The sequence below is a fragment of the Oncorhynchus clarkii genome, chromosome 3 (assembly GCF_045791955.1).
Source record: "Oncorhynchus clarkii lewisi isolate Uvic-CL-2024 chromosome 3, UVic_Ocla_1.0, whole genome shotgun sequence".
NCBI lineage: Eukaryota > Metazoa > Chordata > Actinopteri > Salmoniformes > Salmonidae > Oncorhynchus > Oncorhynchus clarkii.
The window spans coordinates 78,900,379-79,022,274 of record NC_092149.1 but is presented as its reverse complement, the minus strand read 5'-3'; the positions used below and the strand labels follow the sequence as shown (position 1 = coordinate 79,022,274).

The window sequence follows — 121,896 nt, the reverse complement described above, 5'->3', positions numbered from 1 at the left end:
GAGAGCAATTTCCAAACGCTTGAAGGTACCATGTTCATCTGTACAAACAATAGTACGTAAGTATAAACACCATGGGACCACGCAGCCGTCATACCGCTCAGGAAGGAGACACGTTCCTTCTCCTAGAGATGAACGTACTTTGGCGCGAAAAGTGCAAATCAATCCCAGAACAACAGCAAAGGACCTTGTGAAGATGCCTGAGGAAACAGGTACAAAAGTATCTATATCCACAGTAAAACGAGTCCTATATCGACATAACCTGAAAGGCCGCTCAGCAAGGAGGAAGCCAATGCTCCAAAACCACCATAAAAAAGCCAGACTAAGGTTTGCAACTGCACATGGGGACAAAGATTGTACTTTTTGGAGAAATGTCCTCTGGTCTGATGAAACAAAAATATAACTGTTTGGCCATAATGACCATCGTTATGCTTGGAGGAAAAAGGGGGAGGCTTGCAAGCCGAAGAACACCATCCCAACCCTGAAACACAGGGGTGGCAGCATCATGTTGTGGGGGTGCTTTGCTGCAGGAGGGACTGGTGCACTTCACAAAATAGATGGCATCATGAGGAAAGACAATTATGTGGATATATTGAATCAACATCTCAAGACATCAGTCAGGAAGTTAAAGCTTGGTCACAAATCGGTCTTCCAAATGGACAATGACCCCAAGCATACTTCCAAAGTTGTGGCAAAATGGCTTAACGACAACAAAGTCAAGGTATTGGAGTGGCCATCAAAGCCCTAACCTCAATCCTATAGAAACTTTGTGGCAGAACTGAAAAAGCGTGTGCGTGCAAGGAGGCCTACAAACCTGACTCAGTTACACCAGCTCTGTCAGGAGGAATGGGCCAAAATTCACCCAACTTATTGTGGGAAGCTTGTGGAAGGCTACCCAAAATGTTTGACCCAAGTTAAACAATTTAAAGGCAATACACTCAATTAGTATTTGGTAGCATGTAAACTTCTGACCCACTGGGAATGTGATGAAAGAAATAAAAGCTGAAATAAATCACTCCACTATCATTCTGACATTTCACATTCTTAAAATAAAGTGGTGACTGACCTAAGACAGGGAATTTTTACTAGGCTTAAATGTCAGGAATCGTGAAACTGAGTTTAAATGCATTTGGCTAAGGTGTATGTAAACTTGCGACTTTAACTGTACATACACACACACACACACATATACATACACATATATATACATATATATATATATATATATATATATATATATATATATATATATATATATATACACACATATATATATATATACACATATATATATATATATATATATATATATATATATATATATATACATACACATATACATACACACATATATATATATATATATATACACATATACATATACATACATACATACATACATACATACATACATACATACATACATACATACATACATACATACATACATATATATATATATATATATATATACACACACACAAACACACGTCTGGCTTTGCGCTTGCATTCACACACTTTTTTCCTCAAATGCAGTTCTCATACAGACACACCAGTAAGAAAGTCATCTTAAAAAAGAAGAGCTAAAAATGTAACTAATGCTCAGATAAAGAAATATTCTACTTGTACAAATCTCAAGATCTTCAAGTGCTTTTTAGAGCAAAAGAAAAATGGTGTTTTCTTTTTCCAATAAAATGGTGTTTGGGCAGCTACTGGTCATCCTCGTTCTCCTGTCCAGAACCTTCTGAGCGGTCACCCTCCAAGCGATCTGAGGACAAACAAAGTGAGTGTGTGAAAAAAAACCGAAATCATCATTTCTTACTTGACAAGTCCCTATTTCAGTCAGTTTTTCATTTTGTGCCTGATGAATGCCACCCTAAACCCATTTCCTACAGTGTAAGTTTCAAAACTGGTTGCTGGTAATTGAGTAGTCTGGGTACCAGTCTCACATTTCACTCCTTGTACTCTGTCAATTGTCAAAGGGACTGGCCTTTCGTTAATCTCAACATTGAATATACAGCTGGATTTTGTGCGAATTACAGAGTACAAGGAGTGGAATGTCATAGCTGAACAGAGACCCACACCCACTCAACCAGGCTAGAAATTGAGTGGGTGAACCAGTAAATCTCAAAGTGGTAAGAGGCTTACTCAGAGCAGGCTCAAGGGTCCCAAAGTACATCAAGAAGAACAGAAATACTTCCACATACACTTTCTATTGGTTCATTAGTCAACTGCCTTTCCAAAACACCATAAAAATAACTCACGAAAGAGAAAGTTAATATCACAAAACTACTAGCAAAATGTAACTGAGAGTGTGTGTGTGTGTGTGTGTGTGTGTGTGTACCCGTTCTTATGTGATTAAGGGAGGCCAGCATTCGCAGCATGAAGGAGGCGGGGACTGTGATGGTGTTCCTGGTCTCCTCAAGCATCAACTCATTACGCGTGATCACCTGAGAGAGAAAGGGAAAGAGGGAGATAGAGAGGAAGGTAAAAGAAAGCAAATGATACCAGTAAATCAGAAGCATCAAATGATACCAGTAAATCAGAACGATCAAAGAGAATGTGATTCCTATCATACTCAGAAGTTGGGACTGGTGAGAGAGCGGTTGAAGGGTAGGGGAGGACGGTAAGGGGAAGCGGGAATAGAAAAGGTAATAGGGAGGGGTGAAAAAAGGGAGAAGAGAGGGTGATGAGGGAGGGTACAAGGAGGAGGGCAGGGAGGGATAGGTTGGTCTCCTGGGGCAAGGTGTCTCCAGTCAGCTGTTGTGAGAGTTCTTGTAGAGGACCAGAGACTCTGTGCGGAAGTCTCACACAGTGGGGAATCAAACCCCCTCAACTGGTGAGACAGAGAAGTGAACCCCAGACTACCCGCTGTCTGCCACTAACGTTGAATCAATTGTTTAGCAAACATACCTCATCAGCTAGGACTCTGTTAAAGGATGGTGACGCCTCCAGAGGTGACCAGATCTTAATGTCGTAGTCGATCCCTGACGAGGCAAGAACTGGAACAGACAGGAGACAAACTGTTGGCAATAGGGTACGACAATTAAGGGGTAGGAGGTGTGACATCATTGGCTCTTTATACAAGGCTGAAAATGTAGCTAAGAAACTCACCGGGGTGTGGTTGAGGTGTAGAGGTGAGACTAGGGTAGGTGTGTGTTAATCATTGGGGTTACAGAAGTGTGGGTGTATACTGTAGGTGTGGCTCTAGATATAGAAGTGTAACTCACTGGGGTCATAGAGGTGCGGCTGTAAGCGGGTAGGGGTGTGGTTGAAGGTGTATGGAGTGTACAGTAACTCACTGGGGTCGTAGGGGTGCGGCTGGAGACAGTTGACTACGTGATTGTCGGCCTCCAGCAGCATCAGGTGCTCACCCGTGTGTCTGTCCCAGATGAAGATGTGGCCACAGTCTGAACCACTCATCACAAAGTTGTTCCCCCAGAAACACGACTCCTTGATCTACAGACAGCACACAGAAATAACTGGAGACAAAGGAACTATAAATGCTTTCAAAGCATCTTGAAACGTATTTATATACACACACTAACGTACGCTAACCCCATTCCGTACAAATGTGAGTTAGTTTACGTTATCGGTCAAATGTTTTACAACACCCCCAGTTCCAAGTCCAGTGAGTACCCTGAAATGGTGCAAAAGGCAAGCGGTAAACTGCCAGAGGTTAAAAAATATAGATATTTTAAAAAGTTTTGGTTACCAAAAAAACAAAAACTGAAAAAGAACGTACATTTCAGAGTAAAAAATAAATAAAAATGCCTTTAGGGAACAAGTAATGGGTTAACAACTTACAGCTGCTCTGCAGCAATGGAAGTAAATGAAGCCTTGAAAGTAGATGCTAACAATTCCTACAGGTATCCAAACTTTTGTTGATTACTCACAAACCCTCTGTCTGTATAAAAGCAGTGTCGGAACAGACTGTGTTACTACACACTGTTAAGCATTATTTAGGCAGTATTGTACTGCAGGAAGTAGTATATTGCGATCATCATGGCGAGAAAAAGGCAATTAACAAAGGAAGACACAGACCATTATAACCCTTAAAAGCGTAGGTCTTTTCTTTAGAAAAATTGCAAGGAAAGCCAAGGTGTCAGTACAGCTTCATACACCATCAAAAGGCACTTGGAAACTGGAGGAAACTGACAGGAAGAGGTCTGGCAGACCCAAAGCCACAACAGAATCAGAAGACACGTTTCTGAGAGTCAACAGCTTGCGTGATAGGCGGCTCACAGGACAACAACTTCAAGCACAGCTTAACACTGGTTGAAGAAAGCAAGTCTAAGTTTCAACTGTGAAGAGAAGACTTCGAGCTGCAGACTTGACAGGTCGAGTGGCAGTATGAAAGCAAAATAAGAAAAAGAGACTTGTCTAGGACATGAACCACCGCCAGTGGACTACTGAAGACTGGACTACTGAAGACTGGACTACTGAAGACTTGAAATCTTCGGTTCATCACGCAGGGTTTTTGTACGCCATCGAGTAGGCTAAAGGATGGTTCCTCAGTGTGTGACACCAACTGTCAAACATGGAGGAGGAAGCGTGATGGTCTGGGGCTCTTTTGCTGGATCCAGAGTCAGCGACCTGCAGAGAGTGAGTGGCACCCTGAACCAAAATGGCTACCACAGCATTTTGCAGTGCCATGCAATACCCTCTGGTGTACGCTTAGTTGGTCAGGGGTTCATCCTATAGCAAGATAATGACCCAAAACATACCTCCAGGCTATGTCACAACTACCTTAGAAGAAAAGAACAAGACTGTAGGCTTCAAATCACGGAATGGCCAGCACAGTCTCCGGACTTACACCCAATGGAGCAGGTTTGGGTGGAACTGGGCAGAAGGGTGAAAGCAAAGCAACCTACAAGTGCAACACATTTGTGGGAACTTCTACAACAGTGTTGGGAAGAACTTTACGAACAATATTTGATTTCCATTGTAGAAAAAATGCTACGAGTGTGTTCGGTTGTTATGTCTGCAAAAGGCGGCTACTCGATCTCCTCTCTCTCCTTCTCTTATCACTTGTTGTGTGTAAACAATGAGAAGGTCAGGTACTAAGTTTAGTCTAAGCTGGCTATATAACCAATGGGTATAATCAACATTTTTCTCCAGGGTTTGTAGGGTTTCATTCATTCATTGGTTGTTGCATCTTTGGTGTTGCCTGTTACCCTCGTGACATCAGTACGTACCTACCAGGGATAATGTAGCTAATAGCTTTCCACTTAGTGAATGGTGGTGGTACACACATGCATATACATGCTCACATGAATAGTGTTTCACAAGTGCCCATCACACCTACAAGGCTTAGTCCTGCTGGTGAAAACTACAAACACCACATCCTGTAGACTACAGTAGTCTTTTGGACTCATGGGAGCTGTAGTTTTGGAAGTTAAAGTTCTTCAATGAGCACTGCACTGCTTGCAGGTTAGATGTTATAGTTGTGGACACACAGACTTTACCTGATCAGCCTACCTCCTACCGCTGACCCTCTGAAATTACATCTATGTTCACAAGCTTGAACCGCCACTGTGTGTGTGTGTGTGTGTGTGTGTGTGTATATATTTATCTAATTCTATTAAACCGGGAGGATAGTTCGCTCAGCAGCTGGGATCCCTCTCTACATCTGGCCCAGGATCAGTTTGTTGCCCTTCACATTATGTTTTCAGTAGGGGTTGGCGTAGGGGGAAGCTGATCTAGAGTCAGCTGGAAACGTGCGACCAGAAGTAACCGAAGTCGAGAAGTGAAGATTAGTGTACCATAGTCCTGGAGTTGCGGTGGCCCTTGTAGACCATTTTGACTGAGGGTCTCCTGATATTTTGGGTCTCACTCTCCTCCATCTCTCTCCTCTCCTTCCTCCGACGAAACAGTTCCTGGATACGGGCTGCAGCTGAGCGTCTGCGACACACACAAGCACACGTTATACACAGTATTGACAATAAAAATCTTTCACTCTATACCTGCAGAGAGGAAATTGAATTCTGAGCGTCATGCTGGTTCACCCCTCGATGATGCTGAAGCAACCAAAACAGCACTTGGGAAAATAAAATCAGCAACAAAGCTGCAAATACTACTCACATGCCGCGCTAACTGACCGTCACCAGTCCTCTACAACCTCAACAACCCTACACATACTGTAGAGAAGACATGTCCTTATTTCACTTCACCCTGTAGATAATATCGATCTCCTCTCTCTCCTTCTCTTATCTCTCTCGTGTTGTGAGTAAACAATGAGAAGGTCAGGTACTAAGCTTAGTCTAAGCTGGCTATATAACCAATGAGTAGGTCAGGTACTAAGCTTAGTCTAAGCTGGCTATATAACCAATGAGTATAATCTACATTTTACTGACGGCTTTGAAAGGGTTTAATTAATTCATTGGTTGTTGCATCTTTGGTGTTGCCTGTTACCCTCGTGACATCAGTACGTACCTACCAGGGATAATGTAGCTAATAGCTTTCCTCTTAGTGAATGGTGGTGGTACACACATGCATATACATGCTCACAGGAATAGTGTTTCACAACAGTGCCCATCACACCCACAAGGCTTAATCCTGCTGGTGAAAACTACAAACACCACATCCTGTAGACTACAGTAGAGTCTCAGGTGGGGGTTGCTTGGACTCATGGGAGCTGTAGTTTTGGAAGTTAAAGCTCTTCAACTGCTTGCAGGTTAGATATTATAGTTGTGGACACACAGACGTTACCTGATCATCCTATCTCCTACCGCTGATCCTCTGAAATTAGATCTATGTTTATAGCAGAATCATTAAACGTACATCACCACAAAGAACAAGAAAAAAGGTTCTCTCACAGCAATATACAGAGGATGTGACATTAAATGGGATACTCAACAACAACATATCAAAATACTGTGTGTTATAGTGCTGCAGTCCGTACCTCTGTCCCTGTCCTCCTCTGTACCTCGCAGAGGGGATAAGAATTGGATCGTCATCACTGTCGTCTGAGTCCTGGTGGCTACGGGAGGGTTGACCCTGTCCTCCCGGTCCCGTTGGAACCCCCTGCCCCCCTGGACCCCCATGCCCCTCCTCCCCCACAGGCTCCTCTCTCCTGCACCCCCCAGTGGTGTCCTCCGCACCCACACCCTGGTTCCTCTCCAGGGGTGTGGTAGTCACACAATCCCCCACAGAGGTGGCTTGTGCGGTGGCCTGGGCCTGCGTGGAGCCCTGGGTGCTGGAGAAGGAGGCACCCCCAGCCTCACACAGTGGATCTGTGTGGGAAGCAGCAGACCTGCTCTGGCCGGAGGGCTCTGACACAGCCACTGGTATTGAAGGAGGGGAGAGGAAGGAAGACAGATGTGGTCAGTATGAGGCTCAGTTGTCTAGGTGTCGGCAATACGGCAGAACTAGTGGAACTAATGCCGCTTTCCTGATCAGTGCTACACATGGAATCCCATAGAGGACAGTAACGCTAACAATCATGGCCACTCCTGTCCTCACCCTGCTCTGAGGCAGAGCTCTCTGCCAAGGGCCCTTCCCTGGTCTGGGCGGCCCCTGCTGCCTCTGACGGTTTGGACTCTCCACTGCCCCTGGAACTGGAGGCTCCGCTGCCCCTGGAATTAGGAGCTCTGCGGCTCCTGTAGAGAACAGGGGGTGGGGCAAAGGAGAGAGGGTAAGAGTCGGTCTCAAAGAACAACATTCCATCACCAAGATGAGACACTTGATTTCAATTTGTGAACATTCATTTGATGAGTAAAAATCTGGGAACATCAAGGGTCGGTTTCCCTCGATGTTCAGTATTCTGCCCTCCATTAAGAATCTCCATTGAGCGTGCCTTTTAGTCCAGCAGCAGGCTTAATCTGGGTCTGTAAAAACCACCTCCTAAAGTTAGAATTGAGTGAAATTGTGCTTTCTGGCTTTCTAAGTAGTGTAGTCGGAGTCGCACGCTCACCACTCGTCGGTGAAGTCCAGTTTGATGGTGCTGGTGGTGGTTCCCTCAGTGCTGTAGTGTAGACTCAGGACGGGTTCTGCCGTGCTGGCTCGGCTACCTCCAGGTCCAGTACTGCTGCTTGGTGCCCCGGATCCAGACGAGGTGCCAGTTACACTGGCAGACGCAGACAGAGTTTTCACTTTGACCGAACTCGCTCCAGCACTCACAGCTTCTGATGCTCCTGAGAGGGAAAACACACACACACACACACACACAGACACAGACAGATAGAGAGAGACAGAGAGAGAGAATGAAAGGAAAAAATGGAAGGAGAAAGAGAGATTATTGCATAATATAGAGTATATGACAATAGTGTTGCCTGGTTACCAAAATAAAAACCACTATAGTGATTAGGGTAGCAAAAATTCCAGGAACTTTCAATAAATTCAGTTGTATTTCCGAAATCCTGGTTGGAAGATTCCCAGAATTAGGAGGCAATAAGCAGGAAATACAGAATCCTCAAACCAGAATTTCTGGGAAACCAGGGAATTTTTTGAACATTGTGTGGAATTTTGCAACCCTACTCGCGACTATACATTTTCAACAGAGTTATTCATCGTTGTGTTTCCATGTTAGGTGTTACAGTACATTTCAGAATTGGGGACAAAACAATATAGATTAGTTTCTTTTGAAATAGTGTGCAAAGACTAATACTAATTTATCAAATAGATAAAACCACTTTGTATTTCATTTCAGTGTTAGCATTTTGCATAATGTAGTCTGTAGTTATGCTAGATAAAAACATGTCAAATAGATTAGATTTTAGAAGAAAGGTACACGGTCTTGTTTTTTAATATACAGGACAATCTAATGCGATGGTAACATGATTCATTGTTGTTTTAGGTAGGTCAATGGCAATGCAAAAAAAAGGCTGTACTCCATTGTACACTCACCTCCTACTAACTGTGTTACACAAGACAGTTTCTGTGAAAGTTTTCAAGTTTCATTCCATACAGGAGGAAGAGAGGAATGCTATCCATCAATCCACAGCAGCAATACATACAGTGATTCATATACTTTCAAAAAGCGTGAGGTGCACTTGGTTAGATTTAAGTTGCCCATCACAATGGTGACAATAGAAGAAATGGGAGCGTGAAGCTAAATCAAAGCTAAACCAAGCGCACCCCTTTAGTATTTGCCAGTATTTGACCCAGATTCTAACCAAAACGTCACACGGGTGAGAGGGGAACACCACAAAGATACAGGGGTTAAATGCAAGCCTCTCGAAATACCACCACACGCAACAAGTTCATCACAAAGCAGTTTGGAATGTCACTGTCATCTTAGGGCCTATTGCGTTGTTCTGTTAAAAAAAAAAAAAAAAAGCCAATACAGGAGACGATCGCATTGAGAGGGAACAGTTTGTAAGGTGAGATGATCTACAGCACGGCTGTGACTGAGTGAAAAGCCAGGAGGGCAGCAAGATTGCATCAGGGCCAGGTTTGGAGCCCAGGGGCACGTGCCCTGTGTCCCCGTTCATAAATACGGCCCTGGATTATGTTACCGGTCCAAAATAAAATCAATACTTAAGGGCTGAGGAATTACCTAACATTATCTCAAGCTACAGTCGCAACAAGAGAGCCTTGGAGAAAATAGCTGACACCAGTCTCCGCCCTGGGGACTCGGTTGGCCAAAAGGGACTGGAATGCATGCCTAGTAAACATGCACTCAGGTAAAGCTGGTGGAGTGGCAAAGGGCAAGCCGGAAGTCTCATGGTAAAGATGGTGGCGGGACAAGAAGGCACACCAGAAGTCTCATGCAAATTATTATTTCATTTTTTTATGCCACACAGACGACAGAGAGAAAAGGCCAGAGGAAGACAGAGATACAAAAGAACAGAAAGACAAAAGGAGAGAAAGAGAGATAAGACTATAGGGATAGAATGAGAGAGAGTGAGAGAGAGTGAGAAGAGAGGGAGGGAGGGAAAGGGAGGAGAGGAGACGCACCCTGCTGCTCATCCAGAGTCATGGATCCCAGCTGTTTGTTAACCACAGACGAGGGAGAATCTGGAACACAAATAAGACTCACTAAACAACGGGGCACAGAGGGTCACACCAGGGTTCATACGATCATGCTCAGGTCACACAGAGGTCAAAGATCAAAGCTCAAGTCAAAACGCAGCTTAAAGTGGACCAAGGCCAAGCAGGAAAAATAGTTAAACACAGCTAAATGAACAGACAGTGTTGTTTGTTGTAACACTGGGAAGAACATCTCAAGGTTGATATTGATATGGAAATAGAACAGCAATTTCACTACAAAAAGCTTGTGGGAGATGGAACACATACGGGACTTAGCGCCACACGTACAGTGCTAAAACACAAAAGATATCACACGCGCAATTCATAGTTCGATAACAACAGAAGATTTACACAGTAGTTCAACTTTTTCAGGCATCTCAAGTTGTCTCACTCAGCCTTTTGAAAGGAAGTCATGGAACAAGGATGGACCTCGTAGTGATACGAACACCCACTCACTGCATGTGTGTTGAGCTGATACCAACTATGTTGACCATGGGGTAGTGCCAGTGTCCAACCACACTGACCAAGGGCCTGTGTAATGCGCAAACATCTGTCACCTTGTGTGACCAGTAACCAGCGACCACAACAAGGGCATCATGCAGAAATTCATCATTGGCAAACCATTCACTCCACCTCAAACTAGATGAATAGACTTCCAAAGAAAGTTGTTACTGAGAGATAGATTGACATATGAATTGATTCCTACCACAATGTCACATGGTCTGATGCCAGTGCATTCCACTGCAACTCAAGCTACATACGTCCACATTACGAGTGTTTCGTGAAGCGAATCGTAAAGGATTGAGATTGAATATCATTATTTCCCATGTATATGAAATACCAATTGGTGTGTTCATAGTAGCTTCATCAGTCTCTACAGAAAAGCCAGATGTCACAGCCCTGACGAGGCTTCGCGCCAATACTGAAGCTTACATGTTCAGGTACAAACAATACATATGAAAAATGGGAGACAACATACAAAACTGACTCATTGTAGCCACTTACATTATGTCTGTCTGTGCCTGTACCGTGCTGTGAAAAAGTATTTGCCCCCTTTCAAATTCTCTACTTTTGCATATTTTTGATACCGAATGTGTTATCAAATCTTCAACCAAAACCTAAAATTAGATAAAGGGAACCTGAATGAACAAATAACACGACAATTGCATACTTATTTCATGTATTTCATAAAGTTATGTAACTCAACCTGCTGCGTCGAAGAGAATGGGGGCGTGCTCAGTCGTCCTTTTCCTGTAGTCTACAATCATCTCCTTTGTCTTGGTTACGTTGAGGGATAGGTTGTTATTCTGGCACCAAGGGGCCAGGTCTCTGACCTCCTCCCTGTAGGCTGTCTCGTCATTGTCGGTGATCAGGCCTACCACTGTTGTGTCGTCTGCAAACTTAATAATGGTGTTGGAGTCGTGCCTGGCCATGCAGTCATTAGTGAACAGGGAGTACAGGAGGGGACTGAGCACGCACCCCTGGGGGGCTCCAGTGTTGAGGATCAGCATGGCAGATGTGTTGCTACCTACCCTCACCACCTGGGGGCGGCCCGTCAGGAAGTCCAGGATCCAGTTGCAGAGGGAGATGTTTAGTCCCAGGATCCTTAGCTTAGTGATGAGCTTTGAGGGTACTATGGTGTTGAACGCTGAGCTGTAGTCAATGAATAGCATTCTCACATAAGTGTTCCATTTGTCCAGGTGGGAAAGGGCAGTGTGGGGTGCAATAGAGATTGCATCATCTGTGGATCTGTTGTGGTGGTATGCAAAGTGGAGTGGGTCTAGGGTTTCTGGGATAATGGTGTTGATGTGAGCCATTACCAGCCTTTCAAAACACTTCATGGCTACAGACGTGAGTGCTACGGGTTTGTATTCATTTAGGAAAGTTGCCTTGGTGTTCTTGGGCACAGGGATTATGGTGGTCTGCTTGAAACATGTTGGTATTGCAGACTCAAATCAGGGACAGGTTGAAAATGTCAGTGAAGACACCTGCCAGTTGGTCAGCAAATTCCCGGAGCACACGTCCTGGTAATCCGTTTGGCCCCGCAGCCTTGTGAATGTTGACTTGTTTAACAGGTCTTACTCACGTCGGCTACGAAGAGCGTGATAACACAGTCGCCTGGAACAGCTGAAGCTCTCACGCAGGCCTCAGTGTTGCTTGCCTCAAAGTGAGCATAGAAGTGATTTAGCTCGTCTGGTAGGCTCGTGTCACTGGGCAGCTCGCGGCTGTGCATCCCTTTGTTGTCTGTAACAGTTTGCAATCCCTGCCACATAAGATGAGCTTCGGAGCCGGTGTAGTACGATTCAATCTTAGCCATGTATTGACGCTTTGCCTGTTTGATGGTTCGTCGGAGGGCATAGCGGGATTTCTTATAAGCTTCCGGATTAGAGTCCCGCACCTTGAAAGCGGAAGCTCTACCCTTTAGCTCAGTACGAATGTTGCCTGTAATCCATGGCTTCTGGTTGGGGTATGTACGTACAGTCCCTGTGGGGACGACGTCCTCGATGCACTTATTGATAAAGCCAGTGACTGATGCGGTGTACTCCTCAGTGCCATCGGAAGAATCCCGGAACATGTTCCAGTCTGTGATTGCAAAACAATCCTGTAGTTTAGCATCTGCTTCATCTGACCACTTTCTTATTAGACCGAGTCACCGGTGCTTCCTGCTTTAGTTTTTGCTTGTAAGCAGGAATCAGGAGGATAGAATTGTGGTCGGATTTACCAAATGGACGGCGAGGGAGAGCTCTGTGTGTGGAGTAAAGGTGATCTAGAATTTCTCTCTCTCTGGTTGCACATTTAACATGTTGATAGAAATGAGGTAGAACTGATTTAAGTTACCCTGCATTAAAGTCTCCGGCCACTAGTAGCACCGCCTCTGGGTGAGCGGTTTCCTATTTGCTTATTTCCTTATACAGCGGACTGAGTGCGGTCTTAGTCCCAGCATCCATCTATGGTGGTAAATAAACAGCCACAAAAAGTATAGCTGAAAACTCTCTAGGCAATTAGTGTGGTCTGCAATTTATCACAAGATACTCTATTTCAGGCGAGCAAAATCTAGAGACTTCCTTAGATTTCGTGCACCAGCTGTTGTTTACAAATATGACCGCCCCCCTCAGAGTGTGCTGTTCTATCCTGCCGGTGCAGCGTATATCCCACTAGCTGAATATCCATGCCACAATTCCGTGAAACATAAAATATTACAGTGTTTGATGTCCCGTTGGTAGGATATTTGTGATCGTATCTCGTCTAATTTATTGTCCAATGATTGCATGTTGGCGAGTAATATTGGCGGTAATGGCAGCTTTCCCACTTGCCTTCTGCGGATCCTAACGAGGCACCCTGCTCTGTGTCCTCTGTACCTGCGTCTCTTCCTCTTGCAAATAACTGGGATGTTGGCCTTGTCGGGTGTTCGGAGAATGTCCTGTGAGTCTTTGTCTAATCCGAGGTGAGTGATCGTTGTCCTGATATCCAGAAGCTCGTTGTCTAATCCGAGGTGGGTGATCGCTGTCCTGATATCCAGAAGCTCGTTGTCTAATCCGAGGTGAGTGATCGCTGTCCTGATATCCAGAAGCTCGTTGTCTAATCCGAGGTGAGTGATCGCTGTCCTGATATCCAGAAGCTCGTTGTCTAATTCGAGGTGAGTGATCGCTGTCCTGATATCCAGAAGCTCGTTGTCTAATCCGAGGTGAGTGATCGCTGTCCTGATATCCAGAAGCTCGTTGTCTAATCCGAGGTGAGTGATCGCTGTCCTGATATCCAGAAGCTCGTTGTCTAATTCGAGGTGAGTGATCGCTGTTTTTTTGCCGTAAAATACGGTTCCAGCAACATTATGTACAAAATAAGTAAAAAATTACACGAAAATAAAAAAAAACACATAATAGCACAATTGGTTGGGCGCCCGTAAAACTGCTGACTTTTCTTCCGGCGCCATTTTACATATAATCTTAACCATAGTCATAACCATCCATAGTCTTCAATATATTACAAAGACAACCCCTTCATACTGCTGCTGATGCCAAGGGGCTGCAGAAGCAGTGTTGCACAGCCAACTACCTCACTGCCACACCATACAGGGGAGCTACAGGCAGGACTACCCAAGCAGAAAGAGGAGGGGGGTGGTGGGGATGTGTATGTTTGGTGGAAGGGGGTTTGTGTGTGTGTGTGACAGGTAAAGAGGCGTAAACAGAATATGCAAAACGGAGCCGACGGAGCGTAGTGTTTTTCGTCACAAAAGGGGCGGCTCCTTTTTGTGTGCTCCGACATTCGACGTACCCCCGTGCCACGTGAAAACTGTAACATGCCGTATCATCCTTCCGTAGCCGTGGGGGCATGGTTTGTGTAGGAAATTAACCTTGCTTGGTTCCTTGACCTGATCTACAGTTGAAGTCAGAAGTTTACATACACTTAGGTTGGAGTCATTAAAACTCGTTTTTCAACCACTCCACAAATTTCTTGTTAACAAACTATAGTTTTGGCAAGTCGGTTAGGACATCTACTTTGCCCATGACAAGTCATTTTTCCAAAAATTGTTTACAGACAGATTTTTTCACTTATAATTCACTGTATCACAATTTCAGTGGGTCAGAAGTTTACATCCACTAAGTTGACTGTGCCTTTAAACAATTCCAGAAAAGGATGTCATGGCTTTAGAAGCTTCAGATGGGCTAGTTGACATAATTTGAGTCAATTGGAGATGTACCTGTGGATGGATTTCAAGGCCTACCTTCAAACTCAGTGCCTCTTTGCTTGACATCATGGGAAAAATCAAAAGAAATCAGCCAAGACCTCAGAACAAAAGTTGTTGACCTACACTAGTCTGGTTCATCCTTGGGAGCAATTTCCAAACGTCTGAAGGTACCACGTTCTTCTGTACAAACAATAGTGCGCAAGTATAAACACCATGGGACCACGCAGCCGTCATACCACTCAGGAAGGAGACGTGTTCTGTCTCCTAGAGATGAACATACTTTGGTGCAAAAAGAGCAAATCATTCCAAGAACAACAGCAATAGACCTTGTGAAGATGCTGGAGGAAACAGGTACAAAAGTATCTATATCCACAGTAAAACAAGTCCTATATCGACATAACCTGAAAGGCCTGCTCCAAAACCATCAAAAAGCCAGACTATGGTTTGCAATAAAAATCATACTTTTTGGAGAAATGTCCTCTGGCCTGATGAAACAAAAATAGAACTGTTTGGCCATAATGGCCATCGTTATGTTTGGAGGAAAAAGGGGGATGCTTGCAAGCCGAAGAACACCATCCCAACCGTGAAGCACGGGGGTGGCAGCATCATGTTGTGGGGGTGCTTTGCTGCAGGAGGGACTATTGCTCTTCACAAAATAGATGGCAACATGAGGAAGGAAAATTATGTGGACGGAAAATTATGTGGACATATTGAAGCAACATCTCAAGACATCAGTCAGGAAGTTAAAGCTTGGCCGCAAATGGGTCTTCCAAATGGACAGTGACCCCAAGCATACTTCCAGAGTTGTGGCAAAATGGTTTAACCTTTTTGGGATAGGGGGTAGCATTTTCATTTTTGGATGAATAGCGTGCCCAGAGTGAACTGCCTCCCAGGTCCCAGATGCTAATATATGCATATTATTATTAGTATTGGAGAGAAAACACTCTGAAGTTTCTAAAACTGTTTGAATGATGTCTGAGTATAACAGAACTCATATGGCAGGCGAAAACCTGAGAAAAATCCAACCAGGAAGTGGGACATTGAGGTTGGTAGTTTTTCAAAACTTGGCCTACTGAATACACATTGAGATATAGATAAAGTTGCTTCCACTAGATGTCAACCGTCTTCAGAAACTTGAATGAGGATTCTACTATAAAGGAGGGGCTCATGAGACCTCTTTGAGACAGGGGTCTGGCATAGTGCCTTGGTCTCATGACGCGCGCACCCGACAGAGTTACTTCTCGTTCCAGTGCTTTTCTGAAGACAAAGGAATTCTCCGGTTGGACATTATTGAAGTTTTATGTTAAAAACATCCTGAAGATTGATTCCATACATCGTTTGACATGTTTCTAAAGGACTAATGGAACTTTTCGAGTTTTTGTCTGGACGAAATGCTTGCGCATCATGAAGATGGATTACTGGGCTGAACACGCTAACAACAAGTGGCTATTTGGACATAAATGATGGACTTCATGAAACTTTATGGAACAAATCAGTCATTTATTGTCGAACTGGGATTCCTGGGAGTGCCTTCTGATGAAGATCATCAAAGTGAATATTTATGGTGTTGTTTCTAACTTTGTTGATTCCGAAATGGCAGATATTCCTCTGGCTGGATTGGGTTCTGAGCGCCATTCTCAGATTATGCTTTTTCCGTAAAGTTTTTTTGAAATCTGACACAGCGGTTGCATTAAGGAGAAGTCTATCTTTAATTCTGTGAATAACACTTGTATCTTTTATCAACGTTTATTATATTTCTGCAAAATCACCGGATGTTTTGGAATCAAAACATTACTGCACGTAAGGCGCCAATGTAAACTGAGATTTTTGGATATAAATATGCACATTATCGAACAAAACATGCATGTATTGTGTAACATGATGTCCTATGAGTGTCATCTCATGAAGATCATCAAAGGTTAGTGATAAATTGTATGTATATTTCTGCTTTTTGTGACTCCTATCTTTGGCTGGAAAAATGTCTGTTTTCTCGACTTGGCTATGACCTAACATAATCATATGTTGTGCTTTCGCTGTAAAGCATTTTTGAAATCGGACACGATGGGTAGATAAACATCTTGTTAATCTTTCATTTGCTGTATTGGACTTGTTAATGTGTCAAAGTTACATATTTCTAAAAAATATTTTTGAATTCCGCACGCTGCCTTTTCAGCAGAATGTTGTCGAGTTCCGCTAGCGGAAACCCTGCCCTAGAAAGGTTAAGGACAACAAAGTGATGGTATTGGAGTGGCCATCACAAAGTCCTGACCTCAATCCCATTAAAAATTAGCAGGCAGAACTGAAAAAGTGTGTGTGAGCAAGGAGGCCTACAAACCTGACAGTTACACCAGCTCTGTCAGAAGGAATGGGCCAAAATTCACCCAACGTATTGTGGGAAGCTTGTGGAAGGCTACCCAAAACATTTGACCCAAGTTAAACAATTTAAAGGCAATGCTACCAAATACTAATTGAGTGTATGCAAACTTCTGACCAACTGGGAATGTGATGAAAGAAATACAAGCTGAAATAAATCATTCTCTCTACTATTATTCTGACATGTCACATTCTTAAAATAAAAGTGGTGATGATCCTAACTGAACTAAAACAGGGAATTTTAACTAGGATTAAATGTCAGGTATTGTGAAAAACTGAGTTTAAATGTATTTGGCTAAGGTGTATTTAAACTTGAGTTTGAGTTTATTTTATTTTTACAGGGACAGTGCACATGAATCAACGTTTCAGTAAAAGTGCCAGTTTTAGCCAGCCGGCTAATTTTCAACAGCAGTCCCTGGGCAGGTTATTAAAAACAATTACAACATAGGCAATCATTGAGCAGTGAGCACACGCAGAGCAACATAGGACAAGCAAGACACTGCATACAGACAGAGCAACATAGGACAAAAAGCAGCAAGACAAAATTCATAAAAGCAACAAAGTGTTTCCACACCTCACAACCAACAGACAACATGGAAAGCAGGAATACATAGCTAGGAATTATGTTCACAAATCTGATTGACCATCAGCCATGTCTTCATGCATTTTGTGAAAGTGTGATATATGTGGTGTAGTTATGCATATGTCTGATGGCAGTGTATTCCAGACATGGGAAGCTCTCACAGAGAAAACGGATTTACTAAAGGTGCTTTTCCTTAAGGGAACTAACTATACAGTCACCTCTCATGGCAGACCTTGTGGATCTGCTGCCATATGTTTGGGTTTTCTGTTTAACAAAAATATTGAGTGGAGGGGGAGCCAGGCCATTTAGGATCTTGAATACAAGACATGTATTGCACATCGGTGTATTGTACAAGATTTTCCCAACTCAGGAGCTCATGCTTTCTGAGGATGTAACAGTGATGATGGCTATGGGGATTCCTAGCAAGCACTTTGAGAGCCTGTTTGTAGACAGACTGAATAGGTTTTAATGTTGTACAGCAAGCTTGGGCCCAACTAGTCAAGCAGTATGTTAAGTGGGAGAGTATCATAGATTTGAAGTCCAGTTTTGCTACCTCTGTAGTCAAACAATTTCGTATAAATCGGAAATTAGCTAGGTTGAACTTGGTTATTTGAATTACCTTTTTCACATGCTTTTTAAAAGAGAGGTTGGAATCAAGTATGATGCCAAGGTACTTAAAATCAGATACCACCTGGAGCTTTTCCCCTGACACACAGACATCTGGCTCAGTAGCATCTGTTGCCCTCTTTGTGAAGAACATGCAAACAGTTTTTTTCACATTGAGATGCAAACACGAGTCACCGAGCCACTTTGTAACCTGGACCTGAACTTCCGACTTCAATTGTATAGGCTATGCATCAAAATAGCCTATTTTGCATTGATAAACTAATATAATCTCAGTGACTGTTCAAACAATAAACCAACCAAAGGTATCCCTATTAGAATCCCTCCCACAATGTAATATGTTTAAAAGTAATAACTAGTGATTCCAGGCTACTGGTAACAACAGCTGTGAGATCTGTGCTTATTATCCATGACTAAAACATGATGCCATTCTATTTTTAGCTGATATAGGAGTGACGGTAGCTCAACAGAGTGGAGCTTGTAGTACATTTTAAAAGTCTGAGGGGCATATGGAATTTGGCTAGAGGCAGTGCTGAGTTGGGTAGAAGAGGTAAAAGAGAGTATGGTGTGGGGACAGGAGCAATGTCCCCTCTAAGCTGCGTGGATGAGTGGGAGCGCAGCTCCCCCATGACTGCCACGCAGAAGAAATATCAGCTGGCGCAGAGAAGAACTTAACAGGGAAAACTCTAGAAAGTTGAGTGAACACTATCAACATTTTCCTTTACTGTGGGAATTGTGATCGAATCAATGCAATATTAGTAATTTTCAATGCAACATACCGAAACAAAACTAACTATGCAAGACTTAGTATGCAAGAGATTTTGTTGTAAGCAGAACGAATCGGAGTATGATTCTATTACATTGACACGCACGATTCAGCCAGTACTCTACACAAACCGGTGCGCCATAGCCAATCAGAGCTGCAGTAGGCCAATATGCAAATAGACCATTGCCATATATGGATATGTGCCATTCACTTTGATCTGGACTGTGTTTACAGCATGAGCGGTTGTGAGTAGATGCGCTTGTTTTGAGATCAACACGAGAGCTGCATGTAAACACGTGTGCACATTTGTACATATCCTTTGCTAGTTAGTGAGTTATTAGCCCAGTTATAGATCATTTGTAGTCAGCAATGGGGTAGTGACTGTAACCTGTAGGGGGAGCCATCTTGGTGGCAGCAGCAACAGCCCCCTGTGATTGGCTCTCAGTGCCTGCAGTGGAGGAAGAGGATTGACTCTGTCCTGGGGGGTCGGCCAACAGGAGCAGCCGCTGCAAGCGCCTACACACTAAACTTACTGGCAGCCGATGAGGGCCGTACTCTGACAGAGGTAGATAGACGAGAGGGACAGAGAGAGAGACAGAGGTGGAGAGACGAGAGGGACAGAGGTGGAGAGACAGAGGGACGGAGGGACAGAGGGGCGGAGGGACGAGAGGGACAGAGGGGTGGGACAGAGGGGTGGAGGGACGAGAGAGACAGAGGGGTGGAGAGACGAGAGGGACAGAGGGGTGGAGGTACAGAGGGACGAGAAGGACAGAGGGACGAGAGGTACGAGAGGGACAGAGGGACAGAGGGGTGGAGGGACGAGAGGGACAGAGGGAGAGACAGAGGTGGAGAGGTGGAGAGACAAGAGGGACAGAGGGGTTGAGGGACAGAGGGGTGGAGGGACGAGAGGGACAGAGGGGTGGAGAGACAGAGGGACGGAGGGACAGAGGGGCGGAGGGACAGAGGGGCGGAGGGGTGGGACAGAGGGGTGGAGGGACGAGAGGGACAGAGGGGTGGAGAGACGAGAGGGACAGAGGGGTGGAGGGACGAGAGGGACAGAGGGGTGGAGAGACGAGAGGGACAGAGGGGTGGAGAGACGAGAGGGACGAGAGGGACGAGAGGGACAGAGGGGCAGAGAGGTGGATAAACGAGAGAGACAAGGAGGAAGAGGAGGAGAGGCAATAAAGGAAAATAAAGGAAACAGTAGAAGGAGAGGGTAAGGCAGCTGCTTGAGTGGTACAGCTTCCACACACACTCCCATAGTCTGCGCATACGCACTCCCATAGTCTGCGCATACGCACTCCCATAGTCTGCGCATACGCACTCCCATAGTCTGCGCATACGCACTCCCATAGTCTGCGCATACGCACTCCCATAGTCTGCGCATACGCACTCCCATAGTCTGCGCATACGCACTCCCATAGTCTGCGCATACGCACTCCCATAGTCTGCGCATACGCACTCCCATAGTCTGCGCATACGCACTCTCATAGTCTGCGCATACGCACTCTCATAGTCTGCGCATACGCACTCTCATAGTCTGCGCATACGCACTCTCATAGTCTGCGCATACGCACTCTCATAGTCTGCGCATACGCACTCTCATAGTCTGCGCATACGCACTCTCATAGTCTGCGCATACGCACTCTCATAGTCTGCGCATACGCACACACACACACACACGTGTTATGGTCTGCTAGTGGCAGTTTACTGTGAGTAGGGTTGGAAAGCGACCGGTAATTTACAAAAGTCAGAAGAATCTTCAGGAATTTAAGTAATTAACAGAATATCTTTGACAATCTAATATAACTGGTCATTTATACTTGAACATTCTGGTAGTTTACTGGTAAACGTATAAACACTCCCTTCAGAACTCTAACTGTGGACCACCTGTTGGCTCTCCTCAAATCAAACACGATGACAATTACTCGGCCCTCTTATGGGAAAAATGGCATCTTAGTGGACTGGAGAGCTAAAATGTCGGTTTTGATTTCAGTCCTCAGCGTATGTGTGTGTTCTCTCTACGTGACCCTTACCAGGCAGTGCGGCCTCTGCGGTGGGTGTGGGTGTTGGCGTGGAGGTCACAGCCGTGTCTGCCTGACTCCTCTGCTCTGAATCTGGGGAGGAGGTGAGGGCGCATGAGGGAAGCACCGCGCTTTCCATGGATGAGGAGGTTGATGGAGGATGTGCTGTAACCGTTGACGATGACCCTGAGGAGGAGGTGGACTTGGAGATGGGTACAGGTACAGGGTTGACGGCGGAGGCCTCCATTTCCACAGAGCCCTCTAGGGCTCTGGCAGCTTGTGGAGGGGGTATGGTAGGGAGTGTTGGGATGGTGGGGGCCCCCTCTATGCGAGGAAGAGTGCCTGGAGGAGATGCAGGAAATATGTGTTTAATTTCTTTTCTGAAGCATGTCTTTTTATAAAGTTCTAATCTGTTGTTTTGAATTGTATTTTTTGCCTTTCATAAACAAAACACTGGTGCCAACTCGGCTCCAGAAATAGCAGCCTAAATAAATAAATAAGGTCTAATCATAGATCTGTGGCAACGGGCCAACCACAACCCTGTCCCAGTGTCTCACCTGTAGGGCGTGTCTGAGGGCGCGTCGTCCCCCGGCTGCCCTGGGCCTCGCTGGCCTCCTCAAACCAGCGGGACAACATGTCCGACATTCTCTGCATCAGCGACACGTTGGGACTCTGCTCTCCTGGGGGGGGGCGTCAGAGACTGAGTTAGCATGAATTACACGACTGGCTGGCATTTCTCAGCACAACATTCTGCTAATTATTTCCATCACTCTGTGTTAAGCCAGCTAATCACGTGGGTTAAAAGAAATAATTCCCCCAAAACCCTCTCAATTAAATGTTAGGCTTACCTGGCAGATTATTATGACTATAAATTGTTTAAGGTTAATATCAGTAGTGGGTAGGAGCTCAATATATATAAATCAGTATCCTGTAACAATGTTTAAACTCGCTAACCAATAATGGAGCGTGCTCATTATAAATACATTGTGATTTAGTTTTGGTATCAGACTAACTTGTCTTAAGATTTTGTTTGCAGAGCATACAGGCTGGCAGTTTATTGCCAGTTCATCCTATGGGCACAAGGGAGAACTGGACGAGGTGTACTGCGTCTCATCCCTGTGTGTGTCATTTCTTCCATAACAGGCTGACTACACCGCAAAATACATTTCTAAATCTATATTATTCAATTAATGCACGCGCCTGTGTTGCCAAGGGCTAAAATAGAAGTCAGTTCTATTTCTGAAGCAGATTGCGCTGCAAGTCCTGCCTCTCCCATCTCATTGGTTTATAGAAACAGGTATCCACGTGCCATCTCCTCATTGGTTATACCCATGTGGGTGACTGAAAGACGAACGAGGCCAGTGGGGGTAATGCACCTAATTTCTGAAAGTTGCCAATCGCAATATAAAGTCAAGAGAAGAAAAAGCCTGGAAGGAGGCTTGATGACCATAAACGATTCGGTTGACCGTTTTATGTGTGGATTAATTGGTGGCGTACAGGACCTTGTGCATTTCAGGTAAAATAACAACTCAATGTTTATATCCCAGGACAAATTAGCTAGCAACAGCAAGCTAGCTAAATAGGACAAATTAGCTAGCAAGTGCAAGCTAGCTAGCTGAATTGCCATAAATGTATAATGCTTTTCGACCTGTCGCCAAATTAATATATTCGGTTCAGAGTTTGTTTTGATATTTTAACCTGCGTGTCGTGATCGCGTTTGGTGTGGGGGGACAAAATACATTTATGCATGATGGCGCGTAGCTGGTTTGGGTTCCGTTTAAGGAGCCCATAGCCAGAAGCAAAGGCATTGAATGTTCTTATTTTACCATTATTTAACTAGGCAAGTCAGTTAAGAACAAATCCTTATTTACAATTCCTGCCTACCCCAGCCAAACCCTAACCCGGACAACACTGGGACAATTGTGCGCTGCCCTGCCTGTTGTGATACTGCCTGGAATCAAACCAGGGTCTGTAGTGACGCCTCTAGCACTGAGATGCAGTGCCTTTGACCGCAGCGTAAATCTAGCCTGGCCTAAGACATAGACCTCATGCCTGCGCATTATGTAAAAATAGTATTAGTTAGCTTGTCCATTATAACAACAGGTTCAAGCGTAACCAGATAAACTTGCTTTGAAGATAAAAACTACCTTCAGTGCGCACTAATCACGTCCCTGTCGCTAGAGTAGTGACTTCAACTAGCTTTGGCTGCCATCTATTGGAAAGGAATGGTAACTACACGGGGAAGCTAGTTGGCTGAGTTAAAGTAGACTTTAATAATATATGCCATTTAGCAGACGCCTTTATCCAAAGCGAACTGAGTACATGGTAGTGAAAACAGATCATAGAAAATTATTACAATTTTGATAATGGATGGTCAGTCCTTGCTTTTGAGAATGGTTACATTTCTCCAGCCCCATCCCTCAGCTTTTACCAAAAGAGAAGCAGGGAGACTTTGTTTCTACTGCTGATTGCCACTTTAAGAAGTTAAGATGCAGATTAAATACACACCCAAATATGTTACAGATACTATAAAAATGTCCAATCACTCAGACATCCAGCACAGCAAACAATCAAATATATTTACAAAAGCCCCTTTTAAAACATCAAAATAATTACCACAGTGGTTATAGAGGGTGCAGCAGTTCAACAACTTTGAGCAAATGTCAGTTGGCTTTTCATAGCTAAGCATTTATAGGTCGAGAGAGAGTCGAAACAGCAGGACCGGGACAAAGTCCACATCCAATGAAATTGTTTCTATTTTATTTTATTAAAAATCAGTGGAAAAACAATTCCACTCAGATTCCCTTTATGGATGGGTGTATCTTTGAATTCGCTGTTGAATGGCCTGCTCCTTCTCCATTTTCGGAACACCAGCCCGCTCCCCCAAAGTGATCGATAGTATATCTCGGCTCGCACTGTGATCCTGAGCTCTCAGGTCCATACAGAGTTATGGTCTTCACTGATCTCACTCTCCGTCAGCTCCATCTGTGGCATTTAGGGGCAGGACTCGGTTGTATACTGATGGTCGTGAGCGCAATTTAGCTGGGCCCCGAGGACCTCTTCTCCACCACAGCACAGGAACACTCTGGCACCCAGGGGTGAGGTTTGTATGCTGTACTAACTGTTCTTTCCTGTTGGTTGAAAACAATTAGGCTATAGTTATATTCAAGAATCACTGCATAAACTAGCATTTGCATGTACCTCCTCTGCCTCCTGCATTTCCTCCAGGATGAAAACATTTGCAAATAGTCTGGGTAGCCATTTGCTAGCTACCCGTCTTGTATATTGTCAACACACACACAGCAAATACAGGGGCATTTATTTATTTTTCAGCAAACATTAGCTATGTCAACTTCAGTCTAGCTAAATGAGGTGGAACTAACAAAACATTACAAAAACAAAATCTGTCAACAAAATGTATTACAGTACTTGACTATCTGAGGTGGAAGCTAGCTACAGTAACTAACGTTATCTGATAACAGCGGTACACTGATAAACTGTGTTCTCATTTTAGTTGCAGTTTAACGTTAGTTGCTTGCAAATGTTATTTGCCGTGAGGGTGTTACACAAAACACTTGAGACGCAATTAACGTTAGCTAGTTATCATCAACTAGAGTCCAGTGACGTCTAACGCTAGCCTCGTCAACAACAGACATGCCTGGTTAAAGTTACCCCTGGCTCCATTGCCTCCTCCATTCAGTCGCTTTTGCTTGACTCCAAAGTCGGCGATGTTGATGATGGACGGCCGGAAACCCCTACACCAGAACCCTCAATTTCAAATGGAGGCGCAAGCAGAGGGCTTCAACATAGGCTTATGACTCCTTTCCATTCAGAAACCCCCGGTTGCCGCATCAAAAGTGCCCTTCGTCGAGAAGTCTGCCTCCGCGAAGTGCTGTCTGCAGGTCCTGCTAGCTCGAGCTGGGACGTCCTTCCTCTTCCGGACATGGAGCCACTTCTTCAAAAGTTGTGTGTCCTTGGGAAGCCGATGGTAGTTTACCGAGGGACCTTTTTTTGGGAGCCAATTCATACAGCCTGGCGCTATACAGTTAATGTTTGAATTACTACTTGTTGTTGCCATCTTCGTTGTCCGCACCTAACACGCTCTTCGAGTCACACTCCACGTACATACATGGTGTATTAGAAGCAAAGTCAATACCACAGACAATTAGATGATTCTGGCCAGTGCCACACTGGCGACAGTCGTTACTATGGTCATTTAAAATGGCGTCCCCATAGCTCAAATAAACCTTATTGGCAATCAAAATACTAAATATAGAGATGTTTTTATGTTAAATGCACATGTTTAGTATTAGTTTATTGACTACATCTCTTTGCTTAGATTTACTTCCTAAAACGTTTCCAGTCCCCATTTTATGCCTTGACATGGACTCAGAACATCCAATGTCGTTGTTTTTCTATGAACAATTGTAATTTTGAGTGTGAAAAGCAAAATAAATCTTAAACCAAGACAAAGAGAAAAAAAAATTACAATTTGGAAGAAAAAAAATATTTAAGGAACCCCCTTAGTTGTTTAATAACCATTATTTTACCAGGTATATTGACAGAAAACTGCACTACTTTCTCTTGTACACTAAGGAGCCAGGGAAGAGTGGCAGGGGAGAGAAGAAGAGAAGAATATGCTTCGTCGCTCGCAGCTGTTCATTCTTCTAAAGTAGCCCTCATGCTAGAAAAATGTTGGAGACTCCTGGTCTAGAGAATCCTTGTGTCACACCCCTGACTGTATGAACAGTGCTGCCTGGGCCAGAATGAGTTAATGATATATCAGGGTATTATTGCTTGCCATATAAGTCCCTCAGTAGTCAACAGCGGACTACCAATCCACTGCATCATCCAGACGTTATAACTGCTGACCTGGTGGGGAAAAAGTTCCCTTCTCCTTATTCTACAATACCTTAACATCGACAAAGGTCTGTGATAGCAAGAGGCAGCTTCATCATAGTCTCAACTGGGCCCGGTATAAGCTGTGCGTCGGTGAGAGCTAAAGCTAACAAGATCCCCATGGACAGAGATAGGCCCCGTTAGCAATGAGAGGCAGTGGCAGGGCACTGTGGGAGAGATTAGAGCTGGAGGAGATGGAGAAGACGTAGAGAGTTATCCGGGTGTGTGTGTGTGTATGTTAGATCCCTCACTTCCAAGGCAGTTATAGTCAATTATCTAATCACTGATCATAATCTTGATGTGATTGGCCTGACTGAAACATGGCTTAAGCCTGATGAATTTACTGTGTTAAATGAGGCCTCACCTCCTGATTACCATATCCCCCGCGCATCCCGCAAAGGCGGGGGTGTTGCTAACATTTTCGATAGCAAATTGCAACTTACAAAAAAAAAAGAAAAAAAAAAAGACTTCTAGTCATGAAATCTATGCAGCCTACTCGATCACTTTTTATAGCTACTGTTTACAGGCCTCCTGTAGTAACTTTAATATTCACATGGAAAAGGCTTTCGACAGTGGGTTTTTTACAACATGTCTCCGGAACCTACTCACTGCCACAGTCATACTCTGGACCTAGTTTTGTCCCATGGAATAAATGTTGTGAATCTTAAATGTTTTTCCTCATAATCCTGGACTATTGCAACAAATAACCTGCTCAGACCCCAACCAAGGATCATCAAAAATCGTGCTATAAATTCTCAGACAACCCAAATATTCCATGATGCCCTTCCAGACTCCCACTGCCTACCAAGGACGTCAGAGGACAAAAATCAGTTAACCACCAAACTCAATTTAACCTTGCGCAATACCCGAGATGCAGTCGCACCCCTAAAAACATTTGTCATAAGAAACTAGCTCCCTGGTATACAGAAAATACCCGAGCTCTGAAGGACGCTTCCAGAAAATTGGAATGGAAATGGCGCCACACCAAACTGGAAGTCTTCCGACCAGCTTGGAAAGACAGTAACGTGCAGTATCGGAGAACCCTCACTGCTGCTCGATCATCCTACTTTTCCAACTTAATTGAGGAAAATAAGAACAATCCAAAATGTATTTTTGATACTGTCGCAAAGCTAACTAAAAAGTACCATTCCCCAAGTGAGGATGGCTTTCACTTCAGCAGTAATAAATTCATCAACTTCTTTGAGGTAAAGATCATGATCATTAGAAAGCAAATTACGAACTCCTCTTTAAATCTGTGTATTCCTCCAAAGCTCAGTTGTCCTGAGTTTGCACAACTCTGCCAGGACCTAGGATCAAGGGAGACACTCGAGTGTTTTAGTACTATATCTCTTGACACAATGATGAAAATAATCATGGCCTCTAAACCTTCAAGCTGCATACTGGACCCTATTCCAACTAAACTGCTGAAAGAGCTGCTTCCTGTGCTTGGCTCTCCTATGTTGAACATAATAAACGGCTCTCTATCCACCGGATGTGTATCAAACTCACTAAAACTGGCAGTAATAAAGCCTCTCTTGTAAAAGCCAAACCTTGACCCAGAAAATATAAAAAACGATTGGCCTATATCGAATCTTCCATTCCTCTCAAAACAAATTTTAAAAAGCTGTTGCGCAGCAACTCACTGCCTTCCTGAAGACAAACAGTGTATATGAAATGCTTCAGTCTGGTTTTAGACTCCATCATAGCACTGAGACTGCACTTGTGAAGGTGGTAAATGACCTGGTAAATGTATGGTAAATGCGTCACAAGACGCAGGCCTCCTAATTGTCCCTAGAATTTCTAAGCAAACAGCTGGAGGGAGGGCTTTCTCCTATAGAGCTCCATTTTTATGGAATGGCCTGCCTACCCATGTGAGAGACTCAGACTCGGTCTCAACCTTTAAGTCTTTACTGAAGACTCATCTCTTCAGTGGGTCATATGATTGAGTGTAGTCTGGCCCAGGAGTGTGAAGGTGAACAGAAAGGCACTGGAGCAACGAACCGCCCTTGCTGTCTCTGTCTGGCCAGTTCACCTCTATCCAATGGGATTCTCTGCCTCTAACCCTATTACAGGGGCTGAGTCACTGGCTTACTGGTGCTCTTCCATGCTTTCCCTAGGAGTCACTGACGTGGTCTTCCTGTCTGGGTTGGCGCCTCCCTTGGGTTGTGCCGTGGTAGAGATCTTTGCGGGCTATACTTGGCCTGGTCTCAGGATGGTAAGTTGGTGGTTGAAGATATCCCTCTAGTGGTGTGGGGGCTGTGCTTTGGCAAAGTGGGTGGGGTTATTTCCTGCCTGTTTGGCCCTGTCCGGGGGTATCATCGGATGGGGCCACAGTGTCTCCTGACCCCTCCTGTCTCAGCCTCCAGTACCTATGCTGCAGTAGTTTATGTGTCGGGGGCTAGGGTCAGTCTGTTATATCTGGAGTATTTCTCCTGTCTTATCCGGTGTCCTGTGTGAATTTAAGTATGCTCTCTCTAATTCTCTCTCTTGGAGGACCTGAGCCCTAGGACCATGCCTCAGGACTACCTGGCATGATGACTCCTTGCTGTCCCCAGTCCGTGCTGCTGCTCCAGTTTCAACTGTTCTGCCTGCGGCTATGGAACCCTGACCTGTTCACCGGACGTGCTACCTGTCCCAGACCTGCTGTTTTCAACTCTCTAGAGACAGCAGGAGCGGTAGAGATACTCTCAATGATCGGCAATGAAAAGCCAACTGACATTTACTCCTGAGGTGCTGACCTGTTGCACTCTTGACAACTACTGTGATTATTATTATTTGACCATGCTGGTCATTTATGGAAATTTGAACATCTTGGCCATGTTCTGTTATAATCTCCACCCGGCACAGCCAGAAGAGGACTGACCATCCCTCATAGCTGTTCCTAGGCCGTCATTGAAAATAAGAATTTGTTCTTAACTGACTTGCCTAGTTAAATAAAGGTAAAAAATAAAATAAATAAAAAATTGCCTGGTTCCTCTCTAGGTTTCTTCCTAGGTTTGGGCTTTTCTAGGGAGTTTTTCCTAGCCACCGTGCTTCTACACCTGCATTGCTTGCTGTTTGGGGTTTTCTGTACAGAACTTTGCGATATCAGCTGATGTAAGCAGGGCTATATAAATACATTTGATTTGATACATAGGTGTGTGTGAATAAGACAAAGCGTGAGTGTGAGAGAGAAAGTGTTTTTTTTGTTTTTCTTTACTAATAGAGCCTAATGGAATTGAAATTTGGAAGGAGAGGGAGAGAGACAGGAGGCAATAGAGAAGAAAGGGAATAAGTGAGAAAATGTGTGTGTGTGTAAGATTCTGTGTACTCTTACCGTCCCGCTCTCTCTCGCTCTCAGGACGAGCTCGTGGACCGGTGTCAGACCAGTCACCTCGTAAACGAAGACGCTTCACTGGGGGTTGCCGCAGCTGTGGACACACACACAAAACATAAAAAAACATGCTGTCAAGTCTAAGCACAGTTAAAAATAGCATGCAAAACATGGCACAGTCCCTGTCCTATTTTAGTACCCCCCCACACACTCCGCTCTCTGCACTACAGTCCCTGTTACTGTCCTATTTAGTACACACACACACACACACACACCTCTCTCTCTGCACTACACACTTTCCTCTGGCCGTCTCCAACACACAGGACAACAGGCTTAGAGCCAGGGAACTGGTCACCCAACACAGGTGCCTCTGCTCCTCCCCTGGGCACAGAACGAGAGGGGGACAGCCAGCTTCAGTGGAGAGAGAGAGATTTAGAACATGGAAGAGAATGAGAACAACTTCCACTGAGACCAGAGATAGAGAATGACAACTGCATAGAGAGAGAGAGACAGAGGTGGGGCAGCTAAAGAGAGAGAGAGAACAAGAAAGGTGAGATGGTGAGAGGGCTGAAGGGGGGAGAAAGCGAACTCGAGCTCAAGCAGGGTCGCAGGAGTAACAAGATGATGGGTAAAGAAGGAAATAGAAAGGAGTGAGAGCGATGGAGGGCCCAGAAGAGAGAGAAAGAGGAAAGGCAAACTCCTTGGCAGGCCCTACAGTCCCCGTCCTGGTCTATTTTGGTGGGGTGGTTGGCGGAATATTGCCAGCGCCAGGCACTGTATTTGGAAAGGTATGTGGGAGCAGAGCTGGGTGAAACCAGACACAGCTGAACACACTATTCGACCGTGATCCAGCACATTTCTTACACACCCCCACACCTTCCTCTCTGCTGGCATTTAGTGTCCCCCCCCTCCCTTTTCCCTCACCCCCTTCTCTCCACTAAATTGAATTATCCCGCTCAAACTTTCTTCCTCCTCCTCTTCCTCTCTCCTCCCCCTGACCTCTCAGGGTCATTGGGTCATCTCAGTGCACCACCAGCAGCCACCACACAACACATTGACAGGAGATGCCCTGAGAGCACTTCCACCACACAACACATTAACAGGAGATGCACTGAGAGCACTTCCACCACACAACACATTGACAGGAGATGCCCTGAGAACACTTCCACCACACAACACATTAAACAGGACATGCACTGAGAGCACTTCCACCACACAACACATTAACAGGAGATGCCCTGAGAACACTTTAGTTGTAAGAGCTGCTCCACACAAAGCCAGCTGTCTGAGAGTGCAGGAGTAGCTTACATTAGAGACCTGCAGTATGTCTGTCTAGCCATATGTTTGTTTCTGCTCCCAGGAATGTCCCATATGGACAACAAACATGGTACTGTGATACAATCCCACAATAACTCATGTAATGGACCAATCATGTTTTTAATACAGAGACTGTATGGAAAAAAACCACTGAAGTACATATACACCAATGACTGTAGATATGACATGGAAAAAGTTATTGCTCACGTGACACCATTCATTCCTATGAAGACTCAATAGCTCACTTAAGCCAAATTAAGTCAATAGCTCACTTAAGCCAAATTTAGTCGGTTAAGAGGGCCTCTCATGGATACAACTTGTGCTGTTTGAGCTCACAGAGAGATATCATTTGAGCTACTCCAGGAAGTGAAGTTGCAGGATAGATCAGTGCTGCCCCTTCTCATTGAGGAACTAATTTGAAGGTCGACCGGAATATTGCAGGCTGCCACTATCAACTAAATGATCCTTATAACTTATTGTGTGTGATAAATCCGTTCAAATGCATACATCTGCTGTATTAGAAGCAATTATTAGTACCATGATTGTCTTCGAAACATTGTTTCATTTACGCCAAGATTGACCACGAAGACTGCCATTCACTATAATTGGGGAGGTCCTGTTTTCTGCAAAAAAATGCCTGTGTACCGCAGGTGGCCTTGAACTTCCGTGGCTTCAATGAGTGGAGGCAGTCATTCTCGCCTGGTATACACAGACTTACACAGTGCACACACACACACGTATCCTAGCCTGACTGTGTGTGCAGTAGTCTTTTCCCTGTGCTCCCCTGAGGCCTGTTCTCACTGCAGCACAGTGTGGCTCTCAGTGACCAGCACTCACCCTGCCTGCCTGCCGTTTCATTGTACCGCATTCACAGATGGTACCCAACAGTAACAGACTCAACCAGCTATACTCACCCCCGACACTGCAAGTATGCACAATGACAATTTATGATATGCACACAAAAGTGTGGTTATACAAGATACATATTTTGTTTATGGAGAAACTGTCCAAACCAAATTTCTCAATTCCGTTTGCATAGAGAAGCATACACCTCATATTTATCTCAAATCACAATGGTGGCGCCTCTGCCACCCTCTCACCTCCTCCCTCCTCTCCTCGGACGGACCCTTCAGCTCTCGGGCCTGGTCATTATTGGGGTCAAACAGGTAGACGTAGTCTGAAGAGTAGCTGACCAACACCTCCTGTCCGTCCCCGCTGTAGCAGAGTGAAGTCACACGACACGACTTGTTGGACAGGTGGGCCGGAACGAAGCGCACACACATGCCCGTCGTTCCACGGCCCATGTAGTTCCCTGGGAGGGGGGGGTTTAGTGAGACAGTCAAAGGCAAGCAATGGGGAATGACATAGGGCAGAGTTGAGTGAGTAGTAGTAGTAAGTCATTAATAGCGTAACTTAAAATTCACTTGTTTGATCAAGTTGGCTCCAGAATCTGATCCAAGGTCAGTTTTGCATTTCTCTTCCCGAAGGGTTAAGGCTTTGGTAGGACGAACTGATCCTAGAATGTGTTTCTCAACACTTTAACAATAATGTGGATGCTACTATGATTACGGATAGTCCTGAATGAATCGTCAATAGTGATGAGTGAGAAAGTTCGAGACGCACAAAAATCATACCCCCATGACATGCTAACCTCTCAACATTACAATAACAGAGGAGGTTAGCATTTCTGGGGGGGGATGATAATTATGCGTCTAACTTTCTCACTCATCATTATTGACGCTTCATTCAGGACTATCTATAATCATGGTAGCATCCACATTATATGTTGAAGCGTTTGAAAACATATTATATTTTTATTTACAATAAAAGTGACTCCAAAATGACACTACATTATTTACCATTCATTTCTATTGGGCACTACCTTTGTTCCCCTAAAATGTAGGGACTATGTTCAACATTTCTAAACGTTCACCCGATATGGATGAAAATACCCTCAAAAGAAAGCACTTTAACCTCATAGTCATTGTATCATTTCAAATCCAAAGTGCTGGAGTACAGAGCCAAAACAAAACAAAAAAGAATGTGTCAGTGTCCCAATACTTACTGAGCTCACTGTATCTACTGATCGAAATTCAGACAACAAAGACAGACAGACAGACCGGGAGAGCTACATGAGAGGACAGAGATGGTTGTTACCTGTAGCCCTGGTGCCCAGCATGCGTCTGTCATAGATGCGTACGGAGCTGTCAGAGCAGCCCACCGCCAGGTAATAGGGCACCAGCGGACTGATGGAGATAGACGTCGCCGCCCGCCGACAGTTGATCAGGATGTCCTGGTGAGAGGAAGAGACAGTAAACAACAACACCATCACCACCACCGTGGGCTAAAAATCAGGAAAACTGGAAAAGGGGGTGATATATTATTTAAAAACTATAGAAAATAAGCAGATTTATTATTTATTTCATCTTTATTTAACTAGGCAAGTCAGTTAAGAACAAATTCTTATTTACAATGACGGCCTACCACGGCCTAACCCGAATGACGCTGGGCCAATTGTGCGCTGCCCTATGGGACTCCCAATCACGGACGGTTGTGATACAGAATATGCCGACTTTACAATACAGGTCAAAAAATAGATCAAAAGTTAGAGAAAAGTCTTGATTGGTGTTCTTTGGTTGATGGTTTTATGTTCAAAATCAATACAAATTTAGATTTAGAAAAATAAACATTGATTTATTTCCCTCCTTCCTTACATCTTTGCAGTCCTCTTTAGTACAGCTGGTCTTTGTGCGCAGGTCAAACCAGCGCACGGTACCGTCCTCCCCACACGACAGGAACGTATAGGGGTCGTTGGGTACCGTCATAATCTAAAAGGAGAACAGGAGGAGGAGAGTGCAGCAAGAGGTGAAGGGAAAGAGGGAGGGAGGAATGAAAATGTGAAGCAAAAAAATAAACATTTGGGTAGCTCCCCATTTTCAAATCAGCCACACACACACACACACACACACAAAAAAAAAAAAGATTTCCAACATCCTGGTACAAACAAGTTGAGAAACGCTTGTGTACAGTACCTCGTAGGCTGTTCCGTAGTGGCAGGTGAACTGGCACTGCCGGTTGATGTCGGGGCTCTTCTCTGTGTGGGTGTAGTAGATGATACCATCCCCAGAGCACGAGATGATCTGCTGGTCACTGGTCTGAGGCATGAACTTAGCACTGAAGATGTTCGCCCGGTGACCCGACCGTATGGTTGCCTTGACCTGAGGAGAGTTCCAGAGAGGAGTGTGTGTGTAGCGAGTTGCAGGTGTTTATGTATGTGTTCGATTCTATCGGTGCATCTCCCTCCATTGGTATCCTCTACATTTGCATTGAAGACTCCTGGGATGAGTTGCTCCTTCTTCTGACTAAAAGAAAACCTTGGTTCTACTCTCCCATGCTTCGTCAAATTACGTCAACTCAAATCACCAAAAAACATTCTGATCAGTTGAACTGTGTCCATCCTTTTTTTACCAGGTAAGTTGACAGATAACATTCTCATTTATGGCAATGACCTGGGGAACAGTTACAGGGGATAGGAGATCAATGAGCCAATTAGAAGCTGGGGATGATGAGGTGGCCGTGATGGTATCAGGGCCAGATTAGGAATTTCACCAAGACACCAGGGTTAACACACCTACTCTTACGATGTGTCATGGGATCTTTACTGACCACAGAGAGTCAGGAGACCTGTTTAACGTCCCATCCGAAAGACTGCACCCTATACAGGGCAATGTCCCCAATCACTGCCTTGAAATAGTGTCTCCTGCTGGCCCTCCAGCACCACTTACAGTAGCATCTGGTCTTCCATCTAGGACCAACCCTGCTTAGCTTCAGAGGCAAGCCAGCAGTGGGATACAGGGTGGTGCTGCTGACTGAGATGCTTAATCAAATGTAAATTATTGGACAAGATTGTAAAATAGAAGAGGGTATACATGATGTATAGCCAGCCGGGCACTGAAAAAAATCCTACGATAATCCAAAGCACCCAATTAACCAAGGTCATGTTCCACATCAACACCAGAGACCGAGAGGTTGGATCAGCAATTGTTCATTTTCAGAATCTCTCAACAGCCTATTTCTTTGACTGTTGTTAAGCTGATGGGAGGTTTATAGACGTCTACTCACTGTCAGTGTTTTTCTCTGTCCGTCTTTATCGGAGATAAAGATCTTTCAGTAGGTAAGTTCTCCTCCATATAATGAGCACTATCTACACATCCAATCCATTATAATTTCACCCCAGGTCGACCATGTAACGGTGTAATAAAAACAGGATGTTGGTGATGTAAGGTCATATGTTTGAATGAATAATCTGTTTTGTGTTTCCAACCTAACCTGCACACTTTTATTATCACATCTTTTTTTAACTAAAATCATCTTTTTTTAACTAAAATCTGACTAACACCTTACCTTTCTGTTGTATGGGTTTGTGATGACCAGGTTGGTATCGTCCGACCCTGACAAGATGTACTCCCCGGTATCGTTCCAGGATATAGTATTGACCTGATTGGGACAAAATACAGTGTGAGTTCACTCTTGGCCTCAGCACATAATAATAATACTGAAAACAGCTTTTTGTCTACAACTGTGAAATTCCTAACCCAATCTAAGGTGTAACATCAAAGCGTCACCGTCCCTCGGTCAAATAGTAACCGGGTGAAAGTTCACCAAATGAGAAACAAACAATTCTGAACAAAAGCATAAAACACAACATTTAAAGTATTGGTCCCATGTTTCATGAGCTGAAATAAAAGATCACAGACATTTTCCATATGCACAAAAAGCTTCTTTCTTGAAGACAAATTTGTGCAAAAATCTTCACATTTGTTTATATCCCTGTTAGTGAGCATTTCTCATTTGCCAAGATAATCCACCCACCTGACAGGTGTGGCATATCAAGAAGCTTGATCATGGGGACAAAAGGCCACTTTAAAATGTGAAGTTTAGTTAAACAACAATGCCCCCGATGTCTCAAGTTGAGGGAGTGTGCAATTGGCATGCTGACTGCAGGAATGTCCCCCAGAGCTGTTGCCAGAGAACTGAATGTTAATTTCTCTACCATAAGCCGCCTCCAACGTCGTTTTAGAGAATTTGGCAGTATGTCCAAACTTTCCTCACAACCACAGACGCCGTGTAACCACGCCAGCCCAGGACCTCAACTTTCGGCTTCTTCACCTGCGGGATCATCTGAGACCAGCCACCCGGACAGCTGATGAAACTGTGGGTTTGCACAACCGAATAATTTCTCCACAAACTGTCAGAAACCTTCTCAGGGAAGCTCATCTGTGTGCTCGTCGTCCTCAACAGGGTCTTGACCTGACTGCAGTTCGGCATCGTAACCAACTTCAGTGGGAAAATGCTCACCTTTGATGACCACTGCCATATTGGAAAAGTGTGCTCGTCACAGATGAATCCCGGTTTCAACTGTACAGGGCAGATGTGGGCGAGCGGTGTGCTGATATCAACGTTGTGAACAGACTGCCCCAAGGTGGCGGTGCGGTTATGGTATGGGCAAGCAAAAGCTACGGATAATGAACACAATGACATTTTAATCAAGGCAATTTGAATGCACAGAGCTACTGTGACGAGATCCTGAGGCCCACTGTCGTGCCATTCATCCACCGCCATAACCTCATGTTTCAGCATGATAATGCATGGCCTTGCATAATGCATGTCGCAAGGATCTGAACACAATTCCTGGAAGCCTGCATACTGACCAGACATGTCACCCATTGAGCATGTTTGGGATGCTCTGGATCAACGTGTACGACAGCGCGTTCCAGTTCCCGCCAAATATCCAGCAACTTCGCACAGCCATTAAAGAGGTTAAAACATTCTACAGGCCACAATCAACAGCCTGATCAGCTCTATGTGAAGGAGATGTGACGCGCTGCATGACGAAAATGGTAGTCACACCAGATAGTGACTGCTTTTCTGATCCACGCCCCTACTTTTTTGAAGGTATCTGTGACCAGTCATGTGCAATCCATAGAAGTCGGGTCTAGTGAATTGATTTCAATTGACTGATTTCCCTATATGAACTGTAACTCAGAAAAATCTTTGCAAATTGTTGCATGTTGCGTTTATATTTTTGTTCAGTGTACAATGGAACATTCTATATCTGCAACACAGAGCACACATTTCGTGCCCTTCTCTAGGCGCCGTGTCTTTGCGACCGTAGATCAATAATTCATTAAGTTCCCCAGCAGAGTTTAATACACTCTCCTCCCTCTATTTCTAGGGCGAGTCCGATCAGCGTGCAACAAGGTTGGTCACACAATCCCTCTTCATTGCCAAACCCAACTGGAACCCTTCTCCCCCTCCACCCCCCACCTAACCATTCCCAAATAGTCTTTCTGGGTGATTTAATCTCCATGTGATCCCCGGTCATGATTTACTGTCCTTCCCTTGTCGAGCAGCTTTAAAAAAACACTGTAAATGTTATTGCATTTTTCACAGAACGACTGTCATTTCAGAGAAACTGCTCGCATCACGGTCTGAGAAAATACATTAGCTTAATAAGAGTGGTCTGTTACATGCTGAAAAGAACACACGTGCTGTAATTAGAGCTATGCTGGCTGGTTTATATTAGAAATAGACAGACAGACACAAAAGGGGAAGTCACTATATGTGGGGCATGATGTCATGCATGCATTGGAAACAGACAAATTATAGGTTACTGATAAAGAACGCTGAAGTCTCTCCCAAGGGGGTAAGAAGACAGAGTGCATGTTTTCCTGTAGTCACCCCTCTGCTAACACTGTGTTTCAGTAGTTGCCAGGACAACACAGGCATGCTAGGAAAGGCTATACTGCTGTTCACCCATATCCCCTTAGAAAAGGACAACATTTCATGTTTCAGAAAAGTATTGTATAAACGTAGGCCTAGATTGTGTAATAAATATGCTATACACTGAAAAACCTGTCACGTTCATATCATTGGTAGTATCATATTTTTATCTTGCATATTCAATTTCTTCAGGCCTTGCATTGTGGTAAGTGGAGGTTGTTGCTAACATGAAACTGAGGAGATCATTATCATCACTATGACCACAACCACCATCTTTTATGTTCGAGCAGACTGTAGCTTGACCCGAATACTGACCTATCCCATCACCTGCAGCACTCATTATTCAGCCCGTTGTGTTGTATACTGATCCTACTGAAGAAATTCGGCTTGTCACCAAAAGCACTCACAAACTTCTACAGATGCACAATCGAGAGCATCCTGGCAGGCTGTATCACCGCCTGGTACGGCAACTGCTCCGCCCTCAACCGTAAGGCTCTCCAGAGGGTAGTGAGGTCTGCACAACGCATCACCGGGGGCAAACTACCTGCCCTCCAGGACACCTACACCACCCGATGTTACAGGAAGGCCATAAAGATCATCAAGGACATCAACCACCCGAGCCACTGCCTGTTCACCCCGCTATCATCCAGAAGGCGAGGTCAGTACAGGTGCATCAAAGCTGGGACCGAGAGACTGAAAAACAGCTTCTATCTCAAGGCCATCAGACTGTTAAACAGCCACCACTAACATTGAGTGGCTGCTGCTAACACACTGACACTGACACTGACTCAACTCCAGCCACTTTAATAATGGGAATTGATGGGAAATGATGTAAATATATCACTAGCCACTTTAAACAATGCTACCTTATATAATGTTACTTACCCTAGATTATTCATCTCATATGCATACGTATATACTGTACTCTATATCATCGACTGCATCATTATGTAATACATGTATCACTAGCCACTTTAACTATGCCACTTTGGTTACATACTCATCTCATATGTATATACTGTACTCGATACCATCTACTGTATCTTGCCTATGCTGCTCTGTACCATCACTCATTCATATATCCTTATGTACATATTCTTTATCCCCTTACACTGTGTATAAGACAGTAGTTTTGGAATTGTTAGTTAGATTACTTGTTGGTTATTACTGCATTGTCAGAACTAGAAGCACAAGCATTTTGCTACACTCGCATTAACATCTGCTAACCATGTGTATGTGTGACAAATACAATTTGATTTGATTTGATACTTGACAGCACTCTGTAGGAATACTGTGTGTCTGTGTCTAGGTCAGAGTCCTTATGCCACCCAGACCACTCAGTGTGCCCCCTGGCTGAACAGGTCCTCCCCTCCCCAGCCTCAACTCAACCCGACACAACCTGGCCCTTCAGAGTCAGACTAGCCTCATTCTGAATAAGTCTGAAACCAAACTCTACAGTAGCTTTTTCCCTTAGCCCCAAGCCCCTGGGACTTGTGATGCAGATCTATAGAAAGTGGATAGAAGTGCGCAGCAAGATGTCACAAGCTTCCCCTAAATCCACTTTAGAAATTCAGGTCTGAATATGCCTACAGCAAGGAGTAGGAACAAGGAGTAAGGGTCTGTTTAAGAACTGGGTCTTTTAGTGAAGTGTAATAACAGCCTAAATGACAATACATGATGTATTATGCTACTCTTTATCCCTTTACACTTGTGTGTATAAGGTAGTAGTTTTGGAATTGTTAGTTAGATTACTCGTTGGTTATTACTGCATTGTTGGAACTAGAAGCACAAGCATTTCGCTACACTCGCATTAACATCTGCTAACCATGTGTATGTGACAAATAAATTTGATTTGATTTGATCCACTACTTTGATCCAGTACTGTACAGTAATGTTATCTACAGAGTAGATCAAGCCTACACGTAATCTCTTCCAACATCTCCTGCAATAAAGGTCATTGCTGGGATTTGGGGAACTGAAAAGTGATGGGCCACCAGCATTAACGCAACATCATGTCACTCGTAATAGCCTAATAGGCGTTGTGAGTCAGAATGGCACTAGTAACACATGTTGGAGGGCAATTCTTCCTCGATCACTTCCTGTTGATGGAAAACAGGGGTTGACAACTCAAGTGGCTTCAGGTATCCAAGATGAGACAGACAGGTCCTCACGGAGAAAGAGAGCGGATGGCGATTCAGTAAGCGGATAGACATTAAAAAATTTAAAAAAAATAAATAAATTGGCTTCCTTACGTCTCCTTTGCATCCTTCATATGCACTGATAAGGACTTGGTAGGTGGGAGCGATGACAAACTCTTTCAAGCTACTGGTCTGAGAGAATACGCAATTTGACAGAACTCGCTCGGACGATTATCTGAATGTAGCCTACAAGCAGGGAATGTGGCAGGAAGTTGTACGAGGGGATTCCATAAGGAATACATTTAGTTTGTATTATACATGTCACGCCCTGACCCTAGATTGCTTTGTATGTTTCTATTTTTCGTTTGGTCAGGGTGTGATGTGGGTGGGTATTCTATGTTGTATGTCTAGGAGTTGTGTTTCTATGTTTAGGCCTGGTATGGTTCCCAATCAGAGGCAGCTGGTTATCGTTGTCTCTGATTGAGAACCATACTTAGGCAGCCTGTTTTCCCACTATGGGTGTGGGTAGTTGTTTTCTGTTGTGTGTCTTTTATCATTTCTCTCTTTATTTTCCTCGAACCAACTGAACAGACAGGACGAGAAGGACAGAATCCTTGACCCAAACCAGCATCAGGCAGTTTAAAGTTGTTGTGCAGTGGTTGAAGGAGTGACTGGCAGTGACTGACAGAGTGGGGAGAGTGACGTGCACAGAGTACACCACAGCCGCACAGAGTACACCATTAGCCGCACAGAGTACACCAGTGCCGCACAGAGTACACCAGTGCCGCACAGAGTACACCACAGCCGCACAGAGTACACCACAGCCACACACGGTGGGTAACGCATACTCACACAGCCATCGTGAACATTGAGTGTCGCTTCGAGTTTCAGCCGCTGGACAAATTCTCTTCTCCCTGTGCAGAAACAGAAGAAATACCTTATTAGCAAGTCACAATTGTTACCACGATATGTTACTTTCATAGATCATTGGACTACTTCAGTCAGCATTCAAACGCATTGATGAAATTCAAGTCAACAAGGGCATCATCAACTAGGGTAAATTACATAGAAATGGCCAAACATACCATGGAGTTCCTAATTAAATTGATAGAGGGGTTATGTCATTAACCCTCAAAGTTCAGTAATGAGGCGAAAATGGCAGCCATCTTGGTCAGGGAGAAATGCAAAATCAGTCTAATTGGAATGAATGGCAGTAGAGGCAAAGGTGATGCATTTCCTGCTTTTACTTATGCAGGAAACATAAAGTAGGGCATGTGATGTATCAGCAATTGTGTAATGGAACTATAGTCAACTTAAAATATTGTAATATAATACAGTTTATACAGGTTTTATATCAATTCTGAATAAATAGCCTGAAGAATATATGTAAATGGACATAAATGACTCAATGTGTTTTCTTGTAAAGCTGTGAGTGCTATTATATGATACAATATCATTACTTGTTGCATTTACAACTTGTCTTAGGTCCTATCAACTGATTTGAGCCAGTGTATGGCTGTGGAATGTTGGCAGTTAATTTGAAAAATATATGGAATCATTCATCTAAAACTGTCTGCCTAGCTAGCGAACACACAGTGCAGATACATTCATTCATTCACATTCATTATTTTACACAATATCTTATTACAACATTGGCAGGCAAACCATGGTTGGCAAACTCCCTGACCAACATGGCGGACCGTTGGACCATCATAAGGAAGGTTAATTTCCATTCTAGTACTCTGATTCCTAATTATATGGGCAATACCCTAGAACAGAAATTTTGGAACCATTTATAAGTAGAGGTCGACCGATTAATCGGAATGGCCAATCAATTAGGGCCGTTTTCAAGTTTTCATAACAATCGGAAATAGGTATGTTTGGACACCGATTTGGCCAATTTTTTAAAATATTTTTTATTACACCTTTATTTAACTAGGCAAGTCAGTTAAGAACACATTCTTATTTTCAATGACGGCCTAGGAACGGTGGTTAACTGCCTTGTTCAGGGGCAGAACGACAGATTTTTACCATGTCAACTCCGGGATTCAATCTTGCAACCTTACACTTAACTAGTCCAAGGCGCTAACCACTTGCCTCTCATTGCACGCCACCAGGAGCCTGCCTGTTACGCGAATGCATTAAGTAGCCAAGGTAAGTTGCTAGCTAGCATTAAACTTATCTTATAAAAAAAACAATCAATCAAATATAAATCACTAGTTAACTACACATGGTTGATGATATTACTAGTTTATCTAGCGTGTCCTGCGTTGCATATAATCGATGCAACGCAGGAGGATGATTTAACAAAAGTGCATTTGCGAGAAAACAAAGCACAATTGTTGCACGACTTTACCGAACCATAAACACCAATGCCTTTCTTAAAATCAATACACATAAGTATATATTTTTAAACCTGCATATTTAGCGAAAAGAAATCCAGGTTAGCAGGCAATATTAACCAGGTGAAATTGTGTCACTTCTCTTGCATTCTTTGCACGCAGAGTCTGGTATAGAGAGAAATAGTCCTATAAATACTATATTAACTACAACCCAAAACCTCTTACCTTGGAATATTTAAGTCTCATATTAAAAGGAACCACCAGCTTTCAGATGTTCTCATGTTCTGAGCAAGGAACTTAAACGTTAGCTTTTTTACATGGCACATATTGCACTTTTACTTTCTTCTCCAACACTTTGTTTTTGCATTATATAAACCAAATTGAACAGGTTTCATTATTCATTCGAGGCTAAATGGATTTTTATTGATGTATTATATTAAATTAAAATAAGTGTTCATTCAGTATTGTTGTAATTGTCATTATTTCAAATAAATAATTATGTATATTTTTTTTTTATAAAATAAAAATTGTCCGAATAATCGTTATCGGCTTTTTTTTGGTCCTCCAATAATCGGTATCGGTGTTGAAAAATCATAATCCTCTATTTATAAAGGGTCTATTTTGTTTTGTAATAGTTTCTTTTCCTGCCTCTGCTCTTAGTATTTAATGAGGGAGAATTAAAACGTTACGTTAGAATCGTTGTAGTCAATCTTTCCATAGCTTATAATGTATTACTCATCTTGAGGAAGCATCCCTTGCATCTGCCGTCACCGTCACAGGGATAGGGGATCAAATGAGCAGGCTGCCTACACTGGCTACCCTGTCGTCAAATAGACTGTCATTAATAAAGGTTTGGCAGTCGGCTATTTTATGAGTAAACTTGCTCCCAAGCCTACAATGTACTGTATTAGGCTAGGCTAGATTCAGGTTCTAAAATACATCACCTTACCTTAAAGTATTAAACTTGCTTCAGAAAAAACATTGCGAGAGAATTCATGCCATTTGACCCTGTCAGGTAAAGAGATGACAGTCTAGAATCTAATAAGCATTCCAGGTATTCTGCATGAATGTAGAGGGCATGGGAGAGGAAGGCCTTAGTTCCATCATCCACTTTGACAGACTACTGTGCATTGACAGTGCAAGGCCACTGTCACTTCCCCCTCATTCCTTTGCTGATAGGCCTTGTCAAAAGGCAAAGTAGACCGTCATTAACACTATGGCCTGCCTCTGTAACCTAGCGTGCCTCGGTGCCGGTCCTGAAATGCTAACGAAATTACGCTGAATGCTAAACAAACAAAAATAAGATTTCATTTTAAAAACCATACAACTCTATGCACAATGATTATTTGGAACAATTTACACAGTATACAAATAAAATATATAAAACATTTCCTGGAAAAACTGTGCAGATGTAAAGTTTGGTAACAGAATTACGGTAAAATCTCCCTCATTATTATTTTACCAAACGTTGTATCTGCACAGTTCTTCCTGTAAATATGTTTTTATAAATATTCAGTGGAAATTGTTAAAAAGTAGTCCTAGTGCATATAGTTGTATCGTTTGTTACACTTTGAAATCAATGTTTTTTGTTTGGTATACATTTTCAAGTGAAGAATCTGGAGTCTCAACGTAATTCCGTTATCATGGAATTGCCCTCATAGAAACAATGACACTACGTGTATGGGGCCGCCTGGCCAGATTAAATTGGACTGTCCCGTTCAATAAGAGAGAGACGGGTAAATAAATAGGCAAGATGATAAATAAATAAACAAACAAAACAAGCCAATGCTCTGTAATCGTATTGAAGTCTGAGCTCCAAAGTTAGTAAGTGCATTCAAGGCACAATATCAGCTTTTGTTCTACAGCTGGGTTCTAGCGCATTGCTGTTCAAATCAAAACAAAGTGCCTGACTATATCAATATTCCAAGTTGCCATACACACCCACACCCCTCTGACATATTCTTTTCACAGCCAATACATTTTGAGAGTGTTGAGGAATAGATTCAATCAACAGAGCTCCTCCCAGGTCAGTGACGTCCTCAAAAACAAGCCTGAAAGCTTGCCATTCGACTGTAACACTTTCTCGAAGCAACAGCTTCGGATGCAGCAATATCATGCTTTTTCAACATTGGAGAAGTGGAATATTGAAGACTTGAGAAGACGGCTCAAAACAGCTATTCAACACAATAGGCAGAGAGGTCTCCATTGTAGCCGTATTCCCTCCTTTGCCTTTCAACCTTCCGATATTTAAAGTCAAACATCCAAAAAGAGCAAGACAACAGACCAAAATGTCACTTCCCCATCATTCCTTTGCCGATAGGCCTTGGTCATGAGAAAGTAGCATGATGATTATGATGATGATTGAATTAGCATATTTAGCTGAAACCATGTCAATTGATCTCACTAAATCTCATGGGTGAAGAGGACTGTGCAAAATAGCCTTAAATGTTCTATGATTAGGCCCAACTCTCCCTTGAAGTATATTTCTGGCCTTTGTTGAGATCTATATTCCACAAATGGAATACTAGCCCTCCTTCCACAGTGCTAAATTTAGCCTCTTACTGGTGTGATTACATGCTAGAGTCTCTCCGGTCATTTGACAATGACAGCTCTACCAACACACCCAGCCTAGTCAAGCTAAATGTAGCGCTAAGCTAAATGCAGTGCTATGCTAGCCCAATCCATAAACCACCTGCCCCACACCTGGGCCTGCTAATCCTCATTCAAGTTAGGTTAACTTGGCCACAGATAGAAAAGGTTAATTCAGCATACCAGTAGCCCCAGATAGCATGCACGGTATATATCCTATAGCAGGGCTGTTCAATGACTGTCCTGGAGGGTAAAAACACTTCTGTTGGTCATCCCCTCCTTCTAAATCAGTGACTGATTCAGACATCGGACACCAGGTGAGTGCAATTAACTACAAGGTAGCCTCCCACCTGGCGTTTCCTCTCGCGTGAGCGTGCTTTTCCCACATGCGCCAACGGTTCCTCCATATTATCTGGCATGCTCATGCGAGAGACGGAACAGCTGGCTCTGGTCTACTTATTGTCCCCACTGCGACCAGAAAAAAACTGCCAGTAAGAAGTCTTGCCCTGGGGAAACCCTCCGCAAGGCAGGGGCAAAAAGTAGACTAGGTTGGTCCCACCCCGATCAGAAAAAAATCAGGGAGTGGAATGTCTCGCTTTCAATACTGTCTCTGCTTAAACCACTGGTGTGGATAGAGATGTCTGCTAATATTTGCATCCTATCAGTAACTGAGACTGTCTGGGACGGTTTGAAGATGGCTGATATCCTGAATGGCCTGGTCAGCACTTAGTGTCTGTCATTTCCATTATGTTTATGAGAGCAGAGGCATCTTTGAGTCAATATCACAAAGGATACAATGAACATAGCTTGTTGCTACACACTGCGCGGTGGTTGATACTGTAGCTTTTCAAGCATGTTGTAGGCCGAATTGTTATTCATCTTTGGGGAACAGAGGATTTGAAACCTGCAGAAGATCACACCTCTAGATGTCTCTTAAAGCAACTTCCTCACTACTGACTAGAGGTCGACCGATTAATTAGGGATGATTTCAAGTTTTCATAACAATCGGAAATCGGTATTTTTGGACACCGATTTTTTACTTTTTTTATTTCATCTTTATTTAACTAGGCAAGTCAGTGAAGAGCACAGTCTTATTTTCAATGATGGCCTAGGAACGGTGGGTTAACTGCCTTGTTCAGGGCAGAACGACAGATTTTTACCTTGTCAGCTCCGGGATTCAATCTTGCAATCTTACGGTTAACTAGTCCAACGCTCTAACCACCTGCCTTACATTGAACTCCACGAGGAGCCTGCCTGTTACGCGAATGCAGTAAGAAGCCAAGATAAGCTGCTAGCTAGCGTTAAAAACTTATCTTATTAAAAAAAACAATCCATCAACCAATCATAATCACTAGTTAACTACACATGGTTGATGATATTACTAGTTTATCTAGCGTGTCCTGCGTTGCATATAATCGATGCGGTGCGTATCGTTGTTCCAATGTGTACCTAACCATCAATGCATTTCTTCAATACACAAGTATATATTTTTAAACCTGCATATTTAATTAATATTGCCTGCTAACATGAATATATTTTAACTAGGGACAATGTGTCACTTCTCTTGCAACAGTGTCAGGGTATATGCAGCAGTTTGGGCCGCCTGGCTCGTTGCGAACTGTGTGAAGATCTTCCTAACAAAGACAGACAACGTCGCCCAACGGGGGATGATTTAACAAAAGCGCATTTGCGAAAAAAAGCACAATCGTTGCATGACTGTACCTAACCATAAACATCAATGCCTTTCTTAAAATCAATACACAGAAGTATATATTTTTAAACCTGCATATTCAGCTAAAGGAAATCCAAGTTAGCAGGCAATATTAACCAGGGGAAATTGTGTCACTTCTCTTGCACGCAGAGTCAGGGTATATGCAACAGTTTGGGCCGCCTGGCTCGTTGCAAACTAATTTGCCAGACATAACATTGAAGGTTGTGCAATGTAACAGGAATATTTAGACTGATGGATGCCACCCGTTAGATAAAATACCGAACGGTTCCGTATTTCACTGAAAAAAAAAAAAGTTTTGTTTTCGAGATGATAGTTTCCGGATTCGACCATATTAATGACCTAAAGCTTGTATTTCTGTGTGTTATTATGTTATAATTAAGTCTATGATTTGATAGAGCAGTCTGACTGAGCGATGGAAGGCACCAGCAGGCTCGTAAGCATTCATTCAAACAGCACTTTCGTGCGTTTTGCCAGCAGCTCTTCGCAATGCTTCAAGCATTGCACTGTTTATGACTTCAAGCCTATCAACTCCTGAGATTAGGCTGGTGTAACCGATGTAAAATGACTAGCTAGTTAGTGGGGTGCACGCTAATAGCGTTTCAAACGTCACTCGCTCTGAGACTTGGAGTAGTTGTTCCCCTTGCTCTGCAAGGGCCGCGGCTTTTGAGGAGCGATGGGTAACGCTGCTTCGAGGGTGGCTGTTGTCGATGTGTTCCTGGTTCGAGCCCAGGTAGGAGCGAGGAGAGGGACGGAAGCTATACTATTACACCTGCAATACTAAAGTGCCTATAAGAACATCCAATAGTCAAAGCTATATGAAATACAAATCGTATAGAGAGAAATAGTCCTACAATACCTATACCTACCTAACAAAGCACAATTGTTCACGACTTTACCGAACCATAAACACCAATGCCTTTCTTAAAATCAATACACATAAGTATATATTTTTAAACCTGCATATTTAGCGAAAAGAAATCCAGGTTAGCAGGCAATATTAACCAGGTGAAATTGTGTCACTTCTCTTGCATTCTTTGCACGCAGAGTCTGGTATAGAGAGAAATAGTCCTATAAATACTATATTAACTACAACCTAAAACTTTTTACCTGGGAATATTGAAGACTCATGTTAAAGGACCACCAGCTTTCATATGTTCTCATGTTCTGAGCAAGGAACTTAAACGTTAGTTTTCTTACATGGCACATATTGCACTTTTACTTTCTTCCAACACTTTGTTTTTGCATTATTTAAACCAAATTTAACATGTTTCATTATTTATTTGAGGCTAAATTGATTTTATTGATGTATTATATTAAGTTAAAATAAATGTTCATTCAGTATTGTTGTAATTGTCATTATTACAAATCAAAATCAATAAAAAAAAATTGGCCGATTAATCGGTATCGTCTTTTTTTTGGTCCTCCAATAAAATCGGTATCGGCGTTGAAAATTCATAATCGTCGACCTCTCCTACTGACTCACAGAGATCAGATTCATCATAAAGCTTAACATACTAGATCAGCCTAAACGCTATGTCTCAATAGGAAATGTCAACATAACCAAATCTGTAGGCATTAGTAATTGGAAGGAGGCAGTGCACTCCTCAGTCCTCACAGGGACAACGCCCTGATTCAACATGTCAGTCAGCCTAGTAGAGCTTGGTACGTGTTTTTATAGCAAACAAATACCAAGGATCATATGCATAGTATTTCATAATCCTCTTGAAGGGTGAATAACAAAAATGGCAGTAAGATTCTATGGAGCTTGATTACTATTCTCCACCAGCAAGTGTGGCATCACACAATGAAACACAATAAAAGAACAGTGGACATCGCTAACATGGATTTCAACTGAGGGCAACACAACAGATGGAAGGGGGAAATCACATAGCCTACCATAAGCACAGAACATGAAAACATTGAATTCGATTTTTTATGTATAGCCTAGGCATATAAAAACAACGTCATGTTTGATCACGGCATCGTAGCTTTTTGTGAAGGAAAAAGTAAAAGCCTTGAGCAGTTTCAAGTCAGTGTCCTCTGAGTTAAGTGCACATAACCAGTACCCAAACTACCAGAGAAACACCAGCCTAGTCCTGGTCCACACCCTTGGGATGCCAGTCAGTGTAATGGAGAGCCAACCCCAGGAAGAGTGGCGTGTAGGAGAAGACAGCTGAAGGTTTGTAAACAACCACTACGCTGCTGCGGGCAATGAAGAAATATCAGGGGGAAAAGGAATAAAGTAACCCAATACATGTTGTCATTATAGTAACAGTGGACCGTTGTGGTCATATAACTGAACCGTAGCCTCTGTCATATGCCTACGGTTTACTCTTAAGATCATGTAGTCTGGTGTTCCATACTCATAGGACTCTGTTCCTTGCAGGCACTGCAGCTGTTGAAAGAGACTAGGTTATCTTCTCTAGACCAGTGGTTCCCAAAATGGGGTACTGCAGGGTAATAATATAACGTGTGTATGTATATAATTTATTTACTTATAAATAGATAGATGTGCCAGTAACAACAGATTCAACAAATTTGGCAAAGGAGTTCGTGGAACAAGTTTAGAGGGTGCAATAAAATCCAATGTAATATTACTTATTTACAATATTGGCTACTGTTAGATACAACGGGGAGGTTCACAGGAATCCACTGTACTCCATCAATGATCCAGTTGTCAACTCAATACTTTTTGTATTCCCACAAAAACATTTATAAACATAAATGCACTTTAATCGAAGCATTTAAAAACGGCAAAGTTGTCCTTCTGTCCCGTGACTAAATGTGTAGAGTTACAGGAAATGACCTTTGACACTAACATTTCCTCTCCGATACAAAGAGGGGGGCCTTGAAAATTTTATTTCCCAGGGCCCAAGACTTGGTAGTCCAGCCATGCGTTGCAGCAGTCATTTTTAAACTCCTTGTAAGCCACTCAGTGGCGGTTCTAGCTTGTATGGCTCCCTGGGCGAACCCCCCCCTTCAGCGCCAAAAAAAAAAAATAATAATAATAAATAACACCATTCTGCACTGACTAATTTTTATTCAGACATTTGGAACAACACAAATAAATTATCAAAACACTTAACTATATAAATATACAAATATATACAAAAATAAGACTCATAAAAATCAAAAAGAATTAACAAAGACAAATAGAAACAAATATGTTGATTTGGCACTTGAGCGCCAATACATTACCCATCCCCCAATACTGTCAACCAAGAGTCAAGATGAAACCAATTCACCTTGGTGGTGTGCAGACTGGTTTAATATTATTCTTAAAAGATTTCATACAAACCAGAAAAAAATTCAACAATTTGTCTGAAACTATATATTCACAGTATTATGAATGAATTGTGGTTTATTTGGTAGCATTTCACAGTGTGACCGATTTAACCAATTGCATTAGTACTGTACAAAGTTAGAGGTGTGCTTTTTGATAGAAACCCACTCCCCCTACCTTGGGCTTCCAGTGGGGAGACCTGAGGTCAACCTACCCCCACCCCCACCTGAGTGGGAGACTGCCTAGCTCACAAACTAGAATCAGGGCGCCCACTCCGACAAGGAGTGGGCGCCCACTCCGACAAGGTTAATTGACCCACAGTCCCACACGGTGACATGATATCATTGACCCACAGTCCCACACGGTGACATGATATCATTGACCCACAGTCCCACACGGTGACATGATATCATTGACCCACAGTCCCACACGGTGACATGATATCATTGACCCACAGTCCCACACGGTGACATGATATCATTGACCCACAGTCCCACACGGTGACATGATATCATTGACCCACAGTCCCACACGGTGACATGATATCATTGACCCACAGTCCCACACGGTGACATGATATCATTGACCCACAGTCCCACACGGTGACATGATATCATTGACCCACAGTCCCACACGATGACATATCATTGACCCACAGTCCCACACGGTGACATGATATCATTGACCCACAGTCCCACACGGTGACATGATATCATTGACGTGACGTTCAAATGAGCGATAGAAAACCGATCGTGCAAATGTCAACATTCCAAATTTTTTTGTGCTGGTGCTCAGTGCTGCCCCAGGCAAGATGCCGCCCTGGGTGGTTGCCCAGTACCTAAATCGGTGACCATTTTTGTGTTATGATTTTGAGGGGGTCCCTGATGAATTTACTATCACAAAAGTGGTCTCCTGCCAGTACAATTCCCAATTCTAATTCCCAGTACAATTCCCACTTAAGCGGATTCAGCGGAGTCTCTATGAGTTATATTTTGAGTAGCCCATTTGCCCCGAATCAATGGATTATTTTCCTGTGAGTCAAAGAAAACAAACGGCATTGCCAGTGCCTTTGAACACTCACTCTGATTTTAAAGCTTTGGCTGTTGGTTTTTCTTACGGAATCCTCCAACATGTGCTCATGTTGTGTCTCAATTAAATCTGTCACCCATGAAACGTAACTGAGATGAATGGAGAGCCGTGTCTGGGCGGAAGGAAGCAATGACGGTGTTTGTGCTGTAGTTCTGTGAAATCCAGCAGGGTGTCAAAGATTATGATCAATTATTCAATTCCTGGCCCCGTCCCTCACACACACACACACACACACACACAGCGGAGAACTGGATGGGTAGGAGGGAAAGCTAATGTGTATGGGGTCTACTGCATGTGTTGAATGTTCTATCTGTATATATCAACACTAGACTGAGCGCTGCATTGTTGGTTAGGGGCTCGTAAGAAAGCATCATTGTAAGGTCTACAACTGTTGTATACGGTGCATGTGACTAATAACATTTGATTTGATACGGGGGGGGGGAAAATAATGGGTTTGAAAATACACAAGACACCATGGCCCCAATTTGTTGTTTTATTATGGATCCCAATTAGCTGCTGTATGGGTTCTTCCTCATTCATTTAGGATACGACTGATTTTTTTTCAGTTACTTCAAACTGATTTTACATGAGCATAAATTCTTTAGTATCGCCCAACCTCTAACAGATGCCAGAACCCAGTGGGAGATAAACATTGGAAAATTGTCTAAGAAATGAAAAGAGAGACTGCGAAAGAGAGCATTTGACCTGTCTGGATGTTAGTAATTGCACACAGTTCAAGTTCAGCAATGGTTTTATGTTAAATGTTTACATTGTTTCTTGCCATCAAATGCCAAGGTTTGATAGTCAGACAGAAGAATGTCTTCAATCATATTTACTAATTCAGGGCTGCCAACTTAAAAAAAGAAAAAAAAAGAAGCTAGGAGTGAGATTTGCTCTGTTAATTTCATAACCCCTAGACAGGGGACTGAGTTTGGCTTCCCAGGAAGATTTTACTGTTTAAAAGCTCATTTCCTGCAATTTCACAATAACAAAATCAAATTGTATTGGTCACATACATATGGTTAGCAGATATTAATGCGAGTGTAGTAAAATGCTTGTGCTTCTGGTTTCGACAGCACAGTAATATCTAACAAGTGATCTAACTACTTAATACACACAAATCTAAAAAGGGGTGAATGAGAATATGTACATACGGTGGGGCAAAAATGGATTTAGTCAGCCACCAATTGTGCAAGTTCTCCCACTTAAAAAGATGAGAGAGGGCTGTAATTTTCATCATAGGTACACTTCAACTATGACAGACAAAATGAGAAAAAAAATCCTGAAAATCACAATGTAGGATTTTTAATGAATGTATTTGCAAATTATGGTGGAAAATAAGTATTTGGTCAATAACAAAAGTTTATCTCAATACTTTGTTATATACCCTTTGTTGGCAATGACAGAGGTCAAACGTTTTCTGTAAGTCTTCACAAGGTTTTCACACACTGTTGCTGGTATTTTGGCCCATTCCTCCATGCAGATCTCCTCTAGAGCAGTGATGTTTTGGGGCTGTTGCTGGGCAACACGGACTTTCAACTCCCTCCAAAGATTTTCTATGGGGTTGAGATCTGGAGACTGGCTAGGCCACTCCAGGACAGGTTCCACTCAGAACAGGCCTCGCCATGGTCGACCAAAGAAGAAGTTGAGTGCACGTGCTCAGCGTCATATCCAGAGGTTGTCTTTGGGAAATAGACGAATGAGTGCTGCCAGCATTGCTGCAGAGGTTGAAGGGGTGGGGGGGTCAGCCTGTCAGTGCTCAGACCATACGCGGTACACTGCATCAAATTTGTCTGCATGGCTGTCGTCCCAGAAGGAAGCCTCTTCTAAAGATGATGACCAAGAAAGCCCGCAAACAGTTTGCTGAAGACAAGCAGACTAAGGACATGGATTACTGGAACCATGTCCTGTGGTCTGATGAGACCAAGATAAACGTATTTGGTTCAGATGGTGTCAAGCGTGTGTGGCGGCAACCAGGTGAGGAGTACAAAGACAAGTGTGTCTTGCCTACAGTCAAGCATGGTGGTGGGAGTGTCACAGTCTGGGGCTGCATGAGTGCTGCCGGCACTGGGAAGCTACAGTTCATTGAGGGAACCATGAATGTCAACATGTACTGTGACATACTGAAGCAGAGCATGATCCCCCTCCTTTCGGAGACTGGGCCGAAGGGCAGTATTCCAACATGATAACGATCCCAAACACACCTCCAAGACGACCACTGCCTTGCTAAAGAAGCTAAGGATAAAGATGATGGACAGGCCAAGCATGTCTCCAGACCTAAAACCCTATTGAGCATCTGTGGGGCATCCTCAAACGGAAGGTGGAGGAGTACAAGGTCTCTAACATCCACCAGCTCCGTGATGGAGGAGTGGAAGAGGACTCCAGTGGCAACCTGTGAAGCTCTGGTGAACTCCATGCCCAAGAGGGTTAAGGCAGTGCTGGAAAATGGTGGCCACACAAAATATTGACACTTTGGGCACAATTTGGACATTTTCACATAGGGGTGTACTCACTTTTGTTACCAGCGGTTTAGACATTAATGGCTGTGTGTTGAGTTATGTTGAGGGGACAGCAAATTTACACTGTTATACAAGCTGTACACGCACTACTTTACATTGTAGCAGAGTGTCATTTCTTCAGTGTTGTCACATGAAAAGATATACTCATTTACAAAAATGTGAGGGGTGTACTCACTTTTGTGATATACTGTACATACATCCAGCCATATAGAGTATAACCTTTCATCATCAAAAAAAATAATTGTTTATAACATGCACAATTAGAAGCATCAATCTACATAGATCAAGCTTGACTAAATTTGAGCCCAGTAACTTTGCTCACCGCATCTTTCTTCGATTGTCTCGTCTGGCTGCCACAAAAAGCCCCCACCTGCTGATCTGTGTGCGTGCCACTGGCGATGTACTTTACTGAACATGCTAGCTGTTCTCGGCGGCGCATTATCACTTCAAACGCATTCCGTCGTGGTGTTATTGGTTGGCCTATTACTACTGGTTGTACCGGTAAAATGGAAGTTAGTTATGAATCGCAAATCACCATACAGCTGACACACTTCATTAATCATTTTGACTTCAATTTGGTTGCCCAAAATACTATCAGCTTGCACGTCGTCTTTGCTGATGAATGCAAAGCTACTACCCAACACTAAACAATACATGAATTGCACAATAACAGTGACAAACATTGCCCACAAACTGTTAGGGCCTACATAAAGATGTCCCAACTGCAGAGTCCCGACCGCAGTCCCAACACATTACCACTGCTACACCTGGCCATCAGCGGAGCCTTGTCTGCCAGCTAAACAGTTCACTCAACCTCATTTACTGCCTATAAAAAAATAGCTGACATGGCTGACTTGCTTAAACAAATGTGGTTTCTACTGACACTTGAAATGTACAAATATGGTATAAGGGGACGACGAGCTCTTAAAAGGCAATCCATAATTTAGATTAAGACATTCATGAGCAAGCTCGGATGGACGGCGTAAATATAAATATAAATATAAAATAAATAAAAATGTACAGCGACAGAATTAAGAACATGGACAATACAATGAAAGCTCTTACAGTATTTGATTATGACCTTTCTTTAAAACAGGCTATAGGCTACATGTGCACCACCAAGTCAGAACAGTAGGCTAAATTATGAGGGTGAGGCACATGGGCTACTAACAGCTTACTACAGAACATACACTTTAGAGGTCGACCAATTAATCAAAATTGCCGATTAATTAGAAGTTCTCATAACAATCTGAATTTTTGGACACAGATTTTTTTTTTTTTACACCTTTATTTAACTAGGCAAGTCAGTTAAGAACACATTCTTATTTTCAATGATGGCCTAGGAATGGTGGGTTAACTGCCTCCTTCAGGGGCAGAATGACAGATTTTCACCTTGTCAGCTCGGGGGATGCAATCTTGCAACCTTACAGTTAACTAGTCCTTGTGCACTCCACAAGGAGACTGCCTGTTACAAAAATGCAGTAAGCCAAGGTAAGTTGCTAGCTAGCATTAAACTTATCTTATAAAAACAATCAATCATAATCGCTAGTTAACTATACATGGTTGATGATATTACTTTATTCCTCTAGCGTGTCCTGCGTTGCATATAATCTGACTGAGCATACAAGTATCTAAGTATCTGACTGAGTGGTGGCAGGCAGAAGCAGGCGTGTAAACATTCATTCAAACAGCACTTTCGTGCGTTTTGCCAGCAGCTCTTCGTTGTGCGTCAAGCATTGCGCTGTTTATGACTTCAAGCCTATCAACTCCCAAGATTAGGCTGGTGTAACCGAAGTGAAATGGCTAGCTAGTTAGCGTGCGCTAATAGCGTTTCAAACGTCACTCGCTCGGAGCCTGTGGTTGTTTCCCTTGCTCTGCATGGGTAACGCTGCTTCGAGGGTGGCTGTTGTCGATGTGTTCCTGGTTCGAGCCCAGATAGGGGCGAGGAGAGGGACGGAAGCTATACTGTTACACTTGCAATACTAAAGTGCCTATAAGAACATCCAATAGTCAAAGGTATATGAAATACAAATGGTAGAGGGAAATAGTCCTATTATTCCTATAATAACTACAACCTAAAACTTTTTACCTGGGAATATTGAAGACTCATGTTAAAAGGAACCACCAGCTTTCATAAGTTCTCATATTCTGAGCAAGGACCTTAAACGTTAGCTTTCTTACATGGCACATATTGCACTTTTACTTTCTTCTCCAACACTTTGATTTGCATTATTTAAACGCTGAAAAATCAGAACCGGTCGACCTCTAATACACTTAGTATTACTTTCTTAGCTACAGTACACACATTTCCCTGGCATATTACCTCATTTATGCAAGACATTTTTGGACTCAGCTTGTTGTGCAGGAAGGTAGAGGAGGAGGTCCTTCGTGGGAAAATGTTGTCATCAAAGTCTGGCATTCTCTGGATTTATGGTACTTTCAAGACAACTGGGAACTCAAGGAAAAAAACAGCGTTGAATCATGAAGTCAGTGATCTTCAGGTCAGAGCTCTAGAAAGAGGTCCGAGTTCCCGACTTCCGAGTGTGATGACCATTCAAAACGTATTCTCAGTCAGAGCTTCTTTTTTTTTTTTCCAGAGTTCCCAGTTTTCTTGAACACACTGAAGTCTGAGATTTCCTAGTTGTTTTGAACGCGACAGAAGTCATGCTGGATTGACAGTATGGCTATTGTTGAATGTGTATCCTTTTAAGCTTAGAATATAGACCCTTAAACCCAGACTTGGACCACATCCCCACTCCACTGAATATCAGGCGAGTGATTATTAGATATAGCCAATGATTCCTTCCAAAACAGCTCATTGTTGAATTTGTTGTGTAATGTTTATGTCCAATGGCCGATGAGCACCGATACATTGCATCTATAATTTCTCTTGATATGACAAGGATTGAAAAGTATTTGCCAGTAGATTGTCAGCTTGATTCATGATGGTGACTGCTAGCTAAGATTTTGAAAGTATGATGTTGACATCAGTCCAATCAAAGCAATGGTAGATAACGTGATTTGGTGTCAACTTATCTGTGGCCAATGACCTTGAGCCTTCTTGGATGGGCACTTCAATTGTAACTCTATGGCAGCACCCAAAAGGCTTGAATTTTCAAGCTCTCCCCTAGATTTTGCAGTGACAGTGTCCCCATGAGTGGCTCCTAAGTCACTGCATCACTACAGATCCAGGCTGTTTTACAACCGGCCATGATCGGGAGTCCCATAGGGCGGCGCACAATTGGCCCAGCGTTGTCCGGGTTAGGCCGTCAGTGTAAATAAGAATTTGTTCTTAACTGACTTGCCTAGTTAAATAAATAAAGGTTACATTAAAAAATGAATGACAGAATATTGAGCTAGGCTGAACACCTGCAATTTGGAACGGCCTTACTCAAGACCATGTTTGTATAAGGCTTTATTAACTATATTATTATAATTATTTTTACTACATTGTTTGCAAACTGATATGTGACACGTATTAATACCAATGACCCCACCAAACTTCCCTGCTAAAACATACTGTAGGTCTGTCTGCTGCCTTTTCGTTGTCACAGCCTAAATGCCCATCACCAAACGAGGGGACTAAACAAATATGGATTAAATCGACTTCAGTACATGCTGTCAAAAGGCTGCATTCTGCAATAGGGAGTAACAGCAAAATAATGTTGTTGACAAAATTTCTCCATTCAACTCCTCTAATCTTGAGGGGCTTTTTCTTTAAAACGCGCATCCAATCACCTTGATTCATTACATAACTAGACCAATCATATGCTTTAATGTGCCGCGGTTCACAATGCTGTTGCAAGACAGGCCAATAATAATAATAATAATATAGGTTCCGCTCGTGATGTTATTAAATTGGAAGTGTCGATGCTCCGATTTCTAAACAATTTGCAGCACAGTTAACGCATTGAATATACTTGATTAATTAGAAAAATAAAACCACTACTTTTCGATGTGTGAGATAAGATGTGTCGAGTGAGCGTGATAAAAGGCTCAAATGCGTGTGTCTCTAGGCTACTGCGTGAGATTTGGCAGCTCTACTAATTTAATTAGCAAGTGGGCAAATTGCAATAATCAAAACTCCGGATGACTAGGCCTGAAACTCGTTCTCTATATTCTGCAGAAACGTCGTCTTAAAATAACCAGCCATTATTCTTGATTTTGTAAGGACAAAGGGTAGACTAGACAGCAGGTGCATATAGACATTTCCTCCAGCTACAACTTGTAACCTATGTGAGGAAATAATTGGTCAATCAAACATCAAATTCGGATATTTAAATTCACAAATGAAATGTAACCACAGCTATTTTAATAACCTCCACTTTCACCAAAGGGAACTGGCACAAATCAGCAATTGTGCTAGTTAGCTATAGCTACCTAAAAAGGCATTGCTAGCTTGCTGTGGCAAGAGGGGTATTGTTACAAAATAGCAAGCTGCCCACGCGGAAAGGCAAGCGATCATTGCAATTAAACCAATCAACGCCATTGGTGTCTGAAGTGGGGAAACAAGTTCGCTGCATTGTTGTCAGCTTGTATTTCACATGTTAGTAATCTAATCGAAAACATAGCTAACTAACTGGTCGACGTTCACTGTAGCTGTGTGTGTGTTATTGCAAATTATTTTGGACACAGGCAGGAGCTCTTACCTAAGTAGTTGATCCTGACAGCATTCGGGTCATTATATCCAATGGAACGCTTGTTAACATCCCAAACCAGGTTACCAGAGCAGGACATAATGCTCGAACCTGCTTTTATGTAAAAATACCATTGAAATACAGTTGTAAACCCTGTCTTCTAACTATCGCCTTCTGATGTTGTTCTCTGCGTGGCCGTTGCGACGTAGCTAGCTAACTAGAAGGCAACGTTAGCATGCGTGCTAAGCTATATACAGCTATGTTTATCGCAGCCTCTCTTCGGTCGCTTTATTCCTCTGATGTTATTTGGGTGGCTCTACTTCTCTCTCTTGTTGTGTCGAACTCCCTGGTTGAAACAACGATGGTGTGCGGGGCGTTCTATGCGTTCTATTTCTATGCTCGATAATATTAATCGAGACCGTCAACATTGCAGCAGTATGACGCAGCCCGCTAGGAGTAGACAAAGTCAGTACAGTATGATTGACAGAAATGGCTCTCCAATTGAAATCGCCGTTCACACTGGTAGGTGATGTCATGGCGACGATGCCTAGCTAAGCACATGATCAGAAGTACGTAATTACCACATATAGAACCAGGTTTAGTTATAAACAACATATGGTATAACAGTCGTCTCTCGCCGAACTGCGCATGTACCGGACGTAAATTCAAAGGCACTCATTCGATATAAAATTGTTTCTGACACATTAAAACGTATCAGTTTGTCATTATCACGAGGTTGGAGTAATACCATGTTTAACTACTGAAGACACCGGCTCGAATCTAGGTTTTGCCCTTCGATTTCGAGAAAATGGAATATGGAATATTTTTCACTTCTCAAACCCCAAACCCCGACCTGGTCTTTCTGGTCTGTTTCACAAGCGTTCCCGGAAGTCTCGCGATGTTGCGCCTCTGGGTTTAGAAACTCCAGTGTCTCTAACAATTAGTTGAAAATCCAGTTGAGGCTGTTATATATCATATAGTTAGAATTGCTCGATACTGTAGTAAAGTGGCATCATATTAATACAGGATTATGTAGACAGATGAACAAATGGTAGTGTCTGGTCGAACGTGCCGCCCGTCTCTATCTGCTGTCGCTAAATGGATGGCACTGGAGTCTGGTACACCAATCACGTTCGGAGGATTGGCCCAAACACACCAATAGGAATTAGGAGCGTCTTGTTGTGGTACTGTGCTAGATAGGTTGCGCTGTGAAGAAAAGTCACCACCTTGTAAAAGCTCTCAAATCAAGGCCACCGGGAATGAGCACTGTTAGCTACATGCCAATAGGTTTGCATTAGAAGGTCGAAAGTATTACAACGCCTTTGACATTTTTCCCGAACCGTTTTATGACTACATTGCTGCAAATATTAGATATAGGGCAATATCAATACTCAAGTCGAACTAATTTACCTTCGTAGCGTATTTAGCAAGCTAGCTAGCTTGCTAGGTCAGGTGTAGCTAACGTTAGACAGCAACATTAGCCTTTTGCAAACATGGCTGCGATGAGAGTTTCCTATCACAAACTGCTGGATAAGATCGGGCTAATGTTGCCAGCAAAACTGAGACCTCTCTACAATCACCCTGCAGGTAATGTAAATGCTATTAGACTGTGACAGCCAGCGTTAGTCAGATTATCAGCAACTAGCGTGCGTCTAGACCAAATTGAGGACAGTACACATTGATGACCGCTGTTGTTGCTGAAGTGGCCTTGGTTTAGTTCATGAATGTCAAAATCCCTTCCTACATATTTTGATGTGTGCAACCAATACTTTTATCTAATCTCGCTGCTCTGTGTTTTTAACCCAAACAAATGTGTCATGGCGGCGCCTCAATCTGTAAAGAGATGCCACAACAGTTTTGCAGATGAGTTATCCCATTGAGTACTGTGCAGTCAATGGTACACCGTAGCTGGCTACATGAGCGTGGTTGCAGGCATAGACCTTATTGGTTGCAGGGGGTCGCGTGGAGCTTTGTGTGAGTGATAGGATTGTATGGAATGCAGTATCAAAGCGAATGGAAACTAAGTATAGCAATTAGATTTTCAGCATTTGCATGGTTCCTTACAGAATAAGTAGTTGTATGTTTTTAGGAAATCAATGCGGAGAGCGAACTGCTTGTAAACATTTGCAGTCTTTGAACACTCCTAAACCAGTACATTTAGCTAAGGCTGGTCACTAACCTTTGGCCTTACAAAATCTGTTTTCCTTTCTATAACCTGCATATAGCTTTGAGGACAGACTCAATTCTGCACAGGTGATAGGATGTGTTATTTGTCAAAGTCCCATACATTTGTCCTTCGGGGTGTTTTGTTAATGATGCCAACAATCACTATTTGCACTATATAATGCAGTGTACTTCAGATAACTGACCAAATAAAGGACATCTTGGTAATTTAGGAATCCAAAGTAAGCAGGTGTGGTTCCTGAGATATTTAAGCAAATAAAATATTCCATCACGCTTAGGGTCATGTATAAAAATGCCCAGTTGCTACCATGGCAAGAAGAACAGATCTCAGCGACTTTGAAAGAGGAGTCTCAAAGGATCATAGGGAGTTTGAAGTGTGTGTGTCTCAGTCACTAGATCTCAATCCAATTGAACACTTATGGGAGATTCTGGAGCGGTACCTGAGACAGCACCACCATCAACAAAACACCAAATTATGGAATTTCTTGTGGAAAAATGGTGTTGCATTCCTCCCGATAGAGTTCCAGACACAATCTATGCCAAGGTGCATTGAAGCGGCTCTGGGCATTTTTATACATGACCCTAAGCATGATGGAATATTTTATTAAGACACTTAGTTTGTGTTTCCTTTATTTTGGCAGTTACATGTATGTGCCTTTGGCAGAAAAAATATGTGATTGGCCAAACCTGTAACACTGGTCAAACCTGTTGCATAGCAGCCTATGTAGGCCTACAGGTAATTGCCAAAATAAAGTAAACACTTGGGTAAATAAGGGCTACAAAGTATATTGAAAGCAGGTGCTTCCACACAGGTGTGGTTCCTGAGTTAATTAAGCCATTAACATCCCATCATGCTTAGTGTCATGTATAATAATGCCCTGGTGGCCATTACCTTGGCTCCGTTTAGACAGGCAGCCAGCCCAATTCGGATGTTTTTCACTAATTGGTATTTTGACCCATCAAATCTGCTCTGAAAAGGATCTGATGTAATTGGTCAAAATAGCAATTAGTGGAACACATTTCAGAAATGGGCTGCCTGTGTAAACGCAGCCAATGGAGCATAGGGGGTTTAAAGTGTGTCGGTCTGCCTGTCACCAGATCTCAACCCAATTGAACACTTATGGGAGATTCTGGAGCGGTGCATGAGACATCTTTTTCCACCACAATCAACAAAAAAACAAATTATGACATTTTTTGAATGGTGTCGCATTGCAGGCCTTAATACTCAAATAGTGTGTGTGTGTGTGTGTGTGTGTGTGTGTGTGTGTGTGTGTGTGTTATGCATTTTGGAATACTGACTGTCCAAACAGCAAGTGACCAAATCAGATTTGTGTGTGTTCAGACAGCAGTCATTTGCTGACATGGCTACACTAGTTGTCATCATAATGACGGGTGTGTGTGCAGTGGTGTAGTGCTTCCTATCCCTCAGAAGTTATATAGCAAACTAAGGTGACCACAATGCCTGTCATGTACATTTCCCAGTTACTTTGAATTGTTAAAACCATAGTGTAAAAACACTTTTAATAGCCTCAAATGATAAGATAATCCAATTTTCAAAACAAGAATGTTTTAGCTAGCCACAGCAGTCAACTAGCTAGCTAGGTACAAAATGGCAACAATAGACATGGCAGCTCTGTTTCTAGCTCCTAAGGTAGCTGTTTCTTTCTAGCACATTCACTCATTTGTTTGTGAACAATTAACAAGCTATTTAGCAACCACATTCTTGTCAAACTGTCAACAGAACTAGCAAGCAACACGATATGCCAACAGTCTAGAACCAATTGGATTTGACCGTTCAGACAAGTCACATGGACAGGAATCCGGTTTGTATCTGACTTCAAACCTCCTACGTAGGCGGTTTGAAATGTGTGTTGACGTTTCCGATTCCGTGTGCTTTTCAGCTGTTCAGACTGCAGGAAAAAGGACCGATTTTAGAATTGGATATGCAAAAAAATAGGACTTGAGTCACTTCAAACTGCTAATGTGAACGTAGCATTAGATTGGGGCACAAGCTGACACAGCCAACCCTTGTTTTTACATATTTTCTTGTTGGTCAAAATATGTGGAGAAAAAATAATTAGCCTAATGCTTGAATTTTAACTTAAATTGGTATAAGACAATGATTGCTGGCTAGGGGGACTAATGCCCTGATTTGATTATTGTTGACTTATCACTGCATGAACTCTTCCTGTATAGTCAATAATGTTTATCTTTCAATGCAGACTAAAGTTCAGACTATAGTTGTCAGCTCTCTATCATTGCTATTGGAGAACAGAACACCGCTACCGGGGAAGAAAGTTTTGACCACATGAGGGGTGGGGCCCAACTCCCTGCAAGATGATTGGTTAAAACAGAGTTCTCTTCCCTCCTCCTCATTGTGCAGCCGGAGCCAAGTGTTTTCTGATGGAGATGGTAGATTTAGATTCAGAGCAGACAATGGTGGTGTTAGCATATTGCATGTGGAAGCTTTTTGTCCATGCCAAGGTTCTTGGCCGGCTGCACCACTATGTAAAAAAAAAAAAAAGGTAATTTTCTTATTTTACTTTTTGTTATCATTTACGGCCATTTTTAGCTCTAGATTACAGGTGTTAAAAAATATAAAACAATATCTGAGTATCGTCTTATTCATGGAGTGTGAGATGTTACTTCGGAGAGGTCATTTAGCCATATTTGGTTACCAATGGGATAGATAGCAGAACCATGAAAATAGTTTAGGCCTACCCATCCACAAGCATCACTCATATTAAGTGTTTAAGATTTCCCTGCCCTGAACTGAGAATTTGCTGAGAATTGTCTATTTTATAATCTGTTCTGTAATAAATTTTCTCATGGATTGTGTCTTCTCTAATTCCAGGTCCAAAGACTATTTTCTTCTGGGCCCCGATGTTCAAATGGGTAAGGGCTGGATTTGCTAAGCTTGAGCTATTGCCTTATCTAAATGTAAACATGTTTGAAGGTATTGTCTAATGAAACACATTTCAAGTCCCATGCCTCTCCTCATCTCTATAGGGTCTGGTCGGGGCTGGTCTGGCAGATATGAGTCGACCAGCTGAGAAACTGAGCTTTTCCCAGTCTGCTGTACTGACAGCCACAGGTATAGTGGAGTTCCTATATTATTCAGTGAGTGACAGGTATAGTGTAAATTAATCCTTCAGTCAAATAAACAACTTCACTCATTAACTAATCACTTTTCCCACTTTCTCAGGTCTGACCTGGTCCAGATACTCTTTGGTCATCATTCCAAAGAACTGGAACCTCTTTGCTGTCAATTTATTTGTGGGTAGTGCTGGAATATCCCAGCTCTACAGGATCTTCCAGTAAGTGAACCTCTCTTAGAGTGCAAAAATAGAATGAAGACCTGACCTATACATTTGGCTTCTCCATAAACAGCCACAATACATTTTTCTGTCCTTTGTAAGTTCTTTAGGAATCAACCCGGAGGCTCATAAGAAACAATTGTTTTACTTTTTTTAATATTTAGCTTTATTTCCTTGACATATAAGGGAAAATGTATTTGAATAAATGTACATAAACCTCAAGTTTATTTTCCTCTCTTCCGTTATCCCCTTTCACACTACAGGTATGAACAAGGGAAGAAGGCACTAGCAAAGGAGGAAGCTGCCCCAGCAGAGTCTTGAATTATGTCACCAGTCCATCTCCATGGACTGTAAGGGAGCTTATCACCGGCACAAACCCAGTCCCTCTAAGCCCCTCCATCCCTTTTCCATCCTCACTCGATTTTACAGTAGAAAAAAAACAATGTTTCCTTGCTGTAGATCATGTAATTTGCCTGGATTTCTTCAGGGTTATAATGGCATATTAACCCTTACCAAACACTCAAATGTTTGTCATCGACGCACAAGCTGTAGTATTTAAGTTTTACTTCATACAACAAATGGCATGACTGTTTTTAATTTGTTCATGATTAATGTTTAGCGTGCACTTTTTGGGAAGTGTTGCATTTTTTCCGTTATTTCTTTTGAGTAGTCGTCATTCCTCATGGAGTGGTTTCCAAACAAGGAAGGTCTTGGATCTGTGTTGATTGTGGTTAAAAAGAATGTCTCCCCAAATTAAAAATGTTTTAAAAAAAAATTCATTTTCATCCCATATGCTTATTCAACTATTTTGGTAACTATGTCTATATCAGTAGGATTATTCAACCGTACATGCATACCATGTGACTGTTCCTTCCACGTGTAGTAAATGCTTTAACAAATAAATCAGGTAAAAAAAACAAACATTTCATATAGCTTTTAACTGTAGACTTTCAAATGCCAGTAGGAAATCACCTTTTTCCCCCTGATCATTAGGAGGAACCTTTTGGTAATGTGTCCTATGTGTTCCAGTCTTGGGAGCTGAATCTAGCGTGGTACTTGGACCCAAGGACAACATGTATTGGCCCTGTAGTCAAGGTCCTCGTCTCCTATTGGTTGGTTCTCAGTAGATGGGAGACGCATAATCTGTTAGTGTAACTAGATGAGAATTTAAAAAGTAATTTTGTTCATTGATCTCTGAAATTTTATAGCAATAACTGGCTAAATACATTGGTCCACAATGCACTGAAACATGAACAGGCACTTATGTATGTCGAGGTTATATCTTTAGTGTCTATGATATATATATATGCCCTTATTTGTTCTGTTGAATTAAAAAATCTTGGCATATTCTGAAGCAGTTTCATTACTGAGCAGAAAGTGTATGATAGATTGTTTGGACAGGGAGAGTGAGTATGTGTTTGGACCTGAATTGCGAATTGAGGCATATGTGACTTGGCACAAGGGTGGGAACCAACTGAAACATTCATGCCTCTACATAATTTGCAGTGTTTTTTTTCTTCTTCACATTATACTGTGAAAAACAGTTTCACATGCTAAAGATTGGATCAAAAATAAGTTACCAATTTATTGGTCCACCTTTGTATACGCAACACCTTTTCAACATGTCACTAAGGCTGCGTTTACACAGGCAGCCCAATTCTGATATTTCTTTCCACTAAAATTGGTCTTCTGACCAATCTTTTTCAGTGCTGATCTGATTTATAAAAAAGTTAATTGTGTAAATGTGTAAATACAGCCTGTGCTTTGCGGTAACCTAGACAACTAAAGTGCCAGTAGAAGCAGTGTTAAGGAAAAACTCAACAGAAGGAAGAACCAAAGAGACCCAGACTCCCCTGGCTGTACTAGGTGGAAGTTGAGTCTCAACATCAACTTAGTCACAGTTGACACTAGACCCACTCCAATTTGCATAGCGCCCCAACAGATCCATAGACGACGCAATCTCAATTGCACTCCACACTGCCCTCACCCACCTAGATAAGAGGAATACCTATGTGAAAATGCTGTTCATTGACTACAGCTCAGCGTTCAACACCATTGTCCCCTCCAAGCTCATCACCATGCTTAGGACCCTGGGACTGAACACCTCCTCCCTCTACAACTGGATCCTGGACTTCCTGATGGGCCGACCTCAGGTGGTGAGGGTAGGCAACATCTCCGTCACGCTGACCCTCAACACGGTGCTACATGAAAATCGACGGGGCTTCAGTGGAGCGGGTCGAGAGCTTCAAGTTCCTTGGTGTCCAAATCACTTAACTTAAAATGGTCCACACACACATGCAGGGTCGTGAAGAAGGTGAAGACAGCACCTCTTCCCCATCTCGAGGTTGAAAAGGTTTGGCATGAGCCATCAAAGTTATTCAGCTGTACCATTGAGAGCATCTTGACTGGCTGCATCACTACTTGGTATGGCAATAGCACCGCCCTTAATTGCATGGCGCTTATTTTTGAACAACTACCCCACACATAAAATAACTGTACGGTCTTCAGTTGAGCAGTGCATGTCAAACAGATTTAACCACAAAGACCAGGGAGGTTATCCAATGTCTCGTGAAGAAGTGCACCCATTGGTAGATAGGTAAAAAATACTGACACTGAATATCCATTTGAGCATGGTGAAGTTAATTACACTTTGGAAGGTGTATTAATACACCCAGTCACTACAAAGATACAGGCGTCCTTCCTAACTCAGTTGAAGAAATCGCTCATGGATTTCACCATAAGGCCAATGGTGAATTTAAAACCGTTGAGTTGGTTGGCTGTGATAGGAGAAAATTGATAGTGGCGCAACATTGTAGTTAATCCACAATACTAACCTAATTGACAGGGTGAAAAGGAAATGTGAACAGAATGTTTAAAGTATTCTAAAACATGCATCCTGTTATAGGTATACTTATAAATTGTTAAGGACTGGGGAGTTAAGATGAAAAAGATAACGGAATGGAGCTAAGCACAGGCAAAATCCTTAATGAGAACCTGGTTGTCTTCTGTCCACCAGACACTGGGAGAAGAATTCACCTTTCAGTATGACAACCTAAAACACAAGGCCAAATCTACACAGGTGTTGCTTACCAAGAACACAGTGAATGTTCGAGTGGCCGAGTTACAGTTCTGACTTAAATCTACGACAAGACCGGTAAATGGCTGTCTAGCAACAATCACCCACCAATTTTACTGAGCTTGAAGAGCTTAGACTTTTATGAAATCATGTTTTCACTTTGTCATTATGGGGCAGTGTGTAGATGGGTGAGACTTTAACATTAATTTTGAATTCAGGATGTAACAAAATGTGGAATAAGTCAAGCGGTATAAATACTTTCTGAAGGCACTCGTCGATCCAGTATCCCTGCACATTATAAATCGTACTCGAACCGACCCTGTATTTAGTATGCTTACTTTGTGTTCTTATTTTTATAGCTTGTGTGTTTTTGTTCTACCTTATTTTTAGTATTACATTGTTATTGATGACTGCATTGTTGGGTTTAGAGCTTGCAAGAAAGGCTTTTCACTGTACTTGTGCACGTGACATTGAAACATAAAACACTAGTAAGGAAAGACAGGTCAGGGCGTATTTGAAAAATTTTTTTTTTTACCTTTATTTAACCTGGCAAGTCAGTTAAGAACAAATTCTTATTTTCAATGACGGCCTAGGAACAGTGGGTTAACTGCCTGTTCAGGGGCAGAACGACAGATTTGGACCTTGTCAGCTCGGGGGTTTGAACTTGCAACCTTCCTGTTACTAGTCCAACACTCTAACCACTAGGCTACCCTGGTATGACCTTACCAGGTCAGACAACAACTGTCAATTACACAAATATAGAAAAGAAAAGCACCGACAAACATGAGATCACACAGCCCAAACATCTTTGTTTACCAATAAAGTTTATTTCACAACCAACAAAGCAAAAAGGTTTAGCGTTTTCCTCCAACACGAGGTGCATTGACCTTCATTTGCTTTGCCACCTTGGGTTTGGGTGCTGCCTTGGCAGGGGCCTACAGAGGGAGACAAAGTACTCAGATTAGACCTTTGGAATCCAATTCAGTACCTGACCACAGTGCTAGGGTTATGCAGTTCATCACAGCTCTTGATAAACCACTTGGTACCATTAGAATTCCAAGCATAAATTAAAACCATAGGTGCCAACGCTGGCACCTGTGGACGACGCTGGACCAATTGTGCACCGCCCTATGGGACTCCCGATCACAGCAACTTGTGATACAGCCCGGGATTGAACCAGGGTCGTAGTGATGCCTCTAGCACAGATGCAGTGCCTTAGACCGCTGCGCCACTCGGGACCAGAGAGCGATACAAGAGGATGCAACTGAGTGCCTAAAGAGCCATTTCCCTTCCCTCTTCTGCAACATGACAACTGCTGAGGAGAACGTGCAGCATCGTTCGGTTGCGGAAGTCGACCCAATACTGCCAATTTTTTACTTTGTAAGCTTGAGTGTACCTTTAAAGGGGTAACGAACAGGAGAAACACTTACACCCTACCCTGCCCGTTTCAGTAAAAAGCTGAGGGATGGGCTGAAAAAAACACAACAACTCAAATTCATAGACAGACCTATGGATGCAAGGACTGACCATCCATGATATCACAATTATAGTTTTACCCATGTTGAGGCTGTAGTGTTTTATATACACTTTGTTTACCAAAATTTTAGTACAATTTAATATTTTGGCTTCTGATTAGGTACGACAGTTAAACTATCCGAATCTGAATTTCACAGACAAATGAAAATAGAGAGAAACCTTGCTGTGTTTTATAAATGCAGGTCATAAAGGTTTCTTACAGGCTTCTGAACAATCAGATTCACACCGTCATATAAACACATATCTATATTGCTATCTTACCTTAGCACCAGCGGCAGAGGGCTTCTTGGTTGTCTGCTTTGCCTTCTTGGCCTCCTTGGCAGCTCTGGAGACCAGAATGATAAAAAATTAGGCCCATTCCACACAAGCAAAACAAGACACGAGTCCAGACTGCAGAAATAACAAGTGATGAGAGAATAAAACCTGACTGACAATTCACCGTTCCATCTTACACTTAAAACAGTATCACAGCAAGGTGACAAGTCACAGTGTGAACAGCAGCTACATGTGCTTCACATGTCAAACTTGACAGAAACTTACTTTTTGAACACCACACATTAAGTGCCCCACAGCAGTAGACAGTTAATTTATTTGGCACCAACATGCCAGCCATTGCCATTTTACATCTAAAGAAACGTCCTCACCTGATGGCCTGCTCACGCTGGGCTTTGCGGACCTCAGGCTTCTGGTTCCTTTTGGCCATGATCTCGGCCAGGGAGGCGCCGGTGATGGCCCTCTGGAACTTCACAGCACGACGTGTGCGCTTCTTTGTCACCTCTTCCTGTTAGCACAGGAAATAGACAACATGCAGTCGGGAACACATTCTGGATCAGATATGGGCAGTTTGGTAGTGTTGATGAGTATCAATAGGCACAACACAGGAGAATACAGACATTTAAGTGTCAGTCAAGTGTCAGTCACCTATATGAATACTCATTGACAGTACCGTTCTTGCTAAATGAACAGTAACAATCACAGATGTATTCACATAACTGCAAACCCCTAACATCTTTCTCACATAGAAAGGTTTGTAGGAGAGTATGGAGGCTGACCAGTGGTAAGGAGTCAAAGACTTCACAGAGCCAGTACTATGATCTCCAGTGGCTCTATGGCCACAGGTGTGTGGAGTGAGCACTGCCGACAAGCTGTAAGACACAGCCTGGCGACGGTACATAACGCAGATGGCAACCACGCACACATCACACCCGCAGCCAAAAACAAAAAGGCACACTATGTCTGAACTAAGATTGTATAATCTGCGTTTGGGGGAAAATGATAGACAATAACTAGATAGGTACTTACAGATTGGCCCTTCTTGTGTTTGCGCCTATACAGCACAGTCCAGTTGATCTGTCTGGGGTTCCTCTTAGCCAGGAAGGCAGACTCACACTTAGCATTCAGGAACTGGAAAACCTGGGAAAGACAGAGGGTGTTAAACTACACATTAGTGAGATGTAGCATATTTGGCAACGTTGATATGTAACTTACATGTCTAGCTAGTTGTAATGTTATACCTGACGTGGATAAAGAACTTGGATTCTAACGTTAGCTAGCTAGCTGGAGATCTAGCAAAGTCGGTGTCCACGGGACAAACCAAGAACAGAGTACAAACACTACATGAACAGTTCTACTGTTACAATTACACAATATTGGCCACGGCTTATTGCGGTCAACCGTGAGAAATCAAACATTACTAAACAGCATTAGAGGAAGGGAGAGCAGCCATATCGCCGTACCTTTCCGTCTATCCTGGCGTATCGGACGCCATGGCCGGGGTATATTTTATACCCGCTGAAACTGCACAGCTCGACCCTGTAGCGGATTAAGATAAATCATGAATGGATTATCAACGTGTACTTGTGTAAATTATGTCATTTTTATTGGTAAAAGTGTTAATTTAAACATTTGATGGCAATAGATATTATTCCGTAAACTCACTTCATGATGGCTGAGGTGGACACAAAACCGGAAAGAAAGATGGCGGAAACGGAAACGAAGTTATAGGTGAGATTTCATAATTATTTATTTTAAAAATCTACGGATTTTTATCTACACATCATGTATTTTTTTAATTACATCCAGTCAGGATCAGTATTTTGATTTTCAAACATGAATATTGTTTATAAAAAAGTATTTGACCAATCAGCAACTAGATCGGTTGCTTGGTGTTGACACAAGCGGGAAGTATGGCGATGATAGAAAGGCAAGCCAAAGGACCCGATCAACAAATTGAACAAAATGAAGGTATTTTTCTTTTTTTATAGATATGTTTGATCAGTGTACACGTTTCAAAGTACCATCATGCTTTTTTCCGTTTCATATTGGGATTGCTACCAAGTGTAAATCTATTGAGATCTCTTTCCCACCTGATTATCAACAGCGCCCTGCACTGCAGTAAAGCTTATTGTAGTTTTTTTTAAACCAAGCATAGTGGTCCTTTAATGACAAACGGACATTTTTGAACTACATATTCCAATCAATTCTAAGCGTTCTTTCTGTTGTTTTCGCCGGAGGTCTCTAACAAGACAGTTGTGCTTTGGCAAGCACGCTAGCGTAGCGAGTTTGGTGCAGCCTCGTATATTCTGCGCGAAATGGGAGTATCAGATTTGACTTTTGACACAACTGGTGAGTGTATGACAGCTCCCTTCGTGTGACGTTTGACTTTGTAGGGCAACGATTTAGTGAACATACGTATGTTTCAATGATTGGTTCTGTCCTACGTTAGCTAGCTCGAACTACTGACTGTAGCTAGCTACCCATCCTTTCATTATCTAAAAGTCCAGAGTCATGCGTCCAGGACTGGAGTGTTTTCAGTAGAGCTATGTTTCATTGCATATGTGAAATTGTTTTCACTGTCTGACCAATAATCCCAATACCATGCTGGATTTTCACACCCAGAATTTCTTTATGTACTGCTATATCAGCTACTCAATCAACAGAGTGAAGGTGAATGAATCAACATCCCTCAGACTAATAGTCTGCCCAGTAGGAATAAACTGTATGATAGTGATCAACAGCAGTTCTCCAAGATGGCTTCCATGTTCCATTTGGATCCTTTTCTGTATCTTGCTTGAGGCTGTGTCTACAGTATGTACATAGTAGATTTATAAGCTTGCCTCCCTAGTTGCTGTTGTCCTCCGCTGTATGGCTCATACTGTTTCTATGTATCGTTCGTGTTCATGGTGATACTACCAACATGTGCATAATAGATTATACATCCACCCACGCCCATGTTTTTATGTTTCTCTCTGTTTCTCCTTTAGGTCCAGTGGTGGACCTGTCAGCGCAGGGTCTGCAGAAACTGGAACCCAGTTTCACCTGCTCTGATGAAACACACACACTCATTCTGGACAGGAACCACATCATGAAACTGGACAATCTGGAGAGGAGCCGAGGCCTCCAACAGGTAGACCTTTCTATCCAAGCACTTTCTATCCAAGCACATTTGATGGAATCTGGTCCACTTAATTGTTGAACATTGTTGAATTCCTCAGATTATTTGTAAATGGGCATTTACGAGTTGTTGCAAACTTGTAATGCACTAAATTGGGTTGTATTAGTTCCCTCTATATTGTCTTGCTGTCTTATTCTGCCTCTCTCTGTTCTGTGCTGGGCAGCTGTCAGTTGCTGGTAACCGCCTGGTGCGGATGATGGGTGTGTGTCGTCTAACCGAGCTGAGAGTTCTGAACCTGCCCAATAACAGTATTGGCTATATTGAAGGGCTGAGAGACCTTCCACACCTGGAGTGGCTCAACCTGTCAGGCAACAATATCAAGGTGAGGGGAAGAAAGTTGACAATGTACTCCCTCCATAATGTGTTCATTTTGTCTCCTGATCAAGGAATTTGGATATCCACTTTTCCCTCAGGTCATTGAGCAGCTCAACGGCTGTGTGGCTCTCCAACACTTGGACGTGTCTGACAACAACATCTCCAACATTGGTGATCTTACCAAGCTGTTAGCCTTAAAGGTGAGAACAGGTCTTGCCTCATGACTTTTCAGAGTTATGGGGATGCAGATAGAATTCTGGAGCATGAAGCAGAACAGTTTTTCTGTGGTGTTGATTGACAGGCTGCTATTTCTCTTGCAGACCCTTCTCCTTCATGGTAACAGCATTACGACGCTACGGACTGTCCCCACTCATTTGCCCGCCCATCTGTCCATCCTCTCCCTGGCAGAGAATGAGATCAGAGACCTCAACGAGGTAAAGACCCTGCTTTTTTGTCCCTTTGCACTCTTTACTTTCTCTCTTTGCTCTCGTTTTGTCTTTTCACTCTCACCTGCTCTGCTTTTAACAACAATCTCTTTCCTACTTCTCTCTCACTTGCTTGTCTCTATTTCTTTCTCTCTCTCTCTGCCTCCCACAGGTCTCCTACCTGGCACCCCTCCATGACCTGGAACAGCTCTCCATTATGAGTAACCCCTGCATCATGGCAACCCCCTCGTTGCCTGGATACGACAACCGGCCGTACATCATGAGCTGGTGCCTGAACCTGAAGATCCTGGACGGATACTTGGTGTCACAGAAAGAAGGGTGAGACCAGGTCCAGAACTCCAGTGAAGTTAAAAATGCTAACTATACAGGGGAAGGAGGGTAGCATTGATTGACATTAAGGTTTGCCCTATTGCCTGGTGCAAGTGATCTGAGCAGTCGTGCATGTTGAGCCAGCTCTGAGGTTGCCGCATTGGGTGGGTGATTTTATTTTACTGGTAACAAACAAAATGCAAGTAGTTTAGCCTTTTTGGTTCCTCCCTTGTGTAGGTGAAAATAGCTTGTTCAAATCAAATCAAATTTTATTTGTCACATACACATGGTTAGCAGATAATGCGAGTGTAGCGAAATGCTTGTGCTTCTAGTTCCGACAATGCAGTAATAACCAACAAGTAATCTAACTAACAATTCCAAAACTACTGTCTTGTACACAGTGTAAGGGGATAAAGAATATGTACATAAGGATATATGAATGAGTGATGGTACAGAGCAGCATAGGCAAGATACAGTAGATGGTATCGAGTACAGTATGTACAAATGAGATGAGTATGTAAACAAAGTGGCATAGTTTAAAGTGACTAGTGATACATGTATTACATAAGGATACAGTCGATGATATAGAGTACAGTATATACGTATGCATATGAGATGAATAATGTAGGGTAAGTAACATTATATAAGGTAGCATTGTTTAAAGTGGCTAGTGATATATTTACATCATTTCCCATCAATTCCCATTATTAAAGTGGCTGGAGTTGAGTCAGTGTCAGTGTGTTGGCAGCAGCCACTCAGTGTTAGTGGTGGCTGTTTAACAGTCTGATGGCCTTGAGATAGAAGCTGTTTTTCAGTCTCTCGGTCCCAGCTTTGATGCACCTGTACTGACCTCGCCTTCTGGATGATAGCGGGGTGAACAGGCAGTGGCTCGGGTGGTTGATGTCCTTGATGATCTTTATGGCCTTCCTGTAACATCGGGTGGTGTAGGTGTCCTGGAGGGCAGGTAGTTTGCCCCCGGTGATGCGTTGTGCAGACCTCACTACCCTCTGGAGAGCCTTACGGTTGAGGGCGGAGCAGTTGCCGTACCAGGCGGTGATACAGCCTGCCAGGATGCTCTCGATTGTGCATCTGTAGAAGTTTGTGAGTGCTTTTGGTGACAGGCCGAATTTCTTCAGCCTCCTGAGGTTGAAGAGGCGCCGCTGCGCCTTCTTCACGATGCTGTCTGTGTGAGTGGACCAATTCAGTTTGTCTGTGATGTGTATGCCGAGGAACTTAAAACTTGCTACCCTCTCCACTACTGTTCCATCGATGTGGATAGGGGGGTGTTCCCTCTGCTGTTTCCTGAAGTCCACAATCATCTCCTTAGTTTTGTTGACGTTGAGTGTGAGGTTATTTTCCTGACACCACACTCCGAGGGCCCTCACCTCCTCCCTGTAGGCCGTCTCGTCGTTGTTGGTAATCAAGCCTACCACTGTTGTGTCGTCCGCAAACTTGATGATTGAGTTGGAGGCGTGCGTGGCCACGCAGTCGTGGGTGAACAGGGAGTACAGGAGAGGGCTCAGAACGCACCCTTGTGGGGCCCCAGTGTTGAGGATCAGCGGGGAGGAGATGTTGTTGCCTACCCTCACCACCTGGGGGCGGCCCGTCAGGAAGTCCAGTACCCAGTTGCACAGGGCGGGGTCGAGACCCAGGGTCTCGAGCTTGATGACGAGCTTGGAGGGTACTATGGTGTTGAATGCCGAGCTGTAGTCGATGAACAGCATTCTCACATAGGTATTCCTCTTGTCCAGATGGGTTAGGGCAGTGTGCAGTGTGGTTGAGATTGCATCATCTGTGGACCTATTTGGGCGGTAAGCAAATTGGAGTGGGTCTAGGGTGTCAGGTAGGGTGGAGGTGATATGGTCCTTGACTAGTCTCTCAAAGCACTTCATGATGACGGATGTGAGTGCTACGGGGCGGTAGTCGTTTAGCTCAGTTACCTTAGCTTTCTTGGGAACAGGAACAATGGTGGCCCTCTTGAAGCATGTGGGAACAGCAGACTGGTATAGGGATTGATTGAATATGTCCGTAAACACACCGGCCAGCTGGTCTGCGCATGCTCTGAGGGCGCGGCTGGGGATGCCGTCTGGGCCTGCAGCCTTGCGAGGGTTAACACGTTTACATGTCTTACTCACCTCGGCTGCAGTGAAGGAGAGACCGCATGTTTTCGTTGCAGGCCGTGTCAGTGGCACTGTATTGTCCTCAAAGCGGGCAAAAAAGTTATTTAGTCTGCCTGGGAGCAAGACATCCTGGTCCGTGACTGGGCTGGATTTCTTCCTGTAGTCCGTGATTGACTGTAGACCCTGCCACATGCCTCTTGTGTCTGAGCCGTTGAATTGAGATTCTACTTTGTCTCTGTACTGGCGCTTAGCTTGTTTGATAGCCTTGCGGAGGGAATAGCTGCACTGTTTGTATTCGGTCATGTTACCAGACACCTTGCCCTGATTAAAAGCAGTGGTTCGCGCTTTCAGTTTCACACGAATGCTGCCATCAATCCACGGTTTCTGGTTAGGGAATGTTTTAATCGTTGCTATGGGAACGACATTTTCAACACACGTTCTAATGAACTCGCACACCGAATCAGCGTATTCGTCAATGTTGTTATCTGACGCAATACGAAACATCTCCCAGTCCACGTGATGGAAGCAGTCTTGGAGTGTGGAGTCAGCTTGGTCGGACCAGCGTTGGACAGACCTCAGCGTGGGAGCCTCTTGTTTTAGTTTCTGTCTGTAGGCAGGGATCAACAAAATGGAGTCGTGGTCAGCTTTTCCGAAAGGGGGGCGGGGCAGGGCCTTATATGCGTCGCGGAAGTTAGAGTAACAATGATCCAAGGTCTTTCCACCCCTGGTTGCGCAATCGATATGCTGATAAAATTTAGGGAGTCTTGTTTTCAGATTAGCCTTGTTAAAATCCCCAGCTACAATGAATGCAGCCTCCGGATAAATCGTTTCCAGTTTGCAGAGAGTTAAATAAAGTTCAATTTTCAGGCAAGTGATCATAATCTTCAGGCAACCAAAATCTACTCCTGACTTGCCCTAAGGGCAAGTGCCTTTCAGACCATAATGTCAATCCCTGGGTAGAGAAACGGGCTGGTGACTGCAAGGTTGCTGTGTCGTACTATGTAGTTATAACATCAAAGTGTTGAGTAATGATCACTATCATTGCTAGTCAATAATGTCTCTATTGTTTGCGATCTCAGGTTGAAGGCGGAGTGGCTGTACAGCCAGGGCAAAGGTCGCTCGTACCGGCCAGGTCAGCACGTACAACTGGTCCAGTACCTTGCCACCGTGTGCCCTTTGACCTCCACTTCAACCCTGGAGACGGCCGAGGATGCCAAGCTGGAGAAGATCCTCAGCAAGCAGAGGTAGGACAATACATCCACAACTGGGCTGTGAGGCCAACAGCTGTTCGGTGAGGTCAACTATCACACTGGCAGTGGATATGTTCTCCTCCTTGTGATCACTTGGAAAAAGCTCTAGCTATAATTCCAACCCATTGTTACAAACCAGCTGACCCTAAACTGGATCAATGTGCCTCTGTGTCTTTTCTGCTTAGTTTTGGTCATTTAACTTTTTTTTTAAAGGAGGCACCGCAATGTATCTTAAGGGATACTCTCTCCTTTCAATCCCATTACTTTAACCAGGGGTCCTGTGTATATCTCCAGGTTCCACCAGAGGCAGCTCCAACAGCAGACCCAAGGGGGTTCCCCCAGCCCTCCCCGCCCCACCCAGCTGGATGTGGAGACTCACAGCCCCTGTCATGTGCCTCCACTAGGGGGAGCCAGAGAGGCAGACAGAGCCACGCCTGTGACTGCCCCACCAGCCAGACAGACAGGTAGCAGATGAACTCTACCTGTTTTGTATTTTTTTGTTTCTGTAAATACTGTAACTCTCAGTGTGTGTCTGGTGTGTAAATCTCACATTTTCCTCTCTCGTGTGTGTGTGTGTCCAGAGCCAGCGATCCTGCAGATAAACACCTGGCTGGGCTGCGAAGCCTCCCAGGCGGGCGCACCTCCTCTCCGTGGCCCCAGGGGTATGGAGGACAGCCTCTACCTGGAGGATGTTCAGAGCCAGACGGACGAAGATAAACTCACCGGTAGTCTGCTCTCCTCTGAGTCCACCTTTCTACCTGTCACCTCTGACCCCGCACACTCTGACAGCGAGGACGAAACTGAGACATTTGAGCCTGACTCGCTGGCGCCTGAACACCCCATCCGTCCCAAAAAGACCTCTCCTGAAAAGACCCAACACGCACCCTTGGAAAGGGAGAGCGAGGTGGATAATAGAGTGAAGGAGGTAAAGGGAGAAAGGGTGTCGGCTGACAGCCACCTCACCTGTACCTCAACCGTCAGTCCACCTGTGACGGCAGATGACCAATCACAGACCAATGACAGCGATCCGCTCCAGGGAGCATACTCAAACTGCGTTGCTGCAGAGGTGAGGGTGGGACCAAAGCAGGAAGAGGAAGCGGTGGTGAGATGTGACAGGCTGGGCCGCTGTGAGGCAGACAAGGCAGCCGTCAGGATCCAGGCATGGTGGAGGGGAATGTGGGCTCGGCGTAGCCACCCTCTGGCCAAAGAGGTCCGGTGTGAGATCCGCCTGCGCAGGATGCAGGAGCACATAATCTTCCTGTCTGGAGAGTTAGAGAGGTATGGAAGAGGCCCCAATCAATCCAAGGGCTGCTTTCTGATTCTCTGCCCTTCTCCAGAAGTGTGCACTTGTTCACTCCCCCTCATGCATTTTAAAGCATTGGATTTGTTGCTTTATGGCTGGAGGGAGTTTCCACAATATTCCTCACACCAGTCCTTTCCTTTTAAATACATGAGGGGGAGTGTACGAGTGCACACTTATCTTAGAAGGGTAGAAAATTGGAATGTAGACACGGACCACCACGTCAGGCTAGAGATGTAGGTTTCTAGCAGTGGAGGTTGCTGAGGAGAGGACGGCTCATAATAATGGCTGGACCAGAGCAAATGGAATGGCATCAAACACATGGAAACCATGGAAACCATGTATTTGATACTATTCCACTAATTCCTCTCCAGCCATTACCACAGGCCGGTCCTCCCCAACCTCCTGACATTTCTAGAGAACCTGGCAAGATAATATCCATACAAAACCATTGTCGCTAGAAAGAGCAGACATTTAGCCTTTTGTAAGCAGTGCACAAAGAGCCATGTCTTTAGCCACGCTTAAAGGCAACATGTAAAGTGTTGATTTCATGAGCTGATATAAAAGATCCCAGACATTTTTCATAAGCACAAAAAGCTTATTTCTCTCAAATGTTGTGCACAAGTTTGTGCACAAGTTTGTTTACTTCCCTGTTAGTGAGCATTTCTCCTTTGCAAAGATAATCCATCCACCTGATAGGTGTGGCATATCAAGAAGCTGATTAAACAGAATTATTATTACACATTATGCTGGGGACAATAAAAGGCCACTCTAAAATGTGCAGTGTTGTCACACAACACAATGCCACAGATGTCTCAAGTTAAGGGAGCGTGCAATTGCATCAGAATATAGCTATTAAAACATTGGATGCCTTGGGGGGGATATGCTGTCCCTGGAACAGGTAACTTCACAGTCTTTCAACACTTCTAATGGCACAGCCAGATAGTTCTGAAGGGTGAAGGTATCTAGCCTTTTATGTTGAATATCATGTATATCAGGAAAATGCATATGTTAAGTACTTCCAACTAATACATTTCCGTTTGTGTACAGGGTGCGCCAGCACCACGAAGAGGAGAGGTTACAGAGACTGGTACAGGAGGAGGCTGTGAACTTTCTATGGAGTCAGGTCAGTAATACACTAATCTCTCGTGGACTGACTACGTAAACATAAATGGTACTGTAGAGGTGTCACGATACAACGGGATGCGTGAGATCACGAGCAGCATTAGTTATGGTGCTTTGGACCAATCAACTTGCAAAGAGAGGGGGTGGAGCTCTTCATCTCATCTCTTAACACGTATGGCTTGAACCAGAACTAAATCAAACATCTGACCAATTACGCAAGTATTTAGTTCTGGGTTAACTAAGATTAGTGATAAACAAGGTCATGGATCAATCAGATTCAGATTCACGCTCACACACCCTTTCTCACTCCTTCTTCCCATCTCGCTGCAGCTTCAGTCCATGCAGCAGTGGCAGCGTACTGTGGAGGGGCAGCTGGCCAGTGTGTCTCAGGCTGGGTCATCTCCTGCTCCAGCCCTGACCCCCGGGCTCCCTCCAGCTCTTCAGTTCCCCCTGCCTGTGGCCTTCAGCACTGCAGACCCGGCTTGCACAGACCTCTCCTTCCCGGACTCAGGCTTCCAGTTTACAGGTGAACAGCAGGCGGGGCAGGAAGACACCTTCCTGAGCTGTGGGACGGGCGACTCTCTGGAGACTGTGCGGGCGCTGGCCTTGGGGGGGTCCATGGCTCCTGGCGTTGGGAGGGACAGTCAGGACTGCAGTCTGCTGGAGCAGTACCTGTCCTCTGTGCAACAGAGAGAGGCGGAGGAGGGGGGTGCCAGCGACAGAACAGGCACACCACAGCCCCCCTCACCTCTCTCACTGGCCGAAATGGAACAGCCTGACTCCAACACTCAGAACACCGCCCAGAGTGAAGACACAGAGCAGCAACACACACTGGGAGGTCCAATCTGATGTGCCTGTCCCTCTCCTGATCTTTTCTCCTGGTCTTCTGGGATTAGCTAAGAGACTGCCCATAAACTCAGTCCACCTGTGCTGATGAATGTTATTGATGGCTCTAACAGCGCCTCTAAGAATTTACTGACTCACATCCATATAACGAGTGGTATATGGACTCAAGGATGTGGATATGTTTGTATAGCCCGGAGGATTTTTCTCCCTTTAATTCTCTTGGACAATGCTACAGTATTCATTGTCATGATCTGTCAGTCAGTTTGGCTAATGCTTCCTTCACTTACGTTGGGGAGACGCGGGAACTGCCGTTCCAACTGCCGTTCCAACTGCCGTTCCAACTGCCGTTCCAACTGCCGTTCCAACTGCCGTTCCCTGGTTTTTCCCCACGCGGCCGACACGCAATCTTATATTTCTGCGATTTAATGGTCATCCGCGGCGTGTCCCGATGTTAAGGGTTGCACGGCGGAAGACCAGATTCTCCAAGAGTATCAGATAGAACTACAATTCACATATATAAGTGCCGCTACTTGGTCGTCCCAAATCTCCTCAATGTCAATCTACCTTTAAGTAGAAACCGATTGGCTACAGTTCAGGCTAGACAGCTCGGCTCTAAATGTAATTCCAATTTCTTCTGTATTTAAATGCCTCAATCTATCCTTGTATTCCTGCAGGTGAGTGAGAGGACCAGGTCTGGACTAGATGATTTGGCGTGAATGTAAATATCACAGCGTGCTGAGAAGGTAGTTTAGTTGCTGAGAATGGTTAAATGCAAATTGTAAAAAAAGATTTGTAAAAATCTGGTGCTCTATGTTTACACAATAAAATGTTTTCTTTAACATTGGTTTGTTAAATTGAGTATGGCTTTTCCCTAAACTCACTGAAACTACAGTTCCTTCAGAAAGTATTCCTCTCCCTTGACTTATTTCACATTTTGTTACAGCCTGAATTCAAAATGGATTAAATATATTTTTTTCTCACACATCTACACACAATACCGCATAATGACAAAGTGAAAACATGTTTTTAGATTTTTTTTGAAATGTTTTGAAAATGAAATACAGAAATATCTCATAAGTTTTCACACCCCTGAGTCAATACATGTTAGAATCACCTTTGGCAGCGATTATAGCTGTAAGTCTTTCTGGATAAGTCTGTAAGAGTTTCGCACACCTGGATTGTACAGTATTTGCCCATTATTCTTTTTAAACCTCTTCAAGCTCTGTCAAGTTGGCTATTGATCATTGCAAGACAGCCATTTTTAAGTCTGGCCATAGATTTTCAAATCGTTTAAGTCAACTTTTACTAGGCCACTCAGGAACATTCAATGTTGTCTTGGTTAGCAATATTTGGCCTTGTGTTTTAGGTTATTGTCCTGCTGAAAGGTGAATTAATCTCCCAGTGTCTGTTGGAAAGCTGACTGAACCAGGTTTTCCTCTAGATTTTGCTTGTGCTAGGTTCTATTTCATTTATTTTTATCCTAAAAACCTCTGTAGTCCTTGCCTATGACAAGCATACCCATAACATGATGCATCCACCACCATGCTTGAAAATATGAAGAGCAGTACTCAGTGACGTGTTGGATTTGCCCCAAACATAATGCTTTGTATTCAGGACATAAAGTGAATTGCTTTGCCACATTTTTTGCAGTATTACTTTAGTGCCTTGTTGCAAACAAGATGCATATTTTGGAGTATTTTTATTCTTTACAAGCTTCCTTCTTTTCACTCTGTCATTTAGGTTAGTATTGTGGAGTAACTACAATGTTGTTGATCCCTCCTAAGGTTGCTCCTGTCATGTTCCTTACACTTTGTAACTGTTTTAAAGTCACTATTGGCCTCATGGTGAAATTCCTTCCTCTCCAGCAAATTATTTAGGAAGGACGCTTGTATCTTTGTAGTGACTGGGTGAATTGATACACCATCCAAAGTGTAATTAATAACTTCACCATGCTCAAAGGGATATTCAATATCTGCAACAACAAAAAATACCAATACGGCCGGGCATTGGAAAATCTCCCTGGTCTTTGTGGTTGACAAACACTTATTTCACTCAGAATTGAGTCCATGTAATATATGTGACTTGTTAAGCACATTTTTACTCCTGAACTTATTTAGGCTTGCCATAACAAAGGGGTGGGATACTTATTGACTCAAGACATTTCAGCTTTTCATTTTGTAAACATTTCTACAAACAATTGCACTTTGACATTATGGGGTATTGTGTATAGGCCATTGACACAAAATTTCAATTTAATCCATTTTAAATTCAGGCTGTAACACAACAAAATGTGGTAAAGTCAAGGGGTGTGAATATTTTCTGAAGCCACTTTTATACCGAAACCTAACAAGCCTCGATCACACCGACATTGTTTTGGGGCAAAATGGTACGGTGCCTACAGTAGCAAAATCTGGATATGTGTGCAGCAAAGGTTCAACATTCACCTTCTGCTACTATTTCTGTCAAGCCGTCTACACATACAGTTTGACGAATACGTTCGATAAATCCCAACATTTGCACCACACAGAACGCACTGCCTCCGCAACGCAGTGCTGCAAGGCAAACGCAGCGTTCCACTGGAAATGAATGTAGTTTTGGTGTACCGAAATGCATATCACTGTCGGTGAGATCGAGGCGTTAATCTAACTTTAACCTTAATTTATTTCGACCCCTATGTCTACGCATGTTTTTTTACCCTCCATTTTTGGTCACCTGACTCTTCCTTGACTGTCTGGCTCACTTTATGTATCTGTGTGTATTTTATCTGTCCCTTTTTCTTCTTGTATCTCCCTTTCACAGACCACAACCCTCCTCAGGCCAATTCCAAACCCCTTAAACACCAAACGTATATTACCCCAACTCCATCTAAACCATCACCCGATGTGCCTCGTTGCCTTTTCTGTGCCACAATTAAATAAATATAACGGGACCGTTATACGGGATCACTTTCTGGGTCCGTCTCTGAAAGCACTCATTCTTCCTTTTCACTGATGCCCCATGGTGACAGTATAACCCAGATCAGCAGTCAGTAATATTATACATAATTGAATAACATCCATTGAAGGCCAGCCAACCTACAGTTCAGTTTACATGAATAAAAGCAACGGCATAATTTGCATATTCTAACAACCAAAATAGCGGTATGCTGGGTCAAATAAACTCGCAGAACAAAAAACATGTGGTCTCCACCACTAAAGTATAAAAATAACATGCTACACTTGATTTCCAGTATATGTGCATTGAGCCTAGCCAAAAAGGGGAGGGCTTTGTACTGATATGATCTTATTAAGGTGACGTTCTATTAAATCTACAGCACTGCTTGGGGTAACTGCAACTCTCCGGAAGACGATGTTGTCTTTCATCAAAAATGTAAACGGATGAATCTCTCTCTGAAATCTGACAGATTCGTAAAACGACACAATGAGCTGATACGCGCAGTGGTGAACATGAATATGATTGGTATAATCACAGCAGATGGTATGTTTGGCAGAGCCGCACAAAGGCACATCGTGTGACAGTGAGATCATCTCTAGCAACGCAACTTTCTGTTTCAACTAAGTAAGCATTTGCCATATTTCGCTATCTCACGTCAGATATGTGCATGTACAAGTAGCAAGCAAGCAAGCTTGCTAGCTGACTAGCTAGAAGAGTCAACACAGAAATCGTATTGGCTAACGCTAGCTGCTAAGAATACTACAGTTGTTAGCTTGATGGTTAACAAAAACATATTTATATTCGTTCCTCTATACAGCTATGACGTGCAGCAGAGCAAACACTGCATCTAAAGTGGACAGTCCGTTCTGCCCTCCATCTGTTGACATCACTGTCTATTTTTTTGTTACTGATAAATGTGTTTGGGAAAAACGATCCACGGACCGTGGTGGTAGGTTAGTACCAATGCTAGAGTATGTAGCCAACTGCAGGTAGCATGGACTAATTAAGGCAAATCATGGTCTGCCCGGTATAGACATAGTTAGCAGTCCTATGGCTGGCTGTTCCAGAATAAGTGGATTACAAATCTTAAAACAGAGCAGCACACTCGTGATACAGATATTTTTGTTGCCTGAACAAATCATTAACTTACTGGCTGGACATTGCTGCAGCAGTAGTAACTGTAAAGTGCATTGTGAACTATACTGCTGGCTAGTAGGTTTGAGTAGTGTACTGCATGTTGGAATACCAAGATATTACCTCAAATGAACCTGGATTCTCCACCCCAGAGCTAACATTTCAATGATGTATGACTCTGCAAGTGCTTTTCCTTTCTGACTGTAGATTGATTATAATGAAAAGTGAGGTCAAAGTAAGTGCTTCATAAAACAGGAAATCTGAATGGTTAACCTAGGGTTCCATGCTCAATGTAAATGCAAACACTTCCCCACTGTTGGCTTCTGACTCCTTTCTGACTTTGCTTATATCAGGGGGACTGGTAGTGGCATGACACCGTTGCCATGGTGACACCAGACCGTGAGACTGGGCCTGATCATGGGAGGCAGAAAGGAGGCACTGTTTGGAAGAACCTGTCCAAATACACCCCTATCTTCTTTTTTCTGGCCCTGTCTGGAATCATCTTCCTGTTGCGCAACATTCACACTCTTGAGGTGAGGAGGGGAAGGGGAGAAAGGTATGTTTGTTGGAGTTGCTCTAGTAAGCGTTCTGATTGGAGGGAGTGGGGGTTGGACAAATCATTCTGAAGGATCACCACAACTCTGTCTTCCCTATTTCTAAGTGCGGAGGGGCTCAGTTCATTTTTTCAGCTGGCGCTTGAGGAACTCTAGCTCTATTGTGGAGGAGAGAGAGAGAGAAAAAAAACAGTTGTTTTCCTTATGAAACCATCTAGTTAACGCTCAGAAACTCCCTTCCTTTTCACTACCTTCTATTGTTTCTTTACTCCGTTTCCCCTTTGTGATGAATGTTTTTATCATTAGCAATCATATTAAGGACAATGTCAACAAAATGGAACAGTGATAGGCCTATAAGCTGAACAACCACTTCAGCAGTGAAATGTGCTTTGATGTTTCTTCCTTTCTCTCACATTTCTTTAATTTAACCTTTTATTTAACTAGGAAAGTCAGGTAAGAACAAATTCTTATTTACAGTGATGACGGCCTTCCAAAAGGCAGAAGGCCTCCTGTGGGGACGGGGGCCTGGGATAAAAAATACATACAATATAAATATAGGACAAAACACACATCACAACAAGAGAGACAACACTACATAAAGACCTAAGACAACAATATAGCAAGGCAGCAACACATGACAACACAGCATGGTAGCATGACAACACAGCATGGTAGCATGACAACACAGCATGGTAGCAGCACAAAAAACATGGTGCAAACATTATTGGGCACAGACAACAGCACAAAGGGCACGAAGGTAGAGAACAATACATCACACAAGCAGCCACAACTGTCAGTAAGTGTGTCCATGATTGAGTCTTTGAATGAAGAGATTGAGATAACTGTCCAGTTTGAGTGTTTGTTGCAGTTCGTTCCAGTCGCTAGCTGCAGCGAACTGAAAAGAGGAGCGACCCAGGGATGTGTGTGCTTTGGGGACCTTTAACAGAATGTGACTGGCAGAACGGGTGTTGAATGTGGAGGATGAGGACTGCAGTAGATATCCCAGATAGGGGGGAGTGAGGCCTAAGAGGGTTTTTATAAATAAGCATCAACCAGTGGGAGATGACCAGTTTACAGAGGAGTATAGAGTGCAGTGATGTGTCCTATAAGGAGCATTGGTGGCAAATCTGATGGCCGAATGGTAAAGAACATCTAGCCGCTCAAGAGCACCCTTACCGTTCTGATCTGTAAATTATGTCTCCATAATCTTGCATGGGTAGGATGGTCATCTGAATCAGGGTTGGTTTGGCAGCTGGGGTGAAAGAGTAGCGATTACAATAGAGGAAACCAAGTCTAGATTTAACTTTAGCCTGCAGCTTTGATATGTGCTGAGAGAAGGACAGTGCACCATCTAGCCATACTCCCAAGTACTTGTATGAGGTGACTACCTCAAGCTCTAAACCCTCAGAGGTAGTAACCACACCGGTGGTTACCAAATGGTTACCAAACCACATGACCTTTGTCTTTGAGGTGTTCAGAACAAGGTTAAGGGTAGAGAAAGCTTGAAGGACACGAAGAAAGGGAGGGGACAGCTGAGTATAAGACTGTATCAAAACAAGACGTTTATTCTTTCAGTGAAATACGGAACCGTTCTGTATTTTATCTAAGGGGTGGCATCCATCAGTCTAAATATTCCTGTTACATTGCACAACCTTCAATGTTATGTCATAATTTAGTAAAATTCCGGCAAATTAGTTCGCAATGAGCCAGGCGGCCCAAACTGTTGCATATACCCTGACTCTGCGTGCAATGAACACAAGAGAAGTGACACAAGTTCACCTGGTTAATATTGCCTGCTAACCTGGATTTATTTTAGCTAAATATGCAGGTTTAAAAATATATACTTCTGTGTATTGATTTTAAGAAAGGCATTGATGTTTATGGTTAGGTACACATTGGAACAACGATACGCACCGCATCGATTATATGCAACGCAGGACACGCTAGATAAACTAGTAATATTATCAACCATGTGTAGTTAACGAGTGATCATGATTGATTGTTTTTTATAAGAAGTTTAATGCTAGCTGAATCCCCCGAGCTGACAAGGCAGTTAACCCATTGTTCCTAGGCCGTCATTGAAAATAAGAATGTGTTCTTAACTGACTTGCCTTGTTAAATAAAGGTGTAAAAAAAGAATTTTAAAAATCTGCCAAATCGGTGTCCAAAAATACAGATTTCCGATTGTTATGAAAACTTGAAATCGGCCCTAATTAATCGGCCATTCCAATTAATCGGTCGACCTCTACCTAGGATCGAGCCTTGGGGTACTCCCTTGGTGACAGGCAGTGGCTGAGACAGCAGATTTTATGACTTTATACACTGCACTCTTTGAGAGAGGTAGTTAGCAAACCAGCCCAAAGACCCCTCAGAGACACCTATACTCCTTAGCCGGCCCACAAGAATGGAATGGTCTACTGTATCAAAAGCTTTGGCCAAGTCAATAAAAATAGCAGCACAATATTGCTTTGAATCAAGGGCAATGGTGACATCATTGAGGACCTTTTTAAGGTTGCAGTGACACATCCATAACCTGAGTGGAAACCAGATTGCATACCCGAGAGAATATTATAGACATCAAGAAATCCAGTCAGTTGATTATTGACAAGTTTTCCCAACACTTTTGAATAACAGGGCAGAATAGAATTAGGCCTATAACAGTTAGGATCAGCTTGATCTCCCCTTTTAAATAAAGGATGAACTGTGGCTGCCTTCCAAGCAATGGGAACCTCCCCAGACAGGCTTGGCGAGAGACAGGAGAGGAGACCGGAGAGACAGGCTTGGAGAGACAGGCTAGGAGAGACAGGCTTGGCGATGATGGGGGCAGCAACCTTAAAGAATTAAGGGTCTAAACCATTTGACCCAGATGTTTTTTGGGGGTCAAGTTTAAGGAGCTCCTTTTGCACTTCGGACTCAGTGACTGCCTGCAGGGAGAAACATTTAGCAGGGCAGGGGAAAAAGAGGGAGAAGCATCGGGGCTTGTCGCATTAGAAGGGATGAGAGATGAGGAAATGTTGGATGGGCAAGAAGGCATGGCTGAGTCAAATAGGAATCCTGACTTAATGAAGTGGTGATTTAAAGAGCTCAGCCATGTGCTTCTTGTCAGTAACAACCACATCATCAACATTAAGGGACATGGGCAGCTGTGAGGAGGAGGGTTTATTCTCCAGGTCTTTATCTGTTTTCCAGAACTTCCTGGGATTAGACCTAGAGAGAGAGAGAAGCGCTCCTTAAAGTAACTAACTTTGGCCTTCCGGATAGCCTGAGTGCGCTTATTTCTCATTTGCCTGAACAATAGCCAGTTAGCCTGAGTATGCGTGTGCCCAGCCTTTCGCCAAATGCAATTCTTGAGGTGGAGTAACTCTGCAAGATCACGGTCGAACCAGGGGCTGAACCTTTTTAATTCTTATTTTCATTATGGGGTGTGTTTATTAACAATCCACTGAAAATATTAAAAAAGAAGGTTCAAGCTTCTTCGACAAGCTGATTCTATACCAGTTTACAGAGGCCAGTTCATAAAGGAAGACTTGGTCATGAAAGTTTTTTAACAAGCGTCTATGACCAATCACGACAGGTCGTTTCACTGAGCAGCCATTACAAACACAGGCTGTAAAAGAGTGATCACTAAGGTCATTACAGAAAACACCAGACTGCTACCTATCAGGATTATGTGAGGATAATATCAAGGAGAGTACCCTTTTCTCTGTGTTTGGAGTCATACCTTGTGGAATTGGTAATAATCTGAGAAAGATTTAGGGAGTCCCATTGCTTTAGGACTTGGTCTGGTGGTTTAAGCTTGTCTCAGTTTAGGTCACCAAGCAGAACAAATTCAGACTTAGTGTAAGGGGCCAGGAGAGTGCTTAGGGCAGGTAGGGTACAGGCCGGTGATGATGGAGGACGATAGCACCCAGCAACAGTCAACAAAGAGCTATTTGAAAATGTAATTCTTTAAACCAGCATATCAAATTGTTTGGGGACAGACTTGGTGGAGACAACCAAGCACTGAAGGTAATCCTTGGTAAAGATTTCCACTCCCCCACCTTTGGAAGATCTGTCTTGCCAAAAAAGGTTATAACCAGAAAGGTTAACATCAGTATTCAAAACACTCTTCCTTCCTTGGTTAGTGGTTAGAGTGTTGGGCCAGTAACCAAAAGGTTGCTAGATCGAATCCCGAGCTGACAAGGTAAAAATCTGTTGTTCTGCCCCTGAACAAGGCAGTTAACCCACTGTTCCTAGGCCGTCATTGAAAATAAGAATTTGTTCTTAACTGACTTGCCTGGTTAAATAAAAACCACGTCTCAGTAATGACCAACACATCTGGATTGGAGCTGTGAACCCACACTTTCAATGGATCCATTTTAGGTAATCATCTTCTAGTGTTATCGTGCATAAAACCCAGGCTTTTACGAGAGCAGAAATCAGTGAAGCAGATATCAGAGCACAAGGCAGAATTGGGCCTAGCAACAGTAGATGGGCCACGGTGTACATGCACATTTCCAGATATCATCAACAGTAATACAATCAAGGCACGGCATAGGACAGGGAGAGCTCTGCAGTGTTGATTTATGACATCTGAATTAGAGGTCGACGATTATGATTTTTCAACTCCGATACCGATTATTGGAGGACCAAAAAGCCGATACCGATTAATCGGCCAATTTAAAAATAAAAATGTATTTCTAATAATGACAATTACAACAATACTGAATGAACACCTATTTTAACTTAATATAATACATAAATAAAATCAATTTAGCCTCAAGTAAATAATGAAACATGTTCAATTTGGTTTAAATAATGCAAAAACAAAGTGTTGGAGAAGAAAGTAAAAGTGCATTATGTGCTATGTAAGAAAGCTAACATTTCAGTTCCTTGCTCAGAACATGAGAACATATGAAAGCTGGTGGTTCCTTTTAACATGAGTCTTCAATATTCCCAGGTAAGAAGTTTTAGGTTGTAGTTATTATAGGACTATTTCTCTCTATACCATTTGTATTTCATTAACCTTTGACTATTGGATGTTCTTATTTTATTTATCTATTTTATTTTACCTTTATTTAACCAGGTAGGCAAGTTGAGAACAAGTTCTCATTTACAATTGCGACCTGGCCAAGATAAAGCAAAGCAGTTCGACAGATACAACGACACAAAGTTACACATGGAGTAAAACAAACATACAGTCAATAATACAGTATAAACAAGTCTATATACAATGTGAGCAAATGAGGTGAGAAGGGAGGTAAAGGCAAAAAAGGCCATGGTGGCAAGGTAAATACAATATAGCAAGTAAAACACTGGAATGGTAGTTTTGCAATGGAAGAATGTGCAAAGTAGAAATAAAATAATGGGGTGCAAAGGAGCAAAATAAATAAATAAATTAAATACAGTTGGGAAAGAGGTAGTTGTTTGGGCTAAATTATAGGTGGGCTATGTACAGGTGCAGTAATCTGTGAGCTGCTCTGACAGTTGGTGCTTAAAGCTAGTGAGGGAGATAAGTGTTTCCAGTTTCAGAGATTTTTGTAGCTCGTTCCAGTCATTGGCAGCAGAGAACTGGAAAGAGAGGCGGCCAAAGAAATAATTGGTTTTGGGGGTGACTAGAGAGATATACCTGCTGGAGCGTGTGCTACAGGCGGGAGATGCTATGGTGACCAGCGAGCTGAGATAAGGGGGGACTTTACCTAGCAGGGTCTTGTAGATGACATGGAGCCAGTGGGTTTGGCGACGAGTATGAAGCGAGGGCCAGCCAACGAGAGCGTACAGGTCGCAATGGTGGGTAGTATATGGGGCTTTGGTGACAAAACGGATTGCACTGTGATAGACTGCATCCAATTTGTTGAGTAGGGTATTGGAGGCTATTTTGTAAATGACATCGCCAAAGTCGAGGATTGGTAGGATGGTCAGTTTTACAAGGGTATGTTTGGCAGCATGAGTGAAGGATGCTTTGTTGCGAAATAGGAAGCCAATTCTAGATTTAACTTTGGATTGGAGATGTTTGATATGGGTCTGGAAGGAGAGTTTACAGTCTAACCAGACACCTAAGTATTTGTAGTTGTTCAAGTATTCTAAGTCAGAGCCGTCCAGAGTAGTGATGTTGGACAGGCGGGTAGGTGCAGGTAGCGATCGGTTGAAGAGCATGCATTTAGTTTTACTTGTATTTAAGAGCAATTGGAGGCCACGGAAGGAGAGTTGTATGGCATTGAAGCTTGCCTGGAGGGTTGTTAACACAGTGTCCAAAGAAGGGCCGGAAGTATACAGAATGGTGTCGTCTGCGTAGAGGTGGATCAGAGACTCACCAGCAGCAAGAGCGACCTCATTGATGTATACAGAGAAGAGAGTCGGTCCAAGAATTGAACCCTGTGGCACCCCCATAGAGACTGCCAGAGGTCCGGACAACAGACTCTCCGATTTGACACACTGAAATCTATCAGAGAAGTAGTTGGTGAACCAGGCGAGGCAATCATTTGAGAAACCAAGGCTGTTGAGTCTGCCAATGAGGATGTGGTGATTGACAGAGTCGAAAGCCTTGGCCAGATCAATGAATACGGCTGCACAGTAATGTTTCTTATCAATGGCGGTTAAGATATCGTTTAGGACCTTGAGCGTGGCTGAGGTGCACCCATGACCAGCTCTGAAACCAGATTGCATAGCAGAGAAGGTATGGTGAGATTCGAAATGGTCGATAATCTGTTTGTTGACTTGGCTTTCGAAGACCTTAGAAAGGCATGGTAGGATAGATATAGGTCTGTAGCAGTTTGGGTCAAGAGTGTCCCCCCCCTTTGAAGAGGGGGATGACCGCAGCTGCTTTCCAATCATTGGGAATCTCAGACGACACGAAAGAGAGGTTGAACAGGCTAGTAATAGGGGTGGCAACAATTTTGGCAGATCATTTTAGAAAGAAAGGGTCCAGATTGTCTAGCCCGGCTGATTTGTAGGGGTCCAGATTTTGCAGCTCTTTCAGAACATCAGCTGAATGGATTTGGGAGAAGGAGAAATGGGGAAGGCTTGGGCGAGTTGCTGTTGGGGGTGCAGTGCTGTTGACAGGGGTAGGAGTAGCCAGGTGGAAAGCATGGCCAGCAGTAGAAAAATGCTTATTGACATTTTCAATTATGGTGGATTTATCAGTGGTGACAGTGTTTCCTATCTTCAGTGCAGTGGGCAGCTGGGAGGAGGTGTTCTTATTCTCCATGGACTTTACAGTGTCCCAGAACTTTTTTGAGTTAGTGTTGCAAGAAGCAAATTTCTGCTTGAAAAAGCTAGCCTTGGCTTTTCTAACTGCCTGTGTATAATGGTTTCTAGCTTCCCTGAACAGCTGCATATCACGGGGGCTGTTCGATGCTAATGCAGAACGCCATAGGATGTTTTTGTGTTGGTTAAGGGCAGTCAGGTCTGGGGAGAACCAAGGGCTATATCTGTTCCTGGTTCTAAATTTCTTGAATGGGGCATGTTTATTTAAGATGGTTAGGAAGGCATTTAAAAAAAATATCCAGGCATCCTCTACTGACGGGATGAGGTCAATATCCTTCCAGGATACCCCGGCCAGGTCGATTAGAAAGGCCTGCTCGCTGAAATGTTTCAGGGAGCGTTTTACAGTGATGAGAGGAGGTCGTTTGACCGCTGACCCATTACGGATGCAGGCAATGAGGCAGTGATCGCTGAGATCTTGGTTGAAGACAGCAGAGGTGTATCTAGAGGGGAAGTTGGTTAGGATGATATCTATGAGGGTGCCCGTGTTTAAGGCTTTGGGGAGGTACCTGGTAGGTTCATTGATAATTTGTGTGAGATTGAGGGCATCAAGTTTAGATTGTAGGATGGCTGGGGTGTTAAGCATGTTCCAGTTTAGGTCGCCTAGCAGCACGAGCTCTGAAGATAGATGGGGGGCAATCAGTTCACATATGGTGTCCAGAGCACAGCTGGGGGCAGAGGGTGGTCTATAGCAGGCGGCAACGGTGAGAGACTTGTTTTTAGAGAGGTGGATTTTTAAAAGTAGAAGTTCAAATTGTTTGGGTACAGACCTGGATAGTAGGACAGAACTCTGCAGGCTATCTTTGCAGTAGATTGCAACACCGCCCCCTTTGGCAGTTCTATCTTGTCTGAAAATGTTGTAGTTTGGAATTAAAATGTCTGAATTTTTGGTGGTCTTCCTAAGCCAGGATTCAGACACAGCTAGAACATCCGGGTTGGCAGATAGGCACTTATAGGCACTTTAGTATTGCCAGTGTAACAGTATAGCTTCTGTCCATCTCCTCGCTCCTCCCTGGGCTCAAACCAGCAACACAACGACAAGTAGTGCGCGCTAACTAGCTAGCCATTTCACTACGGTTACACAAGCCTCATCTCGGGAGTTGATAAGCTTGAAGTCATAAACAGCGCAATGCTTGACGCAAAACGAAGAGCTGCTGGCAAAATGCACAAAAGTGCTGTTTGAATGAAAGTTTACGCGCCTGCTTCTGCCTACCACCACTCAGTCAGATACTTAGATACTTGTATGCTTGTATGCTCAGTCAGATTATATGCCACGCAGGACACGCTAGATAATATCTAGTAATATCATCAACCATGTGTAGTTAACTAGTGATTATGATTGATTGTTTTTTATAAGTTAAGTTTAATGCTAGCTAGCAACTTACCTTGGCTTACTGCATTCCCGTAACAGGCAGACTCCTTGTGGAGTGCAACGAGAGAGAGGCAGGTCGTTATTGCGTTGGACTCGTTAACTGTAAGGTTGCAAGATTGGATCGCCCGAGCTGACAAGGTGAAAATCTGTCATACCGATGCGTGAGTGCTGGTGGTGAGAGAAAGCTCGGGAGAGAGGGGGGAGTGTGGTGGGGGTACCTGTATCAGACGGAGACAGGCCAGGGAGAGAGGGGTGAGTGTGGTGGGGGTACCTGTATCAGACGGAGACAGGCCAGGGAGAGGGGGGGGGGTGTGGTGGGGGTACCTGTATCAGACGGAGACAGGCCCGGGAGAGAGGGGGGAGTGTGGTGGGGGTACCTGTATCAGACGGAGACAGGCCAGGGCAGACGGTGAACAGATCGCCAGGTGGAACCCAAGCAGCAGGCAACATGAGTAGGTGTCACACCCACTTGGGAGAAGCTTTTATTTCTGGAGGCAGATTTCTTGTAGAAAATGCCAGTGACTGGTCTTTGAACAGCAGGAGGGGACTTCAGAGGATGCTTCAAAGACTCCTGACACTTGTTGGTCCCGAAGGCCTCGACACCTTTTACTTCACACCTCAGTGCTAATTGAATTTGTATCTGGTCTGTCCAAGCCTGGGAGCCTAGACTCAGCATTCAGTCCCATTAAAATATATAATTGTAATGTACTTTATTTATCCTTTTTTCTTCTTGGCTTTCAAAATAGCATCAGACCAAACACTGCTCACTCAGTTCCAGGTTGGATGGTGTCCTCAGGTCTCTGCTGTTTGTTTGCTAGAGCACTCTCAGTATAGCTTGGAAAAATAACTTGGAAACAGTAATATCTCTGGTTAATTTTGGTCAAAATTAGTTTGTAGGTTTGGAGTTTTGATCTGGAGCGAAGGCCATGCTTTGGAGGGTAGCATCCTGCATATGTACCTGCTGAAAAATCCAAGTTTATCTAACTTGAAATCTATCCTTTTGTAAAAAAAACATGTTGAAAAATGTGAGAGCTCACATGCAGCTGTGTTTCTCTCTGAGGGGGGTGTGTCTTTTAATCACCATCCTCCATACTACCCTCCCTCTTGGTGACCTTTCCTCTTCTCCTCTGCAGAAGCTCAACTGCCAAACAGTGTCGACACTCTACCAGTTCCAGAGCAGCATTCATTCAGCCTTCACCCCAGAGGAACAACCTCCTGTGGATCACAACCGGAGCTACTGTGGCCACCTGGGCCTGGAGCCCTCAGCCGAGGAGGCTCTGGAGCAGCGTTACCTCCTGGAGTCCATCGCGTGGCCAGAGCCTCAGCCTCGGCTGACGCCTAGACCCCTGCGGCAGACCAGCGACCCTGCACACAGCCTGTTTGCAATCCTGCCAGGAGGGGGCGGGAGAGAGTGGCATGTGGGGGATCAGCTAGAGGCGCTAGTCCATATGCATGACTTCCAGGGGCGTCCCAAGCGTCACGGTGGGGACTTCCTGCTGGCCCGGCTGCATTCCCCAGAGTTGGGGGCGGGTGTTGCAGGACAGGTGCTTGACCACCGAAATGGGCTCTACTCAGCCGTGTTCCCGTTACTATGGGAGGGGTCTGTACGGGTAGAGGTGACACTGGTCCATCCTAGTGAGGCAGTTGCTGTGCTGCGTCGGTTACGAGAGGAACATCCCGACCGTGTCTTCTTCAAGAGTCTGTTCCGCTCTGGATTCCTGTCTGAGACCACCGTGTGCAACCTGTGCCTGCCAACCACCCGTCAGCCGCTGTGCAATTATACGGACCCTCACACAGGTGAACCATGGTACTGCTACAAGCCCAAACTGCTCAGCTGTGACACGCGGATCAACCACGCCAAAGGAGGCTACCAAAAACACCTGCTCACCAACAAAGAGTCACTGCTCTTCCAGAGGTTAGTGAGTGGTAGATGAGAGTATGTGAGGACTGTATGTTAGACCTATGTAGTAGTTGTGCCTTAGCTAGTAACATGTACCATTACAAGGTTTGTTTCGGGTGTATGACTTTTTTAAAACAAAATAAGTCTCTTTGATTTTTCTCAGTGGTGTAAACATCAAAGTCCGTGTTCATGCTTCCGGGTCTGACAGTGTCATTGTGCAGCCTGAGAAGAAAGGTAAGACAGCAAGGGGATGCTGCACGCATGCTAGTGTGCATCCGTGTGCTTGTTTGTAGGGTGGGAGGTAGCCAGCAGATCTGACCCGCTTTCTTAGGGCTACACTAGGGTCGGACAGCATTCTTGTGTATGTTAAGACACTGCGGAGCCGGCGCTCAATCCAGGGATGAGAAATGCATTGTACACTGAACTGTCCCATTATCCCAACTGTTACACCAAGAAGATTGAATGACTGCTTGGTACATTTTCTGAGCCATATCTTGCGCCGGCTCCGCAGTGTCTTAATATACACAGGAATGCTGTCCAATCCTAGTGCAGCTGTAAGAAAGCGGGTCAGATCTGTTGGCTAGGTGGGAGGTTTAGGATTTGTTGGAAAGTGTAATGAAAAACCAGCATACCAAGTGAGTGCATGCAAATGAGGAAAAAGAGCTGCACCAGCACAGAGCTCTGGGAACCCCTTGTGTGACTATCCAAGCTGACTATCGACAGACAAGGGGTACCCCAGGGCTATGTTTTGGGACACTGTTGTTTTTGATCTGCATGCTATTACATGGTATGCTTAAGCAATAAGGCCAGAGAGGGTGTGGTATATGGCCAATACACCACGGCTAAGGGCTGTTCTTAACCACGACGCAACGTGGAGTGCCTGGATACAGCTCTTAGCCGTGGTAAATTGGAAATATACCACAAACCCCCGAGGTGCCTAATTGATTGCTATTATTAACTGGCTACCAATGTAATTAGAGCAGTAAAAACATGTTTTGTCATATCTTTGGTATATGGTCTGATATACCACGGCTGTCAGCAAATCAGCATTGAGTCCTCGAACCACCCAGTTTATAATCAGTTTTGTACTGGATTTGTGGGTATGCAGTATTTGTGTGTGTTTTATATCAATCTACAGTGCCTTCAGAAAATATTCACACCCCTTGACTTTTCCCTCATTTTGTTGTTACAGCCTGAATTTAAAATTGATTAAATTTAGATTTTTTTTGTCACTAGCTGACACACGATTTGTTATTTTTTTATTTCACCTTTATTTAACCAGGTAGGCTAGTTGAGAACACCTTTATTTAACCAGGTAGGCTAGTTGAGAACACCTTTATTTAACCAGGTAGGCTAGTTGAGAACAAGTTCTCATTTACAACTGCGACCTGGCCAAGACAAAGCATAGCAGTGTGAACAGACAACACAGAGTTACACATGGAGTAAACAATAAACAAGTCAATAACAGTAGAAAAAAGAAAAAAAGAGTCTATATACATTGTGTGCAAAAGGCATGAGGAGGTAGGCGAATAATTGCAATTTTGCAGATTAACACTGGAGTGATAAATGATCAGATGGTCATGTGCAGGTAGAGATACTGGTGTGCAAAAGAGCAGAAAAGTAAATAAATAAAAACAGTATGGGGATGAGGTAGGTAAAATTGGGTGGGCTATTTACCGATGGACTATGTACTGCTGCAGTGATCGGTTAGCTGCTCAGATAGCAGATGTTTGAAGTTGGTGAGGGTGATAAAAGTCTCCAACTTCAGCGATTTTTGCAATTCGTTCCAGTCACAGGCAGCAGAGAACTGGAAGGAAAGGCGGCCAAATGAGGTGTTGGCTTTAGGGTTGATCAGTGAGATACACTTGCTGGAGCGCGTGCTACTGGTGGGTGTTGCCATCGTGACCAGTGAACTGAGATAAGGCGGAGCTTTACCTAGCATGGACTTGTAGATGACCTGGAGCCAGTGGGTCTGGCGACGAATATGTAGCGAGGGCCAGCCGACTGGAGCATACAGGTCGCAGTGGTGGGTGGTATAAGGTGCTTTAGTAACAAAACGGATGGCACTGTGATAAACTGCATCCAGTTTGCTGAGTAGAGTATTGGAAGCTATTTTGTAGATGACATCGCTGAAGTCGAGGATCGGTAGGATAGTCAGTTTTACTAGGGTAAGTTTGGTGGCGTGAGTGAAGGAGGCTTTGTTGTGGAATAGAAAGCTGACTCTAGATTTGATTTTAGATTGGAGATGTTTGATATGAGTCTGGAAGGAGAGTTTACAGTCTAGCCAGACACCTAGGTACTTATAGATGTCCACATATTCTATGTCGGAACCATCTAGGGTGGTGATGCTAGTCGGGCGTGCGGGTGCAGGCATTCGGGTGCGCGGGTGCAGACGATAATGTCGAAGTGGAATTCGCTTTTTTATAAATGTCTATAAATCAAAAGCTGAAATGTCTTTAGTCAATAAGTATTCAACTCATTTGTTATGGAAAGCCTAAGTAAGTTCAGGAGTAAAAATGTGCTTAACAAGTCACACGTTACATGGACTCACTCTGAATTTCAAACACAAAGTCCAGTGAGGTTTTCTAATTCCTTGCATAAAGAAGGGCACCTATTGGTAGATGGGTTAAAATAAGAAAGGAGGGGAAAAAAAGCAGACATTCAAAATCCCCTTGAGCATGGTGTTAATTACACTTTGGATGGTTTATCAATACACCCAGTCGCTACAAAGATACAGACGTCCTTCCTAACTCAGTTGTCCAGAGAGGAAGGAAACCACTTGAGTATTTCACTCTGAGGCCAATGATAAATTGAAAACAGTTACAGAGTTTAATGGGTGTGACAGGAGAGAACTGAAGATGACTGAGTGAGAAGAAGGAAGCATGCACATACATCCTGTTTGCAACAAGGCACTAAAGTAATACTGCAAAAAACATGGCAAAGCAATACACTTTTTGTCCTGAATACAAAGTGTTATATTTGAGGCAAATCCACTACAACAAATTACTGAGTACCACTCTTCATATTTTCAAGCATGGTGGTGGCTGCGTCATGTTATGGGTATGCTTGTAATTGGGGAGTTACAGGCAAAGGCAAAATCCTAGAGGAAAACCTGGTTCAGTCTTCTTTCCACCAGACACTGGGAGATTAATTCACCTTTCAGTAGGACAATAACCTAAAACAAGGCGAGATCTACCCTGGAGTTGCTTACCAAGAAGACAATGAATGTTCACAAGTGGCCGAGTTACAGTTTTGACTTAAATCTACTTGGAAATCTATGGCAAGACCTGTAAATGGTTGACTAGCGATGATCAACAACCAATCACATTTTTTAAAGAATAATCTGCAAATGTTATACAATCCAGGTGTGCAAAGCTCTTAGAGATTTACCGAGAAAGACTCACAGCTGTAATCACTGCCAAAGGTGATTCTAACATGTATTGACAAAAGGTGTGAATACTTATGTTATATGAGATGTTTCTGCAAGCACTTCTAAAAACGTGTTTTCACTTTGTCGTTATTAGGTATTGTGTTTTTTATTTTACCTTTTATTTAACTAGGCAAGTCCGTTAAGAACAAATTCTTATTTTCAATGAGGGCCTAGGAACATTGGCTTAATTGCCTTAACTGGCAGAACAACAGATTTTTACGTTGTCAGCTCGGGGTTCTTTCAACATTTCGGTTACAAGTCCAACGCTCTAACCACTGGGCTACCTGCCGCCCGTGTAAATGGGTGAGAACCACAACCACAATGTAATCCATTTTGAATTCAGGCTGTAACGTAACAAAATGTGGAATAAGTTAAGTGGTATGAATACTTTGAAGGCACTGTACTTGTAAGGTTATGTTAGCTAGCGCATCATGCTGGCTCCTCTTTCAGACAAACCAGAGAGGGAGAGCAGCAGTGTGAGAGCGGAGCCTATCAGGGTCACTCCATCTGGGTATTACTTCCAAGGGTCATGGCGAGCGCTGGGTGGTGTCGCAATGCATCAGTTTAACGACTCTTCTGCCATTACTCAGTGTCTGAAGGGCAAGGTGGTGTACATGTATGGAGATTCCACTGCTAGACAGTGGTTTGAGTACCTCAATGCCTTTGTCCCAGGTGAGTGCTGTCTGCTAAAGTCCAATGACATCAATCACTGTGCACTGTCTCGTGTGCTTTCTAACTCTCTGTTCTGTTTGTCCAACTTCCTCTTTATCACAGAGCTGAAGGAGTTCAACCTTCACAGTCCTAGGAATGTGGGGCCTTTCATGGCAGTGGACAGCACCCACAACATCCTGCTGAGATACCGCTGTCACGGTCCTCCAATACGCTTCTCCACTGTCATTGCCAGTGAGATGCGCTATGTAGCTAACGAGCTGGACGGCCTGGCGGGAGGCCCTGATACCGTGGTGGTCCTCAGCGTTTGGGCCCATTTTAGCACCTTCCCTGTAGAGGTCTACATACGCAGGCTACGCCACATTCGACGGGCGGTGATGCAGCTTCTGGACCGGGCTCCGGGGACCCTGATAGTGGTGCGTTCAGCCAACCTCCAAGCCCTGGACCCAGAGGTGAGCCTGTACAATAGTGACTGGTTCTCAGTACAGCTGGACGGTGTGCTCAGGGCCATGTTCAGGGGTCTGGATGTCTTGCTGGTCGATGCCTGGGAGATGACCCTTGCTCACCACCTCCCCCATGCTCTCCACCCGCCTCCAGTCATTGTCAAGAACATGATTGACACTATCCTCTCTTACGTATGCCCAGAGAAGAGCTAGCCCGAGAAAGGAAAAGAGTATGGAAGATTACACATTTGTGTGAGATGGGGAGTGTGGTTATGTTTACAAGAGTTACTTATAGTGTAATCACAAAGCTCACCTGTTTACTGCGAGCATGGCCTGATGTAGCCTAAGCCCTATCTGCTGTGTACCTGCTTCCTGTATATGGGATCTGCTGTTGTGAAGTGACCTAGTGTTTTTATCAACCATCTCACAGTCACAAATAAACCAGGAGAGATGGGGAGATAAACAACGGGACTGATTGAATCAGTCAACTATGAACAGATTACTGACTTTGACCCCACCTGCTGTATTTAAAGTTGAATGGCCAACAGTTCAAAGGGTTCTTGTTTCAAAGGGTTATTTTAAGAAATGTGTGTGAAAAGTTTTATGCAATAGTTTCTGACATTCAGTGTTTGTTTTATGGGAAACAGCCTTGTTATTGAATTGTGACTCACAGATTGTTAAAAAAAAAAACTACAGATTTCAACTAATTCTGTTCAATACACTTTTGCAAAACTTGAATGGAATATCGGCTGCCATAAAGTGCAATAAGTATATGTAGGCTACTGCAGTGCAGTAGGGGATTTTGAGAGTGGGAAATGCAGTATAACAAATGCATGGAAAATGACACATTTGCCAAATCCTGTACTTTAGACTTGCATTAATGATGTTCTCACTCTAAATATCAAGTATGTTTGGTTATACACAAACTGGAGCAAAGTTTAGAAGGTATTTTGACAAAAGTACATGTGAGGAAAATAATACCAAACAATGGGCTTATGGTTGCAAACCTCAATGTGAATCCAGCTCTGTCATGTCAAATAAATCAGTTTGGTTTAGTGTGGGCCTCTAGGAAATGCCCAAGGCATGTCGCCGCAATTTAGCCTACAATTTAACAGATGAATATTTGTTAACTCAGTTCTGTACCAAATCATGTGCTTTCCTATGTATTCCATGTCCAAGGATGTTCAGAAACGTAACCCTTGAGGACTTTGTCTGCTGGTTTTTGTCATCCATTAAGAAGTTTACAGGCCTGAATCAGATGGTGATGGAAACGGCTAGGTCATCAACCAGCAGCTTCCTTCAGGACTGGCTTTATTCTTCTTATTCCGTGTTATTTTTCAAGTACTTCTACAACAGTTTACATCAAAATGTGACATTATTTAAATCTAGGAAAAACTTTTATCATGTAACTGTTTACCCTTTTAAGACTCTTGTTAGGCAGTCTCAAAGTGATGCCATTTTGTAGCTAACGGTTACAGCAGTATTATTGCCTATGCCATACACCACAGCTGGAATGCTTTAACATGTTACCGTTTGCCAAGCTTCGCTATTGCCAAGTGTTACCTCACTTTCTACCAGTTACCATAACAGTGTTAACTTGCCACAATTCAAATATATCTCCCATTGAACAATTGCAATAAAGTAATTGGTGATTTATTTATGAAGGAAGATAAGGTCTGACTAGCTAGCTAGCTAGTCCATGAGAAGAACTTAAGATCAGTCTTCATTGAACAAGTATTTGCGTTCAATCGTTGGGGCCTACATAAAGCTGTCACATCAGAGCTTTCTTTTCAGCACCATGGACTGAATCCTTATCACCACTACACCTGGTTGTCAGCGGAGCCTTGTCTGGCAGCGAAACAGTTAATTCAGACTAATTTACTGCCTTTAAAAAATAAAAAAAAACATGTAGTGGAAATGCTAACCAATAAGGAGAGACTTTGTTAAATCCTCAAACAATCACACGTTATTAATAAGAATTGCAATAATGAAGCTGGTCGACCCTCCACTCTGAGGTGGAAGGTCGAGGGCTCGATGACACAAGAGTACGGAGGCGTTATATAATCAAGTTTTCTTATGCAAGCAGATGCAAAACATGGGATCTTGGTATGTGTACGTGTGTGGAGAACGAGACGAAATTGGGGTAAAGGGTACAGGCTGTGAATTTGGTTGTCTTGTTCTGTAGCAACAGCTGCTTATTCTAGTCCTCTAGTGAGGTGCTAAACAACAGGAACTATCTTAGACGCCATTTCTCTGAAGTAGGTCAACGGTTCCTTGAAGTGGAGCAAGCATGCACCTTTTGCTGCCTGCACAGATGGTGTGTGGTCGCACACACACATACACATACACACAAGCATGAACTTTTTGGAATGCCAGAAACCATACAGTCTAGAAAGATCTTTCATTATACAAACATTAAAGATGTTTAACCAAAATGTCCCTTACACATAGCTGATATGGCTGACTTGCTTAAACAAATGTGGTTTCTACTGACAATTGAGATGTACAAACTATGGCATAAGGGAACGATGAGCGGATAAGGGGCAATCGGTCATTTCGTTTAAGACATTATTGAGCGAGCTAAAACGGACGTAGTCAAAAAACTATTGGTTCACACTTTTGAAATGTACAGCGACAGTCTTGTCCCATCGCTGCAACTCCCCTACGGACTCGGGAGAGGTGAAGGTCAAGATCCATGCGTCCTCCGAAACACGACCCTGCCAAGCCGTACTGCTTCTTGATACACTGCTTGCTTAACCCAGAAGCCAGCCTCACCAATGTGTCGGATGAAACACCTTGTAGCTGGCGACCGAGGTCAGCTTGCAGGTGCCCGGCCCGCCACAAGGAGTCGTTAGAGCGCAACGCGACAAGGAAAAGCCGTCTGGCCAAACCCTCTCCTAATCCGGATGACGCCTATAAGTGTTCTTCAAAGAACCCCCTTTAATGGTTCCTCTAATAACCTTTTGGGGTTTGTTTTTTAACCCCCCACCCCCACTATTATTATGAATCAGCATAACAATAACAAGAATAACACAACATTTTCGTTGTCAATGTTTATTATGATTTTAGGGCAATTCTACAATCTAAATATGAGGTAAACTCCCAGCAGAGCTCCAAGTTCAATCAGTATATCCTCTGGCATGTTAATGTGTTGATATCCTTCGTATCCTCAGCCAGAAGGATTTTACACGGTGATCGAAAAGGTTTCCAGTTATATTCATCAGCGGTGTCTGAATACAAAATAATAAATATACAGATGATTAACAAAACGTGCAACAAAACAAAGTCTTCAAACCTTGGTTTTTGTGGTAAATGTGAATGAAAGAACTGTTCACCTTTGACAATGGTTTTCATACCCATACCTTGTCCATAATGTAGAGGTCTCTGGGATCCTCATTGAAGAGGTCAGAGAAGAGGAAGATGGCTGCTTTGACTGAGTCCTAAACTCAGCAAAAACAGAGAAATCCTCTCACTGTCAACTGTGTTTATTTTCAGCAAACTTAACATGTGTAAATATATGCATGAACATAACAAGATTCAACAACGGACATAAACTGAACTAGTTCCACAGACATGTGACTAACAGAAAATTAATAATGTGTCCCTGAACAAAGTCAAAAGCAACAGTCAGTAAGTTCCCGGACATTTCTGGGAGAATGGCCCTAGCCCTCACCCTCCGATCAGGTCCCAGATGTGCTCAATGGTATTGAGATCCGGGCTCTTTGCTGGCCATGGCAGAACACTGACATTCCTGTCTTGCAGGAAATCACACACAGAACGAGCAGTATGGCTGGTGGCATTGTCATGCTGGAGGGTCATGTCAGGATGAGCCTGCAGGGAGGGGGATGTCTTCCCTGTAACGCACAGCGTTGAGATTGCCTAAAATGACAACAAGCTCAGTCCGATGATGCTGTGACAGACCATGATGGACCCTCCACCTCCAAATCGATCCCGCTCCAGTGTACAGGCCTCGATGTAACGCTCATTCCTTCGACAATAAACGTGAATCCAACCAGCGACGGTGGGTTTGTGCCCATAGGCGACGTTGTTGCCGGGGATGTCTGTTGAGGACCTGCCTTACAACAGGCCTACAAGCCCTCGGTCCAGCCTCTCTCAGCCTATTGCCACATCTGCAGTCCTCATGCCCCCTTGCAGCATGCCTAAGGCAGATGAGCATGGACCCTGAGCACTGATGGAGGGAGTGTGCATTCCTGGTGTAACTCGGGCAGTTGTTGTTGCCATCCTGTACCGCAGGTGTGATGTTCGGATGTACCGATCCTGTGCAGGTGTTGTTACACGTGGTCTACTGTCTGTCCTGTCTCCCTGTAGCGCTGTCTTAGGTACCTCACAGTACAGACATTGCAATTTATTGCCCTGGCCACATCTGCATGCCCCCTTGCAGCATGCCTAAAGCATGTTCACGCAGATGAGCAGGGATCCTGGGCATCTTTCTTTTGGTGTTTTTCAGAATCAGTAGAAAGGCATCTTTAGTGTCCTAAGTTTTCATAACTGTGACCTTAATTGCCTACTGTCTGTAAGCTGTTAGTGTCTTAACGACCGTTCCACAGGTGCATGTTCATTAATTATGGTTCATTGAACAAGCATGGGAAACGGTGTATAAACCCTTTACAATGTGAAGTTATTTGGATTTTTACGAATTATCTTTGAAAAACAGGGTCCTGGAAAAGGGACACTTATTTTTTTTTCTGGGTTCATAAGGTTTTAGAGATACCATTAATACAAATTTGATTATAGCCTACATGTGATCTGCATAACATTATGCAACAAGCCAATACCAATTGTACATACCTTTGTGTGCCTCCTCGTCAGTATACCTGCAAACACAGACAAACACAAATAAGTGGGCAGTTCAGTCATCGGCGCCCAATGAAGCTATAGCCTTCAACATATTCTTCTTATATCTTTGTTGATTGACATCCATTGAATTGTGTAAATTGTTTTGTTTTATAAAGAATTTTAAAAGGGAGAAAGTGCCAAACAACACAGCCATTTGCACAAATATGAAAAGATAAATGGTATTATCATAAAACAATATCAATTTAGATCATACAAGGGAGAAACCTTACCTTAAATGGAGGAGATCTTAAAAATGTTCAGTTAAGTGCCTGCACCTGCTGTTTCTTCAAATTCAAAGTTAGGTTCCTGCAAGAACCCTGAAGAACTAAGGAGGTTCCTCGATGAACCCTACCCTCTATGGGGTTATTAGAAGTACCTTTTGGGGGCATCTTCCAGTGCCAAATACCCTAAGGTTCTTCAAAGAACTTTGAGGATCTTAGAAAAACCCTTGTTGAACCCCACATTTTTTGAGTGTGAAAAAAAACAGTCCAATCAAAGCTATGGTAGATACAACGTGATTTGACATCATTCTATCTGTGGCCTATGACTTTGAGTGTTCTTGGATGGGCACTTCTAATGTAAATCCATGGCAGCACCCAAGGGGGCTTGAACTTTCCTAGCTCTCCCTATATATTTTGCGGGGACATAGTGTCCCCATGAGTGACAGAACACTGAGCCAATCACGGCGCAACTAGAGAAGATTTCCAACCCCTACGCTCTGTATTTTCCGCTGGCTGCCCCACCACAACAGAAAGCACTGAGCTAGGCTGAAACACCTGCATTTTGGAGCTGCCTTACTAAAGAAAGCAAAAAAGAGACCATAAGCATCTTTATTAATTCAATATCATATTTCTGTTTTTGTTAAACAGGTGGGGATCACAACAGGTGGGGGGCTCTCATCTGCCCTGAATGACGGTCGCCACTGCTGTAATCACCTAATGAGTGTGTCATGATATTAGGTCGGTCGAGATGAACAACATTTCTCAATAGGTTCTGACATATCTTGCAATAATATAAACGCTCATGTATGGTAAGGTTTTCAAAGTATTGAATACAGACAGTGGGTGTGTGTGTGTGTGTATGTCCTGATCTGTGTCCATCTGTGTGTGGTTGGCACCAGTAAATCTCTGGTGGCCACCAGCATATCCAGCCTGCAGAGACACAAGGCAGAACAGGCCCTCCTGTTACCTAGCAACCCCACAGGAGAACATGGAAGGGGGGCAGAGGAGATGGGAGACCCCCCCAGCCTCAGCTCCAGCCCCAGTCTGGACAGAGACAGCACAGGAGAGCTGAGCAAGCCGGTAGGGACCGCAATCAGGACTATTAAATGGTCAAAATAAAGATTATTCAAATTAGCCACCCTTTGCCTTGATCACAGCGTTGAACAACTTTGTAAAAATAAAGAAAAATCCTGGAATGGGTAGGTGTGTCCAAATTTAGACTGGTACCGTATAATGAACAAAAATATAAACGCAACATGTAAAGTGTTGGTCCCATGTTTCATCAGCTGAAATATATGATCCCAGAAATATGCACAAAAAGCATATTTCTAATCAAATTTTGTGCATACGTTTGTTTACATACCTGTTAGTGAGCGTTTCTCCTCTGCCAAGATAATCCACCCACCTGATAGGTGTGGCATATTAAACACCATGATCATTGCCCAGGTGCACCTTGTGCTGGGGACAATAAAAGGCCACTCTAAAATGTGTAGTTTTGTAACACAACACAATGCCACACATGTCTCAAATTTTGAGGGAGCATGCAACTGGCATGCTGACTGCAGGAATGTCCACCAGAGCTGTTGCCAGATAATTTTATGTTAATTTCTCTACCATAAGCCTCCTACAAAGTTGTTTTAGAGAATTTGACAGTACGTCCAACCGGCCTCACAAGCGCAGACCACGTGTAACCACGCCAGCCCAGGACCTCCTCATCCGGCTTCTACATCTGCAGGATTGTCTGAGCCCAGCCACTCAGACAGCTGATGAAACTGGGTTTGCACAACCAAAGAATTTCTGCACAAACTGTCAGAAACCGTCTCCGGGAAGCTCATCTGCGTGCTCGTCGTCCTCACCAGGGTCTGGACCTGACTGCAGTTCGGCATCGTAAGCGACTTCAGTGGGCAAATCCTCACCTTTGATGGTCACGCTGGAAAAGTATGCCCTTCTTGAATATATCCCGGTGTCAACTGTACAGGGCAGATGGCAGACAGTGTGTATGGCGCCATGTGGGTGAGCAGTTTGCTGATATCAACGTTGTGAACAGAGTGCCTTATAATGGTGGTGGGGTTATGGTATGGGCAGGCATAAGCTACGGACAACGAACACAATTGTATTTTATCGATGGCAATTTGATTGCCCAGAGATACCGTGACGAGATCCTGTGACCCATTGTCATGCCATTCATCCACCGCCATCACCTCATGTTTTAGCATGATAATTCACAGCCCCATATCGCAAGGATTTGTATTCCTCGAAGGTGAAAATGTCCCAGTTCTTCCATGGCCTTCATACTCACCAGGCATCTCACCCATTGAGCATGTTTGGGATGCTCTGGATCGACGTGTACGACAGGGTGTTCCAGTTCCGGCCAAGATCCAGCAACTTCGCTTAGCCATTGAAGAGGAGTGGGACAACATTCCACAGGCCACAATCAACAGCCTGATCAACTCTATGCGAGGGAGATGTGTCGCGCAGCATGAAGCATATGGTTGTTACACCAGATACTGACTGGTTTTCTGATCCACACCCCTACTGTTTTTTGTTTAGGTATCTGTGACAAACAGATGCATATCTGTATTCTCAGTCGTGAAATCCATAAATTAGGGCCAAATTAATTTTTTTCAATTGACTGATTCCCTTATATGAACTGTAACTCAGTAAAATCTTTGAAATTGTTGCATGTTGCGTTTTTATTTTTGTTCAGTGTACTTTAGTAAAAGGCTTTGCTAATCTATATTGTGCAGTCACTGTTGTACCGTATTTCATAATGCATTATAACTCCTCCACCTTTGTGCCACAATTACACAGAATTATTGGCGTCCCAACACCCGCCAGACCATCCAGCCAGCCAAAGTCAGTTGAATCTGCCTCACAGAAGAACTGGAGATCCTGCCCCCAACTACACCTGTGGACAGGTGCTCACGTGACCCGATTAGGAAAAACTCTATTCTGTGTTAACACAGACAGCCACATTCTGATCTTTTGCCCAGTTATATGCCAAATATCTGACCTAATTAGTCAAAAGACCAATTAGTGGCAAAAAAATCAGAATTGGGCTGTCTGTGTAAACAGCCTAAGTGATGTACATATAGTGCCTTTAGAAAGTATTCACGCTCCCTCAAAACTTGAGACATCTGTGGCATTGTGTTTTGTGACAAAACTGCATATTTTAGAGTGGCCTTTTATTATCCCCAGCACAAGGTGCACCTGACCATGCTGTTTAATCAGCTTATTGACATGCCACACCTGTCAGGTGGATGGATTATCTTGGCAAAGGAGAAATGCTCACTAACAGGGATGTAAACAAACATGTGCACAAAACTGTAGAGAAATAAGCTTTTTGTACATACGGAATATTTCAAGGATCCTTTATTTCAGCTAAAGAAACATGGGACCAACACTTTACATGTTGCCTTTGATGGGGGTCATGTTAGGGGCTGCACCAAATGATTGAGGTATTCTAATAATTATGCTTATGTTGTATTAATAGAAGTGGAAGGGCTATAAGACCCTCCCCTACTACATTCATAGGGTCCTGAACAACAGATTAGCAATATATGCATTATAAGGTTTAATACTGTTCCACAGTTCTTTTCTGGTCTCTGGTCTCTCTCCTCTTATAGAAACGTGAGACAAGTCAGACACACCACTGTAAGCCACACGGGAATGGAAAATTACTGCTGAGCCCTTAGAAAACACTGGACTATTGTTCTCTCCTGCAAGTTTGTATTACTGTATATGCATGGGCTTGGTCTCATGAGTAGAAGGTGTTGACGTAGGCAGTTACATCACTATGGGTTGACTGCAAGCATATTAAAGCAACTTTTACCTTTTTTATTCTTACTCTGAAACATGTGTGCTGTGTTTCCCTTGTCAACTTCTGTCTGCAATTGCATTAATAAAGGTTTGATTGATTTACTTAAAGATAGTTTGATTGCTGATTTCACCAATAAGCCAATGATTGACAAGGAACAAGGAACCTACCCCAACACCTTTATATTTTTGTTCAGTAAATTGCACAAAAATTATATATTCATGGATTGGATTTAAGGTATTGTTTTCTCTCTACTCAACCTGCCTACCACCCACCCCCTGCCCTTCATCCACAATATTTCATGACCCTAAACCTGCGGGTTATGAGTTAACCCGCACATCACTAGTAGACATCAACTGCTTCCTATCCCTTTCATCACAACACACACAACACACACATGAGCAAAATCAGTGTTAATCATCAATAAAACAATCAGTTTTGTTTACAATATTCACCTAAAAGTGAATTTTATTCCCTTCAAAAACATTTAGTCTTTCCTTAAAAAACTTAAATATAATTCCTTTCGTAGTGCATCACTCCTAAGCAGAGCATTATATTCTCCGGGGGAAAAGGAAAGATACGATTCACCCCGTTTCTGTTATTACCTTGGGCAAAAACATCTAAACCGAAACAGGCAAAGTTTTATACAAAACAACACTCAAATAAGCAACCCCTCCATTATATAAAAAACATACTTAGAGGCAATCATATATCTAATCACTGTGCTTGCCAAAGATTCCTCTGTACATAAACAGTATGCACCTCACAGACCTGAAGTCAGTTCCTACTGGTAGTGACATTGGGGCTAAAACCATGTAGCTATGCATCTTGTTAATACTCTACTGACACTCGCGTATCAACAGGCGATCAGTGACAAAGTCTAGAGGAAAAATATAAGATGAACAGGGAGTGTTTTTGAAAATAAATTAAAAGTCCTAATTTATATTTTATATTTAATATATTTTAAATAAAATATCCCTTATAACCTTATATTTTTTGGTATTTGCGGCATTCGTGGTGCCATGGCCATTATCAGCAAGTGGGTTACGCCCAGTGCAACCTGGGTAAAAAAGACAGTCCCATGATGCATCCTGCTGCCAAGCAATCTAAACAATCACTGCCATGCAACAAGATAATCAAGCCATTTCATATGCATGCTTGTGTTACCTTACAAGGCTTGAAGTGCTATAGATTGTCTATCTAGCCCTGTCCTAACCCAGGCTTTGGTAGGAGTGTAGCCTAGAGTATGCAGTGACAACAGGGAGCAAGATGCCACTTAATAATATAATGGAGTTACGCTTGAAAATGAATGAGGAGGTACTGAACAGTGTGAACTGGCTTGTACATATCATTCCTTACTAATATCTGATAGAATCCTCCAACCAAAGACAAGACTCTGCAGGATATAACATTGTGAGGTCAGAAGGTCAAACAGAGGCAGGCACTATCAGGGTTTGTGCGTTTATGTCCGGAGAAGGGGCCTATCTTAATGGGGTCCTCGTCCCCCATCTCCTTTTATCCTGATTCAAAAACAATGGACAGGTGAAGGCGATATGGTGAATGCCTAATGGGAATTTACTTTCAAATGTCCACTTTTGCAGATACCGTAAAGATGAAGTAAAGGAGTCAAGGGAAGAAAGCCAGGTAAGACTCCTGAGATGCACCCTACAATAGATGCCTGAGAGACCTAGCCTTTTGTAATACTTCTATGGAATTTATTTTAGAGTTTAGCCTGTTAGTTATTGAAGCTAGACCACACAGACTGGACCAGGCCTAGAAAGCTCAATAGAGTGTGTTATTAGGGCCTTGGTGACACAGGACACAGATAGAATAACATGGTGTTGTGGTGATGTCAATAGTCTGTCTCCAGATTAGAATATAGGAACATAGAAATAGAATGTATAGAACAGTTTGAGGGTTGCCTCAATTTATACATGAAATGATGTGGCACTATAACCTGGCAGTATGACTGTATGGATACACTGTTGTCGATATGACAAACAAAAAAATTACAAAAGACAAAGGAGGCTTCAAAATAATGAACCTTCAAAAATACCCCTCAAAGGATCTCTGTGCTGGCTAAGCATTGGTCATCTCCAACTACGATGTACATTTCTATGGGCACTGGGGAGTGTCTAGGGGCAAAGGAGTGTCTCGTATTGATGACCTAACTTCAGAAGGCATTGAGTGATAATTGGTGAAAATATGCGAGTGCTGGAGAGAAGAGACGGTGGCGCGTTTTCTTATATGTGGCTCCCTTCTGCTGTACTGACAGGGATCGAACAACGGAGATAGAGGTGGCTGATGGGAGATGGAGTTCACATGTTCTGGACTTTCATGGCGTCCTTGGGCCAGTTGTAGGTGTCTTGGATGAAGGAGTCGTAGTCTGGGCTGTAGACGTGGGAGAGCACAAACGCCTCCTTGTCCTTGGGCTCCGGGTACAGGGAGGCGATGTTGTGTCTGTACGCATAGTCCACCACCTGAGAGATTGATAAAGAATGGTAGAGAGATTGTTTAGAGATTGGGAGAGTGATTGGTAGAGAGAAAGGGAAATTAGTTAGAGTGCTGATGTATTGATATGGAGAAAGTGTCTCTCTGCAGTAACAAATCGGCGTGGAGGTGGGAACTGGGAATATAATGCTGGTATTGATAATGGTTTGTGGGGAGGTGTCAGTCTCCAACCTTGACAGCAATCTTAAAGGACACCTCTCTGATGCTGTTGAGGGGAGGGTAGAGTCTCCCTTCGGCTAGGTGCTCCTCTGTTACCATGTCAGCTATCGCCTGAGTAAGAGAGAGAGAAACAGAGAGTGAGAAACAGGAAATGAAAAAAATAAGTGAATAAATGAGGAGGGAAGGATTTGGGCAAGAGAAGAAAAGTGAGGCGAGAAAGGGGATTATGGGTGACAGAAAGAGAAGAGAATGGAAAATAGAAATTGAGATGTGACATTAAAATAATTTGAAAAAAATGTGTGTGTGTGACTGTGTGTGTTTCTCTTGATCAAGTCTTTTCCCCTTTACCCCAGCAGTTCGGGAACTTTATTTGTATTTCGTTGAAATGTTTTACAAAAGTTTGTCTTTTGTTGAAAATGTCAAACTAAAATAAACAGTTACCTCCGCTGTGGTGAGAAAGATGTCGTCAGAGATTTGGCGTACCCCGCAGGCGATGACGCCAAGCGCCACGCCAGGGAACACGTAGGCGTTGTTCCCCTGGCCGGGGATGAAGGAGCGCCCATCAGCCAGGGTCACTTTACTAAAGGGGCTGCCACTCGCAAAGATGCCCCGCCCCTGGGAGGGAGGGGGAGAAAGAGAGCATGAGAGAGAGAGAGAGAGAATGAGAGAGAGAGAGAGAGCATGAGAGAGAGAGAGAGCATGAGCGAGAGAGAGAGCGCATGAGAGAGAGAGAGAGCAAGAGAGAGCATGAGAGAGATAGCGAGAGAGAGCATGAGAGAGAGAGCGAGAGAGAGAGAGAGAGAGAGCGCGAGAGAGAATGAGAGAGAGAGAGAGAGAGAGCATGAGAGAGAGAGAGCATGAGAGAGAAAGAGCATGAGAGAGAAAGAGCATGAGAGTGAGAGAGAGCATGAGAGAGAGAGAGAGAGAGCATGAGAGAGAGCATGAGAGAGAGAGAGAGCATGAGAGAGAGAGAGAGCATGAGAGAGAGCATGAGAGAGAGAGAGAGCGAGAGAGCGAGAGAGCATGAGAGAGAGAGCGAGAGCGAGAGCGAGAGAGAGAGAGAGAGAGAGAGAGAGAGAGAGAGAGCATGAGAGAGCATTCATTCTATTTCAGGTCATTCTATTTCTATGACAACAACAATATTTAGTAAGCGTACATTCAGCGGCACTCAAACAAGGGAACAGAGAGTGAATCTCTATTCTCTAGGTTAGGATCAGAGTTCAGAGTTACAGTACCTCGGTGAGTTGGTAGCAGTGCTCGGCGGTGCACTCTGCCTTGCTGGTGGGGTTACTCAGGGCGAAGATGATGGGCCTCTCGTTGAAGGACGCCATGTCCTTGATAATGTTTTCATTAAACGCCCCTGCGATGGCTGCCACTCCTGCATATAGGAAACGAGCACTGATTACAAGTACTGTTCTTTACCATTCGGCCATCAGATTTGCCACCAATGTTCTTTTTTTATCCCCGGCCCCCGTCCCCGCAGGAGGCCTTTTGCCTTTTGGTAGGCCGTCATTGTAAATAAGAATTTGTTCTTAACTGACTTAACTAGTTAAATAAAGGTTAAATAAAAATGAGAACAAAACATACATATGATCCTGAGATGCTCTGCAATGTTGATTATCTGTTCGCTTCAATTCAGCTTCTGAGCTTAGCGGCATTATGAAGAACTTGTTGTGTAATACTATGCTGCCAGACTCTCTTGGCTAAGACTTGAGGAGAGACTGACTGCATCACTTCTTCTTTTAAAAAATAGACAATGTGTTGAAAATTCCAAATTGTTTGCATAGTCAACTTTCACAAAACTCTGACACACACTTCCCCCACCAGACATGCCACCAGGGGTCTTTTCACAGCCCCCAAATCCAGAACAAATTCAGCGTACAGTCTTATATAGAGACAATATTGCATGGAACTCCATTCCATCTCATATTGCTCAAATAAACAGTAAACCTGGTTTCAAAAAACAGATAAAACAACAACTCACGGCACAACGCCTCTCCCCTATTTGACCTAGATAGTTTGTGTGTATGCATTATTATATGTCGGCTGTGTGCCTTTACAAAGAAATCTATGTAGTTTTGTCCTTGAGCTGTTCTTGTCTATTACTGTTCTGTATTCAGTTTCATGTTTTGTGTGGACCCCAGGAAGAGTAGCTGCTGCTTTCGCAACATCTAATGGGCATCCTAATAAAATACCATCTACAAAAAAAGTAAGGTCAAGAGAAACCAGAGACGTGTTCTGTGGGCACGAAATTGGGAGACATTTTCTGAGACAAAGGTGGCACTAAAAAATGTTCTCATTTAGGCCCTAGTACATAACCCAGGTGAGCCCTAGATACACAGGTGAGTCCAGCTGAGCCAGTAGGTGATCATGGGGACTGACCGATGATGGCAGTGGGCTTGATGGTGTGCACCACCTCCTCCAGGGTCTTGATGTGGGCGTGGTCATGGGCAAACTCCTCCTTCTCATGGTTCAGGTTTCCTCTGCCCTGTGGGTCGCATAATGATGACATCAGTAAATCTGACATACTACTGGATCCTGTTCAGGAGGGAGCAATGTTGTGAATGTTGCTGATACAAATGACTGACCTTCCCTATTCTACATGACAATGCAGCATGACTGTTCTACATATGACATTTCTATCTGAAACTCTAGGATGTTGCATCCTACATATCTAGAGATGGACATCGGGAGAATGTTTATCAGATCAGTGTTTTGAAGCTATTCAAGTGTATTAGGAGCCATGTTCCCTCTAAGCTCTGTAATAATGGTATGGGAATAACAGTGCATTTTATTTAGCATCAAACAACATTTTCAGTCACCTCCTTATCTGAAGGACAAGTGGATCAACACATTAATGGTCAAGCCCTGCGTGTTTCGTTTTCAAAAGTCTCATGGAATGTAGGCCTACATTGAACACCACACATTGGCTGCTACTGTAGTCTGAATAATAGGCCCCTCTGGTAACCCTACGCTATGATCAAATAGCCACAGTAGCCTACTTTACCACTGTCTGAAACTGTAACTTAAAGCTGGTACAGCCTCAGTGTTCACAGTATGCACGTGCTGGAAGTTGCACAGAATTTGACCAATGTTCAAGTTTGCGCTCAGCAGAACTGAAATTTGCTCAGTGCCGAAAATGTTGAGGGAACATTGATTAGCTATGATATTATGGTATTGCAGTTACCTTGACGATGAGGCCCCTGGAGTCGACCATCCAGATCTTCTTTGCGGCGTCTGTGGCGGACACTCCCTCCTTCGCCATGGCCATAATCAGCAGGTGGGCGATGCCCAGTGCAGCCTGGTCAAAAAAGACACATCGTCCCATGATGCATCTTGCTGCCAACCAATCGAAATATTCATTGGCATACAACATGATGATTATAAATCCATTTCATATGCATGCTTTTGTTACCTTACAGGGCTTGATTCAAGAGAGTGGGGTTTCCAAACGTTAATAAATCTTGGACAAAGAGTTTATAATTAACACAGATCAGCACGTTTGTCCTCTTACCTCCCCTGCTCCCTGGAACACAAAGGTGTGGTCTGACAGTTTGTTCTTGGTGATCTTCAGAGCAGCCAATACTCCAGCTACTGCTACTGAGGCTGTCCCTGGGAGAGGGAGAGAGCGAGTTAGAGAGGGTGATAAACACCAGGGATGGGTTGTAAAGTTGTGATCGGAATGGTTTTGCACATCTATCTTTCAACAAAACAAAACATTATATAATGTGTCATCAGGAGGTCATCAGTGAGCCACACAGCCTACAAATCCCAATAACTGTCTAGGGAAGGTTTAATTTTTAAATTAAAAAAAAGTTGTATTTATTATTTTGGGTTAAAAACACTCCAGGTCACTCTTGCACGTCTGAAACTAAATAGAAAGTATGTCGAAATTATAAAGGAGTTTTACGTTTTCAAATTACTGCCCTCTATCTGGCCCGCAAATTGCTTTTGACGAACAAATCGGTCAGGAAAAAATTCTGTGTGGCACTCCGCTGAATTTTGAAATCCCGATATGGCCCTTGAGTAAAAATGATTGCCCACCCCAATCACCCCGGTAGGGGGTGGGAGTAGATTTTGGATAGGGCCAAAGAGAGAGGGAGAGAGAGAGAGAGATTACCTTGGATGTCATCGTTGAAGGTGCAGTAGTGGTTGCGGTACTTGTTGAGGAGGCGGAAGGCGTTGGAGTTGGCAAAATCCTCAAACTGGATCAGACAGTTCATCCCGTACCTGCAGCACAGAGTAGTGAACGGTCGGTCAAATAGTCAAATTACTTACGCACGCACGCACACGTACACACACACACACACTACCCACTTGTCAGTAACTGCCTGCATGAACTCATCGATGAGATCATCATACTCCTTTCCTCTGACCCTCTTGTGCTTTAGACCGATGTACAGGGGGTCTTCCAGGAGCGCCTGATCAAAGATTAAACATCATCATCTTCACACTCTACGGCAAGGAGCAGGGTTTGGGTTAAGGTTAGGTTTAAAATCAGATTTTAGGACTTTGTGGTGTGGCTGTGCAAGCTAGTGACCACTCTGCAGAGCTGCCTCAATATATAACTCACTATATGACTCACTATATGAGTAATCTCAATAAATGCCAACCTGCGGATGATGACCTTTAGGGAAATAAGGGAAGTAACTAAGTGATAGCGGAGCCCTGAATTCCAAACAACTTCTAGTGACACATTTAGTTCACAAGGTAAGATACTGCCTTTCCTATATGGCTGGGTCAAATGATAAGGACCATGATATTAGCCAACGAAGGCCTATCAGGCCTGGGTGTTTCCTCATGGAGTGTCCCAGTTGAAGTACCTGGTTGTCGGTGCCCACGTCCAGCAGCACTGGCAGACACTGTTGGGGTGGCACTCCTCCGCAGGCTGTGTACAGGGCCAGTTTGCCCACGGGGATGCCCATGCCGTAACTTCCCAGGTCCCCCAGACCCAGGATACGCTCTCCGTCCGTCACCACAATGGCCTGTGGAATACACAAACACGGTTTGGTTCACCTGGTGAAACTTCTAGTCTCCAGCTAAGAGCCTTATGCTGTTTACACCCTCATGTCTACATCCTGTACCATGCAGTAAAGCAAAGCTTGTGTGTGTGTGTGTGGTACTCCTCACCTTGATGTTCTCCTCAGGCCAGGAGTTGAGCATGGTGGCGATGTGACCTTTATCATGGATGGTGATGAAGAGACCTCTGTGGGATACAGTTGAAGTCAGAAGTTTACATACACCTTAGCCAAATACATTTAAACTCAGTTTTCCTGACAATTAATCCAAGTAAAAATTCCCTGTTTTAGGTCAGTTAGGATCACCACTTTATTTTAAGAATGTGAAATGTCAGAATAATAGTAGAGAGAATGATTTATTTCAGCTTTTATTTCCTTAACTAACATTCCCAGTGGGTTAGAAGTTTACATACACTCAATTAGTATTTGGTAGCATTTCCTTTAAATTATTTAACTTGGGCCAAACGTTTCGGGTAGCCTTCCACAAGCTTCCCACAATAAGTTGGGTGAATTTTGGCCCAATCCCCCTGACAGAGCTGGTGTAACTGAGTCAGGTTTGCTTGCACACGCCTTTTCAGTTCTACCCACATATTTGCTATAGGATTGAGGTCAGGGCTTTGTGATGGCCACTCCAATACCTCAACTTTGTTGTCATTAAGCCAAAACTTTAGAAGTATGCTTGGGGTCATTGTCCATTTGGAAGACCCATTTGCGACCAAGCTTTAACTTCCTGATTGATGTCTTGAGATGTTGCTTCAAAATATCCACATAATTTTCCTCCCTCATGATGCCATCTATTTTGTGAAGTGCATCAGTCCCTCCTGCAGCAAAGCACCCCCACAACACAATGCTGCCACCCCCGTGCTTCACGGTGGTGATGGTGTTCTTCGGCGGCTTCGTGGTCCCATGGTGTTCATACTTGCATACTATTGTTTGTACAGATGAATGTGGTACCTTCAGTCATTTGGAAATTGATCCCAAGGATGAACCAGGCTTGTGGAGGTCTACAATTGTTTTTCTTGATTTTCCCATGATGTCAAGCAAAGTTTGAAGGTAGGCCTTGAAATACATCCAGGTACACCTCCAATTGACTCAAATGATGTAAATGAGCCTATCAGAAGCTTCTAAAGCCATAACATAATTTTCTGGAATTTTCCAAGCTGTTTAAAGCCACAGTCAACTTAGTGTATGTAAACTTCTGACCCACTGGAATTGTGATACAGTGAATTTTAACTGGAATAATCTGTCTGTAAACAATTGTTGGAATAAATTACTTGCGTCATGCACAAAGTAAATGTCCTAACCAACTTGCCAAAACTATAGTTTGTTAACAAGAAATTTGTAGAGTGGTTGAAAAAAGACTCCAACCTAAGTGCATGTAAACTTCTGACTACAACTGTACATGCTAACACTTCAGAACTACTGAGCCACTATTAACACACAACAATGCCCTGTCTCTCTCTGTGTGTGTGTGTGTGTGTGTGTGTGTGTGTGTGTGTGTGTGTGTGTGTGTGTACATGTGTGTGTAAGTGTGTGTATGTCTGTACGTGTGTGTCAGTGTGTCATGTCTACCGTGGTCTCCTGAAGGCCAGTCCGTACTGTTGGCAGGCCAGCCCTACTGTAGGTGTATAGACGATGGGCATGAACTCCTCTACATCAGATGTCAGCAGGCGGTAAAACAACTTCTCATTCCTGTCCTGCAAAGTCATTAGCAAGATGTACCTGAGAAAGAGAGACAGAGAGAAATAGCGATAGGGAGAGAGAAATAGAGAGAGAGAGAAATAGAGAGAGAGAGAAATAGAGATATGGAGAGAGAGAAATAGACAGAGAGCGAGAGAGCGAGAGAGCAACAGGAAATGTAGGACAAGGTGAAACAGAGCTGAAAGTGATAGTGATGATCATGATAGTGATGATAGTAATAGTGATGATAGTGATGCTAGTAATAGTGATGATGGTGATTATAGTAAGAGTGATGAATGTGATAGTGGTAATAGTGATAATAGTAATAGTGGTGATAGTGATGAGAGAGTTGATAGCATTGCTAGTTTTTAGTGATAGTGATGATAGTGATGATAGTGATAATAGTAATAGTGGTGATAGTGATTATAGTGATAGTAGTGATAGTGATGGTAGTGATAATAGTAATAGTGGTGATAGTGCTAGTGATGATAGTGATAATAGTAATAGTAGTGATAGTGCGAGTGATGATAGAGTTGATAGCGTTGATAGTTTTTAGTGATAGTGATGATAGTGTTAATAGTGATAGCGCTAGTGATGATAGTGATAATAGTGATAGTGCTAGTGATGATAGTGATAATAGTAATAGTGATGATAGTGATAATAGTAATAGTGGTGATAGTGATGATAGTGATAATAGTAATAGTGGTGATAGTGATAATAGTAATAGTGGTGATAGTGATGATAGTGATAATAGTAATAGTGGTGATCGTGCTAGTGATGATAGTGATAATACTGATAGTGATAATAGTAATAGTGGTGATAGTGCTAGTGATGATAGTGATAATAGTGATAGTGATAATAGTAATAGTGGTGATAGTGCTAGTGATGATAGTGATAATAGTGATAGTGATAATAGTAATAGTGGTGATAGTGCTAGTGATGATAGTGATAATAGTGATAGTGATAATAGTAATAGTGGTGATAGTGATAGTGATAATAGTAATAGTGGTGATAGTGCTAGTGATGATAGTGATGATAGTGATAATAGTGATGAGAGAGTTGATAGCGTTGCTAGTTTTTAGTGATAGTGATGATAGTGATAATAGTAATAGTGGTGATAGTGCTAGTGATGATAGTGATTAGTGATAATGAGGGGGAGGAAAGTTTCTGTATTTCTGTCTATGTGCATTTTTAGCCATTGTGTGTTGTGTGTTTGTATATGCAAGTGTATTATTTGTATCTGTGTGCGTGTGTGCTCACTTGTCGAGGGGGTTGCGGCCCTCGTAGCTCCTCATGATGCGGAGCACCTGGACGTCCTGGGAGAGGAAGACTGGGGGCAGCAGGCCGTGGATGCCCAGCTGCAGGCGCTCCTGCAGGGTGAAGGCCATGCCCTACGGGGGGGGGGGGGGGGGGGGGGGGTTTGAGGACCACATATCCAACATTAGGATCAATCGCTCCAATGTTGTAGCACTGGTCTAGCTAGCTGTTGCTCACATAAACACCCAGCTATCAGGTGTTTACAATTATTGTCTTTTGATAAAGAAGCTGTGGTGCTTTAGCTGTGTTGTGGTTCTGATCATGTCTGTAGCATTCCTTTATTAGGCCTATTGCATGAAGGGAAATTCTTATGGTTGCTCAGCGGGCTGATTGGGTCGTGACTTTGAGATCTGCTTGTGGTTAGTGCCACTCTACTTTGTCATGTCAGTATTCTGGAGGGGTGTGTTTCAGCATTTGGGGGTGTGGAGGTCATCTATTTATTCTGTCCAATGGGATAGGAGCCTGAATTCCCTCCCCTGTGAACTCTCTTCTAATATCTTCTTTCCTCTTTCTCACACACTCGCTCTACCTCTTCTTTCTTCAATGGAAATAATTATTCTGAAAGCTAGAGAGGCCCGTCATGGAAACAAATCACAAAATAAAAACCGTTCACCAACTTGCTACAGTAAATATACCAGTGTGACTATGTAAAGTTGTGATAGTGTAACGTGACACTTGCACCTGTGGTTTGGTTTCCATTAATAATAAACACCTATTAATGTGTCAATCACAGTGACACTCTCCAACTATGAGATGTTAACCTTCAAATGGAATCCACTTCCTCCTCATTTCAGTGTGATACAAGTGGGGAATTTGAACTGAACTTGAGCGCATTGTTTAAGGAACTTAAGAACTGTTTGATGGTGTGACCCATCGGCAAATCATTCAATATGTTGAAAGGTGAATGGGACTGCGGTTAGAGTTGATATGAAGCGGGAGTTTGATAAGATTAATGATCATTATCAGTCTACAACTTAGCTTCACACAAACTAAATTAAAGTACAAACAAACATAATTATTTCAACAACACATACAACTAACACACAAAAAAAATACTAAATGGAAATACATTATTCGTATACTTATACATTGCATTCAAGAAAGTATTCAGACCATTGAATATTTCCACATTTTGTTACAGCCTTATTCTAAAATTGATTACATTGTTTTTTCCCCCTCAATCTACACACACTATCCCATAATGACAAAGCCAAAAATTGTTCTTAAGAAATTTTGACAAATGTATAAAAATAAAATTCAGAAATATCACATTAACATAAGTATTTAGACCCTTTACTCAGTACTTTGTTGAAGCACGTTTGGCAGCGATAACAGCCTTGAGTCTTCATGGGTATGACTCTACAAGCTTGGCACACCTGTATTTGGGGAGTTTCTTCCATTCTTCTCTGCAGATCCTCTATCAGGTTGGTTTTTGAGCATCACTGCACAGCTTTTTCAGGTCTCACCAGAGATATTCAATCGGGTTCAAGTCCGGGCTCTGGCAGGGCCACTCAAGGACTTTCAGATACTTGTCTCGAAGCCACTCCTGCGTTGTCTTGGCTGTGTGATTAGGGTTGTTGTCCTGTTGAAAGGTGAACCTACGCCCCAGTCCGAGGTCCTGACAATCTGGAGCAGGTTTTCATCAAGGATCTCTCTGTACTTTGCTCCGTTCATCTTTTCCTTGATCCTGACTAGTCTCCCAGTCCCTGCCGTTGAAAAACATCCACACAGCATGATGTTGCCACCATCATACTTCACCGTAGGCATGGTGCCAGGTTTCCTCCAGACGTGACGCTTGGCATTCAGGACGAAGAGTTCAATCTTGATTTCATCAGATCAGAGATTGTTTCTAGTGGTCTGAGAGTCTTAAGGTGTCTTTTGGCAAACTCCAAGCGGGCTGTCATGAGCCTTTTACTGAGGAGTGGTATCCGTCTGGCCACTCTACCATAAAGGTCTGATTGGTGGAGTGTTGTAAAGATGGATGTTCTTCTTGAAGGTTTGTCCATCTCCATAGAAGAACTCTGGAGCTCTGTCAAAGTGACCATTGGGTTCTTGGTCACCTCCCTGACCAAGACCCTTCTCCCCCGATTGCTCAGTTTGGACGGGCGATAAGCTCTAGGAAGAGTCTTGGTGGTTCCAAATTTCTTACATTTAAGAATGATGGAGGCCACTGTGTTCTTGGGGACCTGCAATGCGGCAGAGTTTTTTTTGGTACCATTCCCCAGATCTGTGCCTCAACACAATCCTGTCTCCGAGCTCTATGGACAATTCCTTCGACCTCATCGCTTGGTTTTTGCTCTGACATGCACTGTCAGACCTTATATAGACAGGTGTGTGCCTTTCCAAATCATGTCCAATCAATTGAATTTACCACAGGTGGATTCCAATCAAGTTGTAGAAACATCTCAAGGATAATCAATGGAAACAGGATGCACCTGAGCTCAATTTCAAGTCTCATAGCAAAGGGTCTGAATACTTATGTAAATAAGGTATTTCTGTTTTCGCTTTGTCATCATGGGCTATTGTGTGTAGATTGAACCCTCAGGTTCTTGCCATGGGGGAGATCTTCGTGGGCTATACTCAGCCTTCTCTCAGGGTAGTAAGTTGATGGACTGTGGATATCCCTCCAGTGGTGTGGGGGCTGTGCTTTGGAAAAGTGGGTGGGGTTATATCCTGCCTAGTTGGCCCTGTCTGGGGGTATTGTCGGATGGGGCCACAGTGTCTCCAGACCCCTCCTATTTCAGCCTCTAGTATCTATGCTGCAATAGTTTGTGTCGGGGGGGGGGGGGGCTAGGGTCATTCTGTTATATCTGGTGTAATTGTCCTGTCTTATCAGGTGTCCTATGTAAATATAAGTACGCTTCCTCTAATTCTCTCTCTCTCCGTCCCGGAGGACCTGAGCCCTGGGACCATGCCTCAGGACTACCTGGCCTGATGACTCCTTGCTGCCACAAATTCACCTGATCGTGCTGCTTCTCCAGTTTCAACTGTTCTGCCTGCAGTTATGGAACCCTGACCTGTTCACGGGACGTGCTACCTTGTCCCAGACCTGCTGTTTGACTCTCTCTCTACCGCACCTGCTATCTCGAATTCTCATAGCTCTGCTATGAGGCGGCAGGTAGCCTAGTGGTTAGAGCTTTGGGCCAGTAACCAAAAGGTTGCTAGATCGAATCCCCGAGCTGACAAGGTAAAAATCTGTAATTCCGCCCCTGAACAAGGCAGTTAACCCACTGTTCCTAGGCCGTCATTGTAAATAAGAATTTGTTCTTAACTAAAAATTATAATAATAATTAAAAGCCAAATGACATTTACTCCTGAGGTGCTGACCTGTTGCACCCTCCTGCCTTTCTAGGGAGTTTTTCCTAGCCACCGTGCTTCTACATCTGCATTGCTTGCTGTTTGGGGTTTCAGGCGGTTCTGTATAGCACTTGGTGAAATCGGCTGACTTAAAAAGGGCTTCATAAATAAAATGGATTGATGAGGAAAACATTTAATTTAAACATTTCAAGTAAAACCCCTTAAGGAAACAGCTGACCAGCAACCGCAATTACACCTTCGGTCTACACTGACCTCCAGAGAGAGAGTGAAAGAGTATTGGAGAATGCGGATAAAAATAATACTAAAAACACTTGTGTTCGTTCTGGTTAACATAAAGACCTCTGCACTATACAGTTAAAATGCCTGGTGTGCAAA

The 121,896-nt window shown here is 43.4% G+C and overlaps 6 protein-coding genes and 1 non-coding gene across 15 annotated transcripts in view; 3 read left to right on the top strand and 4 right to left on the bottom strand.

The window, feature by feature from the left end:
- Window positions 1-1,673: 1,673 nt before the first annotated feature.
- LOC139405325 (DDB1- and CUL4-associated factor 6-like) lies at window positions 1,674-57,995 on the bottom strand. Of its 6 annotated transcripts, none has more exons than XM_071147707.1 (21): window positions 57,680-57,917; window positions 40,329-40,390; window positions 34,960-35,052; window positions 33,588-33,773; window positions 33,270-33,383; window positions 32,713-32,848; window positions 31,656-31,867; window positions 29,242-29,335; window positions 21,584-21,706; window positions 21,039-21,368; window positions 19,391-19,558; window positions 9,898-9,957; window positions 7,913-8,132; window positions 7,462-7,598; window positions 6,902-7,283; window positions 6,709-6,750; window positions 5,763-5,901; window positions 3,300-3,456; window positions 2,911-2,999; window positions 2,342-2,447; window positions 1,674-1,765 (listed from the first exon to the last, which is right to left on the bottom strand). In XM_071147707.1, exons 1-21 carry the CDS (start codon window positions 57,765-57,767, stop codon window positions 1,707-1,709), a joined length of 2,997 nt encoding a protein of 998 aa, XP_071003808.1. In that variant the 5' UTR covers window positions 57,768-57,917; the 3' UTR covers window positions 1,674-1,706. The 6 variants fall into 6 exon arrangements, with proteins under 6 accessions (XP_071003808.1, XP_071003809.1, XP_071003812.1 ...); XM_071147708.1 differs by having other exon boundaries at window positions 6,709-6,738; XM_071147711.1 differs by lacking the exon at window positions 19,391-19,558 and having other exon boundaries at window positions 57,680-57,995.
- Window positions 57,996-58,017: 22 nt separating this feature from the next.
- On the top strand, window positions 58,018-64,522 carry LOC139405391 (mitochondrial pyruvate carrier 2-like). The gene is made up of 5 exons (XM_071147715.1): window positions 58,018-59,254; window positions 62,706-62,746; window positions 62,861-62,945; window positions 63,057-63,168; window positions 63,432-64,522. The coding sequence occupies exons 1-5, from the start codon at window positions 59,161-59,163 to the stop codon at window positions 63,487-63,489; spliced, it is 390 nt and encodes a 129-aa protein (XP_071003816.1). The 5' UTR covers window positions 58,018-59,160; the 3' UTR covers window positions 63,490-64,522.
- Window positions 64,523-67,051: 2,529 nt separating this feature from the next.
- LOC139406165 (large ribosomal subunit protein eL24-like) lies at window positions 67,052-69,768 on the bottom strand. The gene is made up of 6 exons (XM_071148652.1): window positions 69,719-69,768; window positions 69,517-69,592; window positions 69,083-69,193; window positions 68,425-68,561; window positions 68,042-68,105; window positions 67,052-67,179 (listed from the first exon to the last, which is right to left on the bottom strand). Exons 1-6 carry the CDS (start codon window positions 69,721-69,723, stop codon window positions 67,099-67,101), a joined length of 474 nt encoding a protein of 157 aa, XP_071004753.1. The 5' UTR covers window positions 69,724-69,768; the 3' UTR covers window positions 67,052-67,098.
- Window positions 68,807-68,986, bottom strand: LOC139406230 (small nucleolar RNA SNORA23). Its single transcript, XR_011633952.1, has one exon. It is a non-coding gene; the product is annotated as a small nucleolar RNA SNORA23 (small nucleolar RNA).
- A 187-nt stretch (window positions 69,769-69,955) lies between the features above and the next one.
- Window positions 69,956-79,784, top strand: LOC139406164 (centrosomal protein of 97 kDa-like). 2 transcript variants are annotated; one of them, XM_071148651.1, is made up of 11 exons: window positions 69,956-70,405; window positions 71,044-71,186; window positions 71,398-71,556; window positions 71,648-71,749; window positions 71,870-71,983; window positions 72,147-72,313; window positions 75,504-75,668; window positions 75,969-76,138; window positions 76,256-76,952; window positions 78,025-78,100; window positions 78,430-79,784. In XM_071148651.1, exons 1-11 carry the CDS (start codon window positions 70,372-70,374, stop codon window positions 78,946-78,948), a joined length of 2,346 nt encoding a protein of 781 aa, XP_071004752.1. In that variant the 5' UTR covers window positions 69,956-70,371; the 3' UTR covers window positions 78,949-79,784. The 2 variants fall into 2 exon arrangements, with proteins under 2 accessions (XP_071004752.1, XP_071004750.1); XM_071148649.1 differs by having other exon boundaries at window positions 69,960-70,024.
- Window positions 79,785-82,221: 2,437 nt separating this feature from the next.
- On the top strand, window positions 82,222-100,281 carry LOC139405309 (NXPE family member 3-like). The gene is made up of 6 exons (XM_071147706.1): window positions 82,222-82,503; window positions 83,367-83,546; window positions 93,315-94,096; window positions 94,245-94,315; window positions 97,962-98,183; window positions 98,286-100,281. Exons 2-6 carry the CDS (start codon window positions 83,397-83,399, stop codon window positions 98,834-98,836), a joined length of 1,776 nt encoding a protein of 591 aa, XP_071003807.1. The 5' UTR covers window positions 82,222-82,503; window positions 83,367-83,396; the 3' UTR covers window positions 98,837-100,281.
- Window positions 100,282-107,954: 7,673 nt separating this feature from the next.
- Window positions 107,955-121,896, bottom strand: part of LOC139405272 (NADP-dependent malic enzyme, mitochondrial-like) — a 30,263-nt gene continuing 16,321 nt past the window's right edge. For 2 of the 3 annotated variants that reach the window (XM_071147705.1, XM_071147703.1), the window contains 13 exons: window positions 118,147-118,277; window positions 116,779-116,928; window positions 115,319-115,394; window positions 115,012-115,173; window positions 114,506-114,609; window positions 114,309-114,418; window positions 113,703-113,800; window positions 113,376-113,489; window positions 112,571-112,676; window positions 111,424-111,566; window positions 110,630-110,803; window positions 110,201-110,299; window positions 107,955-109,998 (listed from right to left, as the gene is read on the bottom strand). In XM_071147705.1, coding sequence (XP_071003806.1) covers window positions 109,837-109,998; window positions 110,201-110,299; window positions 110,630-110,803; window positions 111,424-111,566; window positions 112,571-112,676; window positions 113,376-113,489; window positions 113,703-113,800; window positions 114,309-114,418; window positions 114,506-114,609; window positions 115,012-115,173; window positions 115,319-115,394; window positions 116,779-116,928; window positions 118,147-118,277 — 1,629 coding nt within the window. In that variant the 3' untranslated portion in view covers window positions 107,955-109,836. The remainder of the gene's footprint in view (window positions 109,999-110,200; window positions 110,300-110,629; window positions 110,804-111,423; window positions 111,567-112,570; window positions 112,677-113,375; window positions 113,490-113,702; window positions 113,801-114,308; window positions 114,419-114,505; window positions 114,610-115,011; window positions 115,174-115,318; window positions 115,395-116,778; window positions 116,929-118,146; window positions 118,278-121,896) is intronic. The other variant, XM_071147704.1, reaches the window with a different exon arrangement.

Coding starts and splice junctions, on each gene's coding strand:
- LOC139405391 (XM_071147715.1), top strand. CDS start 59,161: ATGGCTGCGATGAGAGTTTCCTATCACAAACTGCTGGATAAGATCGGG. Junction 62,946..63,056: donor TGCTGTACTGACAGCCACAG/GTATAGTGGAGT, acceptor CCACTTTCTCAG/GTCTGACCTGGTCCAGATAC. Junction 63,169..63,431: donor CAGCTCTACAGGATCTTCCA/GTAAGTGAACCT, acceptor TTCACACTACAG/GTATGAACAAGGGAAGAAGG.
- LOC139405309 (XM_071147706.1), top strand. CDS start 83,397: ATGGTGACACCAGACCGTGAGACTGGGCCTGATCATGGGAGGCAGAAA. Junction 83,547..93,314: donor GCAACATTCACACTCTTGAG/GTGAGGAGGGGA, acceptor TCTCCTCTGCAG/AAGCTCAACTGCCAAACAGT. Junction 94,316..97,961: donor TGTGCAGCCTGAGAAGAAAG/GTAAGACAGCAA, acceptor CTCCTCTTTCAG/ACAAACCAGAGAGGGAGAGC.
- LOC139406164 (XM_071148649.1), top strand. CDS start 69,967: ATGGCGATGATAGAAAGGCAAGCCAAAGGACCCGATCAACAAATTGAA. Junction 70,025..71,043: donor ACAAATTGAACAAAATGAAG/GTATTTTTCTTT, acceptor TTTCTCCTTTAG/GTCCAGTGGTGGACCTGTCA. Junction 76,139..76,255: donor CCCACCAGCCAGACAGACAG/GTAGCAGATGAA, acceptor GTGTGTGTCCAG/AGCCAGCGATCCTGCAGATA.
- LOC139405325 (XM_071147707.1), bottom strand. CDS start 57,767: ATGTCCTGCTCTGGTAACCTGGTTTGGGATGTTAACAAGCGTTCCATT. Junction 21,369..21,583: donor CCCTCAGACACGCCCTACAG/GTGAGACACTGG, acceptor CATCTCCTCCAG/GCACTCTTCCTCGCATAGAG. Junction 6,751..6,901: donor AGAGGAGGACAGGGACAGAG/GTACGGACTGCA, acceptor CTATAAACATAG/ATCTAATTTCAGAGGATCAG.
- LOC139406165 (XM_071148652.1), bottom strand. Junction 69,194..69,516: donor ACGCCAGGATAGACGGAAAG/GTACGGCGATAT, acceptor TGTCTTTCCCAG/GTTTTCCAGTTCCTGAATGC. Junction 67,180..68,041: donor CCTCTGCCGCTGGTGCTAAG/GTAAGATAGCAA, acceptor CTCCCTCTGTAG/GCCCCTGCCAAGGCAGCACC.